The 144179-nt window shown below is 34.2% G+C and overlaps 6 protein-coding genes across 13 annotated transcripts in view; 4 read left to right on the plus strand and 2 right to left on the minus strand.

Annotated features, from left to right (window-relative positions):
- The first annotated feature begins 8545 nt into the window (after positions 1-8545).
- LOC128999299 (E3 ubiquitin-protein ligase RBBP6-like) lies at positions 8546-79081 on the plus strand. Of its 4 annotated transcripts, none has more exons than XM_054425716.1 (18): positions 8546-8792; positions 21130-21340; positions 24593-24680; positions 26517-26565; positions 27019-27078; positions 31430-31518; positions 32930-33044; positions 34843-34970; positions 38764-38918; positions 40012-40336; positions 40995-41110; positions 41535-41645; positions 41900-41993; positions 44512-44676; positions 45766-45999; positions 47050-47175; positions 47558-47674; positions 76522-79081. In XM_054425716.1, exons 2-18 carry the CDS (start codon positions 21175-21177, stop codon positions 78935-78937), a joined length of 4554 nt encoding a protein of 1517 aa, XP_054281691.1. In that variant the 5' UTR covers positions 8546-8792; positions 21130-21174; the 3' UTR covers positions 78938-79081. The 4 variants fall into 4 exon arrangements, with proteins under 4 accessions (XP_054281691.1, XP_054281693.1, XP_054281692.1 ...); XM_054425718.1 differs by having other exon boundaries at positions 47062-47175; XM_054425717.1 differs by having other exon boundaries at positions 41001-41110.
- Positions 79082-83990: 4909 nt separating this feature from the next.
- On the minus strand, positions 83991-84518 carry LOC129000465 (uncharacterized protein K02A2.6-like). The gene has a single exon (XM_054427428.1). It carries the CDS (start codon positions 84516-84518, stop codon positions 83991-83993), a length of 528 nt encoding a protein of 175 aa, XP_054283403.1.
- Positions 84519-88873: 4355 nt separating this feature from the next.
- LOC129000030 (uncharacterized) lies at positions 88874-98074 on the plus strand. The gene is made up of 5 exons (XM_054426877.1): positions 88874-88954; positions 91155-91239; positions 93709-93750; positions 96115-96174; positions 97200-98074. The coding sequence occupies exons 1-5, from the start codon at positions 88925-88927 to the stop codon at positions 98033-98035; spliced, it is 1053 nt and encodes a 350-aa protein (XP_054282852.1). The 5' UTR covers positions 88874-88924; the 3' UTR covers positions 98036-98074.
- Positions 98075-104200: 6126 nt separating this feature from the next.
- Positions 104201-109063, minus strand: LOC129001160 (uncharacterized). The gene is made up of 4 exons (XM_054428371.1): positions 108956-109063; positions 108393-108483; positions 107029-107058; positions 104201-105024 (listed from the first exon to the last, which is right to left on the minus strand). Exons 1-4 carry the CDS (start codon positions 108989-108991, stop codon positions 104621-104623), a joined length of 561 nt encoding a protein of 186 aa, XP_054284346.1. The 5' UTR covers positions 108992-109063; the 3' UTR covers positions 104201-104620.
- A 23508-nt stretch (positions 109064-132571) lies between these two features.
- Positions 132572-136062, plus strand: LOC129000466 (uncharacterized). Its single transcript, XM_054427429.1, has 5 exons — positions 132572-132620; positions 133006-133093; positions 133773-133808; positions 134648-134692; positions 135227-136062. The coding sequence occupies exons 1-5, from the start codon at positions 132585-132587 to the stop codon at positions 136060-136062; spliced, it is 1041 nt and encodes a 346-aa protein (XP_054283404.1). The 5' UTR covers positions 132572-132584.
- A 178-nt stretch (positions 136063-136240) lies between these two features.
- Positions 136241-144179, plus strand: part of LOC129001501 (uncharacterized) — an 18996-nt gene continuing 11057 nt past the window's right edge. The window contains exons 1-9 of one of the 5 annotated variants that reach the window (XM_054428812.1): positions 136241-136343; positions 137500-137584; positions 138343-138378; positions 140563-140601; positions 140749-140784; positions 142048-142083; positions 142953-142988; positions 143477-143515; positions 144008-144034. In XM_054428812.1, the coding sequence (XP_054284787.1) occupies positions 136296-136343; positions 137500-137584; positions 138343-138378; positions 140563-140601; positions 140749-140784; positions 142048-142083; positions 142953-142988; positions 143477-143515; positions 144008-144034 (382 nt within the window). In that variant the 5' untranslated portion in view covers positions 136241-136295. The remainder of the gene's footprint in view (positions 136344-137499; positions 137585-138342; positions 138379-140562; positions 140602-140748; positions 140785-142047; positions 142084-142952; positions 142989-143476; positions 143516-144007; positions 144035-144179) is intronic. The other 4 variants (XM_054428814.1, XM_054428813.1, XM_054428815.1 and 1 more) reach the window with 4 other exon arrangements.

Here is a 144179-nt window from a genome sequence, read left to right on the forward strand (position 1 = left end):
TGTAGCCTATTTATATTATGAATGAATGAATGAATGAATGAATGAATGAAACAATGCTTTATTTACATGATCTAAGTACAAGTTTTACAATATTTCCATAGTATAACCAGTTCATGATTCACACAGCAGACTCGCATTTTTCCAACTTGGTCTTATAAGACCGTCAGCCGGGTTGGCAAACACATTGTAAATGCTAGATAAAACAAGTACAGTACATTTGTATACATTCAAATTACCTTTCTGGTGTACCATTAGGCCTATTTCAACTAAAAACATTTGTTTTATTTATTTATTTTTTTTTATGTTTTTTTTATTCTATACATTTATACATATATTTGTAACTTATAAATTTCTTAAAACTAGAGAGTGCTCAGAGCTTGAAAAAGGTTAATAATTAAACTCTTGAATAATTTCCCACCTGTACCGCCAAGCTTGCTGTAGGAATCGGGCAAGCCGCACCCAATCAGCCCCGTTCAACAAGGATATGAATGTATCCCGGGACAAATCCTCTAAACCGAACCAAAACATTCTAAAATGGCGCAGTATCGGGCACTTGGCAACGAAGTGGTAAACATCCTCTACTTCCCCCAAATTGCATAACGAACAGTTATGATTTTGATTTTGTATCCATGGTTTATAATTTAAATATAATAATTCACCTCTACACTTGAAAATCCATTTAATTGTATTAAAATCCAACTTTGAAAAAATGTAACCATTATCTTTTAAATCCAAACTAAGTGATTTATAAATAGCATGATAGCGAGCATTCATGGCTGTCTGAAGGACACGCTGGCGATCGTTATCACGGACCGCAAACAACAGCTGACCCAACTGATATCTTGTTTCACTAATATCATTCTGTTCTACTGATAAGTGCACTGATAAACTTTCTGCTAAACTCTTCCACTCCCTATACCAAAATATCTGTTTTCTTATAACTTCATTTGCTAACAATTTTGGTAAACGTGATTCGGGCATATTTAATACTTTCAAAACATATTCAAAGTGAAGTTTCAACGTATGAATGAAAATTGGGTCTTGGTCTGTTTCTAAGTATATAATGTAATTAGGTGTGCATTGAGGTAAACAAAAAACCTTTTTGACGAAAAAACGTAAAAGTTTTTCAACTTCATTGTACAGTTTAAAACCCCAAACTTGTGCGGCATAACACATTATTGATCTTACTACGGAGTAAAAACACTCAAATTTTAACAATACTGAAATGTCTTTATTTTTAAAAACCTTTGACCATAACGAATTTACTGCATTTTTTGAGGACGCTAGCTTTTGTTCAAAGTGTTTTTGGAAAGAAAACTTTGATGAGAAAACCACCCCAAGATACTTGTAAATGTTTACACACTCTATTAAATTTTCTTTATAACGCCACCGCTCGTTTGCTCGTAAGCCGCCACCATTCCTAAACACCATAACCTTGGATTTGTCAAGATTTACTACCAAATTCCAATCCTCACAATATTTTTGCAGATCATTAATCATTAATTGTAAACCCGTCGCCGAAGGTGACACCAAAACAATATCATCCGCGTATAACAGAACTTTCACTTTGAAGTTTCCAAAGATGCACCCACCCCCTAGAACATCATGTAGGTCATTTAAAAACAATGAGAATAACAAAGGACTCCCTAAACATCCTTGCCTCAGGCCTTTTGTTGTCTCAAAACACTCTGACACACCTTCCTTACACCATACACCTGCTGACGTACCATTATAGCAACTTTTTAATAATCTTATTATCTTTGAAGAAATTCCAATTGTATGAAGTTTATAAAACAACGAGTTTCTGTCAATCCGGTCAAAGGCGGCAGAAAAATCTACAAAAAAACAGTATAATTTGCCTTTTTTGACTGAGAGCCTTAGATTAATCATATTGGAAAGAGAGAAAACATTATCTACTGTAGAATAGCCTTTACGAAAACCTGCTTGGTACTCACACAAAATATTTTTATCTGTAACCCACAATTATTCTAACCGGTTTAATATTACACCCATAAACAACTTAGCCACAGCATCCATAAAACAAATACCTCGATAATTAGACACCTCTCCAATATCCCCTTTTTTATGTAGTGGATAAACAATTGACTTCTTAAAACTTTCTGGAAACTTTCTATTTATATTATGATCAAATAATATATATTTATTTGCATATTATCCTTCCTATAGTAAACACAATCTTATTTTCCAGATAATGCAATGGTGAATAGATTTTTGTTAATAAGAAACATAAATGTGGTATATCGTGGTGCATGTAGTTTTCGTTAATTAAAAGTAGGATTCGGGATTCTAAAGATTTGACGGATTTCATGAAATGGAAGGCTAAGGTGACTTTTCTCTCCTTGGGGCCGATCAAGCAATGTCCTAACCCGAAACAAGGTTGGCCACGGATGAAGCACCCAAAGGATTGAGAAAACATCATATATGTACTTGTTGAGCTGTATTTTGTGTTCTATGTTTTGTGAAATAGGTAGGTTTGCATGTTTTTATATTCTTTTCTTTATTGCTTTTAAGTATTTGTTTATTTCAGCGTGGATTTTTTCATCTGCATTTGGAAGGGTTTGGCTTAGCGTTATGAGTAGAAAGTACGTATGAACCATGGTTAACTATAATTAAACGTAGGAACTACGTATTACAGATTATTAGACGAAAATTAGAAGTCCTATTAGTGTTGGTTTATCTATGGGGATACTGAACTAACCTGGTTATACACTGTGGTACTACGTCCTGATAGCACCTCGAGTCAGATTTTGCGCCAGAATAGCACTCGCATTTAAAGGGATCTGCTCAGTGGTAGTGAAGAGGACAAACAAATCTACACAGTAATTTCAAAAGATGACTTGGATTTGGATGTAAAAAATAAGTCAGAACACACAATGAGCATAATAAACAATTCCCCTAACAGAAACAAAACAGTATGGAACATCATCAACAAAGAAAGAAAACTTTTAGACAATAAAGTGGACAATATCATCCTTAACTCAAATTTACGCCAAATAACCGAACCAACATCGATCTGCAACACCTTCCAACAGCTATTTTATCAACATCGGCAACCAAGCACTACGAATCCCAAACCTCAACAAGCATCCAATCCCTCGCCACCTGATATGACACAAAACCACATCTATCTGCCTTCAAAAAAATCACCCGACATGAACTCGGCAAACTTTTCAAAATCATTCCCCTAAATCCTCATCGTGCGGACTGGACGAAATTCCAAACAAAATCCTAAAGCACTGCAAGAACAAACTGATTCATCCGCTTGACAAATATCATTAACACCTCAATAATAAAAGCCACAGTTCCACAAGCCATGAAACAAGCTCTGGTCTACCCCAAATTCAAGAAAGGAGATACCACCCTAACCGAAAACTATAGACCAATTTCAATACTACCGGCCCTATCCAAAAATATATACGGTAATCAATTCCCAAATAATAACTTTCCTGGAAAACGACCACGTCCTGTCGACAACCAAAACGGCTTCAGAGAAAAGAAATCCATAAATAAATACCGCTCCCATTTGTCTCAACTATGCAACACCATAACCAATATCTGGGAGGATAGAAAAAAAGCAAACGCCAATACATTTCTAGATCTCCAAAAATTGTTTGATAGCCTAGACCATACTACTAAAAAAAAACACCCCTAAACATCAACAACAAAGCTCTAGACTGAATAAAAAGTTACCTCTACAATAAACAAAGACAACAACTCATTGAAATTGAACACCAAAGTGGAAACGTCATTACCATATCTAGATCAAAATTGCAAACCATCACTCAAGCAATCCCCCAAAGGCTCAGTACTGGGACCGACTATTTCTCTTATTGGCGGTTTTGGGTCTTTTACTCTCCCTGATCTACATAGACACCTTATTCTCACCCTCCTACTAGCAGACAACGTATCATGTTTGCTGACGACACGACCCGGCAGTCCCGGGCATAGCAACACCCAATCTAACAGAAAAAACAATATACACAGACAAAAATCTGCAATCTGCAATAGCCTTAATCTCCGAATCAACTAATCTTAAACTGTCTGCATGAAATTTACCCCAACAAACACAACAAAATTTGGCATTTAATGCCAACCCTACAACCAAATTCCTCGGCATATATATCACTCATCGCTTGACCAGCAACTAAACTGTTGTGATGGTCAGGCAGTTGTTAACCATACTTTTTGGAATATCGGATACCAGCCCAAAACCCAGTTTTGGCTATTGCCGGTAATATTGGCATTCGGTCAGTGGAAGCGTGTCGCAACTCAACTTACCAGCATATCTTGCAGTTTATTTGGGTTTTTGTTGAGTGTCACAAAGTATTGGGTACAACGATTGCTACATCGCGTTTGGTTGTTTTGGTCGTGGCATATAGAATGTGTGTGGCCTAATTGTTCTGCTGACACGAGTTGTCATCATTCCATGTGAAGTGTAGGACCGCCGAACCTGAGGGACCTGAGGGAACCTGTGGGTTCTGTTGGTCAGTCGGACGAGTCGGGTTTGAAGAGTCCGTGAGCCGCGGTTCGCGCTATCTTTCCCTCCCACTTGGGTGTCCGTGAAGGTATGGGTATTTCCGCTTCCAGATCACTTTAGTATAGTCTATATTTTCAATTGATAGTAACTCATTTACAAATAATTTTGCTCTTTTGACATAATAAATGAAGTTTTAAATTCTCAACTCGGCTTTCGTTCATTGAGTTTTGCGCCCTAACCGTGCGTGGTTGTTACACTGGCACCCCCACTTGGAAAGGCTCTAGCGAAAACTCGCATCAGTTATATTTAGTACCGTACCATAGAAGACTCAGGGAAATCACTATCGAAGAAACTACTAAGTTGGCTTACCTTGATGGCTTCGCTTCACACCTGAAATCCGGCCTAAATGCATGGGGAAGTGCCAGCGAAAGTCTACTAAAAGATATATAAATTATTCAAAAGAAAGCAGCCAGAATAATAGACCAATCCCACTACCTTGAACACTGAGACTTTTCTTTTCATAAAACACCAAATCCTAACCCTAACCTCTCAATACATATTTGACACAATCAATTCCATAAAACAAAATCCGCTTGAAACCAGACAAACATGCCACAACCACAACACAAGATCAAAATCAAACTAAAACACCCAACAAAACAGACTAAACAAAAACCAGAAACCCCAACTGCAATGGGAGCAAAACTCTACTAACCTACTGCCACAACACAACATCTTAAAACAATAAACAACACCAAAAAATTCACTGTTACTTAAAAAAATCCTATCTCCTTCAAATACCGTACGAAAGAATTCTATGAAGATCAAAACTACCACATAAGGGTTATTATAAGAAGAAATTAAAAATACTCCCGCCGCAGCAAACCTGCAGACTTAGCGAATTTCCATTTGCCTGATAGGATTTAGACTAAAATGTCTCCTTAAAAATATCATATTTATTCCCTATTTAAACAGAATTAGTTTAATGAGTACTTAGGTTTGCTGCAACAGGGAGGGTAAAAGAGTTGTTTTTATGTAAAATGTTTAAAGGTACTGTGGTTTAGTAAGAAATTAATGAATTTTCCAAAATATTTATCAAAATATGTTCATAAACAAGCAAACTACAACAGTTGACTTTATTCTCCATAAGAATAACATGGAAATTTTAAAATTAAAATTTTTTTTAATTTTCTCCGTAACAATTAGGCGCATAATAACGCTTCAATATACTAAATTATTTGTTTTTTTAAGCTCTACAAAATGGTTTAAAAAGAAATTGTGAAATTTTGTGTTTTTAGGGTCAAAAATGGGAAAAACCCATTTTTAACCCATAAAACCCCCCATAAACCCCCGTTCCCATAGTCCGATCATGCTGGTTCGCGAACTCATTCAAGTTTATCCCGCCTTACACCTTCACACCAAATTTTATCAAAATCGGACAAATATTACTCAAGTTATCGTGCGGATGGACACATATATCCTACTAATATTATAAATGAGAAAGTTTGGATGGATGGATGTATGGATGTATGGATGTATGTTTGTGACAAGTGAACGCGAAAAATACTGGTCGGATTGGGCTGAAATTTGGCATGATGATAGCTCACATTCCCGATTAACATATAGGCATATTCTTATTTCAAAAATCCTTTCGGGCTCCGCCCCAGTGGCTCTGGAGTTTCCCATGTTAATCTTATGAGAAATGGAATTATTGAATCTTAACAGCTGTTTCAATTAAACAAGTTGGTTCTGTTCTATGATGTTCAATAGCATTCAAGTTACAAGGATTACCAACAGGGTGCAACACTATTATTTCTTTTACATTTATGACAACAGCTAATTTGCAACAAAAAGGTGAGTGAGCGTAGCGAACGAACTTCAACCTGGAGGCGAGTTAGCGTAGCGAACGAGCTAACCTGAAGGCAAGTGAGCGCAGCGAACGAGCTCCAACCTAAAGGTGAGTGAGCGTAGCGAACGAGCTCCAACCTAAAGGTGAGTGAGCGTAGCGAACAAACTTCAACCAGGACGTGATTGAGCCATGCGAACGAGATAATCTTGAAAATTAAGAAGTTAAACGGGGCAAAGCCCGCGGGTTACAGCTAGTATATATATATATATATATATATAGATATATAAAAATTTGAACGAATGGTGTTTTTGGCCTCTGGGGACATCAAAATGAAAAAGTAAATCGGTCCCGGGCTTAGGTCTTACCATGAGACATACGGTAGTAATAGCTACTTCCCTATAGGGAAATTCGCTAAAAGAACTAATAAATGGCAATTCTCCAGTCTCTACGACTGTGATGAAGAGGACATAAAGATGTAAGAGTATAGATGGATCGGATGGGCTAACGAAAGCCGAACTCGCGAGCACGGGTGCCTGCTTATAGTAGAGTGAACTCTACATAATCATACTCTGATTCTATAGATTCCAAATCAGACAATGCTTGCATGCCTACTATTTAATCGAATAAAGTTTGTTTGTATTGTAATATATATACAATATAATTGTTATATCCTACTAATATTATAAATGAGAAAGTTTGGATGTATGGATGTATGGATGGATGTATGGATGTATGGATGTATGTTTGTGACAAGTGAACGCGAAAAATACTGGTCGGATTGGGCTGAAATTTGGCATGATGATAGCTCACATTCCCGATTAACATATAGGCATATTCTTATTTCAAAAATCCTTTTGGGCTCCGCCCCAGTGGCTCAGGAGTTTCCCATGTTAACCTTATGAGAAACGAAATTATTGAATCTTAACAGCTGTTTCAATTAAACAAGTTGGTTCTGTTCTGTGATGTTCAATAGCATTAAAGTTACAAAAATTACCAACAGGGTGCAGCACTATTATTTCTTTTACATTTATTACAACAGCTAATTTGCAACCAAAAGGTGAGTGAGCGTAGCGAACGAACTTCAACCTGGAGGCGAGTTAGCGTAGCGAACGAGCTAACCTGAAGGCAAGTGAGCGCAGCGAACGAGCTCCAACCTAAAGGTGAGTGAGCGTAGCGAACGAGCTCCAACCTAAAGGTGAGTGACCGTAGCGAACAAACTTCAACCAGGACGTGATTGAGCCATGCGAACGAGATAATCTTGAAAATTAAGAAGTTAAACGGGGCAAAGCCCGCGGGTTACAGCTAGTATTGTATAATTGTTATAATTGTTATAATTACATATATTATATAATATATATAATTGTTGTTGTTCGTCACCTATTAGGGGTTACCAGTAAAAAGTGTTATTCAGGAAAATGGAGGTAAGAGGTTACACGAGTTCTTTTACAGACTGCTGGCTGGGTAGCTAAGTGTTACCTTATTACCATCTTCTTGGCCGTTGACCCATCGTATGATGGGAATAGGCTGTGTCAGCGTAAAAACTACTTATTTTAATTCCCGCACATATGTATAAGACTCACAAATTTTAAAATATGTAAAAAAAAACATACTTTAGTACTCATGGCGGTAGCTATGTTACTAATTCAGCTCATCCAAACTACCTTCCAAGAATTCCTTTATTGAGAAGTAGGGATTTTTACGGAAGAAATTTCCTGTGGTGGTTTTAAACTTTCTGGTGGCTTGCTTAGCAATCAAAAGGTCACCCGTTTGATCCTGTCCTGAGAAAAGTCAGTAGCTTTTTGATGCCTCAATTGAGCAATAATTATTATTGCTCGAAACTGGTCCCAGCTGTCATTGGGCTTTTAATGATCCTGACTGATGAAACAGCTGATTTTAGTCGTACCAGTATCCGAGTCAGTACCGTCGACGTATTTGTTCTCTCCACTGTGGTCACAAACAACATTTCTGACTTGAGAAAAAACGCGGACGCGCCGAACGTCTGATTCTGAAACGGTGTGCGCACTATTATCTCTACCATATAAGGGAGTATAGTATGTTTAATCTATGCCTCAACTGTACTGCAACTAAAGACTGAAGAACGAGAGGAGAGAAGAACAACTAATACGAACTCGAACAACGGAACAAGGAACGAGAAAAAGAAACTCAAGCAAGCAAGTCGAAGTCAAGAAGAAAGAAAATGGCTGAATCAGGGCTTTAGAACTGCCGAACTTTCTGTCGGTTTCCCTGTTAAGTTATTATTAATTTAATGTGATTGTGGTTAGTTAGTGACCAAACGTCAATTAAACCAATTAGTGATCCAAGGGAATTTAAAGCTTTGTTTCAGTGAAGTTATAATTCTCGTGGCATTTTAAAATTATTGCGTAGGCCTAGGCTAGCTGTAACTTACATCAACAACTTGTGTCCTGTCTGCTTTTTCAGTGCATTGTAAGTAGGCTAGGATTAAGTGTTATTATCCTTAAGTTATTTGTTTTAATTTACAATTAGCGTTAGCATACTCATCGAGTTTTATATCCGTCTATCGTGGTTTCTTTTCTCTTTCACCCGAGATAAGTTAATTGATGTTTTGGTAAAAACTGAATTTATGCCTTACTTACTACTTAGCCTAATTATGTCACATTGCATTTTTTTGCCTTATCTACCTAAATTTAGACTATTAACCCTAGAACGGCCAAACGACTTTTTTAGTCGTTGGGTTACAGTAAGATGGTGGCCAAACAACTTTTTTAGTCGTTTGCTACAGACTTTTTTTCTAGCAAATATTTGGAACTGATAATATGCAGTAATCATAACACGGATTATACCATTGGAAAGACAATCAAACGAGCTACGATTTCCATACATTATATGCACATTTACGTAAACTAATAACGTAGGAAAAGTAAATAAAACATAACACATAAGTTATTTGAGTTTTGCGCCTCGCGGGCTTTATCGATCGGGCAGCAAAGGCAAAATCAGCCATTTTCTAAAATACGTGGCAAAGCTATTCTATGTCATAGATTATTTTGATTGGTACCTCTGAATCCAGGGATTTTGTCTCTACATTCTGTCCGTTGATAGATTTTGTCTAGCATTGCTAGGCCTAGTTTACAAGCTATGATTTTTTTACAAAAACTATTAAACAAATTGCGTAAGAGTTTTCTATATGGCCAAACGACTTTTTTAGTCTTTTGAAAAACTACTTAGGCTAAGTTATTAGGGCCTACCTACTCTGCATGTATTTTGACGAGGAAAAAAAGAAAAATATATAACTTATGAAAATAAAGGGGAAGAAATCCTCTTTCGAACTTACTATAGTTGAAAGTTTCCTTCAGTGATAGGCCTAAGTATTTTTCTTTTTCTTTTTGGTCAAACTGATGCAATGTCCAAATACCTGTCGCGCCGCGGTCAGATGTTTTCACTATTTGGGTGCGTGCAGGTGTTGGTTTATAAACTAAACATTTATTTTTGATTCTATGGTTACCTGTACACAAATTTTATTATTTTGCCAAACAGATCTTATTTGGTATGGTAAACAGCAACAATTATCCATTATAATCAAGAAAGGAAGCTAATTTGTAGACAATTTAGAGCAAAACTTAGTTCTGGATCTAAAAATGTGCTCTTTTTTTTATTTTGTTGCTTCAAAAAGAAAAAATATTTTTTTTAGGCTATAGGCCTACCGGTACCCAATAAACTAGGTATATATTTTCTAAATAAGTATAGGCCTACTTAACATTTCAAACATTTTGTATAGGTATCTTGAAATTTGTATAGGGTAACTTAATTTGGGTCATTCCATATCAGGGCAAAAACTTGAAAACAGGACAATTGCTGTCCCCAGCATTTGAAAAAAATTATACTTACCTACATTAATAAATCTTATATTTTTTGAAAGTTTGGTCTTTGTAGTTCATAAATATAATGTTTTTAAGTCTGAAATTAATTTATATAATTAATTATTACTAGAAGAGAAATTTGGGGACAGGTTTTTGTGTAATGTGGGTCACACACAAAATCCTAAGTTTTGACACAGTTAGCTTGAAAGAATTATGGTAATTATGATTCCATTAGCTTTTTAGGTTACCAAATAACAGTCAAGTGTGAAAAATATAATAGTTTATGAATATATTTGATGTTAAAAGCTCAAATAAAACTGTAATAAATTTGTGGACATGATTTCAGGATCTCTCTTTTTCCTTTATCCAACACACAATACTTATTATAGGTTGTTTTTTTGTTTTTTTTTTCAAATAATGTACTTATAAGTACAATTTCCAATTATAAAACGACCATTTGAATTAGTGGTTTTTATTATATATATGGCAACAAAAACTTTGTGACCCACCATTACAAGAGTGACCCAAATTACAGCTAATGTAGGTCACGTGACTGACATTACATGTAATGCAGGTAACGTGACTGACATTACCGAGTTTCAGACTTTCGGGGCTCCACTGTATCATATGTCGTGTAGGCTATTACTAGATGCCTACACCCAGCCAACTAGTTGTTATTACTGTAGTTAATTTATAAAAAAAATAAAACCGAAAATGTAAAAATCTGTGTTAAATATTGAATGACTTTGTTTAATTTTATTAACAAAGTCAGAAAATGGCAATTTTTAGGACTGGGAATCGTTGAATTCCAACGTTGTTTCATTCAGTGGAACTTAAAAAAAACTTTAAAACTACTTCCGTTTGTTGATTCAAATACGTATTACAAATTTTCAGCTGGATCCATTAACTAACATCACAACAGAGGTGTCAGCAATTTGTTAATTACAGTAATGCATAATATTAGTAACGCTGTGTCACCTTTTGATTTTATCGTCTGCTAATGATAGGTCACATCAGACTGAGCGAGGTTCGTAATTTTCTCGCTAATCTCGCAGCCAAACTCTGGCCGCCCAGATTGTCATATAGTCTCCACAATCGGAATATTTATCGTAAAGAAAATAAATATAAGCAATCACCAATCATATCGTGGGTTACTGGAAAAAAAAAATTCTCGACATTGAAAACTCATAAGAGAAGTAATTTGGGTCACAAAATGTACGAAAAGTAATGCTGGTCACACCTCAGATCCTCAGATTTTGTGACCGACATTAGCGTGACCGATATTAGCATTTTTACTCTCGTCATTGACTAAAACGAAACATGGTGGCATAGTTCCCTTCGCAAGCTATTATGTTTGATTTAATATTTGTTTTACTTATATTTTCTTAGTTTTCAATAACTTATTCACCTTATTGTCACAGTTATCAAGGGTACCGAGCATTACGCAAAAACTTAACGCTAACAAAACAGGTTTTAAAAAACGACTTACCTGTTAACCTGCAAAGCCTGGAGTCACATCGCGTCTGACCTACCACACCCACATCTAACAAGGAACTGAGAGAGGGCGAAGTCTTGTTCCACCCGAAGTCGAGAAGGTTCAATGACCCGACGAGAACCGGTCCCAACCCTCGAACCCAGCATTACGTTCCCGGCTGGGGACGCGACTTTTAACGCCCGCTATTGCCGTTATATTTAATTAAAAAGTCCGTTTGATGTATTTTTAGCGAATTTCCCTATAGGGAAGTAGCTATTACCGTAGGTGGCACGGTAAGACCTAGACCCGGGACCGATTTACTTTTTCATTTTGATGTCCCCAGAGGCCAAAAACACTATTCGTTCAAATTTTTATATATGTATATATATATATATATATATATAGACTTATATATATATATATATATATATATACGTCCGTGAACGCGATAACTTGAGTAATTTTTGTCCGATTTTGATGAAATTTGGTTTAAAGGTGTAAAGCAGGATAAACTTGAATGAGTTCGCGAACCAGCACGATCGGACCATGGGAACGGGGCTTTACGGGGGGTTTTATGGGGTAAAAATTGGTTTTTCTCACTTTTGACCCTCAAAACACAAAATTTCCCAATTTCTCTTTAGACCTTTTTAAAGAGCTTAAAAAAACAAATAATTTAGTATATAAAAGTATTTTTGTTCAATTATTAGTAACGGAGAAAATTAAAAAAATTGTAAATTTAAAATTCCCATGTTATTCTTATGGAGAATATTGTCAAATGTTGTAGTTTGCTTGTTTATGAATATATTTTGATCAAACTTGGCAAATTTATTTATTTTGTACTAAGCTATCAATATTTTACTCAAAAACACACTTTATTAGTTTCCTTGTAGCAGCAAACCTAGGTACTCGTTAAACCTAATGTTATTAAAATATATTTAACTGAAAATCAATTCAGACAAATGGAAATTCGCTTAGTCGGCAGGTTTGCTGCGGCGGGGGTATTATAATCTTTTAACATAATTCATCAATTTAAAACCAAATATTACAACAATATCGTCTTAATACTACTGAAGAGGTAGGGTTATTGTATCCAACTTCTAATCTTGGGGACAGGGTTTTTGCATTAAATGTAGACAACATGAACTTTTTAAACACACTTTTCTTTATTAAATACAACAAAAACAAATACAAATTACACATTTTTATATAAAGTAAAGTATGATAAATTATTTAAAACCATTAGAAGTAAGAAATACATGACAGAAGAGAGATAATTAGCTGGGGACAGCAATTGTCCTGTTTTCAAGTTTTTGCCCATCAAATCAACTAGGCTCTCAACCTGACCATCTTGGATTTTGATGAAATTTTGCATAGCCTACTTGTAGTATTTTGAGTCCTGAATCCAAATATGTTTTTTTAAAAAATCTATCTTTTATAGTTTTTATGATATAAATATTTGAAAATGGTAAAAATTGGCGTTTTTTACCGTGCGCGCAAATCTAAAATGTTGTCTAGGATGAGTTCTATTGGTCCTATCAAGTTGTACAATGGCTCATTTTAAAGAGGATTCAAATGCCTTTAATCTGATACCAAACTCAACCTAGGTACTTTGGTAAAAAATATTTTTTTTTTTTTAAATTTCAAAATATGTTTTTGAAAAAAAATTAAAGATAGTGTTTTTTGAAAAATTTGAAAATTACATATGTTAAAGAATGTAATCTAGTAAGTACATTATAAAAATTTCAAAATGGGATGATAGTGGGATCAGCAGTATGATAAAAATACTTGACTATGGTTCACTGTTTCCAAGCATTTTGGCGCATACAGCGTGTAAGTACTAACATAAATGTATCATTAAATAAGAGTCTATTAATTAAATGATTAATATTAAAAATATCTGCCTATATTTGAATTATGTATGTCATATTTTGCTATAATATTAACTGAATCTAGCAAATAAACAACATTATTCAAGTTAAACAGAGTTTCCGTCAACCTTTGAACATGGGGGGTACTTGGAACAAACTTTCCACTTTTCATATTTTATTTTTTCATATTAATTTTATCTTTAAGTAATAATGTTGATTATAATTTTCTATTCCCAGATCTAGGAAGGCTAAGTGAGCCCTAATCTCACTTTGTTTTCTCTCGAGAGATGTAGTGGTCTGGTTCAAATTTGGCTTCTTCAATTTGAGGTCATAGTGGACTGAGTCATGATTTAGTTTTTCAAGCCCAGTTGCCTTGAAACCATTGACGATGATTTTTTTCCAATTACTTACAGCATACATTTAAACAATATATATGTTGTTTGGCTTCTAGACCCTACCTTCCTTACTCCTAGATAGAAAAAGTACATCCCCGCCGAACTGTCTTCTGCCGACTACAGCTGATCACGGCCTTTGTAACTACCAATTCCAATGTTCCAAAACTTACCTTTGGTGATGTGTGGAGTGAAATAATCGTCGGAAACAGTGACATTGGTCCTTTTACACGGCTTTGACCTCAAAGCTTATTATTTCAGTTTAAAAAGAGGTCATTCGGTAATTGGTAGAAGGTAATTGGGAGTCGTTCGGCATTTGGGTGGGTTACCTTATTCATTCGGTTGTTTTTGGCCCCACTTATACCCTACCCTAAGTTAGTGTAAGTTAGGCCTAAGGGATAAATGAGAGATGAATTAAAAATATAAAACAGGGGCAGGCCAAAACCATGAAACACTCCATCCGAACAAATTATTGCGCACCCCAGAAAGCTGTTTTATTGATAAACTTAGACCCTACAGATTCAGGCATCTGATGAATACCTGTCGTCTTCTAATTTATTCCTTCTCCAGAAGGTATATGACTCTTACCAAAACGCCAAGAGTAACCTAACTTAATCGTTCTAGCACCAGAGAGCTGTTCACAATCAAAAAGCAGGCGATTGGCTGTCTTCTCTGACCTACGGCAATAGGCCTACCTGCAGATCGGTTCTCCATCAAACAAGCCCATCTGTTGTAAATGTTTCCTGCATTGCCCATGTCCAGTTACTTGTCAGTTTGTAACACAATAACTTAACTCATTTTTTAGACCAAAATAACAAATACAAAATATGCATTAGTCATGTCAATATCTTTACGACAAGAATAAAAATTAATAGGTAGGTACTCTTTTAAAACTAACTAACTAAACCCATCAGCGACACAACCCCTCTTAGTAACTTAAGTTACTTAACTCGTGGCCAAGAGTATTTTTTTATGCCTATTTGCCGTTTAAACCTTCCCGGACGGCCTATAATATGTAACTACAGACAGCAAAATAATAAAAAATATCTAAAATAAAAAATATCTTTTTACATCTTTAATTTATAGAATGTTGTAAATAGTTTCACAACACTTTTGCCCAAAATATTTATTTTCTATTTTTTTACTTATTTTATTATTTTTTTTAATTTTTGTATTTTTCTAGTAAAGCATTCCTAGTACATCTGTTAAAGATATAATTGAATAAAATAAATAATATAACGCCCGATTTCACCAAATTTACACTAACGATGGTTTAGTTAATCTTCGGTTTAAACTAACTGATGATTTAAACCACAGTTAAGGAAACTATTGATTAGTTAAGTTAATCTGAAATAAACAAAACAGAACTGTAATACAAACAAATAATTTTAATAAGGTAATAAATTGAAAGAATAAACAAATAAGTACAGCTGAGGTATTTTTAACATTAGGTATATGGAAAGTTTAGAAAGGAATTACGACCTTAAAGGACAATTTATGAAATAATGGATAGTTTTGCGCAAGGTTTCTCGTCATGACGAACATTTTAAATATATAGTTTATGGGGGCGTGACTTTCTCAACAGTTCATGGGTACTTTGGGATTTATATATGGATCTGGTTTCACCAACGAAAACGCGGCAAAACTAACGCTGGTTTTATAAACAAGAGTTTTGAGTAAAATCCAGGTGGCGGTGGCATGACAGTGAACTGTCATTATACCGTGCTGTTGGGAGCAAGCATAACCTAGAAAATAAATCAGTGTTTATGAGGTAATGAAAACAAAACTGGAGACAGTAATATTACAAGAATACAATAGATTCTGAGCAACAAGTACAAAATAACAACAGAATAGAAGAAAAATAGCAAAACAATTAACATGAAAAACAGATTCAATTGAAGAACAAATTGATTGAGTCTTGCTGTTGAGTCAAGACTCAAAATCTAATTTTTACGGGAAGTTCAAGATTTCTGTTTGTTTACTCACCAGTTTGGTAGATTTGAAGTAGTGAAAAAACTAAGAGCCAAAACGAGTTTCAATAACGAGATATGACAAAGATAACATCAAAATAATGATTTTCTGTAAATACTAGCAGAGTAATGACAATTAAGGTTTAGTTATTGTCCTTAATTACGTCTGACCGAACGCAAAACAATTGTTTGAGCGTAGGTTAAGGTTACCCAAAACCGGGAAAAGGAAAAGGGAGCCTATTTTTTCGAACAATGAAAAATGAATTTAATAATGTTGGTAGAAAATCACTCATTTTAGCTGAGATAAAAGAGTAGCTCTTGATCGCCAATCAGTTCAACGCGATCGCTGATCACATACGCCTTTACTGAAAACCTTATGGGATAACCTAAAGAAAAAGGCAAAATGATTTAATAAATTCACTAGTGGCCTGTAGGGGCCATAGCCCCTAATTTAGACTTAAAAAGCCATATATAAAAGGACAAATATTTGAAATATGTTTTTAAAATTATCAATTTTATGTTACTTAAAATTAACAGTGCTTCTTGTTTTATATTTTGGTTTTCCTTCCGTTATTAGTTGCTTCTGATGTGTCAATGAAATACAATTAATTGTAAAATAATGATTAAATCAATAACACAACATATTAACAAATGGAAACAAGTACACAGTTCGGCCTGAGCCCGGAGAACGACGAATAAGAGCTGAAATCATACAGCCAAACATTGCACATCTTTTCTAGTTTAAAATTGAAGATTTGTTTTCTAATCTTTTGAATTCTGTTATAGTTTCCATTTTGAGAACCCAATGTAAAGGTTAAAATTATTATTAATTATTATGAAGGCAACTCCCCATTTCGCGATAGTAAGTCAGAAATATATCTATGAATTCGTCCCTGAATTTTAAAACAGTAAGGCCATTTCCAGGAATCTCTTTTTGTGTAGCGGAAAACGACGCAAAAGCCATTGTACTGTTGTATTCCTTTATGTTTTTTATGAAGTTCGAATCATGTAAAAACAGTTCTTTTAGTTAATCATTTACTTGTGGTCGTGGAATGTCCATTGTGGCAACATGCGTTGAAATGTCCATTTGTGGTCTCCTCTGCGAAGTGAAATGCGCCACAACGCATGCAAGTGCTTTAAGAGGACCTAGATTGTGAGAAACAAAACTCAACTCATTTTCCAGCGTTCTTCTAAAGACAGGTTGAAAAACAGCTTCTGGATTCCTTTCACAGTTAGGCCCTACATAACATTCTCTTTAGCATTTCTTAAGTCTGTTGAATTCCTGGACACTCTTCCACGTCTTGCAGGTCTTCCCCTACCCTGTCTAGATACTTCACTCATTATAAAACGGAAAACAAAAAAATTAAACACAATTCATTTTTAAACTTTATTTACCAACACTGACTTTCGGAATAAATGTAAACATTGCAAATAAATAAGTAACAGCTGATAGAATGCAGACTTTTTCAGTCCCCATGCATTTCTTATGGTGGATATTTTACGTTATAGGCCTATCTCGTTTTCTGGTAATTTTATGGGATTTCTGCTATTTTTCCCGAGTTCCTGGGGTCAAGACCTTTATTTTACGACCTCTCCCACATTTCTGCGACTTACCAGACGTCCACAATTTTCTGGTAAAAATTTGGTCTTACAGAATTATATATATAGATATCTAGGGTTAATTTTGTCTTAGGTAATTATTAAAATCATTTAAAACGGCCTTAACACAAGCTCATTTTAGTAAAATTCATTGTTGTAGCCCCGGAACTGTAATATATAAAATATCTGGTTTTACAATACCTTTATCAGTTCCAAAAGTAACTTTCGTCAAATTGTGTTACATGTTTCGGCGAGCTGCCATTGTCAAACACTTCAATACAGGAAGATGTAGATCCGCTTTGAATAGCTTCGTTTTCACAACACATTACACGACATACAACATTATACACGACACGTACGACATAAAAACAATAAAAATGTAGTTTGATAGGCCTATCATGAATACGCAACATTGCCGGTACACGAGCGGGAACAGACTGTCGGTGGAGGGTTCAAGTCAGCGCTATCTGGTTGAATTATCTTCGTTATCTGTTGTGGTCAGCTGATCAGATTTGTTTCCTTGTTGTAGTAGCGTGTTAAAAATTATATTTGACTTAAACTGGAGTTTGTCATTCAGGATATGGTTGTTGGAATCCAGATTTTTTATTGATTTGTATATTTCAAACTCCTCCAAGACGTCCATTTTATTTCCCTTTTGACAGTAATGTAGTATTTGCAGACCGGTGTTAATGTCATTCATATCGTGATTACAGTCAATAAGGTGTTGGGCAAATGTTGATTTTTGTGTGTCTGTTCTCGGGTCTGGGCGGTGTTCTTTATAGAGGGGATTTTAAATGCTCGACCCGTTTGTCCAATGTAAAAGCTCGGGCATTCGGCACAATTTATTTTGTAAATTCCTGTTGAACTGGATCTATCGGTTTTGTTTTTATGGCTATTGTCCTTTAAGATATTATTTACTTTGTTACTTGTTCTAAAAGGTAAGGTGATGTTGTTGTGTTTTAGATGTCTCTTGAGGTTGTACTGGATGTTTTCATTGAATTCAACACAGACATATTTTTTATCAGGTTGATGGGGTTTTGCTTCGTTTTTCCGTTTGAGCTGGTTGCCGATGAGTTTATCAATTAAACCATCTTGGTATCCATTTGAAGCGGCAATAAATTTGATAGTTTCCAATTCTATCTTGTAATTCTCAGTATTTAGAGGGACATTTAACAATCTGTGAATCATACTATTGTAAGCAGCTATTTTTTGTGAGTAAGGGTGGTAGGAAGTTGCATGAATCGTTTGTGTTGAAGTAGTGGGTTTGCGATAGATGTTGTATGATAGTTTTTTGTCTTCAGTTTTTTCTAATGTTAAATCTAAAAAGTTTATCTTGTTTGATTTTTCCACCTCAAGTGTGAATTTCAATTTAGGTGCGATGCCGTTCAAGTAGTTTTGGAGTAGTTCTAATTGCCTGGCATTGCCGTTGAACACTACTAAAGTGTCATCAACGTATCTGAAATAAGATACTATTTTCCCTTTATATTTATTTTGGTCTGAAAATATGTATTCTTTTTCGATGTGATTTAAATAAAGGTCGGCTAGTATGCCTGATAACGGGGAACCCATTTCAAGGCCATCTGTTTGGGTATAAAATTTATCTTCAAAACAAAAATAGTTTTGGTTTAGTACTTCTTTTAGTAATATCATAACTTCTGTCACGGCTTCTGGTAACAAATTACTATCGTTCAGATGATTTTTTACAATAGCTAAAGTTTTCTCAATTGGGACGTTCGTGTAAAGGTTTACTACATCGAACGACTTTTACTTTTACTTTACTTACTTTTTTACTTTTACTTTTTACTTTTTATGTCGTACGTGTCGTGTATAATGTTGTATGTCGTGTAATGTGTTGTGAAAACGAAGCTATTCAAGCGGATCTACATCTTCCTGTATTGAAGTGTTTGACAATGGCAGCTCGCCGAAACATGTAACACAATTTGACGAAAGTTACTTTTGGAACTCATTTTAGTGTTGAATTAAATCTTATAGGTATTATATCATTTCTGAATTTCATTTTGTCCGTGATATCACAAGTAAGTGAATCGCATACAAAGTGTCTTTTTTAAGCTGATTATGAATGCCATTGAGTGTGACAAGGAGTGAGATTGTCTGTGTTAAAGTAACATAGTTACTGCTTATCTTAGTGTTTTGTTCTTACCTAGAACCTTTATTTTAGGGGTTAAGATACATTAAAACCCAAATGATCATGGACAGCTTATCACATTTTTGCAAACCCAAAAGATAGCACTATATTGAGGGTTCATAACTCATCTCTGTTGTCAGTTAATGTACAACACCTGTTTCAAGCTGATTGTTAAGGGGGGTGAGGCTGGTCTATAATATACAACGTTGATGGCTTAGGTGGAACTTGTGGGACGTCAGTAGACTCATTGTGTGATGCTCTTTTAATCAGGCATTTTGCTACAATGAAAACCTCACAGTGAGTAGACTATGACAAGAAATTTGTTATTTCTAATTAATTTGATTTGATTGTTTTTAAATACAAAACCTAACAAACTAACAACTACCTTTTACCTGTGGTTTAGGGGTGGGTGTTAAAAAAGCAAGCGTTAAAAATAATACTATTACTGAAGTACCTTTTACCTTGGTAATAGATTACTGAGGATAACATATATTTGTAACTTTGTCTGAACTTATAAAACACGCAAGTGGAATAAAGCTGATCATGTCTTCCTATAAACAGTGAGAATCATAAAATAAGCCCCTGTTTAATATATTACCAAGAATACAATTTTATTTTACGGACGTCTGAACTATTACAACAAGCGAGTGAAATAACGCAGGTTGTGTACTCCTACTAACTTAACAGCCACAATCAAGAAAAATAGTCTGCAAGGAGAATATCATATTATTTTTGTAATGTCGTCTGAATTGTTAAAACGAGGATTTGAAATAATCCGATCATGTCAGGAGCGTCTGCTTGTAGAAATGCCAAGTAAACCCTCTGGTTACTTTTAATGTAACGGTTGTAAAACGTCACTCTATTGCAAACATATACTATATAGCCTATAGACCTCTCTATACAGTATCTAATATAGTTACCTACCTATTGTATTTATCCAATACCTCTTATAATGACTACCGCTATAGACATAATTTTACAAACAAAATATTTTGGTGTTGTTTATTAAGTTAGGTTGTAATAATAGTTTTCTACTCTCACTTGGCTACGGTCCAAGAAACTCTTCAATATATATATCTTTGAATTCTCCTTCTAATAAAAAAACCTGTAAACTTAATGAGGATTTTCAGGATCAATTGTGTGTTCATTGAAAGAGAAAGTTAATTTTTAAACCTTAAAAACGATCCTAGGCCTACCTAAATTTCTACTGCTGGACAGAACTTTTGGGTTGATAACCATCCAGTTCTATCAAGGATATTCATTTAAGCCCTAAGAGCTTATTTTTTATACAAAACGTAATCAATTTTGATTGGTCACAATTCAGCCAGGTTTCCATTTGTAAGCATAACTAAAATTAATTGAAATGATTTATTGTCAATTTGATTTCAGCAATGTTCCAAAAGCAAGCTTAACCACGATTATTGGCCAGTAGACATCCTAGTTTTAAAACAATTTACGTACACGTAAAATATCATAGTTCACTGTTTTTTTTAGGAAGGAAAAGTAAATGGAATAAAGGCATGGTGTTGTCTTCATACGATGTCTGTTCATTATAAGTTCAAGTCAGCATTGAAATACGATACCATTACATTTGATGGCCTCCACATTTCCGTAAAAGATTTGAAGAGAGATATTTTGCAACAAAAACAGATTGGAAAAACTGGTGATTTTGATCTGCAAATAACTAATGCTCAGACAAATGAAGGTAGGAGGAAGTTTTTGGTGTTGGTGTACATAGCATGTAGGTTTTCTGCTTGTCAGGTTTTAATACTAACTCGCATTTACAAAATGTGTTTGGACAAAGTGCTGGGTCTTGGATAGTAAATAAAGGACTCTTAATGAATAGTAAAGGATTATTTAGAGCGTGAATAAAGGTGAAGGTTGCATTGAATGGTAGAAATTTAATAGTACCAGAAGTTAGTTTTAGTATAGTTAAAGAAAGACCTTGAATACTACAGGGTGGTTGTTACGGAAGATTTTATTTAGATAATTGTTGTCATAGTAGTTATAAATGTACTGATTATCATGTAAATGCTCATCAGATCGCTATGGTCAGTGGTGCGGCCTGTTTTTGGACCTCTTTCACAGTTACGCGTCATCAATTACAACTCATTTGTCAGCTTATTAGCCATAACGTTTAATGACACTTGACTTAAGGCTAGCCAGAGTTCTATGTGATTGCTTTGAAAAGTTGACAAGATAGGCTCATAGCTCTTTGACAAGGATCACATTGAATACTGTTAAGAGAACCTTCTGCATTCTTAACTTGCATGTTGGGTGATACCATTGGTTAAACATAGGTTGCTCATCATGATTTATCAGCTCTGAAGACAATGTCAAAGCTAATCCATCCTTTTTTTATGGAGAGTGATTATTTGTTTACTATTTGTATCTTGTTATTTTGGCCAACAAGTTTAAAACAACCATTTCAACAATGGCCTTATGCTATATCCTACTAATATTATAAATGAGAAAGTTTGGATGTATGGATGTATGGATGTATGGATGTATGTTTGTGACAAGTGAACGCGAAAAATACTGGTCGGATTGGGCTGAAATTTGGCATGATGATAGCCCACATTCCCGATTAACATATAGGCATATTCTTATTTCAAAAATCCTTTCGGGCTCCGCCCCAGTGGCTCTGGAGTTTCCCATGTTAACCTTATGAGAAATTGAATTATTGAATCTTAACAGCTGTTTCAATTAAACAAGTTGGTTCTGTTCTATGATGTTCAATAGCATTAAAGTTACAAGGATTACCAACAGGGTGCAGCACTATTATTTCTACTACATTTATGACAACAGCTAATTTGCAACCAAAAGGTGAGTGAGCGTAGCGAACGAACTTCAACCTGGAGGCGAGTTAGCGTAGCGAACAAGCTCCAACCTAAAGGTGAGTGAGCGTAGCGAACGAGCTCCAACCTAAAGGTGAGTGAGCGTAGCGAACAAACTTCAACCAGGACGTGATTGAGCCATGCGAACGAGATAATCTTGAAAATTAAGAAGTTAAACGGGGCAAAGCCCGCTGGTTACAGCTAGTAAAGCTATAACTAGATTACAACGTTAATCTTAAAATCCAACCCTAATATATGTAAAAAAACATCTACGGTAATCAACGAAAGCGTAACAAACATTGGGCTTCAGATTTTACAAAGGGATTATAAGCTGACTTGCACTATGAAAAAATCAATGGGAATAATTTTAACCCCTTAGCCTGGGTCATCAGGTTTTGTATATAACCTCAATCATGAGGTCTGTGTCCGTCTGCTTTCCAAGCCATCTTAACTTCTTTAATAGTTTGCTTGATATAATAATAAAACAATCTGGTGAAGGTATTTAAAAAAGGAATTTCCTCTAAAAAGTCTCTTATAAAAAAAAGTTAACTAGGTATTAGATCAGAAAAAAATCTTAAACTTTGCAATGATACAAGAAATAAAATAATATTAGTGTTTTGTAAATTCAAGTCTTTATTGTCTTCCGGCCAAGACCGAACAAGCTAGCCCAAGTCTGTAAAGTATAGCATTGTATGTCTCATCAACTAGCATACCAAAGGAGAAAAAGTATTTTGCTAATACATATTCTGTAAAAGACTCGTTCAATTGTGTTCAGCTGATCCATATCAGTAACATTCCTACTGCTGTTGACTATTGAATACCAAAGTCAATACAGCTTTAGTACCATGATTTTTTCTATACATTAGCAGCTAGCTGGCAGCAGGTTTTCAGTTGGTTTCTATTGAGACTGATTCCGACTTATGGTTTATGTTGAGGAAATTGCTTACTAATCGATGTATTTATACTTCGAGGGTTTGCTGTTGTCCTTGGTAGTTTTAGTAGTTCAGTCAGGGGAAGTAAAAACCATAGCCCTGGAGTTAGGTATGAGCAGGATAACAACATGAGTTCAATGGAGGCCCTTATTTTGCAGACAAACCATGTAACAGTATTTAAAGAGATTTTATCTATATTCAAACTTGGAAAAAACATTTATTGGCAAAAATAGAGTGTAGTTTCCAATTTAATAAAATAATGAGTAAATGTTTAGACTTGTGGTTAAAAAGTACTCAGAGAAGTCTGTAGCCTAATGTTTGCCCAGTTATGGTAGGCACACTGAAGGCAAAGATTCCAGCTGCATTCTAGGCATATGAAGGATAAACTTGTTGTTTGATTTTCTCTGTCTCAGTTGAGAAGGAACAGTTGTTACATATTTGTTCTCTTCTCCTTGTTGATTTGTATGTACAAGCCACGTGATCAGTAGTTGGTTGGGAAGTGAATCTTCTTTTCTCACTCTTCTACATAACAGACCAGTTCAGAGTATGTATTTGCATCTTGCATTTTTTAAGTATTTACCATCTCAATAAATTGTTTCCTATAACTTAATAGAACATGATAACTGTCTACCATCTACCTCTCCCACAGACAGTTGAACTCATCAATCCATTGTCTCTTGTATGGAGAGGTTTGGACTGCTTGGCCACTGTACAGACTTTACAGTATATTACATCAACTCCGGTAACAACAATAAACCCATGCAATAACACACACAAATTTGTATAACGGTGTGATAATATATTTGTTAATAATCACTATTTTCTTTGGCAAATTCAGTGGGCGGATCCACAGCAATAAAAATGTACCACAGCTGATATCCTCTAATCCAGCTTATTCTTTTTGCCCTAGGGAGAAAAACAAACTACTTGAGCCCCAACAAGCTGCATTGTGTCTCAGTTGATGTATTTTTTCAGAGCTCCTTTTAAACTAATGCAAAGTGAGCTGTATCAGTTGTCTGTTGTACAAATGTCTTATCTCGTCCTAAGAAATCATTGTCTTATGTCTAATTTACTGGACTTATTCCTGTGGTCAACATTTTTATTGACACTAGTAATGTACTCATTTCTGACAGTGGTAAAAAACATAAAGAAGAGCATAATAACTATACAATGGTTTTTTTGTTTCAGTTTATCAAGATGAGAACACTTTAATCCCCAAGAACTCAGCACTCATTGTTGTCAGAGTACCTCTCACAGCACAGCAGAAACGCGCTTGGTAAGTTTAAAAATTAACACAAATTTTGGATTTATTATAAAGCAACTGTTTTATTAAGTTTCATAACTGCCCTGCTATGTAGCACAAGTACACAAGTACACAAGTACTTGACATACAGGGATATGAAATACTGCAGATGTGTTAGCTAAGCCCATAATATCCAACAGTCAATGCTAAGTTAATAAATTATCATGTTCTCTAAGTGATTGGTGTGCACCCATTAGTAGTGTGGTGACCAGGGTTGCCACCCGTCCCGATTCTGCCGGGACAGTCCCGATTCTGGTTCCTAATGCCCGTATTTAAGCCTGAGTTAATCCGGGAGGGAGGTGGGCAATGTCCCGATTTTTTCCTGACCTAAGGTGGCAACCATGGTGGTGCCCCTTTTAGTAACTTACCGAGGTTATTGGGACCGAGACTATCTCGATTACCGAAGATTTTGGATAACACACATAGTGAATGAAAAATTTGCAATTCAATGCAAACATTTTGTTGGTTAAGGTACAGTCCCTCTTATCCGGACATTTGTTTAACCGGACTACACTCGGCGGAAATCACATCTCTGTAACCGGATAATTTTTATCAGCACATCAGTTTAACCGGACTAGATCGGCAGGAAGTGGGCGATACAGACACTGAAACTGATTACTGTTCTTGTGGGAAAGATTTTGACCAGTGATTAAATACGATGCTCTTCTAAATTTAAGTAAAATACTGTATACAGTATGCATTTAAACGGTCTGTTCTAACGAGTTTTTGGGGACGTCGGTTGAACCGGAAAAACTGATATCCGGAATGGCCTCGGTCCCGAGGAGTCCGTATAAGAGGGAGTCTACTGTAGTGTTATTAAATAAAGAAAACAAATTATTCAAACAATGCTTAACATTTCTTAAATCGCCTTGAAAAACTTTAAATCAAATATTATAAAAGAATTATGCTAAGCCAACATACTACAGTTTTAAAAACGCAATAAGATGGATCTTTCTAGTTTACTAAATATTACATTTTTTTTTCTGAGTTTGACCTGAGCTTTACTTGGCACAATCATGTCCATATTAAGATACTGTTTAATGACAAAGACTGGCAAAAGGCGATGGTAGTCAGTTAAATGTTCAAGCAGAAATGCCAAGCTCACTGCTATTGTTTACATTCTACAGATGTCTTATCCAGCTTGCCCCAATGGTCGGCGGCCAACCTTTCAGCTTGCTTTGTGATTTTCATTTTATAGGTTATTGCGGTTCGTTCATATCTAAAAAGACAAAAACACCATAATAATTATTTTAAGAACACAATACCCAAATTACTTACTAATTTCACTTTCCTTTCAGCATAAAAATTTGTAACAACGTAGGCCAATACAATAGTTAATATTGTTTTTCAACCGAAAATAAAAATATATTGAGTCTTAAAATGACCTCAATTACCATAAGGGCTCAGATAACGGGGGCTCAGATAATTAATTATAGAGTACTGCATTCAATTAAGGGTTTCCTTCTAGTAAAAGTTGTGTATGCCTCAACACAAGAGCTAAGTTGAAAGATAAGCTACAAAAGGGAACATTGATACTGTTAACAACAAAGTCCAAGATATACTCATCACAAATACAATTGTAGACGTATTGGTCACCCCATTCAACAGCGCAAAATAATGGTGGTGGCTTCTCTGGGGAGGGGACAACTATCTCCCCCTTGCCGGTGAAAAGGTAAAAATTAAGTATTTCTTTTGGATGATGTGACTTTTTTGTTGCAAGGGAAGATCTGCACGGACCTGAAAAACATTGCATGTCAAGACTGGCAGAATGTTCTTTTTCTTGTTGTTTTAAATGTTTTAATTTTTCAGGGACAGACAAGAAGCCAACCAGCAGTTGGCAGGACTTAAACACGTTAATGTAAGTTTTTTCCTCTCTTTAACTGGTCAATAATATTTTTAAATAACTGCACACTGAGTAGCAGGAAAAGAGAATAAATTATGCATGCGTTTAGGCCTACTTGTAATTAAAAAATTGGCTTCACTTAAAAGTTATAGGAAAAACTATAATATTATAGTACAAACCAAGTCAAAACTAACTAGGCAAAACTAGTCAATATTTGGATTTTTGAATTTCCATACCAGATGTCTTGCGGTCCAATGTATATTTCTAACTCAAATTCACACTTGCTGTATCAGTGTTGGGGAGTTATGTCTTTCTACCACTATGCAGGAGTAGGCTAATAGTGTATAGGGTATAATAGTAGATAATGAGTGATTTCCATTAATAACAGGTAAATTGCCTAATTTGTCATCTATATTTATCATTGATTAATGATTTCATGTTTTTTAATTGAATCTTTTCAATCTCTAGCCAAACATACCATTGACATATCAAGAAGGTCAAGATCCTCTGGTTCAGAAACTTGCCAAGGTAAGATGATTTTAAACCAAGTGAATAGAATTTACCAACTAGTCGCACTAACTGAGCTAAGTAAAAATGGAAAACAATAAGGTTTTAACAGTGCTTAAAACTTATTTGCTCGGTTGTTCAAGTTCTAAATTACACAATGGTTATGAATAATTTTTTCCTACCAGAAAGGTTTGCCTTTATTTTAACCTGTTGAATCCCATCGACGCGCCCGCGCGTCCGTGCACTAGCCCCGTTACCGGCCCAGCGACGCGCCGCCGCGTCCGTGGCACAGTTTAAATTTGCCGCGCTTTCTACATCGATGTAAGAAGAAGAAGTATATTGTGTTTGATACCGTTCTGTTCGGGGAAATCTGGCCTTTCGAGTGGTATATTTTGTTTTGCGCTAGCTGTACCGGCATCCCTGCAGCGATCGATAAACAGCAGCTGTGTTTGTAGTACTCGCATTTTACCGATCACCTGTTGCGTTGCGTAGTATTGTATGTTTGTTTATTTACAATGGCGAGTGGTTCGGGTACATCGCGATCACTTCGTGAAAACGAAATAAGTGAATATTTAGACAATGAAAATCTTAGTGATGTGTCGGGAGTGGATTTTGACATTGGTGAAGATGACTTGAGGTTGAGTGACGATGAAGTTTTAGTGTTACAAGACGTTTTTGATGAAACACGAGCAGATTCGCCACAAGATGTTTTTGACGAAACACGAGCAGATTCTCCGGTGAGTATTACTGCTGAAACCACCATTACCGATCTTACAGACAATATACAAACCCCAATTGTTGTAATTCCTGGGCCTAGTGGTGATGCTTCAAATACAGGTAGGCCTATTGTTGTTGATACAAGTAATGACCCAAGACCTAGGCCTACGAAAAGGAGGAGGGTTCAAAAACCAAAAGTAACCTTTCCTTGGCTTCATGACACGGATTTTACCCCTCAAATATTTGATTTTGACGACTCCAACAGTGGAATAAATCCTAATGTGGATTTGACTGAAACTTCAAGTAATTTGGAATTTTTCCTCGAAATGTTTCCACTCGATCTGGTTTCCCACATTGTAGAACAAACGAATCTGTATTTCAATGAAGTGGTTTCTCACCTAGAAAACGTTTCTCTAAATGAACTAAATACATGGAAACCAGTCGATGAACATGAAATGCTATGTTTTTTGGCATTGTGTGTTCTAATGTCACATGTCAGGAAAAATGAAATTAGGGACTATTGGTCCACTGATAAATTAATTGAAACCAAAATCTTCAGGGAAGTTATGAGCAGGAATAGATTTCAAGCCATACTTCGAATGCTACATTTCAACAATTCGGTTGTCCCCAACCCTCGACTTCTTGGCAGATTACATAAGATAAACCCAATTCTGTGCTCCCTGAACAAACAAATGACTGATAAAATCACACCGTTTGAAAAACTTGCCATTGACGAGACTTTGTTTTTATACAAAGGTAAACTATCTTTCAGACAATATATACCCAAAAAAAGGGCAAGGTTTGGCATAAAACTATTCGTTCTATCGGACTGTGACACGAGCCTAGTGCTTCACATTTTGCCATATGTTGGAGCAGAGACAAATCTAGGTTTCTCCGGATTAGAGGGCATAGGCAAGGATAAGTGGTCCTAACCCTTTTAGAACCCTTCTTTGGTTTAGGCCACAAAGTTTACCTAGACAATTGGTATGTAAGTCCGTGTCTAGCAATGGAGCTATTTAAACATAATGTAAACATGTGTGGTACCGTGCTGCTAGACAGGCAGGGCTTGCCCAAAAAGCTACCGCGGATACCACAAGTAGGTGATGTCGATGTTCACCATACAGACATAATGATGTATGAGAGATGGCAGGATAAGAGGGAGGTCAGGATGTTGACAACCATGCACCAGTCTGAAATTGCGGAAAGTGGTAAAACTAACTGGGAAACCGGACAGAAAATTAAAAAACCGAAGAGCATTTTAGACTATAATGCTAATATGGGAGCAGTTGACGTAGGTGATATGGAGTTATCGTTCAATGTGACAGCCAGGAAAACCATAAAATGGTATAAGAAGCTATTTTTCCATCTTCTCGACGTAGCCATTAGGAATTCCCATATTCTTAAGAAAATGAAGACTGGAAGGAATCCCCACCTGTCAGATTTCAGAAAAGAATTGGTAAGGGACATATTGGAGATCTACTGCCCTGCGAGAACCCACCCACTTGGCGGTCGACCTTCTCCCGGTGAAACACCTCTGCGCCTGACTCAGCGACATTTTCTAGAGCCAATTCCTGCCATCCCTAGCAACCCACGGCCCCGGAGGAAATGTCATGTGTGTCGCTACACAAAGAGGAAACCTTCAAAGAGGACAGACACATATTACATGTGCGTTCCATGCGGCGATGTCCCACTCTGCATCAGCCCCTGCATGAAAGACTTTCATACTCTTCGACAATTCTGAATTGTAAATAGGCTACCCTAGATTGTTTTGACTATTAGGATCTGTTTTGAATGTCATAATCTTTGTGCATTTTGACATGTAAATATATTTGATATTTTTATTTTTGACTAGCCTATTTGTAGTAGGCCTATCTGGTTGTAGACTTTCATAATCTTTGTCAGTTTTGTATTGTAAATATATTTTCATTTTTCATTTTGATAACTTGTAGGATATGTTTTAAATTTTTATAATCTTTGTGAATTTTGACTTGTAAATAGATTTATTTTTTTTATTTTGACTGTTTTGACCATCTGATTGGAATTTCATAATCTGTGTAAATTCTGACTTGAAAATATATTTATTTTTGACTAGCCTAATTTATAGTAGGCCTATCTGGTTTTAGAATTTCATAATCTTTGTCAGTTTTGTATTGTAAATATATTTTCATTTTTCATTTTGATAACTTGTGGGATATGTTTTAAATTTTTATAATCTTTGTGAATTTTGACTTGTAAATGGATTAGATTTTTTTATTTTGACTGTTTTGACCATCTGATTGGAATTTCATAATCTGTGTAAATTCTGACTTGAAAATATATTTATTTTTGACTAGCCTAATTTATAGTAGGCCTATCTGGTTTTACAATTTCATAATATTTTGTCAGTTTGTCTAGTAATATATTTTCATTTTTCATTTTGACAAGTTGTATGATACGTTAGACTTTCATAATCTTTTTCAATTCTGGCTTGTAAATAGAATTTATCTTTTTATTTTGACCAATAAATTGTAATGTTTTTTACTCAATTGCCTAAATAAATTTGTATTTTGGTACAGTAAAATGTAATTATTTACCTGTTATTACTATAAAGGTACAACGATTTATTTTCCATATTTTCTGACTTGCCTTATACATGTAGTATATACACATACATATGTATATACACACATATATATATATATAATTATATATACTCATATAAAACATGTTACAGTATACATACATTGATAAATTTTAAAGTTGCACTTAAAAATAACATTATATTGTATATCTCATAAATGTTACAGAATGGCGCAAAAATCTGCAATTTCAAATTTTACGTCATACTACATTTTTTGACATAATTCATGTATATGTTATAGATTGTTTTTTTTTTTAATATTTCCATGTAGGGAATTGAATTTCCTACAATGAGTATATATTGGATTTAGAGGAAAATTGTTTTTAAAATTTTACCGTAACTCTGCTTTTGAAATTTCTAGGAAAAAATTTACATTTTTTTATGTTATCTTACATTTAAAAAAATTAAAATGATTTTTTTTTACTTTTTATACTATTTTCAGCTTCTCCTGTTCTTTCTGAACAAAATAAATCCATATATGACTATGTTTACTTCATAATTAGATTGTATACAATTTTTTTTCTAAATGTCTGCAAATTCGCAAAAAAAACCCGGGCTGGGGGGAAGTCCTGGCTATGCCAATACTTGGGATTCAAGAGGTTAATTAGATAACTAAATATTGATCTTTTTGCATAAAGGAACGGTGGCTTTAAGGCTGTGTCAATATTAAAATATTAAGATAATGCTGATTAAAAAACTTAGTTAATTAAACAATTTCAATTTCAACCTTTCAAAACTAACTACTAGGTAGTGAAAAATTTGTAGTTTGATAATTTTTAGTCAGTCTCCTTTGATCAGGTGGTGAAATTAAACCCTTCCTTAATTGCATTAATTTGATCTTAGTTGATTACTAAATATCATAGTCCCTCGTAATTGATTTGAAGTTCATTATTACATACAACCATTGACTATCACTGTGAAAAAGTTTTGTTTGATTTTTAACATCACATTGTCTACTTAAATACCGTTAAATACATAAAAAATATGTATGTAGCCTACCTTTAAAATGACTAATTCTTTTTCCATGTTTTACAGGCTGTGGACTTGTCCAGTCTCGACGCCAGTGAAGATGACAAGATTGCGGCGATGATGACACAGTCCACCCAAGACTATGATCCAGTCAAGTATGTTGTTGATGAATTTGACCTTTTAGCGAATTTCCCATAGGGAATAAGCTATTACGGTAGTACTCATGGTAAGACCTGGACGCGGGACCGATTTTTTTTTTCGTTTTGAGGTCCCTAGAGGCCAAAAACACCATTCGTTCAAATTTATATATATATATATACTGTATATATATATTTATATATTTATATATATATATATGTGTCCGTTAGCACGATAACTCAAGCAAAAATGATCCGATTTTGATGAAATTTGGTACAAACGTGTAAACCTACGTTTATTCGAACGAGTTCGCGATCCAGCCTGATCGGATCATGGGAACGGGGGTTTATGGGGGGTTTTATGGGGTAAAAATAGGTTTTTCCCATTTTTGACCCAAAAAACATAAAATTTTGCAATTTCTTTCCAAACCATTTTGTAGAGCTTAAAAAAACAAATAATTTAGTATATTGAAGCGTTATTATGCGCCTAATGGTTACGGAGAAAATTCCACAAAATTGTAAATTTAAAATTCCCATGTTATTCTTATGGAGAATAAGTAAACTGTTGTAGTTTGCTTGTTTATGAACATATTTTGATCAAATTTGGAAAATGTTTTTATTTCCTACTAACTATTAACATTTTACAAAAAAAAAAAAAAAAAACAGTTTTACCCTCCCTGATGCAGCAAACCTAAGTACTTGTTAAACTAATTCTATTTAAATCGGGAATAAATGTTATATTTTTAAGTAGACATTTCAGTCAATGGAGTCCAATGGAAATTCGCTTAGTCTGCAGGATTGCTGCGGCGGGGGTATTTTACACGATAAGAATAAATCCAGTTTTTATTGCTTTTCATACTAGTTACAACAATATTGATTAATTACAGTTTCAAGTAGCAAAAAACACCTAAACAACAACCATTAGTCAATTAGACAAAAAGGTCAACGTTGGTCAACGTTAAATTTGCACAAGACCAGGTTTTGAACCGTCCCCTTACCAAAAATGTTTAAAAGCTTCTAATCGTGCAGGTACAAAAATTAAACGTCAAAATAAAATAATAATTTCAAAATCAATTTATGATTTTGAAATATCTTGGGATGGATGGTAATATTCTGTTCTCTTTGTTACACCTTGTAGTAAGGAAGTTGTGTGTCATTTAATTTTTTCTCTCTATACTTTAATGACATTTTCTATAGGTATATGAAAATATTTGTCATCAAAATTTGTATTTCTGATCACGGTTTAAAACTAATAAAATTTCCATTGATTTAAAATTTGAATATCGAAGAAACAGGTATTGCAAAGTTGTTTTTTATGGTGTCATGTCAACTGAAAACAGTGTGAGTCGCTGGTTAGTTGGTGAGATGAAAATGATGCTTGCTTTTCATAATGTCCTTGTTTCAATGAAACATTTTGTAAATGTTGCAGCTATGCTCGTATCAGAGGAACAACACAGGTAGGAGAAGTGCCCCCCAACTACAGGTGTTACAAGTGTCATCAGGCTGGACATTGGATCAAGGATTGTCGCTTAGGACAGAACCAGGTGAGTGAATCAATCATGTTACATGAGGTACAGTGGTACTCCAATTATCCAAATCAATTGGGAACGTAACACATTTGTATGATCAAATATTTGAAAAATCGTAGGCCTACTATTATTAAAATTCTTTAACTACAAAAATAGGTTGAGTCGAGCCGATTGCTTACTTTGGCGATCGCATAACGGGTCTGTTAAAATGTTGCGACCAAAACATTCACGCTTTTTTTGTCATTACGGAGGGCGGTTATGGTTTGACTTTGACTGCGGGAGACGAAGATGATTTATAAAAGACCGAGGTTTAGAGTTTTTAGCAAAATGAAGTATTATTCATTTAGAATTATATAATCATTATTTTTTAGTAGCCTACTTTCATCTTTTTTAAATAAACTACAAATCTCCTTTTTTTCGTATTGATAGAATAGTCACAAAAAAAAAAACAAACACAAAACACAGTTAAGTCAAATACTTTCACGGAATAAATTGTAGTTGTAGACAAGAGTCAGTAAAAATTCTTATTTAAATATTTTTAGTAATGTAATATTAATTAATGTAACTTAATATTTTAATTGATGTAATATTATTGGTGCTTTCTAATCCTATCCAGTACAGAACTTTTTGTCGAAATTATAAGTACTAACAATCAATTGTTACAAGACAGGATGTTTATTTATAGCCTCTCATTAGACGCTCGAGTCCTAAAAACTATCTTGACCTTGGATTCATTAACCCCCCTCCCCTACCCTCCCTACAAGCTGCGTAGTTTGTTTACTCTAGCGATAATTCTAGATTTTATTACAAAAATAGAGGCTGTTTTCAGAAACACAATTTTTTGGGATTCAGTAAATACAAAATAACTTCTTCTTGGTCACATCCTGTGGAGATAAGCGTATAGCTCCCATCGCCGAGCGTGGGAATTTGAAGTGCTGAGGTTCCTAGAAAGCGGTGGCTAAACTGAACTGTTCTCAAAGCAAGGTCGGTTAAAGTTAAAACAAACACTAAACAGTAATATTTTATGATTGAAGGCGGATAATCCGATAATTGTTTAATGTGAGGTGGGTTAAGAGGGGGTCTACTGTACTTATATTTGTTTTTACTTATATTTGTTTGATTCTTTTTTTGCCAATGAAAAAGCTTTTTTTCCTTTTTATTGATTTTGTATGTCTACATTACGATGAAGATATTAGTTATGATTTAGGCTACCACAAAGCTGATAGCAAATACATCAACTAAAGAAATATTCATCAAAATAAATAATTAATTCTTTGAATTTTCCCTTTATTATCATTGAGAGAACCATGTTTTATTTACTTGAGCAATTTTACTCCCTTGTGGAGCTTGGGCTGAGCAACTAGTAATGATTAAATTTTAAAGGGTATTGAAGATCTACTAATTATCCCGTTTCATTAACCATTCGGCTTGGTAATAAATTATATAAGACTTGTATTCTTCACTGAGTTCCCATAAGTTATAGCAATAGTATTATCAGTGAACTACAACCTTGTCTTGTCTGCAGATGTCTTGCATGTTTGTACAATCCTTGAGTTACCTCACCTCACAGACTGATTTATATCAGCATTGTGTCCTTATCTCTGCGCTTTAAAGTATTTTTTATTCTTATCGTTTAGAGCTACCATTTGTGGATCCCAAAACTTTAAACTTGATCTTGTAACTGATAAACATTGTATAGCCTATTAAAACATAAAACTACTATTTTACATAATATGTTAAATTCTCTCTACCATTTGCAATCTTCTCTAATGTTTAGTAGAAATGATCTTACTTTTCCTTGTTATTCCCTCAGGAGAATCAGCCAGAGATCAGGAAGAGTACAGGGATCCCCCGGAGTTTTATGGTTCCAGTGGAAGGTCCTCAAGTACCTGGAGCCATGATGACCCCTACTGGACAGTTTGCTGTACCGTCGATTGATCGGTAAGTTGAACCTGTAATTCATCCTAAAAATTTATTTAAAGGCGAAAGGCGCTTAGAAATTTAGTTTAATGTTTTTTTACACTTGTGGTTGTCAAACAAATGGGCTGTTAAATCTTTTTCAGTGGTGGGCGATGCTTCAAAAATACATTGAAATTTCTATTCGATTCAGCCTCTAATATGAGTTTTAGATAGGGATGTGTCGATTATCGGTATCAAGAATCTAATGCCAAAAGTCGATTTCGATAACAACACCCGACAGGGATAGATGTTTTATTTTAACATTTATTTATTTTAGTTTAGCTAAGCTAGGCTATAAGTTTTGCCATCACGGCTAACAACTTCAGTAGCCAACTTAGTTCTATTCAGTTCATAACAGCTACGGTGCCTTTGTTTAGCTTCAGCTGTTCTCTGCAGATGATATTGCACTAACTTTAACCCTTTAAGCTGAGCTTGTTGCAGAAGGGCATTCAGCTTCTTGTCATGGTCAATCTTAGCTTCTTGAACGGTGTTTCCTTTTCCAAATACCATAACATCATCAGCTATTGCCACAACTCCTTCAAGGCCCTCAAGGTTTTTGTGAATTCTTCGTTGAAACTCTTCAGGAGCATTAGCAACACCAAAAGGTAGTCTAGTCCAACGAAATCTCCCTTTGGGGGTCCAAAACGTAGTTAGCCTGCTTGATTCCTCATTTAGCTTTACATGCCAAAACCCATCCTTAAGGTCCAGAACACTAAAGAACTTTGCTCCATATAGCTGTGGAGCTATTTCCTCAATAGTTGGTGCTTGATAATGAGATCTTTTAATGGCTTTATTCAGGTGAAAAGGATCTATACAAAGTCGTATCTTGTTAGGTTTCTTCACTACTACTAAACTACTGACCCAATCAGTAGGCTCTGTTACCTTGACGATGACTCCGAGCTGTTCAAGTCTATCTAATTCAGCACATATTTCTTTCTTCAATGCTAGAGGCTGTCGCCTGGGTGCTGCTATTGAAGGTGGTACCGATGGGTCAGTTCTTATGCTGCAAAGACCTTCAAAACAACCTAATCCTTCAAATACAGTAGGAAATTTATCAAATATCGTATGTTGATGTGTGGCTGTTTGGTTAGATGCTGTGAGAGCCTGGAAAACCTCTTCATCTGTCGTAATCAAACCTAGTCGAAGACAATCTGCTGCTCCTATAAGAGGATTTCTCTCAGAGTTCAGAATTTCAAACTTTAAATCAAAAATATTCTTTTTGAATTTTGCTTTCAGCACAATGCTGCCTAGTGAGTTTTGGGATGACCCGACATAGAAACACAAAGTAGTGGAGCTACTATTAAGTTTAGGATTCTCATCGTCCAGAATAGTTTTTAGATCTCGTAGCCCCATAACGTTACAAGTTGCACCTGAGTCAAGCTGGAACTTTCTGAGCTTTTTGTTGACCATCATTTTTACAAAAAGTCGTTTTTTATACTGGACATCGTTAAGTTCCATCACTTCCTCTTCACCTTGGCTATCTTGATTTGATTCACTGACATTATCTTGGACCAGAATAATTTTACCGGGACTTTGACACACGCTGCTAAAATGGTTCTTCCTTTTACAGGTGGTGCAAACTTTGCCAAACGCAGGGCAGTTTTTTGCTCCCTTAATATGTTTTTTACCACAAAAACGACACTTCCATTTGTTATCTAAGTGTCTACTCTTTGCTTGAAATTCCGCATCTTCTGATTTCACTGTCATTTTTGTAACAAACCTTTCAGTTGTTTCATGATGCATACATATTTCTATAGCCTCATCAAGTTTTAGGTCTTTTCTACGCAAAAGTGTTCTTTTTAATTCAGTATTGGTTATACCTACTACAAGTTGGTCGCGAATTAGAGTATCTTCAAGGCCTGTCTTGTCGAGATTTGCTAAAGAATCAATGTCACACAATCGTATTTGCTCTTTTAGACGACCTATGAAGTCTTTAATCGTTTCATCAGTCTTTTGAACAATGCCATTAAAAATAAATCTCTCATACAAAGAATTGTTTGTCCCTAAAAAATACTTATCCAAAGCTTCAATTACCTGATCCAGGGTTGATTCATTGGAGCCAAGTATTCTTTCAATCAAACATAGTCCATCACGGCCTATTACTGTTGAAAACATGGCCATCTTCAGTTTAGGTGTACTTAACCTTGTACCACCTAATGCTCCTGCTTCAGCTAATATCAAATAGTTCTTCCATTGTTTCTTGAACACTTCCCAGTTTTCTCGTACTCGCGTTGGGTCACTTAAGTCCAGTGGATTCGGTACTACTGACACCATGTTCATTTATGTATTAATTAAAACTATTTTAATTAAATAATTAATTCGAAACAAGATAGTGTTTATTCTAAGAAATCATAACATAATGTTTTCAACAACTAGAGATCAGCTGGTTATAGCAATACCAACACTTGGCCAAGATTAACGTAAAATTTTTAAAATTTATAATGAGTTAAGTAAATCGATGCATTGCTTTTACAAGAAAAAAAAAAACTGACATATGATTTAGTTAAATACTGATAAGCCTATTGATGAGTTAGAGGAAGTTTATCAGATCTCATGCTTTAGTCAAATTAAAACATTTATTTTAAAATTAATACTCACAAACATTTGTTAAGTAGAATTCTCTAAGCGACTGAGGGTGAGGGAGGACATGTGAACCAGGCTTTACAGCAAGTGCAAATTCTGCCAAACTGTATCTTCCTACGCCTTGTCCTGTTAGGGTGTGGGTGGGGGAAGGGGGATGCTTCACACTAAACACTTGCAGTTCGCTGTAGAGAGTAAGAGTTGAGTTTTTGTGGTAGTGTCGTCTGTCACTAGGAAGATACAACTAGTGAGAAAATGTCATTATTTACGATTTAAGTTCTAATTAATAAATACTATCTTTTTGGTAGGCCTACTCACTGATCTTGAAATTTGTTAAGTGAAACACAAACTTTTATTCATTTCAATATTTATTTTTAATTTCACATCTATTTATTAGGCTACATAACATGTACTAATGTATCTAATAGACAATAAACACTGATTATCAACTTTTTTGTTCGTCCTGATCCTAAGAATGAACCGAAAGTATTGAGAAATCCAACAATATAAAAGTGGAAATTAAGTTACCGTACATCGTAAAATAAACTAAATTTTCCGTACAGGTCAATAATAATAACAGTTGCTTAGGTATAGGCTTATTCTAATTGTTAGTGAAGTCTGGATTTCTTTAGACCAACCATAAAATTAGCAGTGTCCATCAGCTGGAGGTTAGGTCAGCAACTATCCTCTTGTTCATTTTATTTAGTAAATTTTTTTACTTTAACCTTTTTTTTAAGGTAAACGATCCATTACAGAAACACATGTAAATAATTTTGAAAGAAAATCATGCCGTGCTGCACCGAATCGAATCGCATCGATTCAAATCTAAGTTCTTTGAATCACATAATTTGTTTACGGTCTTTGAAATAGACCGTGTTCACGTTTTGTGGTTGTGCACTTTGCTGCCAAGACTGACTGTAATTGGGGGTATTGTTGGCTCAGTGTCTAGAGCGATACACTACGGATCCATGACATCATTATCTAGGGCCTGGTGGTCGCCACTAAATTTGGTCTGTAGAGTTCATTCTTTTACTGTACCGTCTTACCCCTTGCTTTGCAAATTCTAAGGCTTATAACTAAGTAAGTTCCAAGGCTTATACTATTCTCTAGTTACTTTGTTGAAAGCTGTGCCTACTAGTTTTAACGTAGATTGTTCAAAGTGTAGTTTAGTTGACAACTGTATTTGCATTTTCAGCCAGGCTTACATAGAAGGGAAGAAGCCCAGCATGCCTCTAGAGGAGGTGGAAGCTAAGCCGCACATACCAGAGGAGCTGGTGTGCCCCATCTGTCATGACCTGCTCACAGACACTGTTATGATTCCTTGCTGTGGATGTTCATTCTGTGATGAATGTAGGTCTAGTATACAGTCTCATATCTACAATACTCGTGTGACACATTTATATGTAATGTTTTCATCATCTTAAAACATTGATACCTATTGAACAAGCTATAATGTTCAGTTGTTAATTATACATCATTTGATCTTGTCGAGTCGTTGAAGTAGATTAGCTAATTCTCACAAGATCATTGTTTAGAAATAAATGTGAACAATTAAACATTTCAAGTTAAACAAAAGTTTTTTAACAATTTTATTGTCAATTTCAATTTTATAATTTAACCTTATATTGTTTTGATTCTCTCATTGGTCACGATCAGGTCATAAAATTAAATACACACAGCCATGTTTGACACAACGGAAGACAGTAGATGCTTGACAACTGAATGTTATGTTTTGGTGGTCAGTTATTAGAGGGAAGAAACAAGAAATGTAGTGCGAGATATACATTCAATGAGATTGCTTTATATGTAGATAACCTTTTATGACATGACATCATATGATAAAATCGGTTGTATTAATTGGTGATGAAATGTCATCAAGTTTAGTAACAAGTCAACTTATTATTTCAAATTATATTTAAATACGGTACATTACAGCTATTCATTTGGAAAACTACAGAATTTTTAATAGTTGTTTTATGGTAAGCTAATCTTTGAAAAAAGTTAATTGCAGTATCCTTTATCATTTTTTCTTATTTTCAAACCATCCCTTCAACAAATCACCTTATCAGTTTTCATTTTAAGTCCACTCTATCATCTTCCGTACAACTAGAAGTTTTCCATTGTCTAACACCTGTCAATGTTTAAAGAACTTTGTTTCGCTGTTATTTCTGTTTCTTTCCAATCAAGAATTTTAGCTCAATGTCATTGACTCATTCGGTTGGGCACACCCATTTTGGTTAGTTTGGTTTTGCTTCCATTGGTTAAAGAACCAAAGATGGAGTAAAATTGAACAAATCGGTATTTTACTCCCATCTGTTTAATCATAGTTAACTTTATTAAATGAAGTTGCACACCACTCAAAAGTAAACCACCCACCAGTGAGCTTTTTAATCAACCAAGCTCTAGGTAATCACGATATGACAAGAGATTCAATACGTTGTAGGCATACGCACGGTGCTGCTGGAGTCTGAGAACCACAAGTGCCCAGACTGTGGTGAGATCGGTATCTCTCCGGACACTATGATACCCAACCGCTACTTGCGTAAAAGTGTGGACACCTGGCTGAACAAGACCGGGTACCAGCGATCACAGCCAGTCCGAGCCCTCGAGCCTCCTCAGGGACAGAGCATACAGGCCCTGGGCAACAACAGGCCTCCGGAGGTGATCAACCTTGTCGAGACTCCCGACGTTGACTCTCCCAGAACCAACAGACCGATGCACAATAACTCATCCAAAGAGAGGGATAGAATACCACAGTATTCTCAACCGTAAGTCATAATTTAGCTCTCTTTGTTTGCAGTTTTTGTATTCTGATAGGAGTAGTTAATATCATTGTCTGATACAACGGCTCCAAGTTAGTTCTTGTCTACACTGATGTTCTAAGAAAGATATTTTTTGCTGGATAAGACAACACTACTGTGTATGTTTCTGTAATAAGCCACCAAACAGTGAAAGCAAGTTTAATATAGGTTAATTGTGGTTTTGTATTGCTGTAAAAAGTTTGCGTAACTTGGGGGGCCTACAAAATTACTATATTGTGAAAAACCCTGTTGGATTAAGTGGTCTAATTCGACAATTTTTTAATGGGATTAACCCTATGGGGTGTATGAGGCCAATTAATCTTGGAAAACACTAATGGCATAAAATAGGCATAGGCCTACTAATAAAGCCATCACCATGGGGTTTAACATACTTTTAACCAGTTTAATTTGATAACATGAAGTTACTATAAAATCACACATAACACACACACACATCACACATCACACATCATATAAAAAAAAACAACTTTAAAATGGATAAAGAACTACTCTCAAATCTCCTTACATTCAACAGTCATTATTTATGCTCTGTTTTCAAAGCAACAATTAAGGTAACTGGTTTATTTAGTAATACTGTAGTCTTAACTCTGACTGGTTTGTCCAGGGATAGGTCTGCCACTCCGACTGTTGATGAGAGAACCACACTTCCTGACACTTCAGTACCTCCTCCAGTCAACACTTACCCGATAACCTCAACTGCTTACCCACCGGCCAACTACGGTATGTTTTGTATTTGTAAATAGATTTTCTTGTTTTGAATATCTGATATCACATTTCTCTAAGTTAGTATAAATTTCTTGGGCTTACCTGCTGAACTGGATGACTATCTGCTAAGATTAATCCTCATACATGAAATTGATGAGAAAATAAAAGTATCTAATAGTTTATTTGACAACTAAGTAGATGAGGATAAGTAGACTGTAGGATCGGTAGGATACACAGCTGGTCAGGTATCACACACATTTTCTTATCACTCGCAGGTTCCATTGTCTCTACACTCCCCTCCCCTCTCCAGTATTTCTGTTGGGGTGTTGTGTGTGATGTTTGAATTAAAATAAAGTTGGTTGTTTAAAAAAAACATTTTACCTTTGTCTGATTTGACGGGTCTATATATGCACAGCTTCATAGTTTACATGCTCTGTAGGTCCTCCGCCAGGTTATGGTGGTCCTCCACCAAACTATCCGAGAGTTCCGTTGCCGTACCCCAATCTGGGTCCTGGTCCGACTCCCAGCTACCCTCCTGTGGAGCCAAGAGGTAAGACAATCTACTGGCCAATAACACATGGTTATGTGTTACTGACTAGTAATATTATTTAGATGTATTTTTTTCTATTTTTAATACAAAGTTTTGTGATTGAGGATTGAGTACTTAACATAGTTAACACTTTGGTTTTTGGACTAAGTACAATGGATATGGTATAGCTTTATACTTACAATTTGTTTGCTACTATGCAACAATATGAACCCTCATTATTTAAATTAGTTATTTATTCTGTGTTATCTCCGTAGGGAACATGCGGCCAGGATACGGCAGACCCTATATCCGGAGAGGAGGCAGTCGGATACACGGAGGGTACCATGACAGGAATAATCTGCCTCCAGGGTAAGTTGCAAAAGTAGTTCTTAAGTTGGGTTCTAACAATATCTTTACCTTGTACTCTGTTCTAGTAGATTGTTGCTTCAACTGTGCACATGCTCTTTCCTGTTGACATTTTTCAAACGGTTAGGTTTTATAATTTTAATACACATGCACATAGAAATTTGAAGTAGGGATGGACGAGATTGGATTTTTAGTTCGAGACGAGACGAGACGAGATTTTTTATTTCTCATAAAATTTCGAGACGAGATCGAGACGGGATTTCCCTTCTCATACACAACGGGAAATGCACGTTCAAAATTTTTACCTGATTTTGTAACATTGTTAGATGACTGTTTAAATACAAAAATAATGATAATAGGCAAGAATATTTACAATCTTTTATTAAAAAACATCAGCATAACATTTTTTTATTAATCACGCCTAACTTATTAAAAATGCCTACGATTAGAAAACATAGTGATATCAGTTAGGATAGAGTTCAACTTATCCTAAAATAAAATAAATCATAAAATAAAAGCAATATTAATTTTTATAAAATAGTTACTTGTTTTGGCTTTTTATAGTACAGTAATAAAACATTCCTCATACTGCTTACACTTAACAAAACTTCTCAAATGTTATTAAAGTAATATTATTAAAATAATTAAAGTAATATTTACATTTAAAGAATTAATTAAATAAGAACGCCTTCACAAAGGAAACGCAACTACAACACGCTCCTGTATTGCGGGTATTGCATTGACTTTCTGCAGGCGTTTTTAATTTTTTTTTTTTTTTTTTTTTTTTTTTTAATTCTCGTCTCGATAAAAATCTCGGCCAAAAAGAAATCTCGTCTCGTGTAACAAGATTTAAAATTTCCCGAAAATTTCCCGAAATTTTGAGACTTGACCATCCCTAATTTGAAGTAAAATTTGTTTCTGCAAACAAGATTTTTTTGTGTGTTTATATACTTATTAGATTGATAAATATCGCACAAGTAGATTTATAAGAATAAGTTAATAGATTCAATTTACAAATTAAACTAAGTTGGCTTAAATACAGGGTGTTTTTAAAAAAATGCCGGGATTTTTAAATGATCATTGCTTGGGTACTATTCAAGGTAACTAAACGTTTTATACCTCAAATTGGAGCTAAAAATAACCAAGTTTTGCAAACCTGTGCAAAACAGGTGCGCAGTGGTAGGCCACTATTGTTACTCATACGCCTGACGCCAGTTGCAAGTACGACGTTTACGGCACAGAAGGCACAGATTGTAATTTGTGGTTCGCAGAGTTTATATCCATTGCTAAATTAAACCAAATTTAAATCTACTTGATGATAAAGAAACTTGAAGCTGGTTTAATGAGCTTCATGGCACCTTAGTGTTTTGAAAAGACATTCACCTGGCCGGCTAAAAACAAACGATGACATAGTCAAAGAAATCCGACAAATCTGCATCAGAAGCCCGAAAAAATCGATTGCCCGACAAAGTCTTCAGTTGAAAAAACCTAAATTGGTCACTTTATAGTGTTATCTGTAAAAGATAGAGTCTTTGTGTCTAAAGAGATTGATTTAAGACATCAGATAAACCTGCCGATCGTCCTAAGTGTACATACTTTGCCAGTTTTACGCTCATATAAGATTAAACAAAATCTGAACTTTATTAAATCATTCCGAATTGGATCAAAGAGTGGGAACAAAACTTTGTTCTTTTCCCTTCAATTTGACGTTTAAATCGTTTAATTATCTTGAATAGTCCCTGAGCAACGACCGTTTAAAATCCCGGCACTCTTTTAAAAATACCCTGTATTTGTCAAAATAACCTTTAAAATAAACCAATTAATAATTGTCCATATCAATTGCCTACCTTGCTTTGTAAATACAGTAGGCCTACTTCCATTTTTAATGTGTGTCACATTTTCTTGATTTTTTGTTACCTGCTTGTGTTTTCTTTTGGATTATGTAAATGATTGATAGTGGCCGTTTTCAGTTATTTTTTTTTTTTTTTTGTCACAAGCTTATTGTAATTGTAAAAAATAGACAATTTGTTATGAATCCTATTCTATCTAGGTTTATTTTGATTGTCATGGCTGATTGAAAGATACAAATATGGCTGGATAGAAAAAGGACAAAAGGCAAACACTTGTTCTGTGTTTACAAATATTACTGATCTTAGTGATCTTACCGTCCTACTTGTGAATGTTGCTGTAAGAAGCAAACTGATTAGTATAGATATTATAACTTGTTACCAAGCAAACTTAGAGATCAATTAGTTGTATATTGGCCTATTGTATCATAAGTATTTGGGACAAAAAATTTTACGGTCAAAATAATCTGTCTGTAGCTTGCTTGTCATGACAAGCTTAACCAACATTGTGAGAGGAGCAACAGGTTCATACATTTAAAGGGTAAGATGCATCCAGAAGAAGCATCATAATGCCAAGTACTGTATCTATTGAACCACAGGATTCAATCAACTTGCATGTGGGGTGTGGGGGTGTGTTTGGGTTGGTGTTTTCACTGTTTGTTTACCACTGTTAGGGCCATCGACGATCCGTTGTCGGCTTTTGAGAAGATTTTGCGAGAGAAGGACAAAGAACGGGAACGCATCAGGAGGCGCAAACGCTCATTCTCACGATCTCTCAGTCCTCGACCGAGATCAAGAGCTTCTAGGTCTCGCTCTCCTCCTTTACATCATCGGAAAAGGTAGAATATGCCAAGCGCTGCGATGAGAAAGAGGCTCTGGACTTTGTGAATTGGTTTACAAAAGTTACTTGTTGATGTCGTACAAAAGTTGATGCCGTACAAAAGTTACTTGTTGATGTTGTACAAAAGTTACCTGTTGATGACGTTTTGTGAAAGAAGCTAAATTACAAAAAGATTCATTGTAAAACTTGGTCTCTGTATTAACAAAACATTGATTAAGCTATATATAGTTCATGTTTTGTGAAGTTTTATCAATTGTTCAACACTTACAAGTACATTAAAATATATATTAATTTGTATTTGGATTTTTATTTGAACTGGTATCATCAAGTTACCAAACGATATTCAAAAGTAGGAGGTGAAACGAGCCTTTTTCTCTGTCTTTACAAAGGTATCCTCTGCCAACCTTGCTTATTGTTTCCACAGTGTCTGGTTTCAATCTTGAACAGTTTGTAGAGAACATTTTGTCAATAGGTGATGTCCGATCTAGACTGACTTTTGTTTTTAAATTTTTAACATAGTGATATTTATTAACCATTGCATATAACCATTTGAAAAAAAAACTGTTTTAAACGTTTGTTTACCGAACAAGTATGGTCCAATATTTTTAAAGTGTTACTAAAAGGATAATTTGCATGAACAGACACTGTGTGAAACACACTGAACCATTTGCTTGTGAATCTATCATTGTGTACATTGTTTTCTCTCCTTTCATACTTCAATAATAAACTCCACTCACAAAAAATGTGCAGAGTTGGTGGGGGATCCAGTTTTTAGTTGAACTACAACAAAATTAATAAACTAATTTTTCTTTATAACTAAATTCTGAAAACTAATTCTATCTGTAGTCTTTATTTTAATTCTAAAACTGTCTTCCTTACACTCAATATGAGCCTACTTGAATTTTTCTCAGTCCATTTTTCCCCAATTCTTTTTGGCTTTAAACTATTATTTGATGAAATTTAAATACTAAATAATACACAACTGCTTTGTTAAAACTTAAAACCCATTAAAGGAAAACAAATTATTCCAATATATTGGAACATATTCTTAAATTTCAAAATTATAACTGGAATGTTGTTTGTACAGGGGCACTGTTTCCCCGACCCCCCCACCAGTTCGGCAGAGGTCGAGGACCCGAACACGCAGTCCCTCTCCCCCTCCTCGCCGCCACTCCCCCTCACCTGTGTCACACCCGCGCGGCGCTCGGTCACGCTCTCTGCACCGCAGCCGCAGCAAGTCGCGCACTCCGCCACGTAGGGAGGTGAGGTCAAGGTCGAGGACCCCTGTAAAGCGACGCAGCCCTTCGTTCACTATCAGCAAGTAAGTAAATTTTGTGGTATAGTGGTTGTACGTCATACCATCCATGATCCCATTTCTTACTGAACTAGGTAAAAAACAATGTTTTACTCTTTAGACACTGAAGTGCTGTTCAATTTTACATGTAATTAAAACAAACACCTATATCAAAGCTCTGCTTGAAATTTCATCATTGGAAACCTTAATTTTGTATGAGTACAGTGGTACCATAAATCTACAAGAATTTCCTTTCATAACCTTGAAAATGCTCCTTAACAAGATTAGTTAAATGTTGGGTAATATACCTTGCTCTGTTTCCTCCAATTCTATTTAGTATAGACTCAAGTACATAAAATTGTACCCTTGTTGAAGCATATAATTTTTTACATATCTTAAATACACTTTCCCATATATATATATTTAAAACAGAACAAAAAACTGTGAATTCACAGAGCTTATTCATTTAAATATTGTAGATACACATTTACTGAGAGGCAGTATTGCTTTTGGTTTGTCTAATGTTGTACATGGTGTATAGCCTTAGTGGGTTTTGGTTGCATGTTAAGGTTACATAACGACAACATACTTTGCAGTAGCATATTTTTGAGCCTAAATGTTACTTCTTCAACATTTTGAATAAGAAAACGAGTTGGATTAAAATGTTTACCATAGTTCCTCAATTTTGGGCTGAATCCCCAAATAACTCTTTGCCCATTCAGATATTATTATTTGGTATTCAAAATAAACTCTAACATAGCCAATAGTAATAACAGAAAATCACAGTCCGTATGTGTAAGTTGCAGGTTCCAAACCTGGATTTGTCCCTGAAAGTAATAGCCCCATGTCTCTTTATTCTGCAACAGGCAGTTCTGTGTGGTGTGCGACTTAACTGTACAATACATTCACACATTGTTGCTTTCTAATTTAGCAATACATTTAACTCTGGTTAGATTTTTGGAGGGTCAGAATAATCAGGGACCAAATCATCAAGGGACTTTTGTAATGTTTCAACTAGTTACTTGTTATAAATTGTTTTTCATGCAGGTTAGGCCTACACCTTTATTGTAAGATAAGTTTTGTTCACAGATCCCGTTCTCGTTCATTCTCCAGGACTCCGTCGCCAAGAGATAGACACTTTTCACCTCGCAGAAGAGATGAACGATTCAGAAGCCCTCTCCAGGGTAGAAACTCTCCTCAGAGGTAAATAAATCTAAGTGATTAATAGCATCGATTATGGAAGGACTGATAAATGATTATTAGGAGTGGACATTCCACCCCTCAATAATTCTGGAGCTATTTGCTATCCAATTCCCTTGATGTCTGGTAGACCTATTTCTCGAGGCCATTTTTTAAAACATTTTTATAATTGTGAGACTTGGTTCAAAACTTGAATTAAAGTAGCCGTTGCTAATTTATAGTGACGATTGATTTTACTGAAACAGAAATCTCACATTTTACACTAGTCAGTGTTGTGCAAACTATGTATGTTGAAATGTTGATGCAAACTTACCAAAAATCACTCTTGGTAGTTTTTACAAAAATTATATAATTTACCTCATCTGACACCTTTATCTGTTGGCAGGTTCCACAGTCGACGTCGGCCGCCGGATGACTATGAACCGACTTTCTACGAGAACCGCCGCGGGGGCAGGACACGGGGCTATCCCCGAGACCCTACCTACTTCACATCCCCTGTCAGGTACTGGCCTTGGCCTACATGTGCGTGATAGTGTAGATGATAAGATAGCAACACACTACGCCTAGAGACTTGTGTACACCTTGGGGCTAATGTGTTGTGGGTTACAGCAACTGAAACTTAAATAAATAAATAAGCTACTTTATGCTATTTACATAAATATTATTACCTGTCCTAAAGTTAGTTATGGTCAGAGAACAACCACTAATAATTTTTTAAACGGAATCTAAAAAAACCAAATGAAAGTGATAAGTTTAATTGTGGTTTTTTGACGAAGTTTAGGTTAAAATTTCAACTCTAAGTAAATCAAACTTTTATTATTTTCAATATAAAATTATGTATTTTCCCTTATTAGAAACAAAGACAAAATAAACAAGAAACCAACAATCTTTGTTTTTATTTTCTCATAGTTTAAATATATGTTTTCAGTTCCAAAGGCAGGTACACAAGTCTTTTCAGCTGTTAAATATATTTTAAAATGAGAGTTGCATGTGTTTAAGTAGAATATTGTATCGTTCTACAAATAATGAAATATTGCCTTATAAGACTGTTCTAAGACTTTTCTACTTACCTACGTCATTAGTTTAGGTATATTCTCCCAAGGAAATTATGTGTCCAGCAATAATAAAACTGATGACACATTTCTACATGTAATTCACTAGAGATATGAGTAAAAGCGGTTGTGATATATCTGTGATATTTTAAAGTTGTTGCTTACTATTTGTACATAAAATTTTGTTTATATACATATATTATTTTTTAAGGTTATTTATATTTTTGTTTTCCAGTGTAATTATAATTCTTTTAGTGGTACCGTATTGTTAATTTTCAAATTGTAAACTTTTCAAAATGTCAGGATTAGACTTTGTTGAATGGATAACAAAGTTCCAGTGTAAGTTGGATTAAAGTTGAATCCAAAAGTTGTCATTGCATTGCCTATTTTTTATAAGATACAAAGTGTTTAAAAAGTGTTACAAAAATAATTTATCACATTACAAATTTGTTGATATAGTCTTAATGACTAGTTTTGTGTCTTAAATAACTGTATTTGCTGAAAAACATTGTTTGTGAGTTAATAGTAAAAGTATGTTTCATATTAATAAGTAAATCTGTTTACCAGTTAAATTTGCAAACAATTAATTGTTACATGTCCTAAAATGTCAATAAGTATGACATAAGTTTGATCTATAACTGCACAATTTCAATGTGTCAACTTAAACAATGTTTGTAAATTTTTGATCCAACACTTATGATAACTTCTGAATGCTGAAGTGCTGTTAGTTCACACAAATAGGTACTAACTCAAATGATCGAGTATAACTCATCAGGCACTGGGTCCAGATTTTCTTCAGTATTGTGTTAACATTTATCATTTTATTAGAATAAACATTTGCATTAAGCATTATATTTGGTGAACTTATATTAATCTGTGGATATGTCCCTGAGGAGGTTCCAGCACTCATTGATTTCTTACATGAAACATTTATAAGTATTATAGTTAAGTAGACATTTTCTATAGATCCAAAGTTCTTAAACACCTTTGGATGTCATATAAATGAATATTTAAAAATGTACTATGAAAGTATTGTTTCCCTAGTTAGTAAAAAACTTATTATAAAACAATTATTGATATAAGGAATTTTTTTTCTTCTTGCAAATATATCACTTTAAAAAGATATATTAATAAAAAAAGAGGGTGTGTATGTAAAGCCTATATTGAAAAAATTATAGTAGTTGCCCACTTTTTAAAAACTTATACTTAAAGGTAAAGACTGCAATACATAGCCTACAAAGCAATATACTAGAATGTTCACTAAATTTTTTACGTAGATTCTGTGGTGATGTGGGGTAGTATTTTTGAGCTCAATAATTTGTGGCAAGCTGAAAAACTTTTTTGTGCTAAGTTTAATCTATTTTGTATTTCTATGTCTTCATTATTAACACAATATGTGAGAACGACTCCCAAGTATTGGAAATTAGTAACTTTTTGAAATTGAAACTCTTCAATCTCAAAATGCTTTTGGTTCTGGTCCCTTAGTTGATCATCATTTTGCCCTCTTCCGCATCTTATAAACTTGGTTTTGTTCTCATTTATGTGCAATCCCAATTTTTCGTATGATTGATGAGAATTTTTGTTCCATTTTTAACTTCTTCAATAATGTGTGCAATTAATACTATGTCATCTGCAAATGGTAGAATGTTTAAATTCCTTCCTATCTTAATCCTTATCTCTGTTCTTCTGACTTCTTGAAAATGGAATAATATGTATAAAGTGTGATTTTGCTGTTTACTAATTTTATGTTACAAAATATTTAAGGTACAAAATATTTGTTCTTAGATTATTAGAAGGATTTAGTTGGACTAAAACTTATATGCATATTTTTCTTGTCATTGATAGTTCTAGATTTAACTTTTGAATTATCGTAAGGTTTTTTTACTCATTTTTTGTTACAGCCTAAATATCTTTTACGTTCAGCTTTTACATGCAATTTTCATAATCAATATTAGTTTCAAATTTTCTTTTATCATTTCTCTGGAGACTAAAACTTAGTAACTCTGATACACCACAATGTATGCTATCATTCTTCCCTCAACAACACTTTGATGTGTCACAAATCTTTTATTTTTTACATATGGAAGAAATCATACATAATACAGTTTCATATCACACCTGCAGTTTCAGTGTATTAACTAATGTTATATAACGATATGCTTTTTCAATACTCTAAATACCTACTAAAATAACTCATTTCCAATCGCTGGAATTTTAAAAAAACATTGATTTCCACTCAATCGAAACTTAATTTTTAATTTTGCCTGTCCTAAACATTTCTTTTCCTGCCCGAACAATAATTTCACTCTCCAAAACAAACTTTTCCTGTCCCAAACAAACCAAGTTCCTGTTTATCTCAACAGGAGCACTAATGTATGTACTTCCTTTTTACAAGAAATATTTTTAAACCGTTTACTTTTCAATATATTGTATTGTAAAACTATGCTATGACAACTTGAAACAGGATTATTATAGGATGTGATAATTTATTATTTAAAACCAAGTACTTTTGTGTAAATATTTGCATTGGGATGAATGGTATCGTTCACTGCTCATCGTAAAAGTTCCATTCCATGGCATGGATAGTTGTTTTCGCGCTCCGCTCTTAAACAATTATTGCCCCAAAATTGTTGTTAAGACTATTATTGAAATCAACTATAATTGTTTGTTTGAGTTTTTTGCCAAAGCAATCTCGACACCTAGAAGCATTCTATATTATACCTTTGTTCATCAAGTTGTTCGTTTATAACTAAACGGAATGTCTCATTTACAGATTGTGTTTCTATTCTATTTTCAAACTGGTATTTTAGTTTTAAACTATTATAATAGATTGTTGCCTACAATGAAACTGTACATGAATTTAACTGTGAGAAATTTTATCAAGACTGAAATGTATACATTATGTATAAAAAATATAAACTTTTATTACAATCTTTGTTTTATTTCCTTGTATTCTTTGTATGTTTATAATCAGTTTTCTTGTGTGATATTTATGCTAGAAGATGGACTGGAAAGACTTTTGAGTGAGTGGAGTGATTGAAGAAAAGAAGAAATAGACTCTTAGTAGTGGAATAACCTGTCTTGGATTTTGATGCAATTGCTTATACAACTTGTATGTTTCTTATATGTAAATTATGTAAACTATTACTTTTTTATATCAATGTTATGTACTGAAATGAGTATTTATATAAATTGTTTTAGTGGAGACAACTTGTCCATGCTGTGTTTAGATTCAATCATATATTACTATTATTCATTCACTGTTTGTTAAGATAGTAAATTTGAATGTATTTGTATGTCACAGATTACATTGTATCATTCTAATGTTTTTGTATTGTGTGTATTTAGCCGATATTCTTGTTGTGTAGCTCATTTCTCTTTCAGTTTGTGCCAACTACCAAGTTTGCAGGTTTGTTTATGCTCATATCACTAACTCTCAGTTTAAGTATTTTTCCCATAAATTGAACTTGGTATGCTTTTTTTTATATGTGATATACTTTCCTGTGGGATTTTACCTCATTATTTAGATGGTTCTGTAACCCTGACAGTCTTTGAACGGGTCTTTTGACTAAATAATGGGTCTTTTGTCTTAATAAACATCATGTAGTTGCATGTTTATTTTGTGATTTATTACAAAATTTTCACATTAATGGTACTCAAAACCAAATGCAATAATTATTGGGTGTAACTAAATTGCAAATTTGAGACGTAAATCCATAGAGGAACCATAATATGTAGTTAAAATTTTATAAAGGTCCTTGTATAAAGTAGCTATGTCACTACAACATTTTACTATTATTTTTAAACATAATTTCTGCTTGATATACAGGGTGAAAAGGTGGGGGCATAATTTACTTAGTGATTCCTTGGGTCAAAATAAAGAGAAAAATCAAGAAACAATTTTTCTAAAATCACTTTGTTAAACATATATCCATTGGAGTCATACTGGCACAGCGTGCATACGACTCCAGTTGGAGTAATGGTGCAGTGTTAAACAAGTTGGTCTATTGTGACCTTCGCATTTATCGGGGATCAACTAAACTATGTCAGCACGTTGTGCTGGTCCTATACTTTAATTTGGTGTAGGTTGGGTTTAGGTTGGTAGTAAAATTTCCTGTAAAATCCCGTCTGGCAACGCTTTTTGTCCCATTTTCAGGGATTTTCTCTCTTTGAGCCACATTACAAAGACACTGGCTACGGAATCAGGCAGTGCTGATACCTGTGAGTTTTTCAGTAAACTACGTCAACTCTCAGGGTAACACAGCACCATCACCACCGCTGTTTTGCCGCTGTCAAGACTGAAATATTTAAATGCTATTGCGTTCGCTGATTCACTGGCGCGCCGAGGCTGCGTCGCATTTCCGACTGTACTACCAAAGGGATTCTAGCAGCAAACGTGTTAAAGTAGAAGAGAAAAAAATATGTTAGAAAAAAAATTTTAGAAAGAAATACCCCCGTCGCAGCAAACCTGCCGACTAAGCAAATTTCCATTTGTCTGAATTGATTTTCAATTAAATTATTTAAATAATATTAGGTTTAACGAGTACCTAGGTTTGCTGCTACAAGGAAACAAATAAAGTTTGTTTTTTAATAAGAATTAATAGCTTAGTATAAAATAAAAAAATGGCCAAGTTTGGCCAAAATATATCCATAAACAAGCAAACTACAACATTTTACAATACCCTCCATAAGAATAACATGGAAATTTTAACTTTACAATTTTGTTAATTTTCTATGTACAATGTCAATACTTGTACAAAACCACTTTGATATATATACCTACTAAATTATTAGTTTTCTAAAGCTTTTAAATAAGGTCTAGAGATAAATTGGTAAACTTTGTATTTTCAGAGTCAAAAATGAGAAAAACATATTTTTACCCCATGAACGTTAAACCCCGTTCCCATGGTCCGATCATGCTGGTTCGCGACCTCATTAAAGTTTATCCTGCCTTGCACGTTTAAACCAAATTTCATCAAAATCAGACAAAAATTACTAAATTTATCCCGTTCACGTACATATACATATAGCCTACATATATTTAGGTCATCCAGAAACTAAAGAACGTTTCATTCTAACACTGCTAGGTACTCGTCAAACTCATACATTTTGGTACGTGTGCGTTCGGCAACTCAGTTGGCGTCCAGCTGTGACACCAAGAGCATTCTAGTGCTGCCCGATTTTTTACAATTTCAACGAAATATTAGCGCTGCGATTGAAAATACTGCCAGTTATGAATGAGGTGCGGTGTGGTCAGTGATACAGTTTTTGTTGACACCAAAATGTATGAGATCGGCGCGCGCCTAGTGGCGTCAGAACAAAACAAAATTATAATTTGAACAAATGGTGTTTTTGGCCTCTGGGGATATCAAAAATAAATGAAAAAGTAAATCGGTCCCAGGCTTTGGTCTTACCGTGCCACCTACTGTAATAGCTACTTCCCTATAGGGAAATTCGTTAAAATCATCTTGATTCAACTTGAGATTTCAAAATGGCAGCCATTTTAATTTTTTAAACTTAAACTACTCAAAAATGGCTGATTTTATGAAAAAAATAGCTGCTGTACCCATGCTTTGCAACGGGGAGAAAAATTGTTTCATAATCATTGAAATAGATTTAGAATACACAATCTATAAAGTTTTGGATTAAAATCCTGTCACATAGTTGTCTAAAACATATTTGATTTCTTTGGATCAGCTGTCTGAAATTATTGTATATTGAGCATCTGATTGTTTACATTTTAATGTCAACACAAAGGTAAACATTGTGAATTTTCTCATGCTTCCATGGAGACCAATTAATATTTACATTTGAAAACTTCACCTCAAAACTTTGGACATCCAAAGGGCGTGGCCCAAGAGAAACTATGGGAAGTGAATAGAACTATGACATTCCTTGATTTGTGGACCATCTAGTTTGTGCTTAATTTTGGCTGTATCGGTTTGGTATTTTAGTCGTGACAAAGCTGCCCAGACTGACAGACAGACACCGCCTCAATTTTATATTAGTATAGATGTCAAGAACACTTTTATTTAGCATTTTTAATTCCCTATCAAACGATATCAAGTTCAAAATGATCGAATGAGAAAGAGCTGAAATATTACGATTTTTAGCTGTAAAATGGGGTAGAATAAGGCAGAAGCTAGTCGGGTTTGCCCCGTTTACAACTAAATCATAATATTTCAGCTATTTCTCATTCAATCGTTTTGAACTTGGTATTGTTTGATAGGGAATTAAAATTATAAATAAAAGTGTTCTTGACATTTTTTCATAAAATCATCCATTTTTGAGTACCGTAATTTAAGTTTAAAAAATTAAAATGGCCGCCATTTTGAAATTTAAAGTTTAATAAAGATGAATATTTTTTCTAACATGGGTCTCTTCTACCTTAACATACTTACCAAGTTTTATAAAGATTGGATGAAAAAACTCAAATATAAAAATGTTTATGTAAAAAATACCAAATGGAGGATATCTGGTTAAGGAAGCGATTTTGGAAAAAATATTTCTCTTGATTTTCTCTTTATTTTTACCCAAGGAATCAATTGAGTAAATTATATCTCAACCTTTTTTGAACACTCTGTATATTTAATGGCTTTACTTTTAAATCATTCTTTTTATAGAAAGTTTTTATCTATCAATAGTCAAAAACTATTCCTTAGCAGCTTAGTGGGTCTGTAGCCAGACTTTTTGATAAAGTGATCTTTAATTTAAACTCTTGACAGCACATAGTTGATAAATGTTAACAAGATCTGGTCAAAAATTTTGTTAGGATGACATAATTCTGAAATTTGGTTGTTTCTGTCACAGTAAAACTTTGGAAATTGTTCTTTGATGAGGGAGGAAATTTTAATGCCTCAGCATTGAGGTAATCATTTAGAATTTAAAGAATACAAATTCTATATATCAACAGAAGTTAGCACTACATAGATTTTATTTGCATTCATAGGCCTACCAAATACTTATAATGAAAATATCAAATAATAATGAAAATGTTTTCATTATTCTAATTCTTTTTAGTGCAAAAATATGCTGGAAATGACTTTAGTGACTCTATTTTGATGACTCATTTTGTCAAAGCACTAATCTGAAAGAATCGACCCAAATGGGTCCTACACATAAATATGTATATTTCCTGAAAGAAGCTGTATTTTCGTTTGTAGGGGTGTTTGGTGATGAAACATAAGTTTCTGATCATTTAAGCGTAGAATCTGAGTGTGTTTAATGTTAAACTTTTACATCGTTTGAGGTCAACTCATCTACTTAAAGTATTCTTCTACTGTACTTTGTTATCAAACCAGTAGCCTATTATAGGAGAGCTATTTAGAAAGTAACAGACGGTTTGCAATAATATACCATATAGAATGTGAAAAAAAACTAATTTAATTACATACATTTTTAAGCTAAACTCTTGGCTATTTTTCTCTATAACCAGTAACCACACCATTCAAATTGAGGCATTTATCGTAATGTAGTACACGCTTTTAATTGCCCTCTGTATAAATCTGCTGCTTGCGTGGTTAACCACTGATGCGATGACAGTCATGTTTAGCATCAGTGTCAAAGCGTTTGTAGCGAGCCACGTCTTCATTGCTGGGAACAGATTTTAGTCACTCTGCGCCAAATCTGGCGGTTCACTCATAATTCCCTGGCTATACACATCACAAACCTGGCAATAAATTTCAATTGGTTTGTAATTTTTTGCCAACAAAAACCTTATCACACCACACACTTCACAACTGGCGGGATTTTCAAGCACAGCGCTCATTTCAAAACTCCGCTGTAGAAGACGAGATGCTCCAGCTACCCACAGCTGGTTGCGTACTGAGTGTAGGAACATTCCGATGCCAAGATATGGGTCCTAGTCCCGCCCGCTGCTGCCCCAGTCCAAAACGTCTTTCACTTTCTAGATAGCCCTCAAATATTTGATATAGGTAGATAGCAGTTATATGATAATAGTCCCACAATTTTTACCACATCAATTGCTTTTTACCGAGATTTATTCCACGATTTAGATGTTGTTTTTAGTTACAAGTGAGGTTAAAATATGGTTGACTTGGGGTTGTTGTAAAATGAAACATGGGTTTTTGTTTTTTTTACCAGCACTATTGTGTGGATGATACATCTATGGGGTAGGGAACAGTACCTTGGACTAAAGGGTTTGATTGATGTCTTGGAGAGGTTTGATGTGCTACTTAAGATTGTGGCAGAGCTTGTTGAGAGGCTGACCTACAATCAACAGCTGGACAGCTCAGCTGAAAGTTGATGGGATGTGCTCAACCCTTGTGATATGTACTTGCAATCAGGCATTTTGTGTTAAACCAATTGGATTTTTTGTTTAGAATACAAGAACAAATACATGCAAAAAATTGGCATAGTTAAAATTACTGATTAATCCGTGGAGCTCAAAGTGTTGATGAAATCGTTGTGTAAAGTCAATTTTCTTTAATAATAGTATGGAATTTAAAAAAAAGTATTCACGGTTTAATTATAACATGTTCATACGATTTGATGTTGTGATTTATATAGCAAATAAGAATTTAGTGTTGCAACTTCTTTAAAAATGGTGGTCAACTTTTAATCATGTAGTTAACACGCTTATAATTTGTTTTGTTGACAAAAATTTCTAGCCTGATGTGGGTAATTGTTTTGTTCTCTAAATATATTCTTGAGAATGTTGTTATAAGAAACACAACATTTTTTCATAACACAATCAGCACTTCTTGGATTAGACTCCACACAAACCAGAACCTGGGATATTCAATAAAGTGTGTGATCATACCACAGTGTATATATTTTTAAGAACTCATACTTGTCATAGTCTTTACTCTTGCAAAATCAAGAGCATCATTGTAATATTCAGATTACTATTAGTAGTTGAATTAAACATAATGTATTTTGAACAAATCTTGAGAATACTATACATAAAATATGTTTAGTTTTTAATAATTAGTATTAAAAAATTACATCCAGTATTATGCGGACTAAGGATCTTGTGAGTTTGTTTGAAAATAAAAACACGATATTATTAGTAATATTAGTACGAAATACAATTTGTATCCGTAAAGAAAGTGGTTGATAATTTAGAATTTAAATTGTATTTTGGCAACTTAAGTCCTATTGTCTTATTGCAATAATTTTATTATGCAATTAGGGGCGCAATTGTATTTCTTGATTTTGTTTAGCCTTTTTGATACAAACAAGTTTCAAATTACTGTGTTATGACGAAAATCCTAAATCGTTTAAGTTTCCTTATTCTCTTTAAGAGTCTGTATAAAACACTGAATGACCTACTAAATTTAGGCACAAATTGCTGCAACAGTTAAACATTTCTAATCCATAACTTTAAAAACTGCTTCCTTGATTGTCAGCAGTTTTGACAAAAAATTATGTTTTAATTCGAAGGTATATTAATTTTTAATGTACTTATATTTAAAAAATCATACTTGAAATTAAATTAAAATTCTCCTTAATTAAGGCAAAGTTAGGACTGCATAGTTCTTTATTACAGTTATACTCTGTTGCATATATGCATTTATAACACTTGCAACATGCGTACATTTAAAACTACTGGAACCGGGTTAAAATTAAATCCAGATGAACACAACTGGTAAGATTCAATACTATACCATCACCATCAACCAAAACTGTCAAAAGTAAAAAAAAGGCCTGTTGGTTCAAATTTAACCTGGGCCAAGTGCATTGGAAATATATTACTTAAACTAAAATCTTCCTGTTTCCAAAAAACATTTTAGAAATGAAAATACATTTAATGACCTATTAGGCCAATTTTTATTCAATACTTCATTATGGGATATGAAGTTATGAAAAATGAATTATATAATTTGCCAAATGGAAATACTCATGTAGAATTTATGTATTGTGTATTTAAAGAACTAAATATAATGTCTGTACTGTACCAAGTTTAATTTTATAAATTCTTATTAATGGTGCAGTCAAATTTTAAAAACTTGTGTGTGGAGGATTTTGACCATCCATATAACACCCTTTTCAAAAAGAATTTTTCAGTTTGCGATTCACCGATTTTAATTATTCGAAAACTCCAAAACATATGGGAAAGACATTTTAAAATAAATTTCAACCTAGTTAATATTAGTGGTTAGTAAAATATGCAAAAAAAATATTTCAATGAATCTTTGTGTATTTTTAGTATTTTAAGTACCTACCTATTTATTATGATTATGTTGACAATGTCACCTGTTTTTGTAGCTGCTGCTATGTAATCTTGAAAACGTTTTGTGACAGTAAAGATATTTATTTATTCATTCATTCATTTATTTATCAAAGAAGATTTTATGTTTAATTACAAAAACTTAAATATTAAAATTACTTCTTAGGACTTTTTTTAGTGTTATCATTTATTCATTTATTGTATCATTAAACTTATGGAATTTGAACAGTAAAATATATAAAACTTTTTCAATAACTGCTAAATCAATAAAGGTCTCAATATAATGGGTACAATGCTAGAATACCACTTTACTGCAATGTTTATTTGAATTATTACAATTTTGCTTTTTCTGTTAACTGATGAACGGACTAAATTGTTTGAAATAACAGTGGTGTTGTTGAACTGTAACTATCTATAAATTGTATATTCATATTATAAATAGTACTATACTGTATGCATACAACTAATTTTAAATTAATTATATACAACACAATAAAAAAAAATATATTTAAAAACTACAAGTGATTATCCAAGCTTTAGTTGATTTTGCTCTTACAATGAATGGTCTCTCTAAATAAAGCAATTGAACACTTTTACCATTATAGGTTTATAATTAAATAAAGTTTTATGAAGTTTGAAAACACTTGCCAAAGGTAGTTTAATTGAATAGTTTGATTTCTCTGAAAATATCAAAAACACATTTTTATATATTTCTATTGCTACAGTAGAACCTCTTTAATCCGAACTAATTGGGACAGAGGGTGGTTCGGACTATTGAATAGTTCGGATTACAGAACATATTGTTGTTTTTACATAACAGTAGCTAACATAAATTGTAATAGTTACAGAAAAAGTGAAAAATGCTTAATAAAGTCAAATACAGTGTTCATTTAATACAGTAGTAAACATAGTGAATAAACGGTACTGTACACTACAGTATAAACAATTACGGTGCATATACCAATAAATACAGTACAGTAGACTCCCTATTATCCGGACTCCTCGGGACCGAGGCCAGTCCGGATAATGGGTTTTCCGGTTAAACCGACGTCCACAAAAACTCGTTAAAACGGACTGTTTACTGTGATATTCAACTTAAATTTAGGAGAGCATTGTATTAAGACATGTGATCACTGGTCTCAAATCTTTCCCACGAGAACATTCGTTTCAGTACTGTCCGCTTCCTGCCGATCTACTCCGGTTAAACCAATGTGCTGATAAAAATTGTCCGGTTAAAGAGATGTCATTTCCGCCAAATGTAGTCCGGTTAAACCGATGTCCAGTTAAAAGGTGTCCTTATAAGAGGGAGTCTACTGTATACAATAAAGAACTACCTTACTGTGTATAGAGTACAGCAATGAGGCGTTCGGATTAAAGAGGTTCTACTCAGTATTGTGATTAGCTCTATCTTGTTCTTTTGGCCATTTAAAATACTACTTATAAAGTAATTCTATAATTTTTAGTAATTCAAAATACCATACTTCTATTGAGTTTTTAAGCATAACATAATATATTAAAAGTTTATAGGCAATAGCTTGTACCTGATTCCAAGTTTTAAATTTTTGTTGAGATGGGATCATTTTATACATTATACAATATTATAATTGTTTATTGTATTGGCTAGTTTAGAATAAATATTGTATGATTTGTCAATAATTTAATTCATAAAAAATGACTGTACTATTGATTTTTATATAGGTATTCAATATTCTGTTCTTTGTACACCTTATTAAATTTTTTTCCATGACAGTGTTTTCTTTTTCATTTGTACAATAGTTTTTGCCAGAATTTATTTTCTGTTTCGAATAAGGTTGTAAACACCGTGTTCAACCTTAATCAGTAAAAGTTATTGTCTTTAATAATGTATAAATACAGGTTGATAAAAAACTAAGTAGCCTATCATTAAAACCCTGTTATAAAAGCAAAGGCAACCTTTTTTTTTACTTTGCATTTTTGATACTTTTTCAATGAGTAGTGGGAAAAAATCATTTATTATTTTGTTTCATGATTCGGTTTATTGGTTACCATTGGTCAGTACTCTGGATTAAAACTAAATGGATTAATATTAAATGTTAATTTTAAACAATCCTATCATAACAAGGCTTGTTTTACCCAAACAAATGTGTATTGTCTCTTTAGCACCGAAGCTACACACCGGTATAGCAGTCCAGTATGAAGAAATATCATTTAGATTAAGAACAGGTTTAATTTAGTGGTATAAATGAGAAAGCCTTAAAAAAACCTTTTATTTCAAAATTTATTCTTAAATTTTAAGTTTTGTCAACTTTAAAGATACAGTAGGTTGAGACTTGCAAGGGTTAAAGGCTCAACCAAACCGAAGAGACAATGGTGGGAGAAGGAAGAATTTCCGTGCAGGATTTTAAAGCACTTGGTGAAAAATTACGTGACCATCCACACAAGCGCCATCTTTCGTCTTTTCTTCGATCCAGCATAAGGGTACGGTACTCACAAAATAAATTCCTAGTTTAATAGATTTCATGAACCCAAATGGACCAATCTCTTCCACCTTCATCTTCATCCTCAGCTGTTGCTAGCATTTTCCTAAAGCTTCTTTTTCTTGTGGCCTCAGACTCATAACTTGAACTCATAAAACACAATAATATAAACATTCACTAATCTTAAGCTGAAAATGAACTGAGGAGATGTCCTGCTTTCCGTTGCCTGCTGCTTCGGTGTGGGCTAGCCCATTCCTGCCACGTACCGCTGCCGATGATTACCGCTGGTCACTCACCCCCTTCCCGCTCCGGTTTGCACGAGCCTTTAACCAAACATTTTGGTCGAATAGATCAGAAACCTAACAATTCTAAGCCCTAAGGATGATAAAATCCTGCAACGTGTATTTCCAGAGTATACTATTAAAATGGCGAGATAAAAAAAATTCTCATATAGGCTATGATATATTGAGAAATAACAATAATTAAACAGTATATTTAGTTAGTGCATGCATGTAAATAAATAGGTAATTCATAGTATCACTATAGACAAGAAAACAATGGCTATTTACGTTACAAGTGTAGTAAGAGCGTTTTTACATCACACAGTTGAACATTGTCACCTTAGTGATGTAAACACGCTCTTGTGTAACGTGTAACGTACAAGATTTTACCTGACCCGACAATATACAGTGGGTTACATACAATATTTTTCATTATCCATTTAACTCATCTTCTAACAGTACAACGTACGTTCTTATACAAACAAAAGCAGCTCACAGCTGATTTCTAGCGTTGAACGTCGGCTTCATAGAGGTATATTTTATTAAGTTGAGCACTCAATGTTATTTGAATGGGTTCCATTACTTCACCGAGTGAAGTAAAGAATTTGTTTACATCACACTTGGGATAGGGAGGTTTAACATGGCAGGTAGGGTACAAATGTTTAACTTCTCTCAAAGGACTTTCTTAACCCTCCAAATGGCTCATAGTAAACTGTATAGTGGCAAGAAAATTTTTGTGATTTTGCAGACATGTTTTTAAAAATGTATAGTATGTATAAATTCAACAAATATAGCAAACCTATTAAACCACATACTTGTTTATGTTTGTAATCTAATAAAAAAATTTGAAAATTATAACACTTTATTATAAATATTAAGATAGCAATTTTATAATAAAGTACCGGTAGTATAAAAAGAAAAAAAGTATAATTAGTTTTGAAAGGTTGTAAGTTTAAACTCTGTTTCATGAACAGATCATTTTTATGTGAAATCACTGATAGGAAAAAATATTTCTTATTTATTCCTCTATATAGAAATGTAAAAACATCCAAAATAAAATTATTTTTCAAGTAGTTATGATAAAAATACAAAAGATTAGCAGTACTTTTTACTGTAATAGGATTTTGCATTAATGAAAGTAAAAAATGTTATAAAGAAATCTACATAAACCACACATTCTATTGAAGGTTATGCAATTTGAGACTAAATAAAGAAAAGTTATTGAGGATTGGGTAATAACATTATGTTTTATTACTGTGACTATAACTTCACAAACTGACAAAACTCACAAAACTGCCTGAATTGTTGTGTTGAGAGCATCATATGCATATGTAATGTTATTGAAATAATGTTTACATTGGAAAAAAGTAAATTTCTTACCCATTATTACCACTCTCGTTTCTTTGTAGAAATAAAATATTCTTTGATATGATTTTTTTCAAATAATGTTTGACAGTTTGGTAACGCTTACGTGTTGCAACCATCAAAGTATATAACACAACTGGAACACCGGGTAGATAGGAGATGTGGGATGAAAAGCGCGCCATTTCGGCAACCTTCCCCCACCACTATGTAGGACCCAACGCAGATATGTCAGTTCCTCAAGCCGTACACGCGGTTACCTCATGCTGCTCGGGTTTTGTTTAGTAACGAAGCACACTTCCAAATTTTATTTCCAAAGCGGTAAATAAGTAGAACATGCTCTATTGGAGTAATGCTAAGTCTAGGGTAGTTCAAGGGAACTACCCCTAGATCCCTAGATCCCTAGATCTATCCCTCCCTAGATGCCTTGAAGGATTCAATTCACCTTGAATTTTGCCGCATTCCTCAGCAAATGCTTCACAGAGTTATGATGAACTCCAGAACCAGAATACAGCAGTGTATTTACGATTGGGGACACCATTTGCAGGATATGCTGTTTACAACCAAGTAAAGCTATATTAAAATAAACTCCCAGATGTAACCTTTTAATCCCAATATAAAGTTTGGTTCTAACATTTTTTGTTGTCTTTTAATGTGCCTTCAAAATTAGGGACACTTCCCTGCCCCACCCTATACTTTTGCAAAGACACGATTAGTTAAAAAAGTGTTTTGAGTGCCATTGTTATTCTGTATATGTTTTAGAATTCGTATCATCACACATAAGAGAAAAGGGTTTGGTTAATAATACTAAACAGTACTTCTAAGAATATGTTTTACGGTCCACAACCGTGCTTAAATAAAAAGAACCAAAACCCTTAAATATAATAAGTTATAGTACAATTTTGACATGGAAAAATAATAAAACATTTGCTATTTAACCCTTTCAGTGCTAGGCCAATAATTCATATTTTGTAAGACTTTTTTGTTTGCCTTTTAATTCCATTACCCGTTGTTGAATTTTAACTGTCATGTCGTCACTATTTTATTAATTAGGCTAATTTTGAATAATAACACAATAAGAAAATATATAAGAAAGATAAATCCCGGTATTTGTAGTAAACATCAAATAAAACTTAGTTTTGTTGTAATTTTCCTGGTTTTCCTATAAATTTTTATGTTCTGATAGCATTATTTGAAACCGAAATCTCACAAAATCAAAAGACATATAGTTTACAATGTAATATTGAATTTAACCCTGATTTAGTTGGACGAGGTTATTGTAATATAGCAATTTTAGGGAAACTAATGTTTTGCAGCAAAGTCTCAGGAACACATTTACTACTACTAAAACTAAAAGATTGCATCTAAATAGTCCGTGACTAGCTGGTGCTGCTACCTAGTAACGCATTGAACAACCATCTGCAGCGCCATCTGTTCGCAATCGGTGGCGACAGCTTAAATACCGGGTTTTGACTCCCCAGTCTTCAAGCACAGATAGCCGAGAAGGCTAGGGCGTGTGTCACTTGGCCAGTGGCATTCGTCTGCTCGGGTTCGAATCCCGTCCTGTGTGGCAAATAATTGGTGACCTGTGTGTTTGTAGCGATATACTACAACCACTGGGGCATAGTGAGGTGTTCATAATCCTTGGTTTAGACATACACCTCGAAATCATCGGATTGGGCGAATCTTTTAGCTAAGTGGTTGGTAGTGTATCCTATGAACATGCAGGTCACCAATGGCCGTTTTGCTATTTTTTTTTTAAATAACCTTCCTCTCTATATCCCTTAGGGTTTTTTTAAAACAACGATATATCGTTTCATAGCACTGAAAGGGTTAAATTAATAAAAAGCTGGTACTCCAGCCCCATCTTCACACTCTCTAAGGGTCCTCCGCTTCTTCCTTGTCCTCCTTAGACACATGCTGCTGGCCCTTAACGTTGCACAGATTAATGCTTAAATATAAACGTAAACAGATCGTGCTTAAATATAGAACAAAAGTTGCATTACTTGTTTTGAAACAAAACCTATTTCTTGAATCTCTGCCTTACACCTAAACCTAACTTTTTTTGTTACATTCATTCATAAAGTTCCTAGCATTGGAGAAACAAACAGTTTTGTAAAACAATGTCCCTATAAGTTTCATTCATGGGCGGCAGCCCGGTACTGGTACCGATATTGATATTTATCTTCAGCAAATAAATACAATATATGATCACATCCATAGAATAGTTGTATTCTTTAACTTATATCAACTACTAGCTGTAACCCGCGGGCTTTGCCCCGTTTAACTTCTTAATTTTCAAGATGATCTCGTTCGCATGGCTCAATCACGTCCTGGTTGAATTTCGTTCGCTACGCTCACTCACCTTTAGGTTGGAGCTCGTTCGCTGCGCTCACTTGCCTTCAGTTTAGCTCGTTCGCTACGCTCACTTGCCTTCAGGTTAGCTCGTTCACTACACTAACTCGCCTCCAGGTTGAAGTTCGTTCGCTATGCTCACTCACCTTTTGGTTGCAAATTAGCTGTTGTCATAAATGTAAAAGAAATAATAGTGCTGCACCCTGTTGGTAATCCTTGTAACTTTAATGCTATTGAACATCATAGAACAGAACCAACTTGTTTAATTGAAACAGCTGTTAAGATTCATTAATTCCATTTCTCATAAGGTTAACATGGGAAACTCCAGAGCCACTGGGGCGGAGCCGATTGGACGGATCACGAGATTGATGGTGTATAAACCTATTCCATGAAGTTCTACACGTATGTACCAAGTTTCGTGGCAATCGGTTCAGCAGTGTCTGAGTTTATCACTGCCAAATATATATATATATATAAACATCCTCTTTTATACTTATAGACTAGTTGAACCCGGCAGACGTTGTCTTGCCTTTGACTATTTATAATTTAAGTACCGTAACGTTTAATTGTCTTATTGTATATGAAGTGCTTATAACTAAATTAAAATACGTACGACTACTAATGAAACACATATAGTACAAAGGATAACCGATTCTTTATTATTGCTCTTATATTAATGCTAGTGGGTAGACAATATTTTTGGTCTTTCTATTCGGCTCAATCACGTCCTGGTTGAAGTTCGTTCGCTACGCTCACTCACCTTTAGGTTGGAGCTCATTCGCTGCGCTCACTTGCTTTCAGGTTAGCTCGTTCGCTACGCTCACTTGCCTTCAGGTTAGCTCGTTCACTACGCTAAACTCGCCTCCAGGTTGAAGTTCGTACGCTATGCTCACTCAGCTTTTGGTTGCAAGTTAGCTGTTGTCATAAATGTCAAAGAAATAATAGTGCTGCACCCTGTTGGTAATCCTTGTAACTTTAATGCTATTGAACATCATAGAACAGAACCAACTTGTTTAATTGAAACAGCTGTTAAGATTCATTAATTCCATTTCTCATAAGGTTAACATGGGAAACTCCAGAGCCACTGGGGCGGAGCCGATTGGACGGATCACGAAATTGATGGTGTATAAATCTATTCCATGAAATTCTACACGTATGTACCAAGTTTCGTGGCAATTGGTTCAGCGGTGTCTGAGTTTATCACTGTCAAACATATATATATACAAACATCCTCTTTTATACTTATAGATTAAAAAAAGTTAAAATTTATTTAGCTTTACAATGAGTAGCAAAAACATAAAGAGTTGCTGGTCTGAGGAGGTTGGTGCGAGATAAAATCAACCTTGTAGCGCTATTAATCACTCTACTACAAACAAACTACACACTTAATTGTAAATTGCTCAATCAAATGTTAAAAATCATCTCTTCTGTTATGTAAAAAAATGTTAAAAAGTTATCTTCTGGCCCAAAAATAAAATACTTCCTCGCATACTAACTTTTTCATGTCTTGATGTAGTAATTGTTGACTTTTTTTAAACTATGGAAATTATATTTCAAATCAAAAGTAAAATTTATCTATACCATTACATTCTGTATTTAATGCAGATTACAAATATATAAACATTATTGTACTTAATGAGCGTTATTGAAGGCTATGAGCGAGTTAACAGCTTCGCGTACTATTCGATGGACTGGCTAAAATCCGCTGGGTCCCACATGGTGGTGGGGGAAGGCTGCCACAATGGCGCGCTTTTGTGAACTCGTACTTAGCGTTCCAGTTGTGTTAATATACTACGATGGTTGCAACTGACTGATTGAATTTTTTTTTTCTACATTGGTCCATTTGTTATATAAAGCTCGGTAAAGCGACAACAGGACTGAATCTGACCTAGGCCAGCCTGGCCCCCCTGGCGTAGTCATGCGGCATTTTCCGAGGGTGCAACAGTAGGACTGAGTGGAGGCCGTTCTCCCTGCCTGATTCCCATCACCCTACCACCGAACGCACTGGGGGCTAGTGAACATAGTGTGGGGTAATGGAATAATTCACAGAAATATTTACTCCGTGTAAATTTGTTGGCACTTTTCTTTATTACACATTTGTCTTATATAGTAAATATATTTATGGTGTTAGGTTAGGTAACGTAAGGTAAGGTTAGGTTAGGTTAGGACATTTCTGTCTTGATCTGAAAAATTATGGCGCAAAGTAAACTTTGATCTCTTTGAAAACACGACACAGCAATTCGGTAAACGATACCATCAGGTGATCTGTTCCCAGCGATCATTAGGTGATCAGTTCTTTTGACTGTGTATGTAGGTAATCAGATGGGAGGTGGCCGCGGGAGAACATTGAGAAACCGACGTGGCGAGGGAGATTTCCCTCAGTCCTATTGTCGCATGGCTGCCCCTGCGGACCCAGGCCTGACCAAGTCAAATTTAGTCCTTATGTCTCGCCATAAAGCTCATTTATGTAATAAATGGAAGTGTGGAATCTTGTATTTCAATTGCTATACAAGCTATAAATTTTACAATATTTATTGACCATTTATTGAGAGTTAAAGAAACCTTACAAAACTCTACTCCTATAGTCTCTGCCACTACAGGCACCAACTACTACGAATATTTTAGTCATACCACCAGTTTGAGGGTAAAAAATCCTCTACCATCTTAAGTCAAAATTCCATGTAAGGGCTGGAGATATTTTTGGGCATTTAATTTGGAGGAATATTAAGCATAAACCGCTTTGTCATGGGTTTACTTCATGTCTTACTTCTACCGCTAAATTAAAAATTTTCATAGGTTTTTTTATGAGGAAGTAAAATTGTTTTGAGATTAAAAGTAAACCAGTAGTAAGACAAAATACCCCCGCTGCAGCAAACCTGCAGACTAAGCGAATTTCCATTTGCCTGGATTGATTTTCAATTCAGCTATTAAATTAACATTTATGTTTAACAAGTACCTAGGTTAGCTGCTACAGGGAAACTTATAAAGTGTGTTTTTATTAAAATATCAATAGCTTAGTTTGAAATAAATAAATCCGCCACGTTTGATCAAAATATATCCATAAACAAGCCAACTACAACATTTTACAATATTCTCCATAAGAATAACATGGGAATTTAAAATTAACATTTTTTAAATTTTCTCTGTAACCATTCACCATACAAAAACACTTTGATATACCAAATTATTTGTTTTTTTAAGCTCTTTAAAAAGGTCTGGAGAAATTTTGGTAAATTTTGTGTTTTAAGGGTAAAAAATAAAATAAAAACCCATTTTTACCCCCGTTAAACCCTGTTCCCATGGTCTGATCATGCTGGTTCGCGAACGCATTCAAGTTTATCCCGCCTTACATCTTCAAACAACATTTTATCAAAATCGGACAAAAATTACCCAATTTATCGTCCAGACGGACATATATACAAATTTTAACGAATGGTGTTTTTGGCCTCTGGGGACATCTAAATGAAAAAGTAAATCGGTCCCGGGCCAAGGTCTTACGATGAGACCTATGGTAATAGCTACTTCCCTTTAGGGAAATTCGCTAAAAAGAGGATTTTTAAATCCACACACATATAGGATTAGACATTTTATCTGTACATTGCTCTGATTTTGAAAGATCTTTTTCATGTTTAGAATTCCAGGGGTTGAAATCCACCATTTTTCAGATTATATCTTGCCTATCTCACAGTACAGTTTTCATTCAAATCAATCGCTGTATCAATCACCATACTTTTGGGTAGGTACTTGGGATACTAAAACAAATAACTGATCTTGTGTGAAACAGATCAAATATTTTAATGCCGATTTTGGAAGTATTATAATTAGACCACATACAGTTCTTCCTTACAATTGGTGCTTCATGGTTTTCACAAAGCAATTTAAATAATTATAACCAACTACGATTTGGTCTCTGAGCTTTAAATAAATCAAAGCTAAATGTCTACCATCCCTTGTTTATCGATCAGTGTTTGTCTTTTTCATGTTGTCACAGAAGCATTATGTTTAACTAAGGTTTGCTAAATGCTAAAATGTAAATCAAACCCAATGAATTAAATTACTTATGTAAATTAAGTAAATAGACTTGCATAATTTTGGCAAGAATAAGGATACTTGTTTATTTGAGGTGAATTTTGGACCACATGGTTGTTTCTTACAATTAGCCTCAATACTTAGCTCCTCTGCAGTAACTATTGATAATTTCAAACAGGTACTTGCCAAACAGAAATTGTAATCTTGCGACCTCTAGAACATATCCCACTCTGTGATTACACCGGCTGGAGTGTATTTTCTTCTAACCAACATGTAAACCGTCCCAGTAAACCTTTTATTTTGTTTTATATTGTGTTTATCCATGCCAGTGGAACTTTTCAGGTTTTTGTAAGGGAACAGTCCAACAATCTTGTACATAATTTACCTTTTGTTAATTAACATCATTAATTAGTAGCCCAATGTCAAATGTCATCTAGATCCAGAATCAATCTGGCTGGGAATGAATCAACATCCTTCATATCTGAAGGCGAACACTATACCAGGGGCGTCGCCTTGGGGGGGGTAGGGGGGGGAGCCTCCCCCCCCTAGAATCTGGGAAAGAGAAAAGTTGGGAATTTCCTTGCCATGAGTTGGGACAGTTGGGAAGTCGGATACAAGAAAAATATATTTTTAAACTAAACAAAATTTAAATATTTGCAAAAATCCATCAAAGGGAAAAATTTCTTCGACTTGGACAAATAAACTTGACGCTTCTTTGATTTAATTTAACTTTGATTAAACAAGGCTAAACCATGGCTAAACACGCCTTATTTTAAGAAATCAATAATCAATTAGCGGTAAAGCTTGTTGGAATTTCGTTTACGAGAAATTTTGTTCCTTATTGGACGCATGTTGGGTACCTTGATCCTGTCCTGTGTTGATTATTCTGAATGATTCGTCTGCAAGTTTGAATTTTGAAAGTGCAAGCAATGTAGCTCTTCTGTTCAATTATGTTGTTTGTTAGTGTTTACAAGAAATTCAAAAATATTTTTCACGTCAGTCACATGAAATATATTTTATACCTTTTTTGTGGTATTTAGAGCAGGCTAACTGACCGGAGTACTTGCTAATAAGCAGATTAAAATAACATTAAACATAGGTTTTGTGTATCGGTATTACCTTTAAAACTCTTATTTTTTAATAAACTAAATGGAATATTTATTCTCTGAATATATTTTAAAAATCTACACAAGTTATTTAACACTCCTAATTAAGGATTTACAAAAATGAATCAACTAATCACTCTGAAACAGATCTACGTGGACAAAACATAACCTAAAATTTGATGTTTGACTTTCACTCTAAGTTTGATTTTTGTCTAAGTTCTAGTTTGATGAAGATGAAGGTTAACATTTTTATTGTATGTATAAGTTTATTATCAACCAAGTTGAACGTTTTTATTTTATACGAGTCTTACTTTAGGTTTATTCCTTTCTAGGCTAGAGTAATATTATTCACAACACTGATATTAATATTTCATCATTACAAACTTGTTTAGGCCTACCCTAGCTGTAAGTTTTATGAAAGTTAAAATGTTGATCTTAACTTCTAAAAGTATTTTAATTTCATTATTTTGTAATAAAATATATTTTATATACCCACTAATTTGTACTCTGAGGCTTATTTTATATCACTAAAATTTTACACTGCTACGTCTGCTACCACAATGGTTTTTAAAGTTTTTTGGATTCGAAACATTACTTGTTCAAGCTTTTTGAAGTCATAAAATTTCATTATGAATTGGTAGAAGTTTTAGAAATTGAGTAATTTTGTATAGGATGTAAAACTAGCTATGTTTTGTTAATGCGAGTTTATAAATACTGAATTGAATGTTACTGCGGTGTAGTATAATAATTTGTAGATTTTTAAAAATAGTACCGGTACAGAAATTGATTTAAAAAAAAAATAGTTGGGAAATCTATGTTAGGCAGTTGGGAAATTTGAGGCTTCTCCCCCCCCTGGAATTTAACCAAGCAACGCCACTGGTTACCACACATTTTTTATGATATTTTATTTGAAGAGTTGGCTATAGTAAAAACTGAAAACCTAAACCTACTTAAAGCAATGGAGATATTGCAGTCTGATAATAGCACGTTAGAAAAAAAATAAGTATTAACAGTTAAAGAATACAAAATCTGATTGTGTTGACTGTTTTCCTGCTCTACAACCTTGTGCAGTTAGACGTTAAAAAACTGTTGGTGGATCTCTTATTGTGGTTCAAAACTATAATTTTGTAAGATTAGTTTTGAAAGTAAAAACTCCTATAGTGAAGTAATGAAGAAAATAATGCCACCAATCAAATAAGTTATTTTTATAGGCCAGAAGATAAATCAAATTGTCAACTACAAAACAACAGTCAAAATGATAATAAAGCAAAAATGAATAAAGTCAAAACACATTATTTTGGTAGACAGCCATGTATGAAAAATTTAGGCCACCTCATTAAGAGTCTTCACCCCCCGGTGTAGTTGCGTTTTGGGGATATGGCCTTGGGGGGGAGGTGTTGAGGACGGGAGGGTAGTGCAGGATCATTATGCGCGCCATTCTGAAAACATCGCAAACACACGACTACTAAATCGACACATCGGTGATTCATCTGCCGCCTGAGCCAAGTTTGGTAAAAAGGCTAGTAGCGCAGTAGCATCCGACAAAACATGTTAATTTCGTCCCCCGTTTCAGACCCCGTTTTCAACAGATTTTCTTGGAATTTGGTATCAATGTAGTTGAATAGTTATATCAGAGCTCTTATATCTCAAAAAATTTAAAATGATAAAAATAATTAGTTTTATCAGTGATTAAAAGTGACTCAATTTGCGTTACTTAAGGATTTTTTTACTTATACTTTTGATTTGCTTGGATATATCATGATTGAGGGCCTTAGAACCAACATTAATCTGTAAGGGAAAGAAAGTTTTAACATTATATCTTTACGCATTCCATCCGGAGCGAGGGACGTCCAAGGCATGTTTTTATTGTTTTCGCAGGGGTAAAGAAGAGTCTTAAACAATGTACTAATTTCAATGTTTTCTCTTTTGTTAAACCAAACATTTAGTTCACTAATGTGGTTGAATGTGTGAGAACGCAGATCAGTGGCTTTGGAAAGGGGGACTATCTTTTGGTCATCGGAGGCATGGAATTCCAATTAAAGTAAAACGTATGATATCTAATCATACCAATTTAATGATTGCTTCCTTACCATGGAGACATGACAGACTAGGACTAAACTTTGCAATTGGGAAAATTAATAAAGATTTGGAAGACATTGTGGCTTTACACATTAATGATTCCCCACTGACCCTTAATTTTTTTACCCCGACACGTATTTACATCTCACGAATTGCACTTTAGCAACAGGGGCATATCAAGCTGGCCAAAAAGTTAAAAGAAATAGTTAGAGCAGCAGAAGAGAAGTCTACCCTTAATTTTGACAACAAGAAAATTTATATTGTTAAAACAAACATGAAAATCATCATCGACAAGATGAGAGAAAACCGTTCAGTGGGTTTTGCCCACACCATTTCCGCGGATTTTGCAGATCCTAAACATATGTCTGCTGGTGTTGCCGTTACCTTCAGAAATAAACAATGAAGACCTCAGTCAAATCATTTCTGACATCAATGTGATAATGGAGCAACAGTCTTTAGTCTGGTGACAAATGCAGTATATTGGGGGAAACCATCAAAGCTGGAGTATGACAATGCATTTATACAGCTGACAGAAGATTTAAAATTGAGTGGGCTTAAGACTCTAGTACGTGCACCGATGGGTTGTGTCCTAATACAACCAGGCCATTTCATAAAAAATCCTGATTAAATTTCAGCTTGCAATTGAGGCCACCATCATCGTTATCTCATATTTTCAAAATTCTACCAGAACCCTGAGAAATGGACTCTTAACATAGAGGCTTTCTGAGAGCCCTGGAACAATCAATTAAAAAGTGGACTACTACTCTTCAAACTGAGCAGTCGTCGTCTAATGGTTCTTCTACAAGTCAGCAGCCAACACCAGTACAGTAGCTTGACTCATTGACCTGTACTCTTTATTTTGTATATAAATGATTTGCCTAATATCGTCCGCAACACTTATTTTATATGCCGGTGATACAACTGCATTTGTCAAATCTAAAAACTATTCAGAATTATTGATCTAAGTTAAACAAGCCCCATTGGAACTGGAACGGTGGTTCAACATTAACGGTCTGAAAATGAATCACGATAAAACCCAATTGGCAAGAGAGTGTTGAGACCAAAATTTAGCTGTTCACGATGATAAAAAATTTCTCGGTGTGTACGTAGAATCAAATTTCATTTGAAACAACAGCATTGAAAATGTAATTAGTAGACTGAATTTGACATGTTATCAAATGATATGTTTAAGAAACACAATTGACTTAAAAACTTGTTTAATGTTATATTATGCGTATTTCTATTCAATTCTTAATATGAAATTCTATTCTGGGGCTTTGCAACAAACATTGATTAGATTTTTATGATTCAGAAAAAAAGAATGATGACATTTGTGCCATAGACAACATTATGTAAGCCAATTTTTTAATGAATCAGGAATAATGACTGTTCTGAGCTTAATAATTTTAATACACTTGATAGTAGAGGGAAATTTAAACTTTGAACTTTGAAAACTTTGATTATAGGTATGATACTAGGTTTAAAAATAATTTTTTCTACAGTCACCTGACAAAGTGGGCTTCTTTGCACAGATTATAGTACAGAAAGACTTACTTTGGCGCACTTTTTTTACTTTGGTGCACACCAGTATTCCAACCAATAGCAAACTGGTCTAGTGGAGAGAGCGCAGGACTTCGGTGCCAAAGGTCCCGGGTTCAAAATTCTGCCAATTTACCAATGGATTTTATCTAAGATAATGCCGGAACCCCTACGTCTAGCCTGAAGTAATGTAATGGGCTCGTGCCTAGCGTCCTAGGACCAAAAATAGTAATCCAACCAAACAACACAAAACAGCATGCTTTTATTATGCACGTAATCCGTGTACGCTTGAAAATAAGTTGGCAACTCTAAAAGATGTTACGACTATGATCAGCTGGTGCAGCGTTTCCAATTTTGTTCAATGTTAAGAATTAGCCTAACCTGAAAACGTGTTGTACAGTGTTTGAATAATTTATAAATAAAAAACTTTTTTAAACAAAACGTTTTTAAACGCCCTAAAAAGTCGAAAATAATTTATAAATTTGTTGAGAGAGTATAAATACTTGTACGATTTAAAAGGAAAAACGTGGGGTGCATGCAATAGATAGTTTACCTTCACCTACTGAACTAATGTATTATTATCAATTAATTGCATGCACCCAACGTTTTTCGTTTTAAATCGTACAAGTATTTATACTCTCTCAACATATTTATAAATTATTTTCGACTTTTTAGGGCGTTTAAAAACGTTTTGTTTAAAAAAGTTTTTTATTTATAAATTATTTTATACTTTTTAGTTTTAATGTGTGTGCATGTTAAGCCGTGGATTGAGCATAGGCCTGACGCTGACATAGTAGTCTTGCCGATTTACAAACCTCCGATTCCTGTTGAAGCTTAACTAACTAGTCTTTTTTTCTTTTCCTTCTCTAGGCGTCGCTTGCGTTGGGTGACTGTCTCCTTGACCATAATATGAGTTGTCATGCAATATTCACAAATAATTGATATTATTACATGTTTACAGTTCCTTAATCCGAAAACTCACAATATATAATAATTTAACTATAGTTTGTTATGGAATTTCTCTGAAATGCATTCACTCGAAATATTTATTGTTTACTTTATAGAATACTAAATAAACAAAAATTGACATTATTTACAAACACCTTGATACCTGCAATCAGATTGTTTATCTTTATTTTGAAATGTTTGTTTGTATAAAGAATCTCTTGGGAGCATAAACTGTACCTCTTAACCTCTGCTCTTCGAACTGTCAAATTTAAGTATTTACAGCTGACTTAAATTAAAATTAGTTGTTATATTTACATCCTTTCAAAATGTAAACATGAAAAATTTGGAAGCCCATGGGGCGTAGCCCAAGGGAAATATGAAAATTAAATGGTATAATATTGCATTGTCATGCATTTGTGAGCTATGTTTCAAATTTCAAGGCTCTAGCTTATCGGGAACATCGTTTAAAATTGATATCAAAATTTGTAGGAAAGCGAGCTAATAAAAACAAGCCCATGGGGCGTAGCCCGAAAGGAAATATGAAAATTAAATTGTATAATATTGCAATGTCATCCATTTGTGAGCTATGTTTCAAATTTCAAGTCTCTAGCTCATCGGGAAGTATCAAAATTTGCAAGAAATCGATTTAATAAAAACAAGCCTATGGGGCGTAGCCCAAGGGAAATATGAAAATTAAATTGTATAATATTGCATTGTCTTCCATTTGTGAGATATGTTTCAAGTTTCAAGTCCCTAGCTCATCGGGAAGTTAGTATAAAATCGGTTGCAAAATTTGTAGCGGACAAGAAAGCGACCTAATAAAAACGTTTTAAAAATGAATTATTTATATGATTTATAGTAACTGTAGGAAAAATATAATGTGTAACAAGAGTACAAACTGCCTTTGCTGCACTCGAGAAACTTTCCACAGTCGCCCACAGTTTGCAGGGCTTGTGCGTAAACATTTCTCTCAAGTGCAGCAAAGTGTCACTTCACCCACTAGTTACACAAATATCTATTCTATATCCGTAACATCATCTTTCATTAGTAGAAAAAATCTCAATTGGGCAAAAAGCTGTTTGATAAACTGTCTCAAGAACTCAAAAACAAAATACAGTCTAAGCTCTTCAAAAGCAGCCTTGCTAATTTTATTTTAAGAAAACCCGATTAAAGTGTAGATGGGTTCTTAACTAATTGGGAATTGTAATAATGAATTTGTTTTTAAATGTATTTTTTTTATAAATCCATTTTTACCACTTTTATTGTTATGGTTTTAGTTTATTTTATTCTGTCATAACGCCTTGGTTTTAAGGGTATTCGTATATTGAATCGACAAGGTCACCTGTTTTATAGAATTTTTATATTTGTAAACGTTATGCGACAATAAAGATTTATTTATTTATTTAAACTAGCTAACTTGATACCAACTATACAAACTCACTCTGGTTTAGCATTATTTAATAACTGATAACATCTTTTACATGTATTGTAGTGACACCACGGGAAATGTAAATTTCACCTACTTTACTATTCAAGTATGTAAAATTTTTAAATCATACAGCATATCACTCACCTACTTGTTTGAGTACTGAATACAGTAGGGCCTACTATTTTATAACATTACTGATATGAAAAGATTCAGTAATTTTTGCAGCCAAATAAGTTGAGGAGTCTAAAACCAGACTCTTCAACTCATGATGAATTAAGTCACGATGGTTAAATTTTTTTAAAACTTCTTTTCTAATAACTTTATAACTTTTATTTTATAATGGAAACTCAGTGACTTCTGATGATAAGTCATCAGGAATGAATTATTGTAAATCAAGTTCAAAACAAATAATTATAACAAATAATCTCTGTATTCAATTGTAATTGTTGTGTTTCTTCCATGTCTATGAAGGTGTATCATATTTTTGCCAAAACATTTGAACTATATTTATATTTTTTCAGGTATGAAACTAGATATGATGATCGAGGTCGAGGCTATCAGCAAGGATCTTCCAGACCAGAAACAAGTCGGTATAGCAGTAGGTCTAGTCGATATGATAACTACAATGAAACAGTGCCGCCTGGCACAGAGACGAGTGGCAACTACGATCAATACCCAGCTGAGTACTCAGAACGGCGTGTCACTGTCGTCTCAGACAAGCGAGATCGTGACAGGGAGAGAGAAAGGGAAGCAGCTGCCAGGGATTGGGAACGGACGAGGGATAGAGAGCTGGAGACTAGAGAAAAAGAGAGGATGAGAGAGTATGAAGAATATCATCGTGGATATCGTAACACTAAATCATCTAGCCCCAGGAAGAGAAGATCCCATGAACGTGGCAAAGAAAATAAGAGAGGTGAAGGTGAAGCTATAGAAGCGATTAATCTCAGAGATCAAAACATAGAGCAGTTTAAGAACTCCGAGCCACCGCATGCCACAACACTCAGCACTAGAGTTCCAGTACTGGTAGATCTAAAGAAAGAACCGAGTGATGAGCGGGAGAAACGAAAGGAAAAAGAGAAAGAAGAGTTTGCAACTCCAATAAAAGAGAAGGACAAAGAAAAGAAAAAGGAAAAAGACAAAAAGAAGAAAAAAGAAGGAGAGAAAAAGGAGAAGAAAAAGAAACGCAAGGAAAAGAAAGATATTGTTGAAAAGACTAAGTTAGAGCCAGTAAAAACCATTGAAGGAAAACCTATAGTCGTTGCAGCAAAAGTAGATACAAACCCGATAGATCCCTTGTATGGTGATATAGAAGGGACATCTGTTGATAAAGAGGTTGTGCAAAACTATGGTAAAGTTGAGCAGAAAGGTAATGAAGGTGATGGTAATGTTGAGAGTACAAAACAAGCTTCTGAAGTTAAAGAAAATGTTGTTTTAGCTCCCGTTCCAGAGTTGTCTAAATGGGAACTTGATGAAGACCTTCTGAGTCAGGATGATAAGATGAGTAGAGAAGATGGTTACAATTCCACAGAAAAGAAGGTTGTTACATCAGAGGTTTTGAAAAGGGCTGAAAATGCAATCTTTCAAAAAGCAATTAATGCCATTAGGCCAATTGACATCAAAAAAGGGACATCATCTGAAAAAATCCCTGAAAAGGTAAAGGAAAGAAAAGACAGCAAAGATGCGCCACCAAAAGACCAGCCTGCTCAGGAAATAGTGAATGTTTCCCCTGAAACTACTACAAATGACTCAAGGGAAGCGAGAAAAGTGGCGAATTCAATTCAAATCACAATTCCGAGTCATCAGTCTAAAGCTCCAGAGAGATCAGTTGAAATAGCTTCTACTGCTATTTCAATTGATTCATCAGACCCCTTAAAGTCTAGGTCACACTCAGAGAAGCCAAAGGTAGCATCTGTTCCAGTTATACCAAACTCTCCTGTTAGAAAATCTGCCAAAGAAAGGCTTGGAGCCAAAATAGAAAATGACAGGGAGGAGATCCGTAGGGTTCGCAGCACTGTAGAACGGAAGTCCAGATCTAGAACACCTAAGAGATATTTAGACAGAAAATTTAGCGATAGAGAAAAGCTTAGAGAAATAAGTCCTGGTGCTAGAAGAGTTGTTGTGAACACCAGTTGGTCAAGAGAAAGAGAAAGAGATGAAACCCGAAGGAAAGCAATTGAAATTAACAAAAGCGTAGAAAGAAAAGTAGAAAAAATTTCTGATAAAGATAAAGAGAGGAGAAGAGAAAAACGTTCAAGAAGTTCCAGTCGTGAAAAAAAACTTAAAAAAGAAATGAAGACTGAAAAAATTATTATTAGAAAGCGAGAAGAGAAGCCTGTTGAAAGGCTAGTTACCGTAAAGGTGGACCAGACAAAAGATCTCTCAGAAAAGAAAGGGAGGAAGAATCCCAGATTGTCCAGCGATAGGAGAAAGTCAGCTTTGGATGAGGCAAATTTTGAACCGGATTATGATGCATCTGAACCTGAATCAGAACCAGAAGTTCCTGGCGAAGAGAAAAGCCTGTTAGTGACACTCTCTCATTCGTCACCTCCAAAGAAACGATCAAGATCTCCAAGTAATGAAAAAGAGAAGAAAAAATTGAAATCAGAGAGTGAGATCGAGCGAACTACTGATTTAATGTCCAAAGTTAAAGACCTTGAAAAAGTCAAGAAGATAGAACCAGAGACTGATGAAAGTTCGGATTCAAACTCCAGTTCTGACTCTAGTTCTGATTCATCAATTGAGAGGAAAAAGAGAAAGAAAAAGAAGAGTAAGAAAAGAAAGAAAAAGAAATCAAGGAAGAGGAAAGAATCAAGCAGTGAATCAGAGAGCAGCGAATCTAGCTCCAGTGACAGTGATTCAGGGAAGAAGAAGAAGAAACATAAGCATAAGAAAAAGAGCAGCAAGTCGAAGAAAAGGAAGAAGTCAAAACATAAGTAAACCATCAAAATCCTTAAAAGTTGACAGTTTTGAGTAAAGACATACTATTATACGTCTTTTATAAGGAGGGACCTTTTCTAAAGAGGTGTAAATTTTAGTATTAAAATGGTATATACTAATAAAGTGTGAGTATAAAGTGATCAATTGGTTATTCCATTCTTACTATTATTTTCATGTAGAAACACAACATGTAGGTTTCCCGTGTTCTTAGTACATTTCATTTTTGTAAATATGAATTTTTGGGGAAAAATATTTTGATGTTATATCAATGTAACAAAATTGTAAAAGGTCTACAATGGAGGGGGTGGTTTTGTTTAATAAGCAGATTGTATAGTTTGGATTTTAAAACTTTTTAAATAAATCATTCTTATTTGTTAAAGCCTTAAAAATTTACAAAAAAATGACATGTATGTTTTTATATTGCCTATATATCTAGTGTGATAAGCTGTTTTACCTTATGAAAACAAATTATTTGTCTCCTATAAAACTGCAACTTTTTTAATGTTTAAAAATTATCTTTTTAAAATTGTTATTTTCCAAATCATACCATATTTTTCATTTCAGCTCATGGCAAACCATTTATAGTGTAAGGAAATTCTTTAATTTCTGAGTTTTCTAATTTATGATGTGTATATTTGAATAGTTAAATAACATGAAATTCTATCCTATAATGCTTGTGTTGAACAATAAAAATAAATACTTTAAAAAATGTCTATCTACTTTCCAGTCCCTGCCAATATTTTACAATACAGTAGGATTAAACTAGATGTATAAAGGTATCATTATTATATTTAAACTGTTTACATACACTACACTGCTTTGTTCATTGGATTTAGCCTAAATGACCTATAGCCTATTAGACTATAGTGGATGAATAATATCAAACATTCAAGCGTTCAAAGTTGTAAATATCAATCAATATATATTTTGATTTATTCCCTAATAACTGTGTGTAATTGTTTTAAATACAATATTCTGCTAAATTACTTGCCATTTGACTATGATAGGACATAATTAGAAATACTTTGATGTTTCAAACAAAGGTATAAAGATGTAGTGAGAGAAAAAATAAAAACCAAAATATACTTTATTTCCAAAAAATAGAGCAGTATAAAATATAAACATAACTTCCAGTGAAACAGACAACTTACTTGCTATTGCATAAAATAAACTAATTATAAAAATACATGTAAACTTAATAATAACGACAAAGGATAGTAGGTTACAAAGAAAGCAATGTTAAATAAACAGCTTTCTGCTTTAAAATACACTGTCTAAAATATTGAAACAACAACAAAAGTTCTTATTTCTTTTAACTGAGTGTATAAGCCGTGTTTACATGAGGCCAGCTGGTGGGACCTGCCTGCTCTACTGGCCCGAGTAAACGCGGCTTATAGGGGGAGAGAAAATAAATAAATGAACTCACACTTGCAATCTCTATCATCACCTCACAAAGAGCTATGAGCAAAATGAATTTAGAAACTCTTCAGGCATTTGTCTATTAATTGCTTGGTTCTCTACTAGTTTTTCATATTTTCGCTTTATTGTGTAAGCAATAAAATACCCTAGAGAAAGTTAATGTTTATTAAATTCACAGTAATGTTTTACCGATTTCAATTACGAGCTTGGAATAATTAATGAATTTCTTTTAGTAACTAATTCTTGTCATAATTTTTCGAGTTACAATAAAATCGATTAAGAGAGGTTAATGAGTTACCCCTCTTAATATAATAGTACCAGGGGACCGACCTTCGCTCGGGTAAAATTATTAGTATATCTGAGAGCGGTCTTTGGTCGATTTAATTTATCCAAATCTTTTGTAATCCATATTGTATCTGTTAAATTGTCAATTACAGTTGATACTTGATAAGCACAGTAATGAATATGTAACAGTGTTCATAAGACCATTTTAAAACATATTTTTAACACAAAGAAAGACCTTGATTAAAACGAGTATTATTGTGTTTTAGCTATGAAGTATGTTTAGTATGAAATACTATAAAGTAAAGCAAGGGACGTTTTGGTAAGAGGTGTAATAAATAACTCCAATAAAAAAACCGTGGATATAACTCCTTCTGAACAGGGAATTTGCAACAAATATGCTTTCCCAAATCATTGGGAATGAACTCAGTAACTCCAGAATGATGTACAGTACGTATTTTATATCATTGTCAGTTTTTCCTGGCATTGTAAATATCAAGAGTAATCCTGCAATTTTGACACCATGAATGTATGCAGTGCCTGCAATAAGTTGTTAAATATTACAGTAACCTCACTGGGCCAGGGACACACTTACGGCGAAGGTGAAACCGACGGAGCAAGTTGAGATACACAGGAAGGCATGGGGAAGGCCACACTTCTCCGGTTCGGCGAAACCACCGGTCCGGCGGGAAAATGCTCCGGTTGCCGGGCATTGTGGGTAGCGGGGCATTGTGCCTTATGGAGATAAACACACATACCGGCGAAACAGCCGGAACTGCGACTGTCCCCACTCCTCAGTCGTGGTTCAACCCTCAAGGTCGATTGTTGTTTTTGATTTTAGCCCAGTGTCCAAGTGGTGTATTTAGTTTTGATTTGCTATTTAGTTTTTATTTTTAGTCTGTTTAGTCTTCTATATCATCATGGTCGATCGATATTGATATGGATTTACTTATTTTTCCCTAGTAGCACAAATACCTATGTATTTTATAAATATTTTATATATTTAAAGTTGTATTTGATAGAAACTCGAATAAAATATACAGGGTGGCTGAAAAGTAACTTGCACCCCCCCTTAACTTTTCAACCATTTGAGATATTTGAAGTCGGTTTGTGGCAACCTTCTTAGATATGAAGGGCCACAATATTCATGGTAAATTTTGAAAATTTTGCCCTTAGGGGTAGGGGGTAGCTCAAAATTTTCAAATGACAAGTATAGTCATTTGATAAGCACCAAGTACCATTTGATGTACTTAAGTTTGGTATCATTTTACAGGTCTTGATGAAACATAAACATTGACATAAAGAAAACCAAAATCGACTCACTAATAACCAAATGGCGCCCTAAAACGTTTCAAATCCACATAACCATAAGGGTGGTAAAAAAATTAACTTGCACCCTGCTTAACTTTTTAACTATTTGAGATATTTGAAATCGATTTGCGGCAACTTGTTTGGAAATGAAGGGCTACAATAATCACGGTCAGTTTGGAAAATTTTGCCCTTAGGGGTAGCGGGGGTAGGGGGTAGCCCAAAATGTTCAAATAGCAAGTATAGTCGAGTTTGGTATCATTTTGTAGGTCTTGATGAACAATAACAATTAACATAAAGAAAATAGAAATCGGACCATTAATAACAAAATGGCAGCTAAAAATGATTGAGACAATGGTTATTTAAGTAATTTTGCGCTGCCATTTTCTTGTAATGTAGCAAGTTCTGTTTGAAGCTGGGTCATTTAAAGGCGCTGCTTGGGCTGCTACTCTCTGGCGACAACGTTTTCCTGATCGGTTCCCTCATTCCCGGCATGTATTTGCAAGACTCTCAAGACGAATCCAGACAGAAGGAATTGTTCAACCTCACCACAACAAGGGTAAGAAAATTCATCGACGGGTTAGGGATGAGAAGTCTGCAGATATTATAGCATCCGTGCTTATTCAGCCCCATGATTCCATTAGACGGCACGAACGAGAATCTGGAGTAAGTCGTGCAACGATCTGTAACATCCTTAAAGACAATAAGTTCCATCCCTACAAAATGATTTTGGTCCAGGAAATAGACAATAATGATATCGGGCAACGTCTTGCGTTCTGCAACTGGTTCCGACGTCATCTTGGGTTCCATCTTGGAATTTATGCCCCCAAAACTTAATGTAAGTAAACTTTAGGTGATGCGATATGTTTGGAATCCGAGAAAAATCCTATGCAGACGTTTAAATAATTATTTTAAGCTAACAAGCAAAGTGAGATATGCGGAAATTCGAGTTTTGGTGGCAATTTTGGAAGATATGCCATTAAAACCTAATTTAAGTAAATTTTGAGTGTTGTAATGTGTCTTTGTCATCTGAAAACCCCCTATATACACGTTTAAACCATTATTTTAGGCCAACTAACGAGGGAGATATGGCAACTCAAATTTCGCTTTGGCAACAGGCAGATTCGTACTCAGCAGGGTTGAAATACCCTAAAAACGCTGTTTCCTCAATATTGTTACATGAAATGCTTCTTAAAATTCCTATTTTTTTTTAAACTGGCCTAGTCTTAAATTGGTTAGTCAGATGGTTATAAAAGTATACTTGACAATTATTAATGTTAAATCTTTAGTCAGACTTAATAGTGGTTAATAGTGTTTGATTTTATTCTCTAAAAGAGAATAAAATTTACTACAAATAATTACTATGCATTTCTTGAAAATACTTAATAAAGACAGCCTAAAGCTGGCTACAAATATGAACTTAAAAATAGAAAAAATAATGTATTTTTGTTATTTTACTTTTTTACCACTGTTGTAAAGTTAATTTATGTTTCATATATATAACCAGAAGATTTGTTATTTGTTATGATTTAATTTAGAAGACATGAGAAGATGCTCACCAACAATAGATGATGAACATTATCAGAGTTTGGGTTCGAGTAATTTTAAGATCGTTCCTGTTATTTTATAAATTAATAAATTATCTATTATTCAATTATTCTATTATTGCATTTCATGCTATAATAATGGCGACGAGCCTAAAAAGTTCTCACGTGTGTGTTTTGAGTTATTTAAATCTTTAAAGACAGTATTAGTTGTTTAATTTTGTTTTTCGTGTTTGAAGTTAGTCTACTTACGCGGAGTCGCGGAGTTCAATACCTAATTAGTCAAGTGTGTCATCATGGCGTTCCAACGAAAAGCACTTGGTTCTCTTTAGGACTAAATAGATTTCTCTTGAAAATTGTACAGTGATATCGTCCTCTTCTTCCTCGCTTCTCAAGTGACTTGTTCTAAGGTAGTCAGCATGCGCAAACCTTGTCCGGCATTCTACTTTCACCAAATATGTGACAGGACTTATGATCTTAGTAACAACCCCAGGATGCCATCATATAATCTCCTTGCGTACTGAACGCACTAATACCTGTTCTCCCAAATTGAAGTTTCTAGGCTTCCCTCGATTTTTGTTAGCCAATTTAGTGATACTATCTTGCTTCACTTCCATTTCTGATGCCAGATGGGGTTTTAGTAGGTTCAGGTGGGTCTTAGGTTTGTATTTAAAAATAGCTTCTGAAGGTGTCATGCCAGTGATAGAATGTGGGGTGTTTTGATAAACGAAGAGGAACGAATCTATACAATGTTGTATACTTCGGGAACAGTTATGCTTGGCGTCATGAAGCATTTGCTTGCGGAACGCATCCTTGACTGTCTGAACTGCTCGTTCAGCAAGACCGTTGAATGCAGGATGATACGGAGGAGTAAATATGCGGTGAACTCCAATAGTTTTCAATAAACTATCAAATTCTTCAGATCTAAATTGTGGTCCTCCATCGGTAACAACAGTGTTTTGAAGTCCGAAAGTTGCAAAGCAATGTCTCAGCTTCTCGATAGTGTGATTAGCAGTAGTACCAGTCATCTAGAACACCTCAATCCATTTAGAATAACTATCTACAACCAACAGAAAGTCTTTTCCTTGAAACTCGGCAAAATCGAGATGAATTCTTTGCCAGCAATGATGTGGCCATGTCCATGGTTGTAGGGGTACAAGTGGAGCAGATTTACGCGTCTTTTGACATATCGAGCATTCCTTCACCATGTTTTCTATATCTCTGTCCATTCCTGGCCACCAAACAAAACTGCGTGCCAATGCCTTCATTTTTGATTCGCCAGGATGTTCTGTATGTAGCAGCATTAGTATTTCTTTTTGATGAGTAGAAGGTATCACTACACGATTTCCCCATACGAGACACCCACGGTCCACTGATAATTGTATGCTTTTGTTTAAGAATGATTTGATATCTGGATCATCCGAAAAACTAGGCCATCCATTACCGGTGAAATCAAGAGCCTTTGATAGGATTGGATAAAATTTGGTGGCGAGGGCGATTTCCTTTGAAGTGATCGATCGGTAACTCGTGAGAAGACGAAAAGAATGCTACTTCACCCACATCATTTTCATTGGCACAAGGTAACCTGGATAGTGCATCAGCTTTACTTATGTCACTACCTTTCTTATACCGAATCTCATCTCATACTGATAGGCTGATAAGATTAAAGCCCAGCGCCGATATCACTGTACAATATTCAAGAGAAATCTATTCACGTCCTAAAGAGAAACCGTTACAACATGACGATGCAGCAAAATCTCCATCATCACATACCAGACCAATGTTCATCAACCAATATCCCTCTTACTACAAACAATGACACACTATCAGATGCTGTCATTTGACGCTCTCAAAGAACCTGCAGAATGCCAGCGAAATTATATCTATAAACAAATGCCTCCCTTTGTTTCAATATTTTTTTTTTAAATAATTTTATTTTACGTTGGAAGGAGTTGTTGTAAAGTTAATTTATGTTTCATATATATAACCAGAAGATTTGTTATTTGTTATGATTTAATTTAGAAGGCATGAGGAGATGCTCACCAACAATAGATGATGAACATTATCAGAGTTTGGGTTCGAGTAATTTCAAGATCGTTCCTGTTATTTTATCAATTAATAAATTATCTATTATTCAATTATTTGTACTATTTCATGCTATAATAACCACAAATATTTAATAAAATCACACTTTCATAATAATTTGCAAATCTACATGAATTAGGATTTCCAATGACCAATTAATTACCAAAATCGGTCCAGTGAAGTTTAGATTTAGTTGTACAACGTTTAAAAAAATATCCCTAACTCAGTATTTTCTCATTACTATTAATTCTGAGTTTGCTTAGCTTTTTTTGCAAATAACTTTTAAATGGTGAGGAAATCGACCAAAGTAAAAGGTAATATTCTGAAAGAAAATAAAATTTCCTACAAATTGATATCATGGCAGCCAAAAGTCGCAACCAAATAAAAGTGTAAAAAACACCGTTTTCAATGTATTTCTTATGGAAAACGTGTTTTTTTATTTTTCACCATAAGTCATAACAAAAACAAACTTTCATAACTATTTGCAAATCTATACTAATTAAGCTTTCCAACAACCCACTAATTAATAAAATCAGCCCATTTAAACTTAGATTTAGTTGTACAAAGATTTTATAACTGAATTATATACAGGGTGAATAAAAAGTCAAAACCCCCCCCATCTAATATTTTCCCAAGTAAATATACAAAGATATCCTTTTGGGGGTCGTGCAATCTTAGCAGGAAGTTTCATTTTATGATTTTGAAATTTTTGAGTGGCCCCCCAAAAGGGGGGATTTTGGGGGTAACTCAAATATTTTAAATTTAAACCCCATTCAAATGACACCTCATTTTATAAAGTGTTTACAAAAACTTAAAGAGTGGTGAAAACTAGAGCTCGCTATCTCTTCTCCATCCAAAATGGTAGCCCGTCAAATGTTGTGGAAAATCAGTGGTTAATATGGTTCGTAATGGTAATATTGCCTACCATTTTGGATAGAGAAGAGATAGCGAACTCTGGTTTTCACCATTCTTTAAGTTTTTGTAAACCCTTCAAAATGAGGTGTCACTAAATGGGGGTTTACATTTTAAAATTTTGAGTGTCCCCCCAAAAGTGGAGATTGGGGGGGGGGGGCAACTAAAAACTTTTCAATGTAAACCCCTATCAAGTGACACCTCATTTTGAAGTGTTGTGAAGTTTCCCAGCCGTATACAACACTGATTCAAGGTCTTCTTTCTAGCTATCAAAACTTAAGAACAATTCTATGCACAAAGAATCTCTGGTTTCTGACCTGGAGGATGAATAGCTATTTAATTTAATTTACGGTTACACTATATTCCACTTGCGATTAATTAAATCCTTTATGTAAGAAACACGTTTTTAATCTCACTTGGATGGGATTTGCCTCCAAAACGTGATCGGAAATGGTTGTGGTATTTGTAAACAACATTTGTAAACATATCAGAGACAGCTAGAAAAAATTATCTTGATCCGAACAGCTGTTTGTTATTTCATAGATGATAATGTGATCAAAATTGGACGAAAACTTGACAAAAATCGCACAAAACTGCATTTTTGAACGTCCGTAATGATATTTACAAATTAGTGAGGCCATATTTTAATGGCTAAAGACACTCTCGCCAATCCAGTGAATAAATTAAAATGAAAATGACTTGGATCTTGATAGGTACTCTGGTTTTCCTGGAGAAGATTGCGTAAAATGCCATCTTGAAAACAGAAAAACTAAACAGTAAAATCCAAACATAAACAATCATTAGAAAATAATTACCTGCTGATCAGCTGTTATAGCCAAACAGTTACAACCCTTCCTAACTCCTCAACCATACAATTATTTTATTACATATTTAAATGTCTCAATCCTCACCTATTCACCCAATCTTGGCATTATTCCACAGACACACCACACCAGATTCAATCAGCAACAACCAGTCACAAACCGCATCAATCGTTTTAAATTAGTAGTAATCGCTGCAGTCTGATTCAGTAATTTATTCAAAATTATTATTATAGCCTAGGATAACGTTTATTCAAAATGTTTATTAAAATTTATATTAAGTTATTAGACATTCCATCCCCATGTAAAATTTGTAGCCAGTTTTTTTTAACCAAAATCGTCGTAGTTGATATGAGCCTTCGACAGATTGTGCTAATATAAATTACCGATTTATATTGAATACACAATCTTTTTTACCAATTCAAACTAATGAAATGACTTATTGTGAGCTATAGCAAATGGCCATCAACAAAAAAAGAGGTACAAAATAGAGTTTTAGTCACTAGCGCATTCTGTGACTGGCTCACACAACTACATTCTTTTTTAACAAAACATTTGCTACAGCTGGTCCATATAGATCAGTATCCAATAGTCAATGGTTATACACTAAAAGCTTTTGATTAGGCCTGGGTGCCATGCCTATCTCCAGAAATTCAGTGAATTTGATGAGCTGTAATAATTACGCCACAGTATAACTCTCATTCAAATCGACTCCTTAAAAACCTTAAACGGGTAAAGGTAATTAAATAAATGATACCAAACAATATTTAACTTCTTTTTATCTATCTCCAAGTAAAAACTAAACATATAACCCTACCAGAGCTCATAGAGTGTTCAATGCGTTATGCTTAAATTGAACTATGACGTTTTCACTGCTTACCGATTGAACTAACGACCCACAAACATAAATTTAAACTAAAACATACCTAGGACTTGTTCTTTAGTAATTAAGTGAAAGAAGAATGTTACAGAACCTAGCTCTCCAGGATGTGAAGGTGAGTCATAACATAATTAATTCTTAAAATTCTATAAAAAATATGAAGAATATTTTACACTACAAATCATATGTTGTTATAAACTGCTTCGGCAATTATGAAACTTTGTTAGATTTCATGATAGATTCCGCAATTTTCTTAAAAAAACAACATACATTCCAATCTAACTTTTGGAAACCTTAAATAGATATCCCATCAATATGGACCAAATTTCCATTAAATCTGCACATAGTTCAATGTGCCACTCATAGATTATAGTAAGTTAGTTGTTCTTTAAAATTGGATTGGTGAGAAAGTTTTCGTATGCAACAAAATGTATGATTGATATCAGCTCCCCCTGTCAGTGGCTCAATCAAACCATGTCTATTTATTGTCTAAAACTGGTGGAAGTTATGACATAAGAATAAAATGTCTAGTTCCATTCATAGGTGCATGGTAAACAGCCCCCTCTGACGAGACAGAAATTAACCAGGTGTTACATTGGACGGATTGACATTGATATGTTAGACTTTCATCCAACTGTTTGCTAAGCAAGCAATGTAAACATGGATCTTTCATATTTAAGACTCTTTCTCATCTCTACCATTTCAAACTGCATGACTGTGCTTACTAAGTAATATAATGAGGACTTCCATTCTTCTGGTTGCAGTTGTAAGCATTAGCTATATCTTATATACGTAGACCTACAGTAAAATTAATTTCTTTTTGTAGTTATAATTTATTTTATATATAGTTAAAATGCAATATAAGATAACCTGTTTTTTGAAGAAAAAAAAAACAGGTTATCTTATAATGCATAAATAACTGGGCATAGGGTTGTGGAAAATCTAGCCTTCAATAATATATATGACCTTTCTAGTTTACCTTCTTCCGTTCAGATTTAAAAGCAAACTGACCGTCATAAAAAATAGTGTTTTAATTAAAGTTTAAGGGAAATTTAAATCTAGTCTTCAGCAAGGAATTTGAAGTCTTGTGTCAGCTGTTGACTACTGAATATTTCAATTTACAACCTTACCCAGTCAACTAACTGATTGGAACCTTCACCATCAAGTAGATACAGTGAATACTGGGCGTCTAAAAATAGTACAGATGCACATTATAGAAAATACATATTATACAGGGTGTTTCACGGGAACCCTGACAAACTTCGGGAAATGGTTCCTGGGGTCGAAACTGAAAAAATGTCCTATAAGCATATGTTCTAAACATATGTTTGTCAGGGCTCCCGTGAAACACCCTGTATACTTGTGGACTGCCTAACCAGCTTCCTTACACTTGATGATCTAGCTGGACTATTGCAATTACTTCTCGCTCCGATGACCGTGATCGACTCACTTTGTGGGCTCCTCTGCGCCTCCTTATATAGGCTCCGCTCTACTCGTGGCCCGCTGTACTCTGGTTCCGCTGTACGCTTGGTCCGCTGTACTCTGGTTCCGCTGTATTCTGGTTCCGCTGTACGCTTGGTCCGCTGTACTCTGGTTCCGCTGTACTCTGGTTCCGCTGTACGCTTGGTCCGCTGTACTCTGGTTCCGCTGTACTCTTGGTCCGCTGTACTCTGGTTCCGCTGTACTCTGGTTCCGCTGTACGCTTGGTCCGCTCTACTCGTGGTCCGCTGTACTCTGGTTCCGCTGTACTCTGGTTCCGCTGTACGCTTGGTCCGCTGTACTCTGGTTCCGCTGTACTCTGGTTCCGCTGTACTCTGGTTCCGCTGTACTCTTGGTCCGCTGTACTCTGGTTCCGCTGTACGCTTGGTCCGCTCTACTCGTGGCCCGCTGTACTCTTGGTCCGCTGTACTCTGGTTCCGCTGTACTCTGGTTCCGCTGTACTCTGGTTCCGCTGTACGCTTGGTCCGCTCTACTCGTGGTCCGCTGTACTCTGGTTCCGCTGTACTCTGGTTCCGCTGTACGCTTGGTCCGCTGTACTCTGGTTCCGCTGTACTCTGGTTCCGCTGTACTCTGGTTCCGCTGTACTCTTGGTCCGCTGTACTCTGGTTCCGCTGTACGCTTGGTCCGCTCTACTCGTGGTCCGCTGTACTCTGGTTCCGCTGTACTCTGGTTCCGCTGTACGCTTGGTCCGCTGTACTCTGGTTCCGCTGTACTCTGGTTCCGCTGTACTCTGGTTCCGCTGTACTCTTGGTCCGCTGTACTCTGGTTCCACTCTACTCGTGGCCCGCTCTACTCGTGGCCCGCTGTACTCTGGTTCCGCTGTACTCTTGGTCCGCTGTGCTCTGGTTCCGCTGTACTTTGGTTCCGCTGTACTCTGGTTCCGCTGTACTCTTGGTCCGCTGTACTTTGGTTCCGCTGTACGCTTGGTCCGCTCTACTCATGGCCCGCTGTACTCTGGTTCCGCTGTACGCTTGGTCCGCTCTACTCGTGGCCCGCTGTACTCTGGTTCCGCTGTACGCTTGGTCCGCTCTACTCGTGGCCCGCTGTACTCTGGTTCCGCTGTACGCTTGGTCCGCTGTACTCTGGTTCCGCTGTACTCTGGTTTCACTGTACTCTGGTTCCGCTGTACTCTTGGTCCGCTGTACTCTGGTTCCGCTGTACTCTGGTTCCGCTCTACTCGTGGCCCGCTCTACTCGTGGCCCGCTGTACTCTGGTTCCGCTGTACTCTTGGTCCGCTGTGCTCTGGTTCCGCTGTACTCTGGTTCCGCTGTACTCTGGTTCCGCTGTACTCTTGGTCCATTTATCCGCTGGACTCGTTATCCGCTGGGCTCTTGGTCCCACTGTAATCTTGTTGTGCCACATTTTGTAGTGAGGGACCTCACACCATATATCACATAGGTGTTTGTGTCACATAGGTAGATGTTTAGTGCGGAAATGATTGATCATATCAACAGCTTTATTTACAGGTATTGGGATGTCTAACGCTCCCATCTGCTGAAGCTGGAATTTTTGACTGGGTCTTCGGGGGTCCACCTAAAAAATATCAAAATGGTAAGTCAACAACATTTTTTGCTGAAGATCTCCTAATAACAAATTACGTAAGTTGAAATTAAAGTACTATGTCGAAATTGTTATTTGCGTTAAAACGCACGTAAGTAAAAACATCAGTAAAGTAATTTTTATGGCTAAAAAATGTTTAATCTATTCTATATATAATTCAGTTTTAAAAATCTTTGTACAACTGAATCTAGAGTTCTACTGGACCGATTTTATTAACTAATGGCTCGTTGGAAAGCTTAATTCGTGTAGATTTGCAAATAATTATCGTTTTTGTCATAATTTATGGTGAAAAACAAAATAAAATAAACATGTCTTTTTTAAGAAATACATTGAAACCAGTTTTTTTCATACTTTTAATTTGTGTGCGATTTTTGATTGCCTTTTTTGGGTATTTCCAAAAAGTGCATGGTATCAATTTGTAGTCAATTTAATTTTCTTTTAGAATATCACCTTCCACTTTGGACGATTTCCTCGCCATTTAAAAGTTAATTGCAAAAAAGCTAAGCAACCTCTGAAATTATAGTAATGAGAAAATACTGAGTTAGAGATATTTTTGTTAAACTCTTTGTACAACTAAATCTAGACTTCTACTAGACTGATTTTGTTAATTAATGGGTCATTGGAAAGCCTAATTTATTTAGGTTTGCAAATAGTTATGAAAGTGTGATTTTATTAAATATTTGTGGTAAAAAAGTAAAAACAACAAAAATACATTAAAAACTGCTTTATTCAAGTTTCTGTTTGAAATTTGTAGGAAATTTCATTCTCTATCAAAATATAACCTTCCACTTTGGTCGATTTCCTCACCATTTCAAAGTTATTTGCAAAAACGTTAAGCAACCTCCCTTATAGTGGTGAGAAAATACTGAATTAAAGATGTTGTCGTTAAACTTTGTGCAATTAAATCTACAGTTCTACTTAACCAATTTAATAAATAATAGGTCATTGGAAAGCCTAATTCATGTAGATTTGCAAATAATAATGAAAATTAGATTTTTTTTAGATTTACTTGGTGAAACTTGTCAAAGTCGACAGTAACTGTTGAGGCTGCAACCAAGATCGTTGACTATAAATCGATGATAAATAACTCAATTCTTTTAACGATTTGGGTTGTTCGTGATTTAGCAGTGTGCTTTAGGTACGACCGATCTTAATAATCAATTATTTAAATGAAAGCTGGTATTTCACTGAAGGTTCTTACGTCAAAAGAACCTGCTTTTAGATAATCTTTTGTGGAACGGCAAATAGGATAACGTTATAAGAATTGAGTAAATATATCTAAAACTAAATTCCATATCCAAGATTTAATCTTATTTGGGTTTTCTGATTGAGCAATATATTATCTTAAACCTAACTGATGAAAACTACCAATATCTAAAATGAAAACCTTTATTTCTAGAAGTATTTTAAGTCCAAGACCTATAATCTATAATATTAAAATATAACTTAAATAAAAATAGAGTTTCCTATCTTTGATTGCAGATAAACACAAATGCAAATTGTTAACAACAATATTCAATAAAAGAAAAATCAATTAAATAACAATATAACAATAAGCTGTTTAATTAATTATTAACACGTGTTTCGTATGATTAGATTATGCATATTGGTAAACCAATTATTGCCATCTATAACATTTATTGGTTTTTCTTTTCCGAGTCGGATTAGCTCTTCTACCCGACCTATTTTCATAATTTTGTCCTTGAACTTTAGTATGGCCAAATCTATACAGTATATGCTTTAGTATGACACCTTTAGGTATGGGCGCACCACAGGTTTGCCATCAAGCATCGACATTCATTTTAACGTATATTTCGAGTTATACACAAACGGACTCCCTGTACATTTCTAATGGGAGTTAGTTAAATTTGTTTTTTTCGAGTTCGTTTGGCTCTTCCACCCGACCGATTTTCATAATTTTGGTCTTAAAATAAAGCTATGCAAGCACGTATTTGTCATAAAGTATTACCATAAATTTATCTAATGTATTACTCGACTTAAAAATATAAATTTTATTTTATTTTTTTATATTTTTACTTAAATTAAAGATGTATTCCAGCAGTTTTAATTACATTACCCTATATGTTTTGGTCTAAAAACGTTTAGTGAAATACCAGCTTTCATTTCAGCTATTGATTATTAAGATCAGACTACCTAAAGCACACTGCTGAATCACGAATCGTCAATAATATTATCGTTTTAGTTTAGTACTTATCTGCAATCAATTATAGGTAACTCCATTTTTATTTGAGTTATTTTATATGTCTTGGTCTTAAAATGCTTCTAGAAATAAAGTTTTTCATATTAGTTATAGATAGTTTTAATCAGTCTTCGCAAATTCACGACATCCTATGAAGAACAAGATCCGACAGCAAATTTTTACCTTGGAAGCCTACAACCAAGAACGTAGTATATAGTTTGACAGGAAGTGTTTTATTGCTCTATTGTCTTTGTTTTTAGTTGGCAGCCCTCCAGGCTTGGTCGGCCAATATATTACGAACGGTAAGATGCTATCTGCTTCACCATCTGCACAGTTACTTTTTCGCACTAAACACATTTACGATTGAATGTACTTAATAGGCTATGCAAATATATGACTTAATCTATGCTTTAATGCACTTAAACAAATTTATATTATAAAATCAGTTGGATTTGTCAATTTCAAAGGAACAGATAACTATTCCTTTTGGGCAAAATAAACCCAACCACGTTTTTGAAGGTAGTTACGCAATCTCATATTCATTATTATGCTTATCTATATATTAATTTGAAACTGTTTTTCTTTGTGACAGCTAATTTGAGAGAACTGCTGGGCGCAGAAACTCGGTACAGGTGTCTAAAGAAAGGGTTTGGTCTGTAGATGAGCCATCAAAAGAGAAACGTGGTAAATTCCCTTGTGGCTCTGCCCCAGTGGCCTTTAAATTCCTATCCCATGTTATTCTTATGGAGGAAAAACGGGTTTTTGCCACAGCTAATTTCAGAGAACGGCTGGGCGTAGAAACTTGGTAGGGGTCTCTAAAGAAAGGTCTTGGTCTATAGATGAGCCATCAAAAGAGGAACGAGGTAAATTCCCTTGGGGCTCTGCCCAGAAGCCTTTAAAGTTGCCTCTTAAGATTTGTTTACACTACGACCATATGCATAATTCTACACTACTTTTAATGAACCAGCTGTTAATCTTAAAACTGTATTTCAAAGGTTAAGTGTTATGAGCATATACTGAAACTGTCAAAATTAAATGTTTACATTATTATTTATGATTTAAAAATTGATTCTTCTCTACATGGCATGCTTTTTAGTTTGAACAAAATGACAAATTTATGATATGTTTTAAATTTGTTGTTCAGAAATCTATGCTTTATATCAGAAATCAGTTGGACTTATCAATTTTAAAGGAACAAATTACTATCCCTTATCGGGTTAGCTTATATTTATTGTAGAGGTTTGAACTTGCCTTTTTTGGTCTAATTTCAATAATCATTTGTAGATGTATGTAATCATTTGTACATTGAGGATGTGAGCTGTGTTCCAAGTTTTGGAATAGACTAGGCACGGAGTAGGTTTAATCCATGGTTTGGTGCAGTAGGTGAATTAATGGCTGTTTATGTATTAAAAAAGGGGAAAAACGTTTTTACTTTGATGTGCATATCTAGCTAAGTCTAACAATGCATCTAAACCGCACTATATAAAAAACATTCGGAGCATTTGCATAATTTGTTGCCAACCAAGGCGGACTAGGTTATGGATTTGGTTCAGCAAATGTTCAAGGTTTGTGTCCAAATTCACTAAAATTAAGTAAGAATGTTTCTGCCTTCTGGAGAATCAGATATTTTATCAAATACAAAAAAACTGATTTAATATGCTGAAAAATTTTGTATTTTTATGATCAAAGAAGTGTGATTCACTTATGCAATCCAAATGCGGTCTGAATGATTTTCCTACAGCAGATGTAACCAGTTATTAGTAATGTAGACTCTATCCGTAAGATGGCAGACCAATTATATGAGCTCCTTTTCCCATATCGTGAAAGTGGCTTTAACATGAACTAAACGTATGAACAAGAAACAATGATAAGACTCCTAAAAACCTTTTGGGCAACCTAAAGCCAACCACGTTTTTGAAGGTAGTTATACAATCTCATATTCATTATTATGCTTATTCTCCCTTAATTTAACTAAGATTTTCACTCTATCATCGCAGTTAGTTGAAGTTACATAAAACCTCAAGAGTAACCGTCGATTTCGATGGGTTTCCCCTAGTCCTCCCTTAATTTAAATAAGATTTTTACTCTATCATCACAGTTAGCTGAAGTTACAGAAACCTCAATAGTAACCGTCGAATTAGATGGGTTTCCCATAGTCCTTTAATTAATTTTAAATATGAATACTGATAAGGTTAACATGGGAGTCTCCACAGCCACTGGGCCGGAGAGAGAAAGGATCTTTGAAATGAGAGTATGTTTATATGTTAACGGCAACATACCAAATTTCAGCTCAATCCGACCAGTAGTTAATGCGTGATTCAACTTCAAACAAACAAACGCACAATCTTTCACATTTATAATACTAGCTGTTGTACTAACTCCAGGGCCACTGGGGCGGAGCCCGAAAGGCATTTTGAGATAAGAATATGTCTATATAATTGGGAATGTGAGCTACCATCATGCCAAATTTCAGTCTAATCCAACCAGTAGTTAATGCGTGATCAAACTTCAAACAAATAAACAAAAAACACTCGAAATTTCACATTTTATTAGTATGATACCATAATGGTAATATAAGATACAACTAAAAATCACAGTTATTGCTTGTTTGTTAATACATAACTTACTTATCATAAATTGTATGTATGTTGTTTATACGGGTTTAGGCAACTATGGGGGAAACAGTTTCGACAACCTAGTGATCAGTAATGGAGAACTGTTGTCAGGTAATATATTCGTTCTTTTTAATACATTAATTAATTGTTGTTGTTTTAATTTGTCGTGTGATTGTAGTCTGTTTATTAAGGCTGTTAATCTAAGGTGTTATTTAAAGTACAACTTTTTAAAATTCATAGAATCTTACGAATGACAGGTTTGGTTGGTGTGAAAGTTTGTCTACCACTCAAAAACAGCTAATGGTGTTTATTAGAAACAATTTTAAAGCTGAAAAGGTGAACCCTGTTCAAATGACTAAGTAAAGTAATAGTATTAATGACCTTTAAAATAATCTAAAGATTTCAACCATCGTATCAAGCAAATACAAAATTGCCTATTTCTATACCATTTATTAAAATTACCTCCCAAGTTTCTTCTTCTTTAAATTATTCTTTTAAATAATCCATTATATTATGGTAGTTAAAAAAGAGGATTTAATGTTCCTTCTAAATTTTAGGGTGATCGATAAGATTTTTTATCGTTAAAACGCACTCTCTTTAGTTGGTAGCTATAATTTAAATCCTCTTTAAGTGGTAGCTGTGATTTAATTACATAAAACAAATGAATACTAAATAGTCATGGGACCTTCTAACAATCTGATCATAAAGTAATTTTGTTAAAGAAATATTCAAAGGCACTCTTTCTTGCCCACATAATTAAATACGAACACAAGATATAATCATTTAAAGTGTTTGATATTAGACATTTTAACTTCTATAAATTAAAAATACTCGCAAAATTTATGTTTTATGTTTTTGTAAAAATTGCAAGTATCAAAGTAAGCTTGACGCATACTTGAAGCATCTTGAAGCACATTGAAGTAAGCTTGAAGCATCTTCTATTTTGTTAGTTTTCTTAATATGTTTTAGCTATACTGTACTTACACCCTCAGTTTACTGATTTGAGTCATAAAACATGGAGTTTTCGTGAAGATTTCTTTTAGCATTAAAATAAAAATCATTAGTAGGTTACAAATGAAAAATAATGATTATTATTTTGTAAGTATTTTTTTACTAACATTTCTTTGCATTTCTAGGGTCAATGAAACAAATGATTAATGGGCAAGTGTACAACGTGTTGATTGAGCAACAAAAAAGGAAAACAGGAGAGTGTAAAGAAACAATAACAATTTCTCTGACAGATAAGAAAGAGAAGTCTCTCAGTGGAAAATGTTCTAAACCTGGCTCAATGAAGACGGTAAAGAACATCGGGGATTTCCTATTAGTGGAAGGACCTGAAGAAAGCTTTTGTGCGTTCTCAACTAATAATAACGAATTAATATACCTGCTGGATGGAAAATGGAAGAAAGGTGAATACGGCAACGATAATGCTAACGACAAAGAACTGACTTCAACTGAGGTGGATGAATTGAAAGAAAGGATAAAAAAGTGGCTATCGTTCTTTGAGGAGTCTGACAAAGAAATCGAGAAGATAATAAGTTTGAAGAATGTCCTCAGAGAAAAATTCTTTAACGAAAGAAATAGACTTAGATATTTACTAACACAGGAAAGAGTTACCAGTATACAAAACCGAAATAAAATAAGGCAACTAATATATCAGGAACGACAAAGACACTATGGAGAGATGAGAAACATTTATAACCAAAGAAGATTGGGAAAGCTCACGTCAGAGGCTGCAGATCAACTCATAACTGCTGAAGAAACTAAATACAACAAAAACATTGACGATTTGGACAAAATGATAGACGAAGAAGACAAAAGATTTGACGAATCCAACAACTCTTACGAAAAGCAGATGGAAGAAGAAGAAAGTAAAATGGATGAAGAAATAAGCAAATTGGACCTTCTGCAAGAAAAAGAAAATGAACGAGTTTTAAAACAGATAAAAATAAATATCAGCCAAGGGTGGTAATTTCATAATTACAGTCTTAAAATAAGTGATTTAAGGTAATGTGTCGATTTTTTCTTTCCCATTTAACATAATTTCCTTGGAGTGATTTTCGAATATTTACATTTTGCCTTAAAAAATATAATACAGAATGCATGTTATGAATGCTACTAAGAATTAATTATTTCTTTCAAACATTATCTGTATAACATATTACCTTCTCTAGTAGCAAGAGCAATAGGGATATTTTATATTATATCTGTATGAGTAACTTTTGCGCACAATGATTTTAAAAGTGGATTCTATGATTTCCCACAAATTGTTAAAAATATCTTAGTTTTAGGCCAAAAACAACATCCGTGCTATGGAAAAATTTGTTTTTCGTGAAAAACAATGAAATTTTAATATTTTTTACATTAGTCTTATGGACTGTCCAGTAGCTATAGCACTTTTTTTCTTTTTTAATTTTTTTTCTTATTCTGAGCTCTTAAGGCACAAGGCTTAGATAATTGCTCCACTCACCCTATTCGATTTCTAATGTTGACTATTACTCACTGAATCCTTCTGTGGTTGTCCTTGGGCATTTGACACTTTCTATAACAAAGGTTAGGCCTAGGTTATATTAGTTACAAAGTTTACATTAATGTGAAAGTTTCTGTTGTTTTGATTTTTATTGTAAGTTTTTTTTTTTGGGAGCACACAATATATAAAATACAAGTTCTTAGAGCGTAAATGTGTGCTGTAGTTAGCATGACCTAGTCTGAGTTTTCAGATGTTAATTATTTCTTTTCGCTGTAATTTGGATTCATAGAACCATGGTCTTTGGCAGAGAACAAAATTGTGTTGCTGTAAACATCTCTATGTCTTTTCTTCCTGTGCGATTTGAAATCATTGAAAGGAACGTGTACATCCGTAACAGATTCCCCATCATTAGCTGCCTGTTTAGCCAAGTGATCAGCCATCTCATTATTGTTTATGCCTATGTGACTAGGTACCCAGTGGAGTGCATAGTGTATTGGGCTTTCCTGGGCTTTGGAGAAAATTTTGTAAATAATATCATCACTTTTTTGAGTGTTTATAGTTTTCAATTGCTGTAATAGCTGATTGAGAGTCAGAGAAAATATTTATATTTTTGTTTTGCAATTTTTTACTGAAGACAATGCTTTTTGAGTGGAGCGAGCGAAGCTCTTATACGTCTACCCTTATGCATTTCGTAATACGCAAACTCCTCCTAGATGACACTAGATAAAACAACAAAAACACCTCCTCGGCATATTCTATCTATTGGCTTGAGATACAGCAAAACAGTAAATAAACATTTAGGCACACTACATTGGTTTCAAATTTTGATAAAAAACAATAATACAACATAAAAAAATCAAATACTATTTTAACATTATTTTAAATGTGTACAAATAAATCAAACAGTTATCATGAAAATGTGTTTGTGATTTTAATCACCAGAGGTTCCAATAACTCAAAAGAATTATATTATTTTATATGAGTACAAATAAATCAAACCGTTTTCATTGGTATACCAATGTATTGTAATATAATATCAGCGTTAGTAAATAAAGGTCTGCTTTATTGTTTAAAAGTGCTTATATCTCAAAAAGGCTTGATATACATCAAAACGGCTAAAATTCCAGCCTACTACATGGGTTTCAACATAATAATACAGTTTTAAAAAGTTTAAAATTTTAAAACCATTTACCAGTTTCTTTTGTATGTAAATGTGTTACTGTATAATATAATTTCAGCAATAGCAATGGTTTCAAACTATAGGTGTTGCCAGCACGGCACTGTCGGGGGCGTGACGATGTTCAAAGTGATGCGCCTCCTATCACTTACACTTCATTTGTTTAGCTTCTAATAAAAATATATACAGCATGAAATTTATATATTAAAATTCTAGATGAACTACTGTTTAATACAACATAAATATAATTTAATTTGTGCCAGTGTGTAATTATTAATTAAGGAAAATACAAAAAGGTTACTCTGAGTAAACATGAAAGTAAGTAATCGAGGATTTTTTTTTATATTTCGGCCAGAGAAAAACTTTCAGTGGAAAAATATAGATGATTGGATGTTCTTCAATTTTTGTTTCAAACATTATTTCATAAGACTTTTAGTTTGTCATCGCTGGGGATCAGAAGCATGCCCGCGGGCGGGAGCACGCCCAAGATCTTGTGCAAACCTCGCACTGTTAAGTCGGTGATTTTGAAAATATACATGGGAATAAATGTGGATTTTAAATGTTTATGGAGTTGTACAATAGTATTGAACATTTGTATAGACTTGTATAGGCCAAGAGCCGGGTCTTTAAAAAAAGTGGCCAAAAAAAGCTCACCATGTTCCAGGCGTGTTTTTTAGTATTAAAAAAGTAAAAAAATTATAAAGGGGTGTATAGGTCGAGAGCAGGGTCTTTAAAAAGTGGCCAAAAAAGCTCCTCCATTTTTCTCGTAGAAAAATTGCCCCCGTATAGCCTCTAAAATGCCTAAAGTAGGGTAAAACCGGTATATTATATCTACTCATCGAAAACTGGCTTAAGTAATTTTATTTTATTTATTTTATTTGATTAACTAGCTTAACTTTATTTTATGGACTCAGACAAAAAGTAATGCCAGCGACAAGTCTTTCAATGTAAGGACAATTTGCTGTTTTATCGAAAAATTATTTTCCAAAAGTCCTGAAAAAGAGTCCTTAACCTCATATTTTACCGTGAGATAAATGATTTAGGAGGTTATTTTGTTACTGAAATAACATTAGTCCTACATTTACAGATACCAGAAATACGTGTATGCACGTTATTAGGGCAGTAAAGGCCAAATGTACGGCACACATATAGCACATATAGCAGCATGTGTGGACTAACACACATTGCACAATAACTCTGACAGCAGTTATTGAATGCTAATTGCCTGTTGTGAATACCATCCATGCGATAGTGTTCATAGCATGTTTCGAAGACAAATACCTCTTTGAAACGAACATTTATGCTTAGCAATTTCTAAACCGTTAAGAAATCCAAACCAGCTTAATGTTTCTGACAGTTTTTGACTTCTCTAGGCTACCTACTAATGGGGGAAACCAAATGTTTACACCATATAACCCCACCTCCATACCAAATTAGAACTTAGGTAGCCATTTCCAATTTATTCATTGATAAAACTGATATTTCTTTCCAAAAGTTAGTTCCACTGGTACGGTATTAAGTTTCATGCAAAATTACAAAGTTCTAAGTATCATGGTTACTGAGAAAAGACCTATGTTTGAAAATATAACATGGCGGCTCTGTGAGTAACCATTGACGAACAGACGATTTAAATGGCATATTTAAATTTGTTATGAGCCCAGAAATAATACCTTTAAAGGCCGGTTGAAAATTACGAAATAGCCTGTATCTTTTTTCTGTATAAAAGGCAAACGAAACTCAGATGACAGATGATCACTATATCTAAAAACATACTACTTACAATGCTCAAAATTTTACTTGGGGAGTCCCTGTATGGTGAAGATGCGCAATAAGACGAGGTTTTGCAAAACTCTAAATTTAAGGGGGTTTTAGAAGGGTAAAAGCTATTTCCGGTTAAATTTGACTAGGCAAGAATATATTTGGGTCTGTATATGCTGAATGAATGCTTGGATCTTAAATCTGATGGAAAATCTTTAGTATCGATTTAAATTATTATCTACAACTGTTGTATTTCAAGTGCTCTTCTATCTCAAACGGTTTTCAATAAAATCAGTTTTAAGTGGAAACATATTGTACAAGTGCTTAAAGTACGCACTTTAGTACGTTTTAGGAGTTATTGCTCATGCTATTTCTTCCGAAATACGTGTACTGAATAAAAACCGTATCCTCAAAATAAACATTGGAAATCTTCTATTCTAAATCATTATTTCAGTTAGCTGTTACCATTAGCCAATGGTTAGCCAATGCTCGGGGGAGCGAGCTGGCGTAGTGGTTAGAGCGCGGGACTTCAGTCCCTGAGGTCCCGGGTTCGATCCCCGCCAAGTCACCAATGGATTTTATCTAAGTGATAATGCCGCAACCCCTAGGTCTAGCCTGAAGTAATGTGAAAAACAATCCCAGGCTCGTGCCTAGCGTCCTTAGGACGAAAAAAAAAAAAAATATTAGCCAATATGTTGTAACATTTTTTGTAAAACGGGTATAGTTTTCGTTAAAAGTTAATACAGAAATAAATTACACCTTTGTACTCAGCCATTTCCACAGATACGTTCAAGTATTTGTGTCCAATTCCATAGATAAAAATAATTAAATATATAGACTGTCAGCCGTAACTACACGGCGCTCCCAGCGGTGTGCGCCAGAACCTATGGTAACCATGGTAACCGCAGCACAGCTGACAGTCTATATTTAATTCTTTTTGTCTATGCCAATTCCCAGCAGAATTTAGCCAAGATAAAATCATAAAAGCTGGCCAGATTTTTACATTTTTACTCATTTTAAAAACAAACTAATAATAAATTTTCCTACAGTCACCTGACAAAGTGGCATTCCATGCACTGATTATAGCACAGGAAGTTGCTAATTACTTAATTAATTAGTTCTTTTGCCGCACTCTTTTTGCTGCACTCCAGTATTCCATCCAAACAACAAAAAACAGCGTGTTTTTATTAGGCACGTAATACGTGTACGCTTGAAAATAACTTGACAACATTCACGAATACTAGAAAAGACCCGGTATGGATCATAATCTTAAACAAATGACGTTCTTGGCCCGAAAGTAAACATTATTTAACATTGTTTAAATGGAACTGTCTAAACCATATGTTAATGCTATTAGTATATGATTCGGGCCAAAAACGTCATTTGTTTATATTTATGATCAATACCGGTATTTTTCTAGTATTCGTGGCAACACTTAAAGATATTACGACTATACGATCAGCTGGTGCAGCTTTTCCCATTTCGTTCAATATTTGGATTTACCCTGACCTAAAAACGAGTTTTGCAGTGTTTGAAATACTAATTATTGATATGCTTTATAGTAACAGTAACTCGCCTACGGCTCGTGCGTGAAGATTTCTCTCGTGTGCAGCAAAGTGCCACTTTTTCACAGAAGGCCAGGCTTACAATTGACCATGGGATCAGGGCTACTACATTCCATTTCTGTAGTAGCCCTGTCATGGGATTGCATCGCAGCTGGAACAGCTCATTGTGTAGGCATACAAATGCCTCTTCACCCACCAGTTACATAAATAACTATTAACTTCGCAATGATGTGTTGCATCCTTTTCCTACAGTCTCTTCAAAAACTAATAATAATATGCCACAGCAATTAACCATCTACTACTTTTAGCTAACCAGCTATTAAATTCCCAGAACTGCCTGCATAATCTCAGGTAAAAATTATTAAATGCAGTATCGGTAGCCAAAGAAATATTAAAAATAGGGGACAGCAGAAACCAACAATAATATCAAATCAGGAGCATGCCGAGACAGTAACAGAGAACATCATGTCACAAAATAAAGGTTGTTGTGTTACTTTATGCTTCTTTAAGATAGACTATCTAATACTGTTTAACTAGGTTATGAGATTGGCAAATTTGGTTTAAGGTATAATTAATTATGAGTGAAAGGAAATAAAACATCAACAGTATTTTTGGTTAAAACTTTATGTAGGTTGTTCCAGAGAGAGTTCCATATTGAAGTCACAAATTCAGTGGGCTTATAGTTGTTCCTTATGTGAGGATAGATTTTATGACTGGAACTTAACTCTTTGGGATTAATTCTAAAGGATAAACAATTGGTCACAACATATTAATAAATTCAGCTAAAAAGACTGTCAACAGCGGGTATATGTATATATACATATACATAAGTAGATAGGCCTAGATGGATAGGTCTACTAAATATATGTAAATATATACTGTATATGTATATATGTATACAGTATATACATATACAGAGTGAAAACTTAACTATGCAACCATTGGTATCTCAGAAGCTGTTAGATGCTTAGAGAAAACATTAAACGGAGTAAATCAACTATTTTCTTGCTGTTTCACTTCTCATAGTAAAATAAGGGAGGGCGAGCCAAGGACCTATCTTAAGTACTAGAGGTTTTTAACTCTTCTTCCCTTAAACAAAAAATATTTTCCAAATTTGAGTTTGTAAAACAAGGGTATGAATGATTGATAGAAAACTATTAGATTTAATATTTATTTTCAACCATAGATTGTCTAGATAGTGATATTTTTAAAACTAGTTATACAAGTTCACTGTTTGAACACTTAGTCATTGAGTGAAACACGAGATAGTGTTTTGAATAAAACCAACTTTTAATTGGACGGTCATGTTGTTTCATAGCCAATTAAAACGTCAAGCTAAAAATGCTTGAAGTGTAATTTTCTACTTGTATTGAATATAGACAGAGAGGTTTTGTAGGTTGTGTAGTCGTTTCCTCAAAAAATGTTAGTCAATGAATATTCTATCTTACCAATTCCTAAAATAATAAATGTAACTAATCATTATGGTTCACTGTAGTATTATAGAAACCAAGCACTGTTTATGTAGGTTATGCCTAACCAAATTGGATAAAAATAAGAAGTACTGTTTTCCTGGAAGCTTGGAACACTTTAATTTAATTTGATTTCTGTTTTATGTTTGAGAACACTCTCAATTTTCTCAACTAGTCCTGCTTCATTGATCTCAGTCTCTGTTAGGTCTTTGTCGTCGGAGCTGACTACACCAAATATTCCTTGTTTCCATTTCCCATCCATAAGGTAGTAAAATTCGTCCCCCTTGACCCCATTCGGTAGGAAAGCACAAAATCCGCTGTCAAGAGTCCCCACGACCACTGCATCATCATTTCCTCTTTTTACTTTTCTAATCTTCCCGTAAGGTGCACATTTAGTGGAAAGTTTCTTTTCTTGTCTTTTAGCCGTTGATGTAATAGTTATTTTTTCCTTACACTGGCCAATATCCTTGCTCTTTTGCTCGATCACCACGGCAAAAGCGGCTCCGACGAACACTTGGTTTGCTGGCATATGAAAAATAAAATAAAATACTTATACAGGTTAAATATTTACAAAATTATTAAATTATTTTTTTACAATTCTTACTACACCTGTAATTATTTTTCACGATACATTTTATAGGGAACTGGCAGTATTCCTTATGTGGATTTGATCTCCCACAGGTCAATGTAAAATTTGTGAACTATTTTACAAAACAATGTAATTTTTTTGTTTAAGGAATTTATTTTATACGACAAAAATAGTTGACAGAACCATAGAACAGTTTCAGCTAGTTACCAAAACAGGTATACAGTATACAAATTTGTAAAGTAGTTGTCAGCCTGTTCTAGAACGGAGATTCGCCATCAGAACTATGGGCCAAAAACTTCATGATAAAACAATGTTCTGCCATTACTGTAATTTTATTCATCTATATTCGAGAAGAAAATCTCCATAGATTGACAAGGGTTGTCCGTTACTTATTAAGGTACTTTATTATTATTATTATTATTTGTTGTCATGAGAGCCGAAGCCCCCTGACTGCTTACCCGGTACCTATCCTTCAGGACATACCCGGGCCCCATGATGTAGACCGAAGCTTACGCATCAACCTTTAGCACATCATGGGCGGATGACTTAAGGTCATCAGGCTCGCCGGCTGCCGAAGCAGACCCTTCGGAAAGAGGGTTGCCCCTCAATCCTAACCAGGGATTCCGGCTGCTTGTTTAAGCGTCACTCCACCTGGGTTCCACTAGGTCGGAACCTAGAGGTCCATAGTAGAGCGCCCCGACGCATTTAGTGCAAGCAACACTCGGGACCTATCTCATCCCTGACAGGCAGAACCCGCCATCAATAGCCAGGAGGAAGGGGACCATCAGCACGCTGACGGGGGGAACCCCAACCTCCCATTTACACCGCTGCCCGATCGAGGCCTGACCCATTGCTGGGAACCAGAGATATCCAGAGCGATAGATCCCCAGATACCCCTGGCGGGCTCGGACCCAGCACCCGATCTACTTCGTTTGCCCGTCAGACCCAACATCACTGCCAGGCCATCAGGGTTTCCCAAAAGGAGGCAGGTATAGAAGTGGGACCCACCCGGATGAACCTATCCACCAGAGGTGGCGACACCCTTGACTCAATTGAGGTTCCGGGAAGAACCCCCCACACTCAAGATAACCATACCGTCCGTGCTCAGAGACAGGGATAGGTTTGCATAAGTACCTACAAACCGTTGCCCTCACACTGCGGAAAGTTACGTTGCCCTTGAGTGTCCCCGTGAGCTGCGGGTACTTGCCCGTTTTCACCTCCAGGAAAGGTTACTTCCAAAGTCGAGGATTTGCCCACTGAATGCTGGTCGCACACCACAAGCAGGCCGAAGCCCAAAGTACCACAGACACAGGTAGGTTAGAGATTATGATGTACTTCCATCTCTCCTAGAGCTAAACACCCCTCCATCCTGGATAAAGGAATGTCACTGGGACCCGATGCCCAGTCGACCATGTCTGTGGCCAACTTGAAATGCCGATCCAACACGGAGCATTTACCTCCCCTCTGGGGGCTAGGTATTTCACCTCCCAGGACGAGGCTACTTCCAAAGTCGAGGATATGCCTCACAAAATGTCAGTCGAACACAACAGGTAGGACTCAGTCACAACCACAGTTACAGGTGGTTGAGGAGAGGCGGAATTAACGGCGTCACTGAGAGCTAAACACCCCCCCCCACCCTGAATGGAGGGAATGTCACTGGAGGCTCCCCCTAAGGGGCTGGCGCTTACCAGTCGTCCATAACTGTGGTCTACCTGAAGTGCCGGGTCTGACACCGGGCAGTTACCTCCCCTCTGGGAGAGCTAGGGTCCGCGTGGTCGCCCGAGCCACGAACCCACGCAAGCGTGAGCCCCCTGCGGTTAAACCGCATTATTAAGGTACTAGGTAGGCACATCCCATATATGGTAATAGCATCAATATGAAATTGTTACATTCTGTTAGAGGTTTATTATAATAGATTTGTTAAAGCCGTCTCTTACCTCCATCATGCTCCTTGTGCTTGGCAATTCCTGTCAACGTAAACATAGATGAATCCAAATACGAAACCGAATATTACTATGTGCATATTTAAAGCAATGTTATTTGCAAATTCTTAAGTTTCGTTTAAAATATACGTTACTAAACATATTATTCTTTTTGTGTTTCAAATTATATTTACGGAGATAATAGACTATCTCTCATTATAACCAAGAAACATACTGTACTTAAAACATGTAAATTTAATTCTTTATACAAATGTTATTAATGCTACTCACTTTTAGACAGCTTCTACCCTATCTACTCCCTCTGTTCATATTTAAATTACACGCACGACAAGTATCAAGTATCATGTGAAATACCTTAATAAATTGAGTTTAAATTACTACATATTATTATATTTTATTATTACTATACGTAAGTCTTGCTTATGAGATTTTCGTAAATAAACATATCATTATGAGAAAATCCAACGCGTGTTGTCAAAATAAGATTTCACGAAGTTTCGGTATATCTGAAATCTGATCTCGTTTCAATGTGAGGAAAAAACCACGTACACAAACCAAGCCCAGGATTTTAAATTGGGTTTTTCCAACTTCATCTGTGTTCATGTACTGTTGTAAGTACATTCTTGCCTGAGAACGGGATTACATTCCAGGTCCCGAAAGAAACCTCGATTTTTACTACTCGTAACAGAAAATATCCGTATTCATAAGTCATAAGTTCTTTCAAAATTACAAAATGCATTGTATTAGCAAAGCCTCAAAAATAAAATATTCAAAATTTAATACCCAAAGGACTACTGCAACTATAAACAATATAACGTATAAACCATCACGTTACTTATTGTTCTCTTAAGTAACGTTAACTCCCGATTTCAAAAAATGAGCTTGAACCTAGCTTTTAATGGTTTGATTTTAGTAATAAATGTTACAATAAAATATTTCCTCGACCTGAACTTGGTTGGATATTGCTCCAAGGGTTCGATTTAACCAATTAAGTGGACACATCACAGAGTCGTCATCATGTTGAGTTGAGTTGATTGGTATCGTCAAAGGTTTATTTACAAGTAGTTATCGGTCAAAATTCACAAAATTGAACTAAATCTATTTGCTATTTCCAATTTGAAAATACACGAACTAAAGGGATGTTGGGGACCAAATTTTAAGCAAGCTACCATGTGTAATATATATGACCTCTAGTTATTTTAGCACAAAGATCTGTTTGTTATAAACAATTTTTATGCCAAATTCGTCCATTAGACTGTAGAGAGATAGCTGTACTGAAATTATAAGGATTAATATTATAGTATTGAAATTATTACTATCATTTTTTTTTGTAAATAAATTATGTTGTTTATCCTTACCTAACTCATGCAATTTGAGACCACTCCAACCACCCAACAACTCCAGAATTCCTCCTGCTTCTACCACAGGAAGATATGAACAGAATAGCATCTGCAAAATAGCATGATGGGACATCGTTAGGGACAAATAAATGAATGAACATGGTTCAAATCAAATCAATCAATCAAATCAATTGTGTGAAGGCCTGCTACCAGAGGCAAAACAGAATCCAAATGTCTTCAAATTAATATTGTAAATTATAATGGAGAAGAAGCCTAATGCTGGATCATCTAAGTTTTGACCTAAAATTTATTTTAGCTAAAGAACTAAAATAGATACCATCAGAGTGAACAAACACGTAAAATAAGAAAATGCAACAAAGCTACTATTATCAAATATATTTACATTGTTTTAAAATCACAAAACAAACGTAAATATTTTTTAAATAGAGATTATTTAATAACTAAGACTATGCAATAATTACTACCAGTAGTATGGACGAATTAATAATGTAATTATTGATAAAAAAAACTTACTATCCAACCAACAACTAAGGTAAGCTGACATCATGATAAGTACTTACAAAAGAAACGAAGATGAAAGCATAACAGACATTCATGTTGTATGATATCTACTGTGAAGCCATACTAATGTATGTCAATAGCATTCTACCCATTTAATTGCACCAATTTTACCAATGGTACACGCAACAGAAGCGACTAAGTCTTTCTAACAAATTTGTGAGGTATTTAATTCAGATCAGACTTTGTAACGATTTCAGTATTGTTGCGTTATACGACTCTGTTGAATGGACATTTCTTTTAATATTGTTCTTGGTTAAATGTTTGTTTAGGGTACAAGAGAAGTTGTCGAGTAATTAGTGATTTTCAACACCTTTCTCATATTTAATTTATTTTCTAAGTTAAAGGACCTTTCAAATTCCTGTCATTAACCCGTATTTTGTTCTAATCATTGATGTATAATATTATTCTGACACTCGATGATCATACCGTTTTCTCTAACGCTAAACGTAGTAAAATTAAATATTATTGGTAAATTTTAATTTAATCAAATAATAATTAACTCATCAAAACAGATTAATTATTCATCCCCGGCAAAACACGTTGAATCCAAACAAAATAAATTTGACTGCTCTACAATTTTAACACTTGTGTATTATTATTAATTATTATCCATAAATCAGAAATCAGAAATCGGGAAATCTTTATTGTTTTGAGGATTGTTTCTCTGTTTAAATCCTAAGCCTTTCATGATAATCCTAAGCCTATCAAGGTGCCTGTTTCAGGCCGTATAAGCTGCGTTATAGACTACAAACACGATTTGTCCCATCTGAATATCCTTCAGGTTGCTTCATAAAAATCTCTTTTTCTACGTCTCCAAACAGGAACGCAGTTGAGACGTCAAACTGCCGAAGAACCATCTTCCCAACAGCTGTGACAATATTTCTCGAACGACCTCCAGACGAGCAACCGTGTCGAAGGTTTCAGCAGAATCAATACCAGGTCCTTGCGCACATCCTTTGATGACCAATCTCGCCCGATATTTGTCAACACTTCCATCAGGATTGCGCTTTATTCGGTAGACCCACTTGTTGTTGATAGTTTATGAAAAAAATGTGAACAACAAAAAAGACAGCTGATAATAAATAAACATTCACATCATCTGTAGTATGACTATGACAAATAACAATACCCCCGCCGCAGTCCTGCAGACTAAGCGAATTTCCATTTGCCTGATTGGATTTACACTAAAATGTCTACTTAACAATATAACATGTATTTCCTATTTAAGTAGAATTAGGTTAACAAGTACTTAAGTTTGTTGCATCAGGGAGGGTAAAACAGTTTTTTTTGTAAAATGTTAATAGTTAGTAAGAAATAAAAACGTTTTCGAACACAGCCACTATTATGAATCTCATTCTAAACCAGTGCAGCGGCCGTTCAATAGGCTGGGGACTGCAGCGTTGTCCTTTTTATTTAGCAGCGGCCTTGTATAGAGGAAGCTATGGCCCGAATCGACAAAAATATTTTGCAACGATTTGTATAAATAACCTTCTAACTATCCCTGTTGCCAAACAGCTGGCTTTGACGTCACTGACGTTGTGACACTATTGGCTGGTAAATAATAAATCTGTGTTTTGATTGGTCAGCCGCGTCACCCAAGGTTTTCAATATACAATTTTAATCCACCTACTCGGGTTTGTGATAGGAAATGATACGTTGTAAATATAAACAAATAGTTACTCTACAATTTTTTCACCCCACGTTGCTGCCTTAAAGTAATGATGAATTATAAATGTTTCCAAGCAAAGATATGTTAGTTGTATTTTACTACTCAAAACTAAAAATATTTTAACATAAAGATTGGGCAGAATCCGTTATATGCGGGCAATTAAATTTGTTCAATTACACTTCCAAAACGTATTGATACCTTTTGTAGGTAATAAATAATGAAATTTTTAGAATTTAGCAAAGGAAAAGGCAATTTAGAAAAGGTTTTTAATCACACTTCATATAAAGTGGAGAACACATCGATTAGTTAAGTGTTAGTCTCTGAATATTTCAATTATAAGATGAAACTGTTCAAAACTAACCTAACCAAATTTACTGGTTATATACATAGGTTTAGTAATCGTAATCGATATTTTCAATCTATTGATCGTTTTTTAAATATTGTATTTTTAATTATTACCTACAAAAGGATTCAATAAGTTATAGAAGTGTAATTGGAAAAAATAGAGTTGCGAGCAGATAACGGATTTTGAACGATTGTATTGACCAAAACATATAGACTATTCAAAAAGTTAAACCTTAGCATCGTATTAAAATCCGAGCCCTAAGAAAATATGTAAAAATGTAATTAAATTGGGTAGGCCTATATGTAGCTGCAAAATCGACGTTTTATTATTCAAACTAACACTCACAAATACTGTGTATATTTAAACTGTTAATTTCCTTTAATATTTTATAGTAAATTTATATTTATACAGTGTGTAAATTAAGTCTTTGAAACAAATCTGTATTTTTAAAACCGAAATAGATAGAAATATTCTGTTTCTGACAATAATAGTTAACAATGGTTCCGCGATTTTTACATACAAAATATTTTTACCCCCCCCCCCTAACAGAGTAGGTTGTAGGTGGTGACTTATTTTTTTCAAATAGCAACCCCTATTGAGTAGCCCTATTGAGTAAATTGAAGAATTCGTCAAAAGAAACACAACGACACAAACCTGAGGTGGGTATCTAACCAGTCAAAATGGCAGGTATTCCTAAATTTGTTTTACGATATGTGAAAAAGCACCAATTTCACAAATATGAAAACAAATCTGTATTTTTAAAACCGAAATAGATAGAAACATTCTGTTTGTGGAATTGATTGTTAACATAGGCTCCGCAATTCTTTACATCTCAACAATATGAGCCACGCCCAGGCAAACAAATTGGAAGCGTGATCCCATGCACAGGGACGAGGAGAGGCTAGTAGGGTAAAAATGAGAGAGCTAGCACCACCGTGTTATTAAACGGCTGAGAGAACTGGCACGGGGAGAACGTACATGGGTGAGAGAGCTGGCACGGTGAGAGAGCTGGCACACGGTGTCGAAAGTTTCCGTCGGCGTGTCGGGGTGGACGGTTGAGAGAGCTGGCACCGCGGAGGCTGGCACACGGGAAAGGTGTCGGTGGTGTGTCGTGGTGGACGGACGAGAGAGCTGACACCGTGGAGGGTACAGGTGTGACAAGATGTATTATAAATATTTAAATTAACATTTTGATTTTTAAGGTGGTGATGATTAACTCGCAAACGCTTGTCGCTTTTGTCAATTAGTGTTGAGTGTAGATAGTTTTCCAAATGCGTGGAGTAAATAGAGTGTTTAATTGTTAGCCTGATGTAAGGAATAATGGATAAATAATATGTTTATATAGATTAATTTAAAAACGATTATGGTGGAATCGCAAGCGATTTTATGGCATGCGCTCGTATATCATTTAACGTTGAGGTTGTTTCCACAAATATGTGACATATTTTGTTTGGGAATTTGTGTTCGAAACTTATATTTTAAAAACTACCATGTGATTAAAAAAATATATATATAAAATATTAGTTTCATCTGTTTAAAAAATCTTAGGACTGACATATGTTGTATTTTAAAATAAGTTAAACAATTTACAGATTGTATAGTATTTAGATAAGCGCTTAATGGATTTGCATCGTGGCTTATCGTGACGTTGCAGAAAACATGCGATAGTGATAACTGCGAGTGCATCATCAATTCATTTGAGTCAAACAACAGATAAGATGTCTAATTTATATACCAATTATTTGTTTACAATCTGAAGCAAGTCTTTATACTGATATCGATACGAGGTAGGTTGTGTAGGTCATGTTTCAGGTTGACGAGCGGTTATCGTCTCGGGCTTCGACGCCACGGGACCGGGTTCGGGACTGACGAAGGTAAGTATATTAGGATAATTTATTTTTACTATATTTAATTGTAATTTATATATGTAATAAAAGAAATGTTTTTGAGTTTAGTATATATTTATTCACAATAAGCAGTAGTACTACAGTATAAAAAATGTCTATTATATATCATGTTAAACAATATTATCTTTTTGAATCCAGGAGTTTTTGGACGAAGGAAAACCAAGCCATTTTACAAACACTTTATCATCCTTCTTCTTGAGAATCTTTTCGACTAAGTAAACGTCTTTATGTTTAACCTTAGTTAGCTCTTCTTGATAGAATCCTCCGGCAATGGGTTGGTTCTCGGCATCTACCAACTTGTAAGTGACGGGTTCTGTCGGAACTACTTGCGTGATGCGAAATATTTCTGTGGAATAATTCGGAGTATATCCCTTGGCGAATTCCCCTTTATATTTGCTAATGCGGACGTAGTCGTTAATTTCAAACTTAGGTATCATTCGTAGTTTGGGTTGTTTATATGAATAAATGGTCTTTAGTAATTCCATTTCATTCTTCTTTGATACGTCACACGGCTTCATTTTTATAGTCGAATGTTTCTTTGTATTGTAGAAGTCCATTAGTTGGTCTAGTATGTCGATCCAATTGTAAGTACCATTAATTGTAAATTTTTTCCACATAAAATTTTTTAACGTGCGATTAAATCTTTCTGCCACGCTCGACTTTAAAATGCTGTAGGTAGAATAGTGGTTAATTTTATAATCACCCATCAACTTTTTAAACTCGGAATTGTAGAATTCTGTTCCTAAATCGGATTGTAAATTTTTTGGAACCCTTCCCTGTTTTAATATGTTTTCCATTGCAAAAGTAACCTCTTTACTGGTTTTAGTTTTGAGAGGTCTTGACCAAGCATATTTTGAAAAAACGTCAATTACTGTGATTATATACTTGAATCCCTTATTGACCTTGTAATATTTTGTCATATCAATTAAATCACACTGCCAAAGGTCGTCAAACCCTTTCACAACTACCTTTCGTCGAGGAAAATTCTTTCTTACCGACTTATGTAACTCGTTAGCAATATCTTCTTTTATACCCATAATATTAGTTACTCTATAACTCCTTTATCTCTGAGCTCTGATATTATATTTATAACTTCGTTATTGTGACTAGTATTACCTGAAATCTCTGATAATTTCAATAATCGCAGCCTGTCCACAATTTCATTTATATTATCATAATGCACATAGTCTGGAGCACATGGATAAGTATCCAATTTTAAATAGGGAGTTTTTAACCCACTCCCTTTCTTAAAAATATTTTTTATATAGTTTCTGTATTTAAATGTATTTGTAGCTTGAACCTTCTCTCCATCAGAATGTCTCACTAAATGAGCATTTGTAAGCAGTAATATATCTTTAAAAGAATTCAGATCATCTTTAGTGATAAGTGTCTTATTTGGTTTCTTCTTAAACATAAGTTCCAACAAACCAATTGTTGGTTTAAATTTTTGACCTTTTATTTTAATGAAACTATCAGATGGATCGTAGTTAATTTTACTATTTCCAATCATCCATTCATCATTATCACCTAAATATACACCATACGTATGATCCATTTCATTTTTACTATCGTTAATAGATTTATTGATATAATCGTTAAAATTTTCTTCGTTTTCATCATGTTCACTATTGGAATCCGATTCTTCTGATAATGATTCATTGGTTTGAATTTGTGAAGGTTTGCTTTCATTCATAACTTTAAGTGATGACGACGGAGTTTGTTCACTATCAAGAATTGATGAATTCTTGTCACTCTTTTTTTTCTTTTTCTCTTCAATATTTTTTACTATTTCACTAATAGGATCGACGATAGGTTTAAATTTCTTTTTGAATATTTCTTCTTCATCCACAATACCTCGTTTCAGTGCTAAATATTTTTTTCTTACCGTATTACTTGTTTTGATTAACTCCTTTTTAACATCCATTTCCTTTCGAAGTTGGATGAAGACTGTGTGGTATCACATACAATATTACCTTATAAAAAATTTATCGAACCCATTGCGATATCTACCATTGTTCAGATCACTTTCTTTATCGATTACGAAAAATCCAAATTTTTTATTCCAACAAATTTGACACATATCTACAAATTCCGTAAATGTTAAGTCGGGATTAATATGATTGTTATAAACATGTTTAAGATTATTATTATCCTGTTTAAAAACAATTATCATATTAGCATTATCTCTAATTAACTGCTTCGGAATTCTGGAATAAGATTGACAAAGATAAAAACAATCCACGTCTTTGTGTCGACCCATACTAAAAAATGCACTTACGTTGTTTTGCTTATCACATATTATATCATCAAACACAAACACCGAGTGTTTCTTAGCCTCAGAAGGTTGAATTACTTCTTCATTTTCAGAGAATTTATAATAACCAATTCCTTTTACATTTTTTAAAACGTTTTCCAAAAACTGGTATTTTGGTTGATATAAGGACTTTGAGTAAACATATATGTTTTCAAATTTTAATCCATTAGGATCTGTAATTAGGCTTAACATCACAGCAGTTTTCCCACAAGATGATGGTCCTGTAATTAAACATCTGATTTGATTTGGAAGGAGCCCACTATGTCTTCGTCTATTATCAACCGGTTTTAAATCAAAACTTTCAATGTTTAATTTTTGTTTTTGATTAATCACCTTCATTATTATGAGATAACCTTCTCTTACCACGTTCTATGCAGAAATGAGATTGATCGGCATTCTTAAATTCTTATGTAATCTTATAAGTAGTACACAAGGGAATATAAATAATAAACGAAAAAATATAAATGAAAACTATTTTATTTCCACATGGTTCTATTTTCCATCCTATGATATAAAGATTTCATTTTTTCTACAGCAAGTTTTACTGACTTAATTTTTGAACTATTAAAGCTTTTTGAAAACAGATCACCGATACGCTTATCTTTCTCCTCGTCTGTGCAGTCTGAAAATAATGATGTAAACCCCTCAATGTCTTGCCCAGAAGATCGATGGATCAGATACATCAAAGTGTAGTATCCACTGTAGTCTGATGATTCACTCTGTATTCGATGTCGATTGTAACTCCATTTTTCAGTAGCATTTTGAATGAAGAGAAATATTTTGTAAGGTGGAGGTAAACCGAAACTATCAAAATATTCACCCCGATGAAATTCGTCAATGTAAACGGCTACCCATCGGTCTCCAGTATTGAATATATATGATGAGGGATAGTTGATGTATGAAGGTATTCTACCTTCAGCGTGAAATATTCCGTTAAAATGTTGAACGATTTGTGGATTACTTTGAATAAAAAGCTCTAATTCGATTGCGTACATCTTGCACAATTTTCTTTTCTCTGAGGTTTTCCGTCGATGTGATCTGTACCCGCACCTGAGGAGTTGTAATGTTCATAGCAGTAAATTATATCCTTTAGCTTATCTTTTTTGTGATCTGGGAGAAGGTCCCACACGTGCCATAGGTCACTCGGGGACACGTGATGTACAAAATACTCTTTCGGTAGGTAAGATATTTCTTGTATTTTTAAATTGGCTAAAGTTCTGTTACCGTATTTATCAAGCGTATTGAATTTATCAATAATTTCTCCAATCTTGTCAACTGTTTTGTCTTCGATCTCCAATAATGTGGATTTCTTTTCAACCTTGTTTATATACCAGTGTAACAACAGTCTAACATTTTCACTTGCACATTGATCAGTCGTTCGAGAATGGTAAAAACACTTTCTAAAGCTCATCTGTTTTCTCAGATCGTTGATTCTTGGACAACAAATTTCATCCATATCCCGCACGGACACAGTTTTATTCGATAAAGTATTTTCAATAAAAATCTTTTTTTCCATACCTTTGACTAATACAACATCGTAAGATCCTAATATCCTGTTAAAAATATTCTTCATTTCGAAATATGGAGTGTAACCGTCATTCCAGTCAATTCCATGACAGAATTGCTTAACCCATGTTGCAACCTTTTGTTGTGTTTCAGGTAACGCTGTATATGGAAAAGGTGGTTTGAAAATAATCGATTGCACTTTACTACCTGAAGTTGTGAGAAAAGCTGCTTCCTTCACGATGAACTCATTTTTTAGTCCACGGAACCCTTGGATATCACATACGACTGTTCTGTTCGACATCTTGTTAGCAACTGGAATAAAAATTGTGAATTATCACGTTACAACTTGTTTAATCTCAACCTACTAACCCTTGACCTTGTTCCTGACCTTTTGTTTTCCTTTTTTCACCTCATACTAACTTTTTTACCAAACTTGTCATCGGGTTGTATTCAACGACACGATCGTGTAATATTAAACAATATGCTGTAGTTTTAGCTGCGATTGTACTTTTCGATTCAAACTCTAATCTTATATCCACTGGTCCTGATTTTATGGATTCGTTTTGTCTGGAACAATCGATTACAATTAACGGAGCATGTGTTACAAATTCACTATATGTGAATAGGGGTTCGCCCTTTTTAAAATAGTAGTTTTCTTGAAATTTTACATACATTTCATAAAGAATCGCTAGCTGATTCTTGGACTGATCAAGGTTCATATCGTCATACGGGTAACACTCTGAATTCAAATAAAGTTTTACATTTGAAACGTCACATATATCAAATTCGCTGACATTTTTTTTGATATTGTTTGATCTGTCCGTTTGAAATGCTAATACAACATATCGTGGTTTTTCCAACTGAGTTGATGTTTTTACATTCCATGTCTGTCTATTTGATTGTGGTAATAAAGGATATTCATAAAGCTCCCATGTTCTAAAATTGATGAAAATTGATTGATTTTTTTCAATAACTTTGAGTAAAGATAGTTTTTCTTGATCTGATGGGAATACGTAGGGAACTCTCCATTGAATTTTCTTGATGTTAATGTCCATCGTTGGCTCGATACTTGTACTTGTACCTGCAGCTCCTGTTTCAGTCTTAACCTCACCAAGCATAGCATTTAGGTCAGTTCTTGATCTTATAAGTATAAGTTCCTGTTTAACGTTTAATATAATTTTATTATAATCCTCAGCGAACCCAATTAAAATCTTAAGAGGAATGCAGACATTAAAATAGAAAGTACCTTTATTTGTACTGTCTTCTTTGAGAGTCAATAAACTACCTTTTTCACTCGTCCAGCCTGCATTAGTTAACATTTTAATGTCACTATCATTAAAAGACAGATAACCTTTCATTGTACTTGTAATTCCAACGTTTTTCACCCTATCTATTTCAACTCCACCGATTTCGTATCGTATTTCATCAAATAAATAAGCATATCCGTTATTAATGAATTTTGTATTTGTTGATTTAACCACCCCCTCGATGTAGAGAGTACTGTTGCAGGGATACGTATAGATATCTTGATGTTGGATTGGTATTCTAATTTCATCATTATTGTTGAATGAAGAATTAGCATATGGTTGATGTGCGTGTACTTCTATTTTATTTATCGATTCGTCAAAGTAAATTTGCTCTCTTACTTGTAATATACTACCAGCCATGTTTAATTTTTAAGCCTAATGATACTAAAAAGTCTCTATTACTCTTAGAAAGAGAACCTCTCTTCACGGTGTCCGGTGTAGAAATGTTCACGGTTTTCAAATACGGTATGTTCTTAACTGGGGTGAAGATCATAGGCATGATTACAAACGTTTAAGATGTAATGTTACTGTGATGGTTTCTTCACGGAAATTGATAGGTTTACCATTTTGATCAGTTATTTTAAGGGATATGTTATCAATCGTCCTTGTGTTGATTGGAAGATAGATTATATTGGCGGGAGTTTCAACTATTTTAAATCCTGGTGGAACAGTGGGAAAGAATGTATGTATCACATGACTTGGATTACTATTTACAAACGAAGACGTAATTATATTACACTCCACGTTTATAGTATTGACTTTTAAGACGTTTACCGTTCCATCCGACACATGAGTGAAAAACTTGTTTAATTTTCTATTTTTGAAACCTAATAAAGGACCTATTGAGTCTGAAGGAGTGAAGTCGATGTCTTTGGAACACTTTATCTCACTTTTTAACGTATTATTGTTTGGTTGAATTGTTATCAGTACATCATGATTAATGGGATACGCATTTTTGTATGATAAGCTAGTATCGATGTCAGTTTCTGTTTCACCTCTCTTATCTCCAAGAACCTTTCGTAAATACTTTTGCAAATCTTTAACTTCATATGATCCAGTAGGTATTTCTATACCCACCTCTTCATTTTTATCGGTAAGATAATAAAACATATTACACCCTTCCTCAACATTTGGAATTGAATTAAATGTTTCAAAATTGATGAACCCTAACACGTAATCTCGATCATTTTCTAGTTCAATTTTGGGGAATATTTCACAGCTTAAGAGTGAACTATTTCCCGAAATTACAAATAGGTGAGACATGTTGCTTGTACGATGGTCAAATAATGACTGAGATAGTTATTGGAGAATATTTTAATTACAATCAGACAGAAATTTCAAACACAACTGTCCACATATTTCAGTGTTAAAATTTTGATCCCTAACATAGTTATACAAAATAATACAGTTTTTTAAATAATGTATAACTTCCATTGGTGGTTTGAGGTTCCCAAAACTGTCGTAATACTTTGCATGTGATCCATCTTTACGTAAAGCGACCCAATGAGTCCCGGGCCCATCATCATCGTCTAAGTTTATGATTATCGCTTCTTTATTCCATGGATGCAAAGGCAGTTTATCCTTAGAGAATACTCCTCTAAAGTAAGGTATTTTCAATCGTTTAGCATACCTTTCCAAATCCAGATTGGTTAGTGCGTTTGATCTAAAAAAATACCCATCCCTTGTTTGTATGGTCTCAAATACAATCCTTTTCCTGTTTTAATCTTAACGTCACTTACATTTTCCTTTCTTGCTCTGTTAACTTCGTTTATGGCTTTATACACTGAGGTAGCTCCGCCGGCCAGACTTCCGATGGCAGACAGTCCGGCAAATAATGGCAACAGGAACGGTAACGCTCCTCCAGATTTGGGTATGGGTATGATTCTAGGTTTTTTTATTTGATCCTTTTTACCACCCCTCATCGCATTTCTTGCAGCTTTCAACGCTGCAGGAACCAATACCTTAAGTTCTTTGCTTTTACTCTTTTTAAGTTCGTTTTTAGCCGCCAGTATAGCATCCTTCAGGTGTTTCTTCTGTGTATTTCCATTCTTACTGTCATGTTTCGGACTCCTTTTCTGCCTTTTCTTTGTAACACTTTCTGACTTCGATTTCTTCATACCAGCACCGAGTTTAAGTTTTGCTTTCATAGCGTTCGTTACTAAAAAAGCGTTTACCTTTTCACCGAGTTTAGCGTCCGGAGCCGATACTCTCGTCCACGCCCTATCGGCCAGCAGCCTGTCAGCTTTGTGTCTACTCGTTAAATCCTTGTTCTGAGCGTATGCTATATCGTGTTCCTTGCAGTAACTATCAAGTGGATTGATCCCTTTGTCGCCCCTTGCCAGACGTTTCTCCAATTTAGTACCAGCCCCACAAAATTGGTATCCACCCAACAGATGTGCCTCAAAAGGTAGGTTATCAATAAGCTTATTAATTAGACCTCCACCTCGTTTGAAGCTCAGAACCATACTGATGACCAGTCCTACTTGCTATTCAACTTACCTACCCTATCCCAAAAGTCGTCTTTATCATCATCTTCTGTTGATTTACTTTCTTTCAAGGTTTTTATTTCAGACCTAAGATAAGCTAAGTCATTTATCATTGCACTCATGACATCTGATATGGGCTTACCTTCTCTATTTCGGGACCTTGCAGTCAACGAAGAAGCTGGATAAAAAACCTTAAGCTTTTCATCAATACGTGACATATCAGAGTTTATCCTGTTTTTGAAAGCATCTAATTGTTTACGAGTCACAGGTGAATTTTCATTCTCGCTCGCTTTGACAACCAATTGAATATTATACTTTTTTAAATCTATGACACCATTCATATCAGGTTTAATATAATCCTTTATCATTTCCCTCAGTACCACTTCAACTAAAGTTGTATTGTTGCTTCGTACTGTTTCATCTACATATTCTTTGTTTGCAACATCATGTCTTTCAATTGGCTTTTTGACATTTGTTATTATTGAATTATTGATATTTACTTCACTTTTGTCATCAATGTATAAATACTTCTGCATGAGTGTTCTTGCCTGACCTAAAGTAATGGGAGAATAATTATTTATGGCTTCATTTATAATAATTATAAACTTTTTAAAGTTTAATTCTCCTTTTTCTGGTTTAATGAAGGATTCCACCGTCTTGCTAATTATTTGATTTACCCTAACTAATTCTTTATCTAGATAAAGTTTATTTATTGCATCAGAGTCATCGGTTGGATCTTTTTCAATTTTAAAAAAGCTCAATCGTTTATTCTTCATATTAATTTCATCATTGATACCAAAAGTCACACATTTTAAATTAATCTGTGAATTAACATAATTTTCGATGTATTGTTTAGAAACTACATCCGTTAACTCGGTAGGATCTCCAATATTGTTAATTCTCATTCTTTTAGCATTAAAATTGCCATTTTCATACATTAAAGTATTGCTTTTGAAATAATCGAGAGATATTGCATCTTTTCCATCTACAGGGTTTGATATATTTTTAATATTATGATTTTCGCAATCAATAATAAATTTCTTTCTATCAAACTTAATAGTATCTCGTAGTTCTTTGTCCATACTATTTTGAAAGTACCTCTTATTAACAACATCCATGTCTGATTCAGGATCATTGACATTAACAATTTTTCTCTTTCTTAAATTAACTTGTTTATCCTCTAACAATAGACATTTTGATGAAATATAATTTAAAGTAACGGCATCACTAGAATCGACAGCTTCCCCTACGTTTGTTAACCTTTTGTTTTCAATATTAAAATTTTGTTTATCAGTTAGCTTGAAACCTATTCCTGAAGGTCCTACTACAACGTTTTCTTTGGAAGTAAAACCTATATAACCTCCAAACTTGTCGATACTTGGTTTCATCGTCTTGAAAGTCAAACATCAAATGATGCTATTCTCTTATTTTGATTGATATAACTATGTTTTTATTCATGACGTAATATTTAATTGTGTATAAATATATATTTATATCAGATAAATGAAAGGGAGATAAATTAATCTGAAACAAGGTAGGTAATAAATAACACTGAACACAGATTGTATGTCAAAATAATTTATATTTATTTACAAACATATCAAAATTACAAATATACATAACAAATGTCAAATATAATTGTTACACTTACAAAATTATGAAAAAAAAATCTATGTATTAATTTGAAGATTCAATGGTTACAGTAATTAAAAACATAAACAATCAAACTAAATAGATAAGTTAAGTTTACAGTTTTTTTCATTACAGTCATAATACTTTCTATTATTCCACTATTTACATAAATTTACTGTAAAGCTCAAATTACTTGATTTATTTGTAACTAGATAATGTCCCTTCTTACAATGACAGACACATGATTGTCAACAATTATTTCCTCTAATTTACAGTCCGGATCATCGTGATCTTCGGAACCACCGTTTAAGACCCAACACACCCTAGCAACCTTTATTAGGACAAGATCTGCGATGTGACTACAGTAATTAATGCTGAACGGCTCGTTTCCATGATTTATTAGGTTAACCCTGACTACGTCTGTATGGTTGGAGTCAATAGACGCTGGAGAGTCTAAAACTGTCACCCCGAAAGTTTCCGCTTGCCATGCTACCGGTCGAATTTGTCCTTCATAACCTTCAGGTATTCTAATTTTTATACCCGCAGATATGGTTTTTCTTTCTCCAGGATTTAAGGTTATAGTGTAAATACAGGAAGGGAAAAATGCGTGCAGAGGTATAGCAACCCGACCCATGTTCTCGTATTCAGGCATATTAAGGAAGCCCTCGTCAACAGAAAGTTGTTCGTACCTGACCGGTACAGTTTCCAAAAAAACATTATCTGAAAAGTAAAAAACTAAATTAACTTACATACAAATCTAACAAATAATTTGAGCTTAACAAGAATCATTGGTCATTTTAGCTTTTTTTGCAATCAGTTCTTTGTGTAAATCAATTTTCCTTTTTTTATTCTCAATTAGTTTGTAATGGCCATATGCCATGGTATGGATATTATCATTTAATACAAATCTTTTATCATCATGAGACGATAACGCTAGTTTTCGTACTTTCGTTGTGTATACATCATGTTTCCTACTCCTAATTATATTCATTTCTTTGTACTGGTTTTGATTACAAAACAAAGCTCTCTCGTAGTCCTGAAAAGTTATTTCATTTTTAACAACACTTTTCTTTACACCCTTAGCACGTTTCTTACAATCATAATTCTTACTAAGAGTAGTATATAGCTTTGTCCTAAGACCAATGAATTTCTTTAGGGGAACTGATAAAGTTTCATCTTTCATAACACCAAGTCTTTTCTTATTATCGAGAGAGAAACAAGCGTGTGTTATTGGGTACTCACTAGTGTCAAAGTAATGTATATTCTCCTTGATTTGCTCATATACGTCAACTGAGTTTACATTTATAAGGTAACTATCCGTATCTGTATATAATAGTTCTACATTTCCTTGACCAAATACACGAGGAAAAATATCATAAAAATATCTATACATTACGATTTTGCTTAGTTCAAGAATAGCCATACCTACTGCAATGGGTTTGTTAAAATTTACTTTAGTTTTATTTAGATGAACTGCTATCAGTTTTTCTGTAAATATAGTTCTATCACGAAAATTAGGCTTAGCAATAAGCTTATCGAGCCTTTTAGTGCTACAAACTATTTCCATATTCATTCTGTTTCTTACGTTTTCCATACATTTGCCATAAACCGAATTGTTCATGAGTTTGAAAAACTCCTTTTCAAACTCATTTTGCGCATTTTTTCTAAATGTTGTGTTTTTTTCGATGTATCCATACAACCACTTAGACTGAACAAATTTCATACCTCTATGGATTTTAACCAAAACCAATCCATGCTCTACGGCCTGTTTTAACGCTTGGCTGTGAATTATGTAATTACGTTTAGGTTCTAAAGTTGTTAACAATTTTGAATGTTTACTACCTGGTGGTACTTTTCTTTGGGCGCAAAATGGTAAGTCGTTGTGTTGTTCATGTAGATGTGCCGGATAATCTAGATCTACCTCAAGTATAAACCCTACTTCATCATTTTCACCAATATCATTAATTTTATTTTTTACTTCATCAATTTCAACAGGGGTTAACCATTTAAAGTCCTTTAACGGTAAACTTTCTCCCATTGCAGCCCCATAAAGGTTATTTATATCTAGGAATAATATAAAGTTTGAATTATCAACTGTCCAGAGTCCCTGATCCATAGGTTTGACACCAGGTTGTGATTCCGAGTCAAGATTTGTTTCTGAAACTAAATACTTATTTGATGCCTCGCAGTAACGTTTAGTGCACATAGAAATACCACCACGAATACCAGCTTCTATGAACATGTACTGTTCATAGCTTGTTAACAAATCGATTTCAACTTAAGTCAATTTAAGACACGCGTCGAACGAAAGGCCAGGAGCTGTGAAATACCAACCTGGGTCCAAACCATAATTGGATTTACAAACTTTTCGGAAATTTTCAAATACATCGCTTAATAGTAACACATCAGTCTTAAGGTAGATATCAGAAAATTCTCCTAAGGTTTGACAGTTAAATTTGTTCCAAACCTCAACAGCCCTATTATAATCTTCTACAGCAACTTCTGACTTATTTAGAGAGCTGTAAAACTGATCAATAGAAGGCAAGCTAGTCTCATTAAATTTTTCCCAGCCATCTATGTATTCGTAGGGAAAACAGCCTTTTTTTGTAACAATATTAAGTTTATCATAACCGAAATAAGAAAGTGTTTCATTGAATTGATTTTTGTCAAGATTTTTGACTAGTTCATCAAGACTTCTAGACATAAATTTGTACGAATCAAGAAAACGAATTTCAAATCTAGCAGCAACTTTCTTTGATAAAGAGATATACCGTTCTTCTGTATTAGGGATTACCTTTATTTCCATTTCATCATAATCGAGACTTTTAATAATAAAATGGAGGTCATAATTTGACATATTGTGCAAGACTACGGGCAAAAAGTGTGGATTTTGATATGACAAGTTACAATTTGAATGACTTGCACCTCTAAATTTCCCTGTATTAGGGTCGTGATCTCTAACCCTTAAATTATCGGCAGTAAACTGTTCTTCACATATGTGACAGCAAGATGAACGTTCAAACATGTCCACTTCTTCATCCGTTAACTCCATAGGCAACTTATTTTTGTACGTCTCGTACACTTTAAGAGCTTCATCTCTGATCTTTTGGCAAAATACCTTCACAGCATTTTCTCCGCGAAAAAGGACTGGTTCTGATTTTTCACCATTACTTGAAACAACATAATAACAAAAACTTGATGGGTAGTGCTTTTGATAGTCAACAGTTGAAGAGGTAGATTGATTTTGCGTAGCATGTTTAGTTTTGCAGGTGTGGGAGTTCTTACAATTCGGTCTTTTACAGTTCAAACAGCATTGATTCAAATTTTTACAGTTGACTCGGAAACAGTTAATACAACATTCATTGGGATTTTTACAGGTAAAAGAATTGCAATTATTACATGGACTTTTTTGTATTAATATACTTTCAAAATCAGCATATACAATGTACGGGACTTGTTGTTGGTGTTTGAAATTTTTAAATTTAAGTTTACAATTATCTTCATTAGGCATTTCTACAGCAACAGGTTCATGATTGTTACATAGCTGTTTATGTACATCGAAGGTAGGTTTATCATTAAAATGGATTAAACATGATTTACAAACAAATTTTCTTCCGTTGTGGTTAGAGGTTTGCGCGCTTACTAATTTATCAAAGTTTTTAATCCACACATAGTGAGATGTTGTTTCATTTTTCAATAGTAATAAATCACGGTGATCATCTTTTTCTTGTTTTGTTACTTTAATAGGATATACAATATATTCCTCACTATTGTGTTTCTTTTCTATTCCAAATATATTTATAGACATATTGTTTATCTGTTCAAATTTAGGTATTGACTTAAGTTTTACAGGATAGTTAATACAGTCCCAGTCATACGCTGCATTCATTTCTGCATTATCAATATAATTGCGGACTCTTTGTGGATTACGAGGTACATTTTTCGCCCATATACTATACTTGAAGCAATAATCATCCTGATTCTTTACATTTACAACAGCTTTCTTGTTTGCAATGAAAGCTGGTAAGGATATATGTTTACATCCTCTTAATGGATAGTATTTATTAATTCTTAGTTCCAGCCCTATAATACTCTTTAGACTCCATCCTGAACCTTTACCTTGGTGTTCTGATTGTTCTGTTAAAAGTTTATCAAAAGCGTTTTTACAATACGTGTTTAGATCTGTACCTAGTAGTATGGGCTCGTTTGCAGTCTTAAATGACAGTTCTTTGATTTCATCTTCTTCTCCTTCAGTTCTTGCATAGATACATTTTAAAATAATATTACATTTCAGAGTTTTCGACTTAAGAAGGTGTTCTTGAATTTTTGAAATAATCAAAGGTTTCGTGTGATATTTTAAAAAATTACCTATATCGATGTATCCTTCACCATTTGTTAAGTAATAGGTTTTAAGCCTACATTTTGCAGCAGACTCGGTCTCAATAATTGGCAAATAGCCCAATGTATTTTTTAAATGAGTGTTACTTGCAGGGTGATTGTCAGATTCTCTGTACCACGTATTACATGGTTTACAAAATTTGAGTTTAATCGTTGCAAGATAGTTTTGCATCGTTAACAGATTACAATAGAATAGTAATTTATATTTGACAATGATATGGAGTATTTCTTATTCAAATTATAAAATGTATTTTTCTATAATTGGCTAGTCCCTACGATGTATTGTACTATAGTATTTGATGGTTTTTCACTATCTCTTACTATTGATGATCTTCGAGCGCAGCTCAGCCAGGCGTCTGGTTTGAGCCAACGTGAGGTCTGCCGCCGCGGAGATTATTGTCACTGCCCCAGCATACTCCCCAAACCTGGCCTGGAGCGATGTGAGCTTCACACAATACGGCAGCCGTACTCTGTATGTTTGGTCATCCCTCCGTTCAAACTTAAACAAACATGTAAAATAAAATTAATTTATAATATTTTTTAAACGTGTGTTAAAATAAATTAAGTGCTGTTATCTTCTGTACCTTATCTAGAAATATATCAAAGTTTAGTTATAGGTTTAGTCATAAGTTTAATTTATAGGTAAAAAAATAATTAATCAACCTAAACATTAATTAACAAAGAAAATAATGATGAACATGAAACGATAAATTAAAGCCTTCTTGTTCCATACAATGACAATTTAGTTTTTTGGGCAATCATTTTTGAAATAATCATAATTCAAAATGTAGATATAAAAATAGAAATTGACATTGATAATTTAATTCATAAGTATGATTATTTAATTTAGGGTATTATTACTTGCAAATAAGTTTAATATACAGTGTATTTATCAGATAGTGATATAACATATCATCACTATTGAATCTTAGGTGAATTTGGTTGAAAACATTTTAAAGATATAAAGTATAACGTTTATAAATCTAAAGTTTTTTATCAATAATATTTTTATTTTTTTCCTACCTGAACATTAGGTTGAGGGAACACTGCCTTCAAGATAATGTAGAGGTCTTCAAGACTCTCCAGGCCTGATCCCTCGACGATGGAAACGTCCCAGGTGGAGGGTGTGGTCAGCGCGTTGGAGGAAGACATGATGATAATGATTTTGTGTGCGCGAATTATATATCTATATATATACTGATAAGATATGACGTCTTTGACCTTAACCTCCACACGTGGTATTTACGTTATCAGTCGGAAGTCATTAAACACACACGCTGCAACGCTGCACTTTGTAATGGTTACGCAAATTATTATGTTTTGATAAACTAATGCTGCATCCATGATAATCCCTATCAAGAGTTTTTGCACGCCACGATAAGCCTTGCATCATCAAGGATAATTATCAGCTCAGCGCTAAATATTTATTTAAATATACAAACAGTAGTTTTATGATATAAATGAATTTCAGATATAAATGTACAAATATCCTTATTAAACAAATTGTTTTCATGGTAAACAACGTCATCGTTAAATGACATGCCATAAAAGCGCTTTTAAGTCCACCATAAGTGTTTTTAAATTAATTTATTAAGATATTATTATTTATCCATTATTTCTTACATAAGGCTAACAATTTAACATTCTATTTACTCCACACATTTGGAAAACTATCTACACTCAACACTAAATGGCAGAAGCGAGAAGCGTTTGTCAGTCAAACGTTACCACCTTAAAAATCGAGTTTTAAATAAAAATATTTATAATACATCTTGTCGTACGCCCGACATCAGGTAACAAACACCCTTCCAAACCGACACACCTCCGACACCTTTCCCGTGTGCCAGCCTCCGCGGTGCCAGCTCTCTCAACCGTCCACCCCGACACGCCGACGGAAACTTTCGACACCGTGTGCCAGCTCTCTCACCGTGCCAGCTCTCTCACCCATGTACGTTCTCCCCGTGCCAGTTCTCTCAGCCGTTTAATAACACGGTGGTGCTAGCTCTCTCATTTTTACCCTACTGAGGCTCACAAAAATCTACCAAACAACAAGAAAACACTGTGAAGGAATGTTCAAGAACAACGCGCCATTTGAGAGACGAGCTGTAATAAGAATTAATATTCAAACAACAAAACATTAACAACAATACATGAAAATCATTCTCCAAAATCAAAAAAATAACCATTCATCTAACCTAATGGCTCACAGCCATATATTTAATTATGCAAAACTAAATATTTCAGTAAAATAATTTAATAATTTATCATTCAAAACATTAAGATAAATTACGAAAATTACAACCGTTTTTTTATATATCTATATAAATAAAATTAGAGTTTTGTCTGTACATTGCTTAGAATAATGAACTTTTTGGTTATTTTTACATTTCATAGGTCAGAGAAACCGAATCAAACCTTATCTCAATTTCTGTCTGTCTGTCTGTCTGTCTGTCTGTCTGTCTATCTGTCATTCTCTTGGTAACGCTAAAATACGCACTTTATTACAACTACTCCTCAATAACTATAGCACTGTCCCGCCTGAAACTTATTTTCCAAATACTATACATATATGAGATGGTTTTAGACGTATTTCATCGAATATGAGACAGTTAGATATTTAACAGTAAACCCTTGAAAATCAAGTTTTTGTCGATTTTTGACGTGGAATTTCTGGAAGCCCATGTTAACCTTATGAGAAATGAAATTATTGAATCTTAACAGCTGTTTCAATTAAACAAGTTGGTTCTGTTCTGTGATGTTCAATAGCATTAAAGTTACAAGGATTACCAACAGGGTGCAGCACTAGCACTATTATTTCTTTTACATTTATGACAACAGCTAATTTGCAACCTGGAGGCGAGTGAGCGTAGCGAACGAGCTAACCTGAAGGCAAGTGAGCGTAGCGAACGAGCTAACCTGAAGGAAAGTGAGCGCAGCGAACGAGCTCCAACATACAGGTGAGTGAGCGTAGCGAACGAACTTCAACCAGGACGTGATTGAGCCATGCAAACGAGATCAGATAGTAAAAATAAAAGTAAGCCTACCGTTATAGGATCGACCGGCAGACACAGAGGTAATTTAACCTTTTATTGATTGTCATACCGATCCGGAACAACAAAAAACAACATAAAATGAAGCTATGTATAATAGTTTGGCCAGCATATCTTAAAATATGCAAACCAACTGCTGTTCTTTATATAAGAAGGTTTCAACTGAATATTATAAGATCCCCGTGCGTAGAACGGGTACACAGCTAGTTGTTATTAAATGCATTTAGTCTTGGTAATAAATACACTTTTAACTTTTGGTTTAAATACACCCTGTAGATTAATTTATTTAGTGAATTACCCTTCTAGGGAATAAGCTATAACCGTAGGTATCATGCCAAGATATGAACCCTAGACTCTTTTACCCTTTCGCTTGACCTCAGAGGCCAAGAACACCATCCGTTCAAATATAAGTATACATATATTGTGACAAGTATTTATTATCAACATATAATAAATATTTGTTCTGAATGATCACTGGCCATGATCATTATGATATCAAATGGGAATTTAAGAGCTCCTTCCCATCAGAACGCAACGTTATTTACTTTGCTGTCATGACTTTGTGTCAGGGTTTTGAGGGTACAGTATATTAAATAAATCATATCAGCTGAAATATTAACATGGTGAGCAACAGCCTGTGCCTAGCCGGACTTTGTCCACTCCTATTCCCCACCGCCTGCCATACAGGAAATTTGCATCCTGACATGTCACAAGTTACAACTATGAGCAAATCAGACCTTTTCTACAAGGCAACTTCATGCAGTGAGGATGTTTTAAGTAAAATAGTTTTAAGCCATTTTGAAGAGTTTGCAGTTATAGAAGACCAGTGTCCAGCCTTGTGAACATCAACCTTTTCCCTTGTGTTCATTCCTTTTGGATTTATTTGGCAGAGGTAAGATTAGTCAATGGTCAATTGTGTAAATAATTTGTACCCAATTTTAATTTAGTTATGATTTAAATACTTTTCAATTTAATATCTGGTTCTTGATTTGGAACTAATGGCCAGACATGCAAACTGAGGATTTGGAATATTTGAGAGTACATCATTATTTTAATAAGTGAGATATTTTGTCAATTTGTTAGTTTTATAATTTTATCTATGGTAAATATTATAATCCAACGCTCTCGAACAACAGATAGGACAATTATTTTAATATTACATTAGTTAACTATTTTGGGATGTATCATGAGATATTTGGACACTTTCAGGATCTATTTTGTTTAGATATAAGTATTTGTTTTTGTCTCATATTTATTTATTACTGTGTATTATGTGTCTTATGTGCTCAATAATTCATCTTAGTGTCGGCCGACAATTTCTAATTTATTTTGGTAGTTATAAAATGGAAGTTAAAGGTGCAAATGTTTTGCAACTGATCAGTAAATATTTTCTTGGGTAATCAAATCTTTGGTATTCATTCATATTGCCTAGTAGCCTTATCTTAGAAGCTATAGTGTTTCAAATCAAAAATATTAGATTTGTTTGATTGCATATTTAGTTGGTAGATAAAAAGAAAAGATAATAATCTCTGCTGTCATTGATAATAGTTGAATTTTTATAGAAATATTATTTGAGACTTGTATGTTTGGTCAATTTCATTTATTTTAATATAGCCTCTGCCATATCTTTTTAGTAACTTTGTTTAAAAATTAATCACATTTTCTTTTTCCTTGGAATATTTCCTAGTTCGGTTTCTAGGAAGCTTAAAACTAGGTGGTGCCCTTTTCATGAAGAACTTTAGATTAATTAAGGATGAACACTCTGTTCATATACATCGACCCACCCCAGACTGAGCAACCTGAGGCCAGAATGTAACAATATATATTTTTATATGTGTCCGTTAGCACGATAACTTGAGTAAAAATGATCCAATTGTGATTAATAATTTGGTACAAAACTGCATACCTTTCGTATATTCAAACGGGTTGCGAACCAGAATGATCGCACTTTTGGAACAAGGTATATTAAGGGAGCCTATTCATAGAGTCAACATTGGGTTTTCCCATTCCCCCCCTTAAAACACGAACTCTTGCAATTTGTTTCTTAACTATATTGTAGAGGTCATGTAAAAATTAGTTTTGTATGTTGATGCGTTATTACCGTTTAATGGTTACTGAGAAAAGCTAAAAACACATTGTTTGTAAAATTAATCCATTATCGACGGAGTTGTGTTTCATAGTAAAATAATTTTCTCCATTCTAAGCTTAACAAACATTTCAATACATTTCTTTTAATTAGGTTAAGGTTATTTAATTTGGTTTAAATTTTATGTTTTTAAGAAAATAAGTAAATGGAAATTCACTTAATCTGCAGGTTTGCTGTGGCAGGGATATTGTTATTTGTTGTAACGTTAATATGACCACTATAACTGTACGTGCTGCTTCACATTCAACACTTGAAGGTTGTCTATGTTATTTAAGGTTTAGTAATCGCCGGGTACCTCGTAGTAAAATTTTGCAATAAGCAGACAATAGTAGAGGGATTATAAAAATAAAATATCCCCATAACTGAGCGGTAAAATAATTGCCTAGTTCACAGATAGTTACCGATCCAATCATAGGTAGTCGGTAGCTTTTTGATGGTTCATAATAAGTTCAGCTGTCTTTATTCATTGGGACTTTCATACATACTAAAAAACATGTACTCAAAAACATGCTCTTTGATTTTGTGTTATGGCTTGTAAAAATGCTGATTGATGGCAAACAACCAATATAAAAGCAAAAGTTTATCTATGGTTAGGCCAACATTTTAAACAGAATAACACACGAATAGCAATAGTATACTAACTGGTACATGTTTCGTTTGATAAAAGATATCCCAGCTAAACCATCAAAAAATTAACTTTTAGTTTATAATACAATAATGTAAAACATATAACAAAATCCGTTGAACAAAGCTAACATATTGCCGCAGCATAATGAGGTGATGTATCTAAATTGGTATAATTACACCCAGAAGGTTATTATCAATAAATGTAAACCACATTCGGTGGAAGAATACAGGTTCGCCACAATGAATATCCAACCTGTCTTATACCTTCTGTCTTTTGTGAGTATTTTAGCTTCAAAATAAGTAAAATTATCATATCTAAGGTATTTCTTAAAATTAATAGTGCTCTCATATATACTAAAACAAATATATACATTTTTAAGGTTGCTAGAGCAAAATTATAAACACAAATTTTCTAAGCATTATTTGCTGTAGCAGTATAAAAAGTATTCTTACAACATTATATACTCACCCATTTGGTATTCACTCCTTTAAAGATTTTTATCATGATAGTCGAAAGCTCTGGTTAAGTCTATTTAAATATTTCTTTTTGAATAACTTGTGAAAGAGGCTTGATTAATGCAGTATTTACAAATATTATTATGTCAAATATATATAGACAATGACAACGTTAGTTTTAAGCTAATGATTATTTTGATTTCAGTTGCTGGACAGTTTATATCCTTCACGAAGTCAAGCTGGCATTATTAAATGGTTGAAAAGCTCAAGTAGTGGCTTGAAGAAAAATGAAGGTAGAACAATAAATAGAACGCATTTTGAGTAAATGTAGGTCTACTTAAAACCAAAACGTCCCTTTGAGTGTTGTAATATTAATTACAACACTTAAAACTCCTTATCATATCTATACATCGGTACTAGCAGTTCCCGATTTCGCTATTGAACGATTTTGTCTAACAAGGACCATTGAAGTGTATATCCTGAATGTTTTATGTTGCAAAAATGTATGTTTCATTTTAATAATGGTTAGGGAATCTATTACAATAAAACAATTCATGAAGTAAATAACGATTGGTTTATTGGTCATTGCATTGGTTTTATTCTAAAGTTGTTATATTGCTTCTAAAACTTTTACTACTTAACCACGAAATTTATCTCTATATATTAGCAAATATATACTGTACTTATCAACAAGACTTTTCCTCTTGGTTACATTTACATTTGGTTATTAATGATTACACCAGCTATAAATACTGATTTGATAATACTGCAGGAATAAATGTTTAAAAGCTGTGTAAATATGATTTCCGAATTTAAATTAAACAATTAGGTTTAAAAAAAATCATTTTACATGGTTTTTAAGTATTATATAATTAGTAAATATTCTCCAAGAAAGAACCACTTGTTCTATTTTAGTAAACATATTTTAGTTTTAAATAATAAATCTTCTTGTAAAATTGTTTTTGTTCTTAGTGTATGGACCGCCAAACGAGGAAAACTCCAGCGAAGGTGAGATACCACACTACTGATTTTTATATATTTAAATACCCTACATGCACAATGTGTTTCCAATACTTTTTCACCATATGGAACCTACCCCCATATATTTACGCTTCAACCCATGTGTCTAGATGTGCAGATGTAAGAACTGGTTACACTTTTGATTAATCGAATTAACCAGATACAAACGCAAATAACATTTTTTGTAATATTTATTTGTTAACATTTCTGATTTGTAGTTTTGCTTAGGAACCACTATTGCGTATGTGCGCTGACGTTCTACTAATAGTCAAAGGTATGTGTTACCACTTACCAGACGCTAACACCTCTTGCTGCATAACCTAAGTTGGGTGAGCGGCTAAGGTGTGCTGTATATCAAACTCTTGGCTAACTCATAAGCATTTTTTATGTTCTTTGATACCAAAGTTTGGCCAGTCGAAGCAATGATAAAAATTGCTACAATAACCAACAGTGCAAACATCATAGTGTATAGTTGAACATCTGGGCGAAGCCTGTATCGTTGAAATTGCGAAGATCACTATCTTCACCTGAAGTTTCAAATACATCAAACGCCCAAGTTTCTGATTCGTTGGAGCTTTCCTTCTTCGAGGAAAACTAAAATTCAAATGAAAATTGAACAACAATGTCATCAATCATTTCCCCCCCAAGTATACTTGCTGTAACCACCCAAAACGTCCTTCACTATCTTCACTAATTGAACGATATAGTCATCCCTTGAAGAACATGATCCGTCAGTCTATTTTGATGGTGAAAGCCTACAATCAACAGCACGGTATATACAGATTGACACGAAGTGTTTTATTGCTATATTATATTCATGTTTTTAGGTGGCAGCCCTTCAAACTTTGTTGTCGGCCCAGCTAATACGAACGGTAAGATGTTATTTGCTAAACTATATGGACAGTCACTTTTCCGTACTAGTTAAATTTATAATTGAATATGTTTAACAGGCTATGCAAATTGATGCTTTTGAAAGCTTCGATCATGTACTGGAAAACGTATATAATCAGTTTAGGTACCTAAAAATCAAACGATTTATACATTTTATAGAGCATATAGAAAAGTTATCAATTTAGGAAACGGTAAATAATCCGATTTACAGTATCAACTTTACGCGCAATAAAACAAATTAGAGACATCTAATGCATGCTCACAGATTCTCACAGATATGTTTAATATTTTAATTGATATTAAATTAAAGTAACCGGTTTGACAGCTAATCATACAATGTGTTCATTTACTTGAGTCGTTTTAGCCACACTTTTACAAAGGTTGTAAGTCATAATACTGTGAGTTGTTGTGAACATTTTTTAATAATAAAAACTTTTATTATCAGATTAAAAAGTAAAAAAATGTAATAATTATTTTGTAAGTATTTATTTTACCTTTATTCTTTGGATTTCTAGGATCGGTGAGACAAACGAGTTCTGGACAAGTGTACAACGTGTTGATTGAGCAACAAAGAGGGAAAACAAGAGAGTGTGAAGAAGAAATAATAATTTCTTTGAAAGATAAGAAACATAAGTCACTCAGTGGAAAATGTACGAAATCTGGCTCACCGAAAATAATAAAGAACGTCGGAGATTTCCTATTAGTGGAAGGTCCTGAAGAAAACTTTTGTGCGTTCTCAACTAATAATAACGAAGTAATATACCTGCTGGATGGAAAATGGAAGAAAGGGGAGTACGGCAACGATAATGCTAACGACAAAGAACTAACTTCAACTGAGGTGGATGAATTGAAAAGGAGGATCAAAAAGTGGCTATCGTTCTTTGAGGAGTCTGACAAAGAAATCGAGAGGCTAAGAAGTTTGAAGAATGCCATCAGAGTCAAATTCTTTAATGAAAGAAATAGACTTACACAATTGCTACATCATGAAAGAGGAACCTGTATACAAAGCCGAAACGAAATAAACCAACAAAAAAATCATGAGTGGCAGAGACACAGTTCAGTGATGAGAAGCATTTATAGCCAAAGAGGATTAGGAAAACTCACCTCAGATGCAGCAGACCGTCTCATAACTGAAGAAGACACTAAATACAACAAAAACATTGACGATTTGGACAAAATGCAAGCCAGAGAAGAAGAAAGATTGGTTGAAGCAAACAATTCTTACGATAAGCAAATGGAAGAAGAAGAGAGTAAAACGGCTGAAGAAATACGCAAATTAAACTTTCTGGAAGGGAAAGAAGTTGAACGAGTTTTCAAACAGATCAAAATAAATATCAGCCAAGGGTGGTAATTTAATTATTCCAGAAATCCTTACTTGAAATAAAAGACTTATCGGTAACATGTTGATTTTTCTTTCAACTATCTCTCAACTATATATCTGTGATTTGTAATACATTTTAAAACATGCAACAAAAATCCGTTGGAACAAAGATTATGTATCGACACAGTCGTCTCTTAATTGGTATAATTATCTCCAGAAGGTCATTGCCAGTACATGCATAACTACATCTGGTGGAACAGTACATGTTCACCATTATGAATATCCATACTACCTTCTACCTTTTATCTTTTGTGAGTACCTAACTAAAAAATAAGTAAAACTATCATATCTAAGGTATAAAACAGAGCTCTTACGTTAACTGAAACATTTTGACATTTGCATACATATTTTATGTTGCGAAAGCAAAATTATGAACACACTATCTGCCATTCTCGTCCTTCGCAATGGAAAGAGAATGCTTATGTTTAAGTAATGTGCTGTCTGAAAACCTATAAGCTCATAAAATAAATTTCCACAGTAAATTTGTTATAAAGCACTGACAAAATCCTATCCGAAATCTTTGTTTATATCAATTAGAAAATTTAAGTCTATTCCTAAGAATGACATAAAATGGGTGAAAGCCGTCATAGCAGAGCCATAGAAGTGTATTAAAATAAAATAATGACTATGTCCATTATGACTGTGGTATATTGGCTCTATTCATGAAAAAAAATCTGCTTAATTGTTTAGTAGTTTACACGTTACTGAAATACTGGTTCATTCAATAAGTACGGGGACTGGTTCACTGTAGCCGTAGCCTCAAAAGAACAGTGGAGGGGGGGGGGGTCAGACCAGTTGGGTTCGATAATCGATATATAACTCGATAGAGGAGTCCTTCACCATTCGGGAGCACTTTTGATCAGTTGCCTACGGGCATTCATTGAGACGCTCCATTTTGGCCTGACGACTCAACGAAAAAACACTAGGCACAAATATCGAGCTCTTGTCTCAATGAATGTCCGTAGGTGACTGAACTAAAGTGCTCCTGAATGGCGAAGAACTCCTCTATCAAACCCAACTGGTCCGCCCCCCTCCACTGCTCTTTTGAGGCTACAGTGAACCAGTCCCGATACTTATTCAATGGAAGGTGTACTCCAAAATTTAATAATATTAATAATAAGTATGGTGTTCTCTGTTATAAGCATTATTTCCAGAAGGTTGTATCAAACGTATCTCATAACTTTATATTACCATTTTCCTCATCACTCTTTTGAAATAAGTTTATCATGATAGTTGAATGAACTTGTTCAGTTTATTAAAATTAAAATTATAACAAAAGCTTACTCCTATGAAGAGACCCAGTTATTGTAGAAGCATCAGTAGTCATAATGTAAGTATAAAGGTAAGTATAAATTCGATAATGCCAACGTTAGTTTTATGCTAATTGTTTAAGTATGTTGCTTTCAGTTGCTGAACTGTTCATATCTTCCCCGAAGTGAAGCTGGTATTATTAGTTGGTTGAAAAGTTCAAGTGGCTTGAAGAAAAATGAAGGTAGAACTATTAAATAGCTACGTAATATCAGTAAACAGTAACAATACAACACTTAATACTCACAACATATTTATTGGCTATTTATAAGCTATAACTTGTATAGCTTATTTACAGTTGGTGCTAGCGGTTCCCGAACTTGCCATAGAATGTTTCTCTGTACAACATATTAAATAAAGGACGATTTCAGTGTAAATCCTGCATGTATTATGTTGCACCAAAGTATTTCAATGAATTTTTGATTTTATATTACGCATTTTTATTGTTATTTTGATGTATGTATTTTTTGCATTTTAATAATGATTAAAACAATTATTAGGTACTATATATATAGCAATCTAACAATTTTTTACGATTAGTTTATTGTTCATAGTTACGTTGGTTATATTTTGTTTTCCTCTAGCATTGCGACATTGCTAATAGGTACGAATTTTACTGCTTAACCACGAAATCCATATACTGTAAAATGATACTAAAACAGGCGCAATACTGAGCGTCAAGCCTATGTTGATAGTCCATTAGCTATAAACAATGTTATAATAATACTGCAGGAATAAATGTTGAAAAGTTGTTTACATAATGGTTAAATAATTTTAAATAAAACAATTAATTTTTAAAATAAGTGATTATAAATAAGGCCTACTATAGATATGAACTGATAAATAGGTAAATATCTATACTGTGAGAAAGAAACCCTGAAGTTACTTATACTGTTATAGCAGAAGTTATTCATAAATTATGTTTTATAATTGTTTTTTTAGTTCTTGGACCGCCCAACAAAGAAAACTCTAATGGAGGTGAGATATCTAACGACCTATCTTCTATTCATCTAATAAACGCTTCATGCAAACTTTATTTTCAATGCTTTATTCATGGTATATGGCTTAGCCCAAAATATTATGCATAAAACATGCGTTTAAAAGTGCAAATTAACAAACTGGTTATATACTTTAGATTCATCGAGAGAAAGTAACGTAAAAAACATGTTTTTTTAAACCTCGTATAGAAATAACTATTGCGTATGTGTTACCACTTAGATTAGACCACACACAAATATTGCTCCGTAACCAAAGTTGGCTGGGCCCGGTGCACCAAACTCTCCACCACCGATGTGTCTTTGTCTGGTGTTCTCTGATACCGAGCTTTGGCCAGTATAAGCTAAAATTATTGACTAAAAACCTACCTGTAGGTTAATAGTCAATGAAACTATGTACTATTACAAATTACTGCTTTATTCAAGTGCTCTATACAGTAGTATCATAAAGGTTGATCCTAGATTGGACTTTGAACTTGGCTGTAAGCAACACCAACACCCATGATTTAGATGTATAGTATTTTCTTACTTGGCAGTACTAGTGATTAAGACTCATTTACCTTATCTTAGGTAATAAGGTAGCCCACAGTACAGTTCGGGGGTAAATACAGGGTCGTTCACGGGAAACGGGTGGATAAAAATTGCCCTTAAAGTCTTAAACATAGAAAAGGTTTTAAAAATAAAAATAACTTTTAATATAGCCATTCACAAAATAAATTATCTTGTTTCTAGTTTTGAATATTTACATAGCTCAAATTACGGCCATTGAAACGACACACATTTTCAAGCCTTGTTCGAAAACTTGTTTCCATAATGTTATAGATTTTTTTAAATTTTGCTCCTGATTGCGACATTCAATTCTTTTAGACACGTGTTTTTCATTGTAAGCACGTGTCTTCAGATGACTCAACAGGGAGAAGTCACACACATCGATGTAAAATAAATCCCCGGGTTGCGCAGTCAGGTTGAAGTACGGATCTAAAACACAGTTAACCATTTAATTTAAAATGATTTGTGATTTTAAATGACATAAATGTTTACGTATGGGAATATTTTCAATTCATTGGTTACTCTCAGTGAAGTAAAATAATTTAAAACTGTTTTTCTCAGGTTAATATCAGGCTAAAATTACTTTGAATCCAAAATGTATTCTTTGTTTCAAAGGTTTTTTAAAATTATACCCTACGGTAAGCATTAAAATGCATACACATAAGCTTGTAAATTCATTTACCATCCTTCGTAATGTAATGACATATTTGATGTAATATAATGATTTATACATAATTTGCCTACAGGATTGATTTATTGATATAAAATGAGGTTACTAACCTGTCCTAATATAATGATAATTACATGCCTGAAATTCAGTATCTACTATCTAAATCCCGTAAAGCGTAAACTGATGCCGAGCCGGCCGAGCTCCTAGCACCAATGACGACCAATAGGGGCTACGGAAGCCTTCTAAAACATAATTGAGTTTCCAATCAACGTATTACCGCACTAGTGACTACCACGACTATCCGCAGTACTATCCTGATAATTAGACCAATTCTTTAATACCAAGGCAACAATTTTGTTGGGATTCGACTATAAACTGTAGGTCCTTTAGTCATCATTTGCTGAATGGGCTATTCATTAAAAGCTGTTTGTACAGGAATATGTTGGCCTTAGTCACTAACAAGACTACAAGATCGCAACACTCATCCTACACTCATCTCAATTCATACTTGGCTAACAAAAAATACTTCGTATGGTTGCCATTTCAATAAAAAGTATTAAAAAAGTATTTAAGTATTACTCTTGACCCACCACGTTGAGTTTGCTCAGTTGACTCACCACTTGTTTACGAAAGCATCGTATGCAATGAAAATTAATGCTATTTGCTCACCGGACGTTACTTTTTCAGCTGATTTAGCCGATTGACTATTCCTGCTCACAAACGTGAATAATAGTGAATAAAGTTGAACAGAACTATCTTGTTTACTATTTACAGGTGTGGTAATGTGATAATTTCCATGTTGTGATAGGACAAATATGTTGCTTAAAAATACTAGAATAAATACATTTTTATGTGTATAGCCAATAAGTGGGGAAACAAATTAATAGTTATTCTTTTCACAGTTAATGTTCTTGTATATATTTTACTAATCCTTGTGTTTAATATTAGATATTGGACTGCCGACGAAACAAGAAAAGCGGAATGAAGGTGAGTTCAATCAATGAAGAGCATATCAGTAAGTTATTTTGCCATAATGTATGACATACAAACTCTAGAGCAGTTAATGATTTTCATAAAAGAGAGTACTTTTGTTCATACAATTTGTTCTGTTACATGAGTTTTTTTTTATTTTAGAACTTGGACTGCCCAGTCAAGGGAATGCTAATGGAGGTGAGATTTTTGCAACGAAAAATGTGAAAACAAAAAGTACCTTACTGTAGGATGACAAAAATAATTTTCTTTATTAATAAACTAGCTGTTTTACCCAATTTTCGCACAGGTAAACTTTTTAATTGCAAACTAAATATATCACCTGTGATATAGCTATACATCTTAGGGATCATCATCCTACGATGGAAATAAACTAGTAATTGATTACTTATACAAGTACTTATTACTATAAGATGTTGCTTTCAAGCATTTGTTTTGTCCCAAACAAAGTCATCTGGAAAGTACTGTTGATTTTTATTGATTTGTACAAAAAAATCACTCTCGGGGTGATCACAAACTATGGGGCTATTTAAGATTTTGATTAACTAATTAAGCCACTCTTCGTTTGCCACCACTCATCCTATTTTCTTCAACTTTATTCAATCAATGAAGAGTTGATTAAGATCTCTTAATCCTCTTCTGATTAAGATTAAGATTTTAATTAACTAATTAAGCCACTCTTCGTTTGCCACCACTCATCCTATTTTCTTCAACTTTATTTTAAAGCACATTTATCAGAAACATTGACCATGGATCATATCACAAAAAACTACTATGCTAGCCATAGAGTATGTCAGGGTCATATGTTATGCCAGGGCCAAATTTTTATGGCCGCTTTTTCATTATTACATTTTAATAGTAATTTTCCATAAATATCATCATAAAAATATCGGAACTGTTGCTTGATCTGAGTCCAGTTAGGGGGGCTACTAGGGCGTAACCTTTTTGTAAAATTTCTATAAACACTATTCTAATATCCCATTTATTACTACCTGAATAATGGTCATATAAAATTTCAGGCTCCTAGCTAGTGTTGAAGTTAGAGAATTAGTGGAGAACCAGCAGGTCAGTGAGTCAGTGAGGGCTTTACGTTTATCCGTCCAAAAACAAAATATTATATGCCAAATGTGATTAGATATCATAGTACCACAACATAAAACAAACATTAAAAAATACCGAGTAGTCGAAAAGTAAATAAGAAACTTAAGGGTAATTCTTGCAGTTAATATATGGCAGTTAAAGTTTGCTCATAATTTATGGCTGTTTTATAAAGTGATTTTTTTTACAACACATGAATAACACCGAATTATGAACCAACAAATTCCATGTTAGACTTTAATCAAAAGGCAAATTAGATACTTAGAAGGCATTTGTTTACGCACTGTATGACAATTAGTGATTGGTTATAACTATGTTTTTCTATTGAAGTATTTTTATTCGTAGGCACAGAACCACCCTTGAAGCAAAATTTAAATGAAGGTAAGATTTAGCACAACACTACTCCATTATAACCAAAATCTTTTGTTATTTATTGTGACCCTTGGTTGGAATATATAATTGATAAAATAGAAGAATTACCTTATCCAACCACAGTTGCTGGTATGACAACTAGTTTCGTTCCTTAGAACATCGTCAGGTCATTGTATGCAACCACATCATCAATGTACTAATACATTGTGGTATGTCAAAAGATTCTTTAAAACGCTGTCAGAATCACAATAATAAAAACTAGTCATGTTGATCAAATTATTAAAATTTAATAAAAAGTGATAAAAATGGTTAAAAATGTAAAGGCTGGCCAGCACTGTGTTATCACTGTCACGGACTAAATAAAACTACTATAGTAAGTTTAAAGTTTAACTAAGACTAAAGTTTTATTTATTAAGAAAGCCCTCTTTGTAAAGTAACTTTAGGGAAAAGAAATATAATTACCCATAATGTAGGTTTAATGAAAATATGGTGCATGCAGTTTTTGTTATAATAATTTTAGAGTAGGAACTCTGTGATTAAGAAATGTTTAATATATAATCATTTAGTTCTACATAAGGCAAACATCCAGCAAATGGACAAAAAGTTGTTTTTCAAAAGGGTGGTCCAAGTCCACTTTGCCTGTTGAAGTTCAGGGAAATTCCGAGATGTAGATAATTAGTTTATTAGTTTGTTTTATTTACTATATGCAATAATTGGGTTTCAGAGGTTTAATTTACATATAAATTATAATCAAATTTCTAAGTTAGAATGTAACTAAAAGATAAACAAGGCATTTGAAGTAATTCATGCAGGGACTGGATCTCAGTTAGTGTTTGGTTAAATCTATGATTTTGCTTTAAACTGGTATTTTTTCGTAGGTACTGGTTCACCCCCCGAGCAAAACTTTAATCAAGGTAAGATATAATGCAGCTTTTACTGAAATTACCAAATCCTTGAATTTGGTATTTGACATATCTTATAGAAAAAATACATGATGAAGTCTTACAGTAATACACGTTTGAACGAATTGTAAAGTTGCTATAGGTGACACTAAAATTTAATTTGCTTGCAGTTAAATAAATGTTTGATGTATTTATGATAAATGATCGTATAAAACATGTTTTACTGTGGAATATATAAGAGCATGGAGGGTTGCAAAGAACGGGTTTTTATTCTTGCCAAAATAGGCCTAAATACCTTTATATATTCTTTACTCTTATGTATCTCTATTTTCTTGGTAACAATTTATAAAATCGGTTCATAGATGCATCATGATAATATTTTTTCTACTGACAATCAAGAAAGAAAAGCAATAATAATGGTATTATATGCAGTCCACAACAGATGGTATTTTCAAAAATTACATTTTGGTGGTTTTTTATATTTTGTTTTTTGTTCTTAGGTGTAGGAGAACTTCCTACCAAACCATATCCCAATGGAGGTGAGATTTTTTATAATAACTACATCGATAAAAATAGATTGTATAAATTTAGAGGATTCAACCTGTAAAAAATAAGTACAAGTAAGCTGCTTGAATTAAAAAAGCCTACTTCGTTTTGATTTATTAAGCATATTTATCAATACTTTTTTTAGGGTGGCGGCCTCTTTTAACCTTTCATTTGCCCGTCCACATAGACTAACTGCCCGTGCGTGGAACGTATCCAGCAAAGCAAGGGGTGAGCCGGTAGAGTACAAAGGTGAACTAGTAGGCCTAATGATAAAATGTTTTCGGCAGTGACCAGGATCCGAAGTAGTAGCCTTTAACAAGTAACAGAGAAAAATGTTTTCCCCAGATAAATAACTTTGTAACCAAAAAGTGAGTAGGTAATCATGAGTAAATAGAGATGTTATAAAGAGTTACGTATGGCTTATAACAGACAGTAGATTTTTGTAATAACATTTGGTTTTCTTCTAGCACTGTTTTTTTTTTCAGTAATTGGACATCCATTTCCCAATGCAGGTGAGTTCGATTTACGAAATATACGAACAAATCTGCTTCTTATTATTAGGTTAGTATATTGCTTAGGTTAACAATGAAAATAATCCTGTAAAAAGTAAAATTAAATTCTAAAGTAATACATTCATGACATGTGGTATTTGTCTTT

Source organism: Macrosteles quadrilineatus, unplaced genomic scaffold (genome assembly GCF_028750875.1).
Source record: "Macrosteles quadrilineatus isolate MER2022 unplaced genomic scaffold, UCM_ALF_1.0 Scaffold_8__2_contigs__length_117827958, whole genome shotgun sequence".
NCBI classification, from domain to species: domain Eukaryota; kingdom Metazoa; phylum Arthropoda; class Insecta; order Hemiptera; family Cicadellidae; genus Macrosteles; species Macrosteles quadrilineatus.

Excerpts from the sequence above, each read along its gene's own strand:
- LOC128999299 (XM_054425716.1), top strand. The coding sequence starts at position 21,175 with ATGTCTGTTCATTATAAGTTCAAGTCAGCATTGAAATACGATACCATT. Across the intron at positions 24,681-26,516 it reads GCACAGCAGAAACGCGCTTG|GGACAGACAAGAAGCCAACC; the intron begins GTAAGTTTAAAA and ends TTAATTTTTCAG. Across the intron at positions 46,000-47,049 it reads CCTTCGTTCACTATCAGCAA|TTTTGTTCACAGATCCCGTT; the intron begins GTAAGTAAATTT and ends TTGTAAGATAAG.
- LOC129001160 (XM_054428371.1), bottom strand. The coding sequence starts at position 108,991 with ATGAATGTCTGTTATGCTTTCATCTTCGTTTCTTTT. Across the intron at positions 108,484-108,955 it reads CTTTCATCTTCGTTTCTTTT|ATGCTATTCTGTTCATATCT; the intron begins GTAAGTACTTAT and ends GCTATTTTGCAG. Across the intron at positions 107,059-108,392 it reads TCTCAAATTGCATGAGTTAG|GAATTGCCAAGCACAAGGAG; the intron begins GTAAGGATAAAC and ends TTACGTTGACAG.
- LOC129000030 (XM_054426877.1), top strand. The coding sequence starts at position 88,925 with ATGAGGACTTCCATTCTTCTGGTTGCAGTT. Across the intron at positions 93,751-96,114 it reads CGGCCAATATATTACGAACG|GCAACTATGGGGGAAACAGT; the intron begins GTAAGATGCTAT and ends ATACGGGTTTAG. Across the intron at positions 96,175-97,199 it reads TAATGGAGAACTGTTGTCAG|GGTCAATGAAACAAATGATT; the intron begins GTAATATATTCG and ends TTGCATTTCTAG.
- LOC129000466 (XM_054427429.1), top strand. The coding sequence starts at position 132,585 with ATGAATATCCAACCTGTCTTATACCTTCTGTCTTTT. Across the intron at positions 132,621-133,005 it reads TCTTATACCTTCTGTCTTTT|TTGCTGGACAGTTTATATCC; the intron begins GTGAGTATTTTA and ends TTTTGATTTCAG. Across the intron at positions 134,693-135,226 it reads CGGCCCAGCTAATACGAACG|GATCGGTGAGACAAACGAGT; the intron begins GTAAGATGTTAT and ends TTGGATTTCTAG.
- LOC129000465 (XM_054427428.1), bottom strand. The coding sequence starts at position 84,518 with ATGACTGGTACTACTGCTAATCACACTATCGAGAAGCTGAGACATTGC.